Source organism: Podarcis cretensis (genome assembly GCF_951804945.1).
Source record: "Podarcis cretensis genome assembly, chromosome: 1".
NCBI classification, from domain to species: Eukaryota; Metazoa; Chordata; class Lepidosauria; order Squamata; family Lacertidae; genus Podarcis; species Podarcis cretensis.
In genome coordinates, this window is record NC_137170.1 from 85,144,306 (window position 1) to 85,267,415 (window position 123,110).

The 123,110-nt window shown below is 41.3% G+C and overlaps 16 protein-coding genes and 1 pseudogene across 20 annotated transcripts; 13 read left to right on the plus strand and 4 right to left on the minus strand.

The window, feature by feature from the left end:
- Positions 1-3,772: 3,772 nt before the first annotated feature.
- LOC307201086 (olfactory receptor 5AR1-like) lies at positions 3,773-4,723 on the plus strand (the record flags this gene model as incomplete). The annotated part of the gene is made up of 1 exon (XM_079950209.1): positions 3,773-4,723. One exon carries the CDS (start codon positions 3,773-3,775, stop codon positions 4,721-4,723), a length of 951 nt encoding a protein of 316 aa, XP_079806335.1.
- A 4,012-nt stretch (positions 4,724-8,735) lies between these two features.
- Positions 8,736-9,683, plus strand: LOC307214774 (olfactory receptor 5AR1-like; the record flags this gene model as incomplete). The annotated part of the gene is made up of 1 exon (XM_079973762.1): positions 8,736-9,683. The coding sequence occupies one exon, from the start codon at positions 8,736-8,738 to the stop codon at positions 9,681-9,683; it is 948 nt and encodes a 315-aa protein (XP_079829888.1).
- Positions 9,684-14,383: 4,700 nt separating this feature from the next.
- Positions 14,384-15,346, plus strand: LOC307214710 (olfactory receptor 5AP2-like; the record flags this gene model as incomplete). The annotated part of the gene is made up of 1 exon (XM_079973630.1): positions 14,384-15,346. The coding sequence occupies one exon, from the start codon at positions 14,384-14,386 to the stop codon at positions 15,344-15,346; it is 963 nt and encodes a 320-aa protein (XP_079829756.1).
- A 5,563-nt stretch (positions 15,347-20,909) lies between these two features.
- Positions 20,910-25,775, minus strand: LOC307201099 (olfactory receptor 5M11-like; the record flags this gene model as incomplete). The annotated part of the gene is made up of 3 exons (XM_079950210.1): positions 20,910-22,072; positions 24,505-24,626; positions 25,540-25,775. The coding sequence occupies 3 exons, from the start codon at positions 25,773-25,775 to the stop codon at positions 20,910-20,912; spliced, it is 1,521 nt and encodes a 506-aa protein (XP_079806336.1).
- A 2,036-nt stretch (positions 25,776-27,811) lies between these two features.
- On the plus strand, positions 27,812-28,750 carry LOC307214843 (olfactory receptor 5M5-like; the record flags this gene model as incomplete). The annotated part of the gene is made up of 1 exon (XM_079973893.1): positions 27,812-28,750. The coding sequence occupies one exon, from the start codon at positions 27,812-27,814 to the stop codon at positions 28,748-28,750; it is 939 nt and encodes a 312-aa protein (XP_079830019.1).
- A 5,275-nt stretch (positions 28,751-34,025) lies between these two features.
- Positions 34,026-34,964, plus strand: LOC307214884 (olfactory receptor 5M5-like; the record flags this gene model as incomplete). The annotated part of the gene is made up of 1 exon (XM_079973955.1): positions 34,026-34,964. One exon carries the CDS (start codon positions 34,026-34,028, stop codon positions 34,962-34,964), a length of 939 nt encoding a protein of 312 aa, XP_079830081.1.
- Positions 34,965-38,127: 3,163 nt separating this feature from the next.
- Positions 38,128-39,072, minus strand: LOC307201112 (olfactory receptor 8U3-like; the record flags this gene model as incomplete). Its single annotated transcript, XM_079950211.1, has 1 exon — positions 38,128-39,072. One exon carries the CDS (start codon positions 39,070-39,072, stop codon positions 38,128-38,130), a length of 945 nt encoding a protein of 314 aa, XP_079806337.1.
- A 5,354-nt stretch (positions 39,073-44,426) lies between these two features.
- LOC307201128 (uncharacterized protein) lies at positions 44,427-55,831 on the plus strand (the record flags this gene model as incomplete). Its single annotated transcript, XM_079950215.1, has 4 exons — positions 44,427-45,352; positions 45,891-45,942; positions 50,976-51,872; positions 54,842-55,831. 4 exons carry the CDS (start codon positions 44,427-44,429, stop codon positions 55,829-55,831), a joined length of 2,865 nt encoding a protein of 954 aa, XP_079806341.1.
- Positions 55,832-60,122: 4,291 nt separating this feature from the next.
- Positions 60,123-61,082, plus strand: LOC307214717 (olfactory receptor 5T17-like; the record flags this gene model as incomplete). The annotated part of the gene is made up of 1 exon (XM_079973646.1): positions 60,123-61,082. One exon carries the CDS (start codon positions 60,123-60,125, stop codon positions 61,080-61,082), a length of 960 nt encoding a protein of 319 aa, XP_079829772.1.
- Positions 61,083-67,763: 6,681 nt separating this feature from the next.
- LOC307201144 (olfactory receptor 5F1-like) lies at positions 67,764-89,411 on the plus strand (annotated as a pseudogene). Its single transcript has 3 exons — positions 67,764-68,728; positions 85,462-86,340; positions 89,361-89,411. The product of its transcript is annotated as an olfactory receptor 5F1-like (transcript).
- On the minus strand, positions 80,437-81,363 carry LOC307215059 (olfactory receptor 8U3-like; the record flags this gene model as incomplete). Its single annotated transcript, XM_079974220.1, has 1 exon — positions 80,437-81,363. The coding sequence occupies one exon, from the start codon at positions 81,361-81,363 to the stop codon at positions 80,437-80,439; it is 927 nt and encodes a 308-aa protein (XP_079830346.1).
- Positions 89,412-89,701: 290 nt separating the features above from the next.
- Positions 89,702-90,646, plus strand: LOC307214825 (olfactory receptor 5F1-like; the record flags this gene model as incomplete). Its single annotated transcript, XM_079973857.1, has 1 exon — positions 89,702-90,646. One exon carries the CDS (start codon positions 89,702-89,704, stop codon positions 90,644-90,646), a length of 945 nt encoding a protein of 314 aa, XP_079829983.1.
- Positions 90,647-93,947: 3,301 nt separating this feature from the next.
- On the plus strand, positions 93,948-94,892 carry LOC307214818 (olfactory receptor 5F1-like; the record flags this gene model as incomplete). Its single annotated transcript, XM_079973841.1, has 1 exon — positions 93,948-94,892. One exon carries the CDS (start codon positions 93,948-93,950, stop codon positions 94,890-94,892), a length of 945 nt encoding a protein of 314 aa, XP_079829967.1.
- Positions 94,893-95,659: 767 nt separating this feature from the next.
- Positions 95,660-114,338, minus strand: LOC307214697 (olfactory receptor 5AS1-like). 4 transcript variants are annotated; one of them, XM_079973596.1, is made up of 4 exons: positions 113,690-113,824; positions 110,880-110,941; positions 101,965-102,094; positions 95,660-96,006 (listed from the first exon to the last, which is right to left on the minus strand). In XM_079973596.1, exons 1-4 carry the CDS (start codon positions 113,769-113,771, stop codon positions 95,984-95,986), a joined length of 297 nt encoding a protein of 98 aa, XP_079829722.1. In that variant the 5' UTR covers positions 113,772-113,824; the 3' UTR covers positions 95,660-95,983. The 4 variants fall into 4 exon arrangements, with proteins under 4 accessions (XP_079829722.1, XP_079829723.1, XP_079829720.1 ...); XM_079973597.1 differs by lacking the exon at positions 95,660-96,006 and adding an exon at positions 101,753-101,826; XM_079973594.1 differs by lacking the exons at positions 95,660-96,006; positions 101,965-102,094; positions 113,690-113,824 and adding exons at positions 107,831-109,597; positions 114,225-114,338.
- Positions 98,111-99,055, plus strand: LOC307214801 (olfactory receptor 5F1-like; the record flags this gene model as incomplete). The annotated part of the gene is made up of 1 exon (XM_079973816.1): positions 98,111-99,055. The coding sequence occupies one exon, from the start codon at positions 98,111-98,113 to the stop codon at positions 99,053-99,055; it is 945 nt and encodes a 314-aa protein (XP_079829942.1).
- Positions 103,525-104,484, plus strand: LOC307222058 (olfactory receptor 5AS1-like; the record flags this gene model as incomplete). The annotated part of the gene is made up of 1 exon (XM_079987097.1): positions 103,525-104,484. The coding sequence occupies one exon, from the start codon at positions 103,525-103,527 to the stop codon at positions 104,482-104,484; it is 960 nt and encodes a 319-aa protein (XP_079843223.1).
- A 1,708-nt stretch (positions 114,339-116,046) lies between the features above and the next one.
- Positions 116,047-118,408, plus strand: LOC307214750 (olfactory receptor-like protein COR4). The gene is given in 3 exon segments (XM_079973723.1): positions 116,047-116,372; positions 117,385-117,929; positions 117,932-118,408. Coding segments are annotated over 2 exon segments (945 nt in total). The 5' UTR covers positions 116,047-116,372; positions 117,385-117,394; the 3' UTR covers positions 118,342-118,408.
- Positions 118,409-123,110: the final 4,702 nt, after the last annotated feature.

Genomic DNA, 123,110 nt, shown 5'->3' on the forward strand with positions numbered 1-123,110 from the left:
ACAATTTTGCTCCCAGCCTAAAATATTAAAACCTGAGTTATCCATAGCACAACACATGGCCTCTTGCAAAAAATATAAAGAATGGGACTGAGGAATTGAGAAGTTTGCACTTATTTTATCTTTAAATACCCAACCTTTCTCAGGGCTTAATCAAATAGTCAAATTTGATTCTGGGAAACCATACAGTATCCATTCTGGTCCTCTGCTATTATTGTGGTTGCATGGCCCCTTGGAATTTTTTCCTGTGCCTTGCAACTTCCTAGAGGGTTTTATTCATTTATTTCCCACCATCCATTCCCACCATTTTAACACATTTTCACAGGCAGCCTGCAATAACATGCCAATAACATGCCAGCCATAGAGCCGGTTGCATTTGCTGACTCCAAGCGAAACAGAAATATGCTATCACCCCAATGCTTGGTGACAAATTTCAGGTTAAAAACAGACCTCCGGAACTAATTAAGTTCTTAACCTGAGGTACCACTGTAATGGTTTCATTCCAAATTTTCTTTAAATTAGTTGAAGTCCTTCCCATCATCCTCTGTACAGAAGAAAGGCTGCACTGCAATACTCTGTATTTGCAATAAACCCCACCTTTCAGTTTTTTGAGATATAGTCTTTCTGCCAAAGAATTAAACATTGCAATAAATTTCATTTATTAAATTTGTATACCACCCTTCATCTGTAGATCTCAAGGCAGTTCATATAGCACAGGTATAAGATTTTTTTAAAAAAACAACTAAAAAGACTTAAAAGCAACAACAAATTTATAGTACATGTTAAGCCCAACCAAAAAGAAATATGAAAGACAAAGGAGTAAGTACCACAAATAATAATGCAACCACCCACCAAAGACTATGATTCCAACAAGGGCGAGAAACTCCCTGGTGACGTTCAGGTCCAGACCATTCAGATGGAAAGTTTGGAAAATCTTCTATCTTAGTATTTTCTCTATCAATAGTTGGCCTTCCAAAAGGGAAACAGTTCGTTTCAGTTTACTGGTCTTTCTGGAAAAATGCTTCAGTCTGGTCATCTGCATCAGAATAGCCTCAAGGGGAATATCAGTGATTCCTCCAACTCCATTTGTGCTTCTTGTTCTTGTAATTCTATGGTCTGGTTCAGGAGTGACCTTTTCCGGGTCAGTCCCTCAGCTGTGCTCCCCCGAGGCACCCGGTGTTCCCCTAACCTCCAGGGTAAGAACTGCAGTAGGTCAGGAAATCATTTTAACTTGCATGCAGTGAATCCAGGTGTTGTTTCCTTCCCATTTTACAGAGGGATGAATGGCCAGAAGTTCCTGATGAGGGCTATCCCACTGTGGATCTTTCTTTCTTATTACCTTCTTTACCAGGACCCAATCACAAGGTTGCAGATCATACAGGGCCACATCCAGAGGCCAGGACTGAGCATTTAAGAGCGTAAGAGTGAGAGTCAATGCATTCTGGAGTTCTTCAACATGTTCAGCCAATTTTTAATCTCCTCCCATTAGTGAAGCATATAGAATGCATAATGGCCCAGTTAAATGAAATAATCTTTCAAAGAGGACTTCATCGGGGCTCAGGCTTGTACCAACCATTGAGGTGATTCTAAGCTAAGTTTCTTCACCAAGTTTTCCCAATCCCGCCTTAATTTTCCCAGTAGTTTTCTCAACAAGCCCTGATAACTGTGGGCAATGCAGTGGATGCAGTTGCTGGGTTATTCCCAAGGATGTAAGCACTGTTTAAACAGCTTGATTATTGAAGTGGGATCCCCAATCTGGCTCTGTTATTTGAGGACATCCAGACTGGGGGATGATATCCTTCAGTAGAGCTTTGACTACTGAAGCAGCACCTGCCTTTCTGGTCAGGAAAACCTTGACCTATTTCAAAAAAAGTACAAATCATTAAATCCACCACTTCCTTCTCAGTTTCCTCTATCCATGCTTTACTCAAAAGATGCTGATAGCCCTGGTATGGAGGCATATCTGCAAAGTCACTCTGTAATCTCTGAAGGGGGCCAAAGATGATACTGGAATACAACTCCCATCATCCCTGACTATTCGCAATGATTGCTGGAGAAGATTGAGAGTCTAGCGACATCTGAAGGGCCTCAGGAACCTATCCCTGCTTCAGAGCAAGGAAGGAATCAGGATTGTGTCACACATTACAATTACCTGATGAGACTAACAAGATGGTGATTATTACTGCGTGGTCTCTCTAGGATGAGTGTCATGGGAAGTTGCCCCCCAAGGCTTTCTGTTGTTCAATAAGCACATATACAGTACTCTCATCACCTCTAGAATCAGTTCTTTAAAATGCATGTAAACTCATAGCCTCTAGAATCAGTGCACAATATGAAGAAAATTCTGTTTGACTACAGGTAAGGCTGAGGTGATGCAGTCAGATCCTATAATATACATGCTGAGTTTTTATGGGGAAGGAATAATTTTTCTTCTGCAAGAATAGTAGTTGCCATTACTGAAAGTATTTATCCACACTTAATGGGTTTTTTAAAAAATTAGGTAAATATCCATTTTAATGAACATTGAATCTTTTGTTTTCAGTTAGTTTGAGTAGCTGGAAACCAATGAGTATCTAGTTGAGGATGCAGGGCTTACTAAACTGTGATTTCTGAATTTAGGGGGTGGGGACACACTGAATGGAGTAAACTGCTTTAATTTTGGCTTAAAACTGCTTTTCCCCACCCTTAGTGTCACCTACCCCTGCTTACTCTACTCAGACCTCTGTCATTGTTCAAGATCGCTCCTTTCCCTCTCTCAATTTTTCTACATGCCTGCTTTATTCAAGCCTCTGTTGTTTTAAATTTGGCATTTTCCCCATCTTTGCTTTCCTCAAACCTCTGCTATCATTTTAAACCACAACTTTTCTCTGTATCGTCCAATCTCTGCTTTACTTAAACACCAGTTGTTTTAAAATGGGCAATTCTCTCTATGTCTTTCCATTCCTGCTTTACTCAAACATCTGTTCTTGTTTAAAACCACAATTTTCCTCTCAGTGTTTCTCCACCCCTGCTTCACTCAAAGTTCTGTCATTGTTTAAAATAGTCACTATTTTTTATTTCATTATCTCACACATATCTCATGTGTGAGATATAAAGGGTGTGGAGCCCTCATATATTCCATTGTAAGAAGGTACTTTACTTAAATCTCTGCTGTTTTTTAAATCCACCTCTTCCTTCTCTGTTTCCTCTATCCATGCTTTACTCAAATGTCTGCCTTCCTTTAAAACCACCACCTTACCCTTCTCAGTGCCTTTGCCTTCTTATTCCCAAGTCATGGCCATGGCTGGTGTGCAACCTCCATTCTCCTTTGCTCCCATACACCATGATAATTTCATGCAAACCCAGGCTTGTGATGAGGCAGTACAAATCCTCCAATGGGGGCTGCATGATGAAGGGAAGGCATGGCCAGTTGGTCCCTGAAGAGTTGAGAGTGGTAAAGAAAATCTGAAATGATGGCACACACTCATTAAAGCCCTTCCTGTCTTTTTTATTTTGATGAATGTACACAAATATAAAATTAACTCTGGAGTGGCCATGCATTTGCCTAATGTAAGTGGAGTTTGGTTCATAGTGCAACATGAAAAAATATTTTTGAAAAATATTTTTCCAAATTATATAAATGAAAATCACATTCTTTTTTTTAAAAAAAAAATTAAAATGTTTCCAATGCACACTCTTATATTATCTCAGGTTTTCACTATGATTTTCAAAGTTTACTCTTATCTACCCTAATTTTAGCCCTCATTACTGATTGATGGTTAATCATACTGGAAGAATGCAAGAGGGGAACAGAACCCAGGTGTCTGAGTTCATTCTCTCAGGATTCACAGATCATTCTGAAGTGGAGATACCCTTGTTTTTGCTCTTCCTATTAATTTACCTACTGACAGTGATGGGAAATCTGGGTATGATTGTGTTGATCCAGACAGACTCCCTTTTGCAGTCTCCAATGTACTTTTTTCTCAGCAACCTGTCCTTCATTGACATTTGCTACTCCTCCATCATCATTCCCAGGCTGCTGTATGATCTCCTTACAGAGAGGAAGGTGATTTCGTACAATGCATGTGCAACACAGATGTGGTGCTTCACCCTCTATGCTACAACAGAGTGCTACCTTCTGGCTGCTATGGCTTATGACCGTTTTGTTGCCATCTGCAAACCACTGGTTTATCCTATTGCCATGGCCAGAAACATCTGTCTTCAGCTTGTGGCTGGGTGCTACTTGGTGGGGCTTGTGAATGCTATTGTTCACACCTGTGGGACCTTTAGTTTGTCTTTCTGTGGTCCCAATGTAATTAGCTCCTTCTATTGTGACATCCCTCCTTTGTTGCGACTCTCCTGCTCAGACAACTATGTTTCCAAGGTTGTACTCTTTGTCCTTTCCACTTTTGTTGTGGTAGGGAATGCAGTTATTGTTCTTGTGTCCTATGCTTATGTCATCTCTGCCATCTTGAGGATGCGGTCATCCACAGGCAGACAGAAGACCTTCTCAACCTGTGCCTCACACTTGACTGCCGTTGTACTGTATTACGGGTCCTTGACCTTCATGTATGTGCAGCCTGGAGGCATTGAGGCAGTGGAGCAAGACAAGATTGTGTCCGTCTTCTACACCATTGTGATCCCCTTGGTGAACCCCATGATCTACAGTCTGAGGAATGAGGAGGTGAAAAGAGCCCTGAAGAAAAGACTAAGCAATAATATATTACTCCCACAGCAAAAGCAGTGAATATTCGTGTGGTTCTTGTTGTTAAAATGTTGTCCTATCTTGCACCTTTGTCTCACACAAGATTGGATCTGAGCCAAAATATATCAGAAGTCATTTTTCTGGAGAGAGAGAAAATATCACTGTTTCCCCATTTCAGGCTGGGTACATTCCCATCTCTGCTGTGACATGCCAGGAATTGAACTATGGCTTCCTACTCCTTTTTTATTTGTCTCCAGAAATATATGAGAAAACTCTTTAAAAATAGCCCATTGATGTGTCTTGACCCTAGCCCATCTTGCACATATATCTAAATTTGGGTCCCCTACGTGTTGGAAGGTATGTATGGAAAGAGCACATGTAGTGGTCTTGCAAACATGTATACGAATTTTAAGAAGAGTTAATGAAAGAAATTTCTGAAATAATAGTTGAACTGTTGCCTTTAAACCCGTAACTATGACTTTTATCCATTTTTTATTTGTTTAATACAGACTTAATATGTAATTCTGTGAACTGCCCTAAGGCCCCTGGGTATAGGGTGGTATATAAATTCAATAAATAAATAATAAATAAACAAACCACTTACATTTTTTTCCCCTAATAGGAGCTGCTCATTTGACAATATCGCAGGGTTGGAAGGTGTCCTCAGGTTTTTCTTTAAATATTTGGTTCTATAAAGTAATGCTTGTTCCCATTTTTGAGAAATTGACTTATACATTAAAGGTATATCCAGATCTAGGTAAACCTATGGATCTTGCTTCCATTTTGTGGCCATTTGTTACTTACCGTATATAATACGCCAATCATGGGGGTGGCAAATCTCAATGAAATATGACTCTACAGTGGTACCTCTGGTTACATACGCTTCAGGTTACAGACTCCGCTAACCCAGAAATAGTCAAAACAAAATAAAATTTTTTCCCTTCCAGTAGCACCTTAAAGACCAACTAAGTTAGTTCTTGGTATGAGCTTTCGTGTGCATGCACACTTCTTCAGATACCAGAAATAGAAATAGTGCTTCAGGTTAAGAACTTTGCTTCAGGATGAGAACAGAAATCGTGCTCCGGCGGCACAGCAGCAGCGGGAGGCCCCATTAGCTAAAGTGGTGCTTCAGGTTAAGAACAGTTTCAGGTTAAGTACGGACCTCTGGAACGAATTAAGTACTTAACCCAAGGTACCACTGTATTTAGTATTCATAACATTTGTTTTGTACCAGTTCTGTATCAGTTTGGTTTTTGTTGTAAGATCTAATTCAGTGTGTGGTCTGCATGATTAATCCCCTGACTTGGCAAGGAACAAATGGTAAGGTTCTGGTCATAGACCTTTGTAGAGCTCTATTGGTTTTCTGAAAGCTTTAAAGAAGTAGCAGCCCTTGTTTCCATTGGTAGAAACCTGCTGGGAAATAGCCAAATGATTAAGTTAGGGTATTTAAAAACACAAAGACCAGGAAAAATTCTTGTCTTGCCCTCAGATAAAACACCTGTTTAACTGGCCAAAAGCCTATTGAAGGAAATTTACTGCAGTTTCAATGTGTTCTTGGACCCGTTGAAGAAATTGATTGATTGTAAAGAGTTCTCTTTTGTTTTCTAGTTGGAATGTCAAAACATAGGCTATAAACCTGTGAAATATACTTGGCGAAGGAATCAAACTTTATTTAGGACATTGGTTTCTGGTAGTCATCATTTTGGAATCCATTAACTCCATTCTCCAGTCCAATATATACCAGCAGAGAACCCATTTGTCAACTGTCCATCCTTATGTTGCAAATATGTATCAGCAGGCTTTGGGTGGGAAAACCCAAAGGATTGTAGAAGTATCCAAAAGACAACAAACCTGGGTGGCTTGGGGAAGACACAAAAACAGACCAATGAAGAACATGGTCAGTGGCTGGAATATACTGTTCATTATCCTCTCTGCTCTTCTTCTTTGCATCTTGGCACCACTCCACTCCCCCAGCCCTTGCACCTCCCAATTCTTTAAATTAGTGGTGACCAACCTTTTATGCCAGACTGAGCCCAATGGTAAATTTGGGATTTTGAGTGAGTGAGGTGGGCTCCTGGTGGTAGGGATGGTTCTTGACACAAAATAACTGCCATGAGCGGGTGTAGCTTGAAAAAAATGGGGGAATACTACTGTTCCTATATACGTATGTGGATTTATCCATATTTAATGTTTTCTTTTTCTAGATGTTAACATCCATTTCACTGAACAGGTAGGTGAGGCTGGTGAAGTCAGCCTTCTAATACTACCTTTCCAAGTGTTTGCCTTACACCCCCTTTTCCTTTTTTGCTGTTGCTTTAGTCTGCAAGCCTGGGGTTAAAGACTGTCTTACCACTGATCTTTGTAAGCTGCTCACAGAGACTTTTGTCAGTTGAAGAATGGGGTTAAAAAGATCTAAATAAATAAACTTGGATGGTGATAGAGGGTTGTTCTCGGTGTCTAATTTGAATTTTCTCAAGATGTGGCAACAAGATATTTTAATTAGGTCCACAGAGCATTTATATTGTTATGATATCCAAAAGGACTTCCAAAACCAAGTATAAAATCCTTGTTTCTCCATTGGAAGTCACACTTCCCCTTGACTCCTTTTAATATTAAGCCTTGACCTGCTAAAACTGAAAGATTAAACCAGAAACATGGACCTTATCAGAGGAGAATCACTGAATGATCTACAAAACTTTCTTATTTCATGCACGTCACTGCTAAAGCCACAAGGTAAGGTGCTAATCATAGACCTTTGTAGAGCACTCTTGGTTTTCTGAGAGCTATAAATTAGTAGCAGCCCCTGATTCCATTGGGAAATAGCCAAAGGATTGAGTTAAGGCTTTTGTTTTAAGCACACCAAGAGGAGCACCAAGAGACAAATTCATATCTTACCATCAGACAAGCACCTGTTTAATTTGGCCAGATATCTATTGAAAGAGACTTATTGCAATTTCAATGCAGTTTGTGTGTCATTGTACCCGCTGCAGAAATTTGCTGAGTGTAAAGAGTGCTCTTTTGCCTTCTTGCTCAAATAACAAAACAGGCTATCAAACTAGGTAAACTATTTAGTGAATGGACCAGATATTACATATGAAATTGGTCGGTGACATTCATCTTTTGGGGACACTTTCCCTCCATTTCCCACCCCAATCTATACCAGCCCAGAACTCATTCTTCAAGTGTCAATCCTTATGGAGCCAAAACTGTATCACCAGCCATGAGAGAGGTGTCAGCAGACTTTGGGGGAACCGAAAGATTTGTAGACATAGCAAAAAACAAGCAAACCTGGTTAACTTGGGGGAAAATACAAAAACAGACCAATGAAAACTGAGCATGATCAGCGGACAGAGAACACTTTTTATTCAGGGAAGAGTGGGAAAGAGACAGTGGGAATGGAATGCAGTATCCTGCTCCATACAGTTTCAAAGGGACATAGTCATCCATTAAGAGAGCTATGGCTGAAAGTGGGGCGTACATTGATAAAATACTCTGGGCTGTGAACTTACTCTCTTCACTGGCTAACCCTGTCTATTCTAACCCATCTTAACTTTCCACTTGCTCACCAGGTGCCTACAGGGCTGCACTGTTTTCAGAGGGGGGAAGGAGAGCAGCAGGAGAACAAAGCCCTTTGTGATCCTCCCCCCTTCTCCTTTGCGCCATGCTTTGTTGGAGCTGCAATCATGTACATGTACATGTACATGTACATTTACATGCACATACACACACCACCCTACCTCTCTCCATTTCTCTGTCGCTCACAGAACACACACATGACTTTCTCTCTTATAAAAGCCTAGCCAGGCTTGCAGACAGTTGGAGAAACAATTAGGGCAACCATCTCAACTGCTTCTCCAACACTTTGGTCATAATGTAACAGGAACAAATGTTTTTGAAAAGTATATTTCCAATAATGGAAATCACAATTTTAAAAGATGGTTTGCAATGCACCCCCTTGTATTACCTCAGCTTTTCACTTTGCTTTCCAATCCTTCCCCTTATCTATCCTAATTTTAGCTGTCATTCCTGACTGAAAGTTAATCATATTGGAGAAATGCAAGAGGGGAACAGAACCCAGGTGTCTGAGTTCATTCTTTTAGGATTCACAGATCATTCTGAAGTGGAGATACCCTTGTTTTTGCTCTTTCTACTAATCTACCTCCTAACAGTAATGGGAAATCTGGGTATGATAGTGTTAATCCAGACAGATCCCATTTTGCAATCTCCAATGTACCTTTTTCTCAGCAACCTGTCCTTCATTGACATTTGCTACTCCTCCACTATCATTCCCAGGCTGCTGTGGGACCTCCTTACAGAGAGGAAGGTGATTTCGTACAATGCATGTGCGACCCAGATGTGGTTCTTCACCCTCTATGCTACAACAGAGTGCTACCTTCTGGCTGCTATGACTTATGACCGTTTTGTTGCCATCTGCAAACCACTGGTTTATCCTATTGCCATGGCCAGAAACATCTGTCTTCAGCTTGTGGCTGGGAGCTACCTGGTGGGACTTTTTATTGCCATTGTCCACACAAGTGGTGTCTTTAGACTCTCCTTCTGTGGTCCCAATGAAATCAGTTCCTTCTACTGTGACATCCCTCCTTTGTTGCGGCTTTCCTGCTCAGACAACTATGTTTCCAAGGTTGTACTCTTTGTCCTTTCCACTTTTGTTGTGGTAGGGAATGCAATTATTGTTCTTGTGTCCTATGCTTATGTCATCTCTGCCATCTTGAGGATGCGGTCATCCACAGGCAGACAGAAGACCTTCTCAACCTGTGCCTCACACCTGACTGCCGTTGTACTGTATTACGGGTCCTTGACCTTCATGTATGTGCAGCCTGGAGGCATTGAGGCAGTGGAGCAAGACAAGATTGTGTCCGTCTTCTACACCATTGTGATCCCCATGGTGAACCCCGTCATCTACAGTCTGAGGAACGAGGAGGTGAAAAGAGCCATGAAGAAAAGACTGAGTAAGAAAATCTTTCACCAGAGGCCACAGTAGCAAACATTCATATCGTGTGAATTCTTATGATTTTGCTCAGTCCTGCGCATTTGTCTGCCCTCTCACAACTGATACTGGAGCTGAACCTAAATTTCTGAGATGTGATTTTTCTAAGGCAATTTCTGATATTCTTTTTCTGTTTTGAGTGGTAGAAAAGCTTGGTGAAATAAAAAATAAATGACAAATCCAGGTAGGTTTGAGGCACTGGGTAGGTAGGTGTTGCGGTTGTGGTGGGGATGTTGGTCAGGCTGCCAGCACAATTACTGCTTTCCAAATACTGGGCATTAATGGAGTATTGCTTCTGCTGTTGAGGGTGAAGAGATAAGGGTTGATGCAGCCACCGTGGCAAAAGCATTGAATTGTCTCTGTGCTGAGGCATCAAAGCACCGACTTCCCCATGCCTGAGTCATCTTCTCCCTCTCTGGAACTGGCAGTGACACTTGGCATTGGGAAGGCATGTGAGCAGTGCCACCATGCCTGTGTTGCCTCATTGCGTGCTGCAATTGCTATTGCCATTTCCAGTGGCTGCAATTTTTAAATTCTTTTTTTAAAAAAAGAAGAAGAAGAAGAAGCTGTGCTGCTGCCACTGCTAATGGTGAGCCCCACTTCTGAGAAACTGTGATCCCTGCCCCTGACAGTCCCTGCAGAAATTTAGTAAAATGGCCCACCAATTTGTCTATCCAGAAATATGGCGTAGAAATTGGAGAGGCTATTTGTGCACAGCCCTATCCTATATATTGCATGTATTTTACTGTCTATACAACACTATCATTCTTCAACATCCGGCAGAATTTCAGAATGCAATTCTGATTTATTTATTTTTTTGAATAGCAAATCTTTCCATTTATTGCTCTTTTAGAATTTTGAGTTTGAGGACTGTTTTTGAGGAATTGATGTACAGCAGGGATGAAAAATACCCAGATATTATTAGACTACAACTCCCATTATCACTGGTCATTGGCCATTCCAACTGTGGCTGTGGCTTGCTCCCACCACCACAGTGAGAAGGATGGATTAGCTTTGACTGGAGGCATACCAATCTGGTCAGTGGTGCTGCTATTGCCAGCACCTCCCTCTGCCCCCTTTGACTGTGCACCATAGCTACACACAGGTGTGCTGACCTGGGCCCCCAGGTTATGAGTGCCCAATGACGCCAGTGATGTAACGTGACGTCATGATGTCACAACGTCATGACTTCATGTTGTGTTGGTGGCACAGCAGTGCTTCCGAGGCCTTGCGGGGTCTCAGAGGTTACATCCGAGGCCTCACGAGACCTCCGGTGAGATTTCCAGTTTCTACCGGAAGTCGTGTTCAGATGCTGGCAGGGTCTCGGACATTGCTTCTGAGACCTCACAGGGTCTCCAAGGTCACATCTGAGGCCTTGCAATACTTACATGGAACAAACACAAGAAACAAACAACTAAGACTGCGGCCAAAATGGAGGGTGGAGGGTGCACTAGCCAACTAAGATAAAACACGGGCAACAAACAATGTTTTCTTATTTATTTACCGATTTACTGACTTTAAGGAAGGGAATGATTAATTGGCAAAGGACAGAGAAATGAACAGATAACAGGCTGGATACCAGTAGGCACTGGATGGGAAAACAAGACAAAATAATTAATATAAATAACTACTAATGAATTAACCACTTATGTTAACGAAAGCTAAGTAGGGTACTACTGCAAAGATTCACACATTCACACACATCACAAGATGAAGTGGAACACAGAACTGTAAAAAAAAACCCCACAACTATCTAAAAAGCTTTAGATAAAAAACAAATTTTAGCTCCTTTGATAGAGAACAGAAGGTGGTTCTCAGTGTCATGCTCTGTTTACGAAATGTATTCAATTTACTGTTTTGAATTTTTTCAGTATTTGACAACTCCGATTTTAATTAGGTCCACTGAGCTTGTATATTGTTTTGGCATCTCAAAGGACTTCCAAAACTAACTATAAAATCCTTGTTTCTCTATTGGAAGTCAGAGTTCCCCTTGTTTCCTCTTTATATTTAGCGTTAACCATCTCAAACTGAAAGACTAAGCCAGGGACATAGATCATGTCAGAGGAGAACCACTGCAGGACCTGCAGATTTATTTCTTCTTTTTAACATCATGCACTTAACTGCAAAAGCCAGATTTCTGTGAGGCTGCTTTGCATGATTAACCCATTGGCTTGGCAGATAACAAGAGGTAAGGTGCTGATCCTAGACCTTTGTAGATCTCTCTTGATTTTTTCTGAGAGCTTTACATGAGTAGCAGCCCCTGATTCAGTTGATAGAAACCTGTTGGGAAATAGCCAAATGATTGTTAGGGTGTGTGTGTTTTTTTAAACTAATTCTGCTTGTCCCATAACTAGAAAGCACATGTCTGAGTGGTTTTCCACTTGACCAGTACTTTCTAGGCATGGATCCAAGTGATTTCCCCCTTGCCTCACTGCTTTCACAGGGAAAACGTGCTCTTTAGCTCTAAATCAGAACAAACAGTAATCAGCAGAAAACCTGATTGCTGTTTGCTCCAGCTGAGTACTAAAGTGGTTTTCCCCAGGGGAAATGCAGTGGGAGAAGAGGAAGTGTATATGGATAAACTCCAAGAGGCGAACCAGGGGACAAATTCCTGTCTTGCTGTCAGACAAGCACCTGTTTAAATGGCCAAAAGCTCATTGAAGAAAACTTACTGCAGTTCCAATGCAGCAGCCCCAAGGTTTGTAGAAATACATATAAATTTGAAAACCTAAGTGACTTGGGGGAAACCCAAAAACAGCTCACTGAAGCATGTGGTCCACGGTCAGAGAACACTGTGTGCTCTGAGTGGGACAGGGAAGAGAGATCCTGGGAATGGAATGGACTATCTTCTACAAACCCCCTACAGCATCGCACTGCTCTCAGAGGTGCAAAGGAGAATGGCAGACCCTCCAATTTCCCTATTTTCCAAATATGTCCTGGATTAGAGAAGTCGCCCCAGTTTCTGATTTGATCCCGCAGTGTCCCACTTTTCCTTAGGATGTCCCTATTTTCATTGTAGAAATGTTGGATGGTATGGAGTTATCCAACCCCTGAGCTGTCTGAAGGCAATCCTGTATAGGGAAGGTTTTTTTTTAATGTTTAATGTTTTATTATGTTTTTATATATGTTGGAAGAAGCCCAGAGAGGCTGAGGCAACCCAATAAGATATGCGGGATATAAATAGTAAAATTATCATTATGGAATGGGACACCCCTATTTTCATTGGACAAATGTTGGAGCGTGGGGAGGAGTCTCTTCTCTCCTTTGCACCTTTGATGTCAGAACTGCAAAGAAGAGGAGGAGGATTACAACATGCTGTGTTATTTGGATCTTGCTAACTGAACCTACTGCAGTAAAAGGAGAGAGCTAATTATACAGTGATAGTACACACAGGCATTTTCCATGGGAGAGGCAGAGAATTTGCTTTTCTTCCCTAGCCCATGTGCGTGTGACTTCCTGATACATATCATGTTGCAGCCAGCAAAAAAGCCTTGAGGAAGGAACCTGATCTACCGAAAGACCTAGCAGAGGGACAAAACGCATAGGATCATGCACTGGGCTCAGGCTAGCAGATGCATTGCATTCTGATTGCTGTTAACAAGATTGAATGTGGGAGGGGAATCTCACTGAAGGAGGACAGGGAGAGAACAAAGTAGCAAGCCAGCTTTGGCTAAACAAATGGCAGGAAGGGATGGAGAGGGAATTCAATGTCTCACAAGCAAGGCTGACAATGCCCATCCATGACTCACCTTCTGTTGCTCACACATGCGGCTCAGCTAGATAGGTAAAGAAAAAGTGTTTTACATGTGTTGTATATGTGATAAAGCACTGTGACTCCAGATGGCGCTGTGGAGTCTTTCCCTACCAGATTTCCCTGTATGAGTTTACAATGCGTTTAACTGAATTGCTTCTTTGATGTGTCTAGATCCAACCATGCAATCACCATGTACATACAGACACACATGCCTATGCATACCTCCTTACCTCTCTCAGTTGACCCAAGGGTATTTCTCTGTCTCTCATAGAACTGAACACACCTCTCTCCCCCTTACAAAAGCCTTCCCAGGGTAGCAGACAGGCAGAGAAGCAATCAGGGAAACCATCGCAATCGCTTCTCTAAAACTAGAAGAAGAATCTCTTTAGGGCACTGCAAGCCCACCGCCGCCTTCAACAGTACACAGCAGGGCAGCAAAGTGATCCTTGTTTCTCCACTGGAAATTAGACTTCTCCTTGTTTCCTTTTAATTTTTAGTCCCAACCATCTAAAACTGAAAGATTAAGAAGGATCATATCAGATGAGAATCACCACAGGATCTGCAGGAGTTTTTTTACACCATGGACATACTGTACCTAAAAAAGCCATAAGCCTTTTGGGCTGCTCTGCATGATTAATCCCTTGGTTTGGCAAGTAAAAAAAGGTAAGGTGCATATCATAGACCTTTGTTGAGCTCTGTTGGTTTTCAGATAGCTTTTCATGAGCAGCAGGCACTGTTTCCATTGGTAGAAACCTATTGGGAAGTAGCCAGATGACAGATGACTGAGTCCCAAGAACACTAGAGGATCACGTGTTCCCCAGGCCTGTTCTATAGACTTGATATCATGACTGGAAAGGAAAGAAAGGGAGGAATTAAAATGTGTTTGGTATTCACTTTTATAAACAAGTTCAGGTCCACAATTTCCCCCCAATATTCTAGGATGAGAAAAATTACACATGGGGAGGAAATGGTCATGGAGAATTACACCACAACGACTGAGTTCATCCTTCGTGGACTGACAGATCAGCCAGAACTGAAGATTCCCCTCTTTGTGATCTTTCTAGGGATCTATGCTATCAGCATCATGGGTAATCTAGGAATGATTGTTTTAATAGGAATTGACTCTCGACTTCACACGCCCATGTATTTTTTCCTTTGCTACCTATCCTTTGTTGACTTCTGTTACTCCACTGTCATCACTCCCAAGATGCTGGTGAACTTTGTAGCTGATGCTAACATCATTTCATTCCATGGATGTGCAGCACAGTTCTACTTCTTTGGCTCATTTGCAGGCATCGAGGGTTTCCTTTTGGCGGTAATGGCATATGACAGGTACAATGCCATTTGCAACCCACTCCTCTACAAGGTGATTATGTCATGGAAAGTCTGCAGCTACTTAGTAACTGCCTCGTTTCTAGCTGGATTTATAAATGCAGCAATTCACACTTATTTCACGTTCCACCTGCACTTCTGTGATTCTAACATCATCAACCACTTCTTCTGTGACACGCCCCCTCTTCTTGCACTCTCTTGCACTGACATACACATCAACCTGATCATCATTTTTGTCTTTGCCAGTTTTAATGAATTAAGCTGCCTCATCACAATTCTTATTTCCTACATCTATATCCTCTCTGCCATCTTACGGATCAGCTCCTCAGAAGGGAGGCGCAGAGCTTTCTCTACCTGCGCTTCCCACTTACTGGCAGTCACCATATTCTTTGGAACGATCCTGTTCATGTATTTGAGACCCAGCTCCAGCCACTCTATGGACCAGGACAAAATAGTCTCTGTCTTCTACACTGTGGTGATTCCCATGCTGAACCCACTGATCTACAGCCTGAGGAACAGGGAGGTAAAGGATGCTCTGAGAAAAGCTGTGTGTAGGAAAGCCGTGTTTTAACATGCTGCCTACTGGAAGACTATCAATGTGTGCTTTGGGCATGTTGATGGTAGACTGGCTCTAGCACAATTTTATAAATGTATTGTTAAATGTAAATGTTATCAGCTGATTTTTACCCAGTACTGTTTAGCTCATGTTTTCATTATGTTGGGAAGACCAGACTGTTTGGGGTAGAGCTGCAGCTCAGTGGAAGAGCATCTGTGTTGCCTGCAGAAGGTCCTCTGGTTCAATCACGAGCATCTCTAGGTAGGCTGGGAGAGACCCCAGTCTGAAACCCAGGAGAGTCCCTGACAGTCAATGTAAACCATATTGATCTAGATTGATCAATGATCTGATTCAGTATAAGGCAGCTCCTTATATCCCCAACTTCATCATAATGGAACCTAATGACTTGTAATTCAGCCAGGTATCCGGATCGCACAGAAATAACTTACGGAGACCTTGAGTCAACTAAGTTCTACTCAGAGTAGACTCATTGAAATTTATAAACCTAAGTTAGTAATGTGTATTAACTCAGGACTACTCTGAGTAGGGCTAGCACTGAATGCCATCCATAGGCTTGGATCCTAATTTCCTTTCTGTCAACAGGAGCTTTCTCTGAGTGAAGTTCCATCAGAGAAGGTGATTTTTGCCATTTCCCCATGCAGTCACTTCCACCCCTAGAAACCTGCTCAGGAGGGTTCTGGATCCTTCCAGAACAGTGTGAGGGGCTTCAATGGGAGGGGGTAATTGGCAAAAAAAAAAAAAAAAACCCAACCCCAACCCTGCACCTCTTTCTTTTGATCCTTCAGCCAGTCAAAAACCCTACATGAATGAAAGGAGCCCTTCTGTCTGCATTTAATTCATTTGCTGAATTAAAATATGCTGTATAATTTAGTACAGGAGTAGCCAATGTAGTATCCTTTGGGTGTTGTTGAACTATATTTCCAATTTGCCACAGCCAGCATGATCAATAATCAGGAATAATAGGAGCTGCAGTCCAACAACTTTTGGAGGGCACTATGTTGATTACCCCTGAAGTATATTGGCAAAAGTCTTGTCATCCCCAAAGAAATACCAAATTGAAATACAAACTATTTCAAGGTGTCATAAAGATGATCTATTTTCTCAATTCTAGAAATATAATTAAAATATTTTTGGATAAAGCACCATTGTATTATTATTTTTTCCCATATTATCGATTTCCAGTTCTAACATGACCTTCAGTGGAAACTAAATACTAGCAGAATTTATTTTTTTAATTATAATTATTTCATAAAATTTATATGCCGCTTAATTGTAGAAAAAGCCTCAAAGTGGTTTACAAAAAGATAAATTTAGCAGAGCAAGATGAATTAAAGATGCAACACAGACTGTATTACATGTGATGCCACGTTAGGGATGCTCACTGGAAGTTTTCTGGTGTAAAATGGTACTCCACACTGTAGGGCCTTGTGAGGTTTTGGTGAGTTAGTCTTGAGAATGTGGGGACAAGAGGGGAAAATGTAATTCATTTGCATAAAACACCTGGTTTTGAGGCATCTGATCAAGGCCTGTATTTTAAAATGAGCTTAAAGATTTGCAAATGTTTCATGCCAGGCAGAAAACCAGCTGGCTAAGGACTTTGGCAGTTGTTTATCCTCCTGGACAAGGGCCCCCCTGATTTATAGTAGTAGCAGGAGACAGGTTTCTCAAGGTTGTAAAAGGGAAATACAGGCTGGGAGCAAAGGTTACACTGACCCTACATATTACAGAATACAATCAAGCTGCAAAAACACTAATTAAGAGTTGGTAAATAGTAAGATCTCTGTTTAGATAGAACTTAATACCATGAGCCATCTGTTTTAGCCATTTGTTTTGGAATGTAGGGGCAACAGGGGCAAAAGGTGATCTGGTAATTAAGGTGCCTTGTTGAGGCAAATGTAAGATATATGGCTACTTGTCTGTCATTTATGGATAGAAGGAAATATAGCTCTTTGTCTCCCATAAAAGGTAATAGGAAATGGGTGTATCTTTTATGATTGGTTCTAGCAAACAGCCAATAGGAATTTCAACCAGGCTGATTGGACAGAGGCAGCCAAAGGAGGAGCAAGGGGGATGGGCTGAGGAAATATAAGTGCTGGCCATCAGGGCTGGAGGGCAGGCAGAGCTTTGGTAACCATATACCACTGTGTCTATCATTTATTTGTCTGACAAATAAATTATTATTTTAATTTCTCTATTGCTGCTTTGAATATTTCATTCCAGCTAAGCGTTAACCACAAGCAGGGTGCTACAGTTTATTCAATAAAATACCTTACACTGAATGTATGACAAATATACATACTGCACAGAAAAAAGTTACAGATAGGTAGCCGTGTTGGTCTGCCATAGTCAAAACAAAATAAAAAAATTCCTTCCAGTAGCACCTTAAAGACCAACTAAGTTAGTTCTTGGTATGAGCTTTCGTGTGCATGCACACTGAATGTATCTGAATGTATCTGAAGAAGTGTGCATGCACACGAAAGCTCATACCAAGAACTAACTTAGTTGGTCTTTAAGGTGCTACTGGAAGGAATTTTTTTATTTTGTTTTGCACAGAAAAAAGTATCCTTTTGTACAATGCTACACCATTTTATCATTCTGCTGGTAGGCCTGGAATACATAATGTATTATGAAAACACACAGGGAATCCTGCCCATTTCGGTTGCTGTTGCAGACATCAGACAGAAGATGGCGCTCTGAGAAAAGGAAGGAAAATAAGATGTTGTTTTGCATTGTGAATGTAAGCCTGTTCAGGGTGATTCAGAGTTCCTTCTGAGCAATAAATGTCCTTTAAGAAAACCATGATGCTCAACAATTGAATACTTGGCAACTCAAATCCAATTCAGAAATATCCCTCATGTGAGGAGTGGGGCCATGCTGACTAGCCCAGCTGGAGATTGCATGAACCAACTACCTCCTCCCCATCTGAGCATTTGCAGGAGAAAGCATTCACACATACCACTGTATGGAATCATACATATATAAAGGTTCTCCCCTTGCAGACGTTTGCACTGTACAGGCCAATGTTACAGTGTAGGCACATGGCAGGTGCAAGGTCTGTCAAGGCAGGCTCACACTCTTATGCACCGGCCCAATGTATGAGGGATACTTTTGAACAGAACTTCAGTATGGAGGAAACTGAGCTAACAGGATCTTCTTACCCTCTTTGAGATATAGACTTACAAAGCCACTGGGGCGTGGGTGGCGCTGTGGTCTAAACCACCAAGCCTCTTGGATTTGTCGATCGGAAGGTCGGTGGTTCAAATCCCATTGCTCTGTCCCAGCTCCTGCCAACCTAGCAGTTTGAAAGCATGCCAGTGGAAGAAGATAAATAGGTACCACTGCAGTGGGAAGGTAAACAGCTTCCTAGCAACAGTTTAATCATACTGGCCACATGACCCGGAAAGCTGTCTGTGGACCAATGCCGACTCTCTCGGTCTGAAAGCGCGATGAGCGCTGCAACTCCATAGTCACCTTTGACTGGACTTAACCGTCCAGGGGTCCTTTACCTTTACTTTACAAAGCCACTGTAACATATGTAACAAAGGGTGAACAAAAGGTGAATCACTGTATGATTAAAAACTTTACTGGACAGTATCAATGTCATTCCTGGGTATTGGCTCAGTTTTATTTCTACTGTAATCACTTTTAGTTTAACAACCAATCAATTGCTGTTGTGAAACTCCTGCACATCTTTGTCCTTTTATTCTAGTAAATTAAAACAGATATTGGGGTCTTAGGGGAGGGGTAGTACCTCTGGTGGGGGGGCACGTCGTGCTTCTTCTGGGGTAGTTTATCCACCTTTGATCCCCACCCTGCACTCGGCTCTCACCTGTAGCTTCCAGAAACTGTCAGCATGCAACAGCATGCAACACACCCCAGGAAATAGCTTCAATTGGCCAGCTAAACCAGGTGAGGGTAGCCAGTGGGTCTTCAACCCTCAGTGTGTTAGGGACTAGTCTGTCCCCTGTAGGTGAAGAGTGAAGCCCTGTAGGCTTCAGTGGATTGAGGGGACGAGACCAATAGTGGGTCCAACGGTCAAGAAGGGGGTTTCTGCACATGGTGTAGAGGCATATGGGGCTCATCAGTCTGGGAAGGCTGCCCATCTAGGGGAAGGAAAACTCTGATCCTAAACCTCTGCTGCCTTGTGGAATATTTTCCGGCTAAAGTGGAGTTCCTAAGGTGGTTGGAAAGTGCCTTGTATGCCTCCTTTCAGCAACTCCTGCAGCAAAGCTGGTGCCAAAAGTATTGCTTTGCCTTCCTTTGGAGCACATCAATTAGGCCACCTGCTGGTGGTGGTGGGGTCTTCTTCCTGCTTTGGAATGGCTTATAAAGGTGCATCGGCCGTCCTTGCCAAACACCCTGCCCCTTGACAGCCCAGGTCACTCTGCATAGTCCAAGGCAAACTGGAGTGATCCAGGACTGTCTAACTCTCACCCCAACTTCGTTGAAGCCAGTCTCTCTCTCCCCCCCCCCATCATCCCATTTTGGCCTGGGAGTTGGCTGAATTCAGTGCACAGCCCTTGTGCCCAAGCTTTGCTGTTCTAAGATAAAAAGAATCAGGCCTAACGCTGCACAAATAGAGCTGTCATTGTCAATATTTTTGTGGGGGGCGAAACCAATGGGTTTCTCTGGGTCTATTATAAAGGCAGTGTTTTACTTCTTTATCCTTGGAAGACTTACAAGTTTCAGCCCCAAATTAGTGACTTATCTAAGGGCATTGAGGTTTCACTAACCTCTGTTTTCTCCCTTGTCAGCCTCCCCAGTGTTTCTTAGGGTTAGAAACAACCACTAACAATATGGTAGCTGCTTTAAAGCCTTACTGCATCACCACTCTTGACGGAGGCAATTGTGTTTATTTTTTAGTTTGATGGAAGCTCTGAGAGCCACTCAGAAATTGATGAAAGTGAGGAGGAGTGGAAGAAATGGCAATGCTGGGCCTACCATGTTATTAGAATTTGCTATGGTCTCAAACCTACATAGATGTGTGAAAAGTCTATGAGCAGTGAAGGCTCTGGATAGCACCTTCCTTTGCCCATGGCTTCCCATCCCCAAGTCTGCCAGACATGCATACATTGGATGTCATGTTTGAATAGCTACACACAGCTCCAAAATCATAATGACCATTCTATACAACACATGTCCTTAAAATCAGAGATAATAATGGGATGGGCAGCTCTAATTTGAACAACTAGGCTGCTATTTTTCAGTAGCAGTTCCATTTCATTTGTAATGTCCACTTCTGTCTTTAGACTATATAAATGTACAATGTAAGAGCAAGCCAGCTTCCCACTTTATAAGTATCAGCAAGTGTAGGTGCCATAAACTGCAATATTAATTTAATCTGAAACTAGCTCTGATCAAAAATGATCAAGAGCTGAACCCATTCTGCTGCAGTAGTTGACCAACATGGTTACTTGTTGCGTAATGCCTTTGGTATTACAAACAGAACAGAAACACACAACACTCACAACAGTTCTTTATATAAGCATATACTTCACACTATTTATGGAAATAAATAATAGTGGATATTAACCTTTAAATAAGGAATTAATGGACATTATCGTTTACGGTGTATATTAGTAAAATACTTCCCTACGAGTCTCTTCATGGCACCCTTGACCTCCTTGTTCCTTAGGCTATAGATCAGTGGATTCAGCATGGGAATCACCACTGCATAAAACAAAGATACTATTTTGCCCCGTTCTGGGGACAGGCTAGAAGGACGCCTGATATACATGACGAAAACTGTCCCATAAAAGAGGGTAACCGCCATCAGGTGGAAGCCACATGTGGAGAAAGCTTTGTACCTACCCTCAACAGAGGGTATCCTCAGGATCGTAGAGAGAATGAAAATGTAGGAGATTAGAATAACAGCTAGGGAGCTGATGAGGTTGAAACTGGCAGAAAGTAACATTAGGGTCTGTTTGACATGGGTGTCAGAGCAGGACAGTTTCATGAGAGGTGGGTCAGCACAGTAAAAGTGGTTGATGACATGGGAGCCACAGAAGGTCAGGCGGAAGGTGAATATGGTCTGTATCATGGCATCTAGGAAAGCATATGCAGAGGGAACTGCCACCAGCCACATGCAAACCTTTGGTGTCATCTTTATGGTATATGTCAGTGGATTGCAGATAGCTGTATACCGATCATATGCCATGACGGCCAGGATGAAACATTCTGTGAGACCCAGAGCAATGAAGAGATAACACTGTATCACACATCCAGTAAAAGAAATGTATTTGTGGCCTGTAACTAAATTTGCCAACATCCGAGGTGTGACATTGGAGGAATAGCAAAAGTCTATAAAGGACAAGCTGCTGAGGAAGAAGTACATGGGTGTGTGGAGTTGGGAGTCCATCTTGATTACTGTGATTGTCCCCAGATTTCCCACAACAGTAATAATATAGACCAGCAGGAACAGAACAGAGAGTGGGAGCTGCAGTTTAGGATACTCTGCAAATCCCAAGAGAATAAATTCAGATCCTGATGTATTATTTCCTTTCACCATTCTGCTATGCATTTTGCGTTCTGAGATACAAGAATTGAAATGCAGGCAGTCTAAGTGCTTTTCCTGAAAGACAAAACAACCCAGTTTATGTTTCTTCCTTCCTTCGGGCAGACACTGGCACAATATACTTCCCTTGTAGGAGATAAGAACATCATCATCATCATCAATAAGTCTGTTGTTCAACTGAAGGCCATGACAATTGAGTAGAATATCTATGGAAGAATAAACATGGAAACATGCTGCTGAAGGCTAGCCTAGAACATACTGTGGAATTGGATTCTGCAGGATCTTTCCCAGTCTTTTCCCAGTCTACCCTTCAAGCCCATCTAGGCACAAGCAAGCCCCAGATAATTCCCATTGAAAGTATAGAGGAAAGTAGGAATTCCGTGTGTAAGTTTATGCCATAATCACTGGGTCAGGTGCCATGTGCCTGACGTTTCACAGGATGGTTCACTCTTTGATGTGCTGCCAGATGACAGTCCTTAGTTTGAAGACATCTTCTGTTTGAAGGGCTGTGTGGTCCAAGTCCAGTTTTAAGATAAAGAGCCATAAGAAGAGATAGCAGAAGCCTTGAACTTGCTCATCAGCAGTTAGCCCCTGGACTGTAGAATGAGCAGAAACAAAGGTCATCCAGTCACATACTTCCCCATTAGGGTGAGATATATTGCATTTCTCCTTAAATTATCATAATTCTTTCAACATTTGCACCTATACATACAAATTAGGATGTGCTAATTACATGCCAACCCATGTCCTCTTTTTTGATGACAAATGAGTAGCTACCCTAATCACAGGATTATTTTGCCAGCACGGTCTTGCCATTCTGTAGATTGGAACAACCCCACCCCCATAGATACAGTGCTGTATGGGATTACAAATAATCACTGTTTCTGGGACAAATAATGAATACTTTTTACAGACATGTTCAGCCTACCAGTTCAGGAAATGTTGGAGACATTTCCACCCAGAGTCCAGAGCAAGGGCGGATTTTGGTAATCTTTGGTAGTATGGCACCCTGAGTGAATCCAGAATTTGGGGCCCCGAAATGAATCTTCTCAATGATGGATCTTCTCAATTTTGTGCCCCCTGTGCAGGGAAACTGCCCTAAATCTGGCACTGTCCAGAGCACTGACACTGGAGCTAGGCAGAAGAATAGTTTTATACTGTCATCCTTAGCTGTACGACATGTGACCACTAACATTTTCCTGAACTTCCTGACTAGCATGGATCCCCAAAGACATGACACAATCATTACTTTAGTGCAGCCTTGGAAGTCAATTAAGAATACTCTGAGAATTTCTTTCCCCCAGAGTTGCTGAGAACAGAAAAGCATATTTATGTTTGTGATTCCCGTGGGGTTTTGAGCGGGTGAAATCCACACTCTTTCTACAACTGTCATAGCCTGGTTGAAAAGAGGCATTTAATTATTTGTTTTCTTTATTTACTTACATTTATCTATAGGGTGCTCTTTGTTGAATGTTTTCAATCCCAGAGGGGGAAACAAAGTAATAAAAATAAGCAGAGAAAACCAAAAAATACAAGGATCATATTGTAAGTTAAACCAGCAAAAATACAATGCAAATTAATATTTCCAATTTAACAAAACACAAGCCTCCAGGTTGGCAGGGCTACCAGATAGTGATGTGGAGATGGATTTGCTGCCCTGCCATCACTCTTCTCCTTACTTGCTGACACAGACAGCATTCAGGTTCTTCCAGGGTCTTGGGAGGAGGGTCTGTGGCGTCTCTCCTTAAACAGGGAACAAACACAGTTTCTTCACGGTATGGAGATAGAAGCATAATTGTTAGCTCATAAACCAGCTCCTCCCCAAACTGAATGAATGAATGAATGAATCAATGAATCAATCAATCAATCAATCAATCAATTAATTTATTATGGTCACAGACCAGAAATTCCTCCCTAAACTGCCCCAAACTGTGTGGTACACACCCGTCCTGCCTTTGTACAGTGTGAACTTTGCTAGATGCTTGTTGAAGGGACTGAGTAGAAGTTCTTGGTAGAGCACTTAATTGCCCTGGAATTTGGCCTCTTTTTCACCTACTTTACTTTCCTGGGAGTTCCTTGTTTGGAGTGGAGTTCCTTGTTTGGTTTAATGTGGCCTGTAGTCTAGGCAGCAAAGTGGAATTAAGATCTGTTGAGTAAATTCCTGAGGTATTATGCAAGACATTATTGTTAAATGCACTCCTTGGTCAGCCTTCATTGCAATTGCTTTGTGGGTTATTGTGGGTGTCATGTAGCATATGTACTAGGGAGAACGTCAAACCAGTGGGCTGTGATGCATTGTTTGGCTCAAAACCCCAAGGCCCTGGTAGCAAGGAGGAAGTGTTACTTCAATATTTGCTGTGGGTGTCATAGGTTGTACCTTGCCTAGGAGCAAGAAGGGATATGATCTCTCCATCAGTGAGGAACTTTCCTGCTTGGATTATTTGATTTGTCTGATCAGTTCAATTTTCTATTTGGTTATTGCAGATCCTCATTGTTATTTTCATATTTTAATACATATAACATCCTCCCACTTTAGTATTGTGCCTTGAGTCTTCTTTGGGGGTATGATGGCAATAGGAGCATTTTTGGAACAGAAGATGGGGAATGGGAAACACAGGACAGAGAAGCAGAAACTCACCTTTGAGCTCTAGAAACTCATTTGTATTGTAAATGTCTCTGGTGATCTGAAATGAAACGCTGCCCTGAAGGATGAAAGCTGTCTGCCTCCAGCTATGTTCTATTTGCATATTTCCACACATCCTTTTTTTAGAAAAAAAAAATTATTTTTTTACAAAAAACCGTAAGTTTTCAGTGGTCTTATCTCCCAAACTCAGGTAAGTGCTTCCACTTGGAATCTCTAACCATGTGAGGAAGGAGGGAGCATATAACAATAAAAACCACCTCTACTTTATTTATTTATTATTAGCAAGCTTAGGAAGAATGTAGGCTCATGTTCACCTTAACTTTCTATCTCCTAGTTGTGCAGTACTGCAGTTACGGTTAACATTATGGTCCATAGCCACTCAGATATCATTTGTACCATTTGGTTATTTGATGTAGGTTCCTAGGGATATGGCACAAGACTCCACTTCTGGCTCCTCATCCCCAATTCAGAACAAATCTACACATTATGTGCTACAGGGTTTGCCAGCCCTTTTGAACCAATGGGTACATTTCAAATGTTGAGAGTTCTGGAGGCACCGGTCAATAAACAACTGTTATGGCATAAGACAAAATGGCTGCCATGGGGAGTGTAGCCAGAAAAAGCAAAAGAGATATGGCTACCCCCAACAAAGTTATGCTTATTATGGAAAATCAGCTACTGCATGTTGTGTTGGCTTTAATTCTGGAAATCACACAATATTGGTTTTACACACACACACACACACACACACACTGATCCCGTTGCTGTCTAATGGCAACAGGGGACATTCTTCAGTAGGAAAAAATATATATACAATGTAGCCATACCCACTCACTGTACATTTTGTCCTATAACTTTCATTTTTGGAGGGCTACAGGGTTGCTTTTTCAAGAAAAAAAGTATGAAAGCTCAGAGACAGCAGTGAAACCCTTCAAAAGCATAATGGCTCCTGCACATTCCAGGATGGCAATCGCTGATCTTCTGATTCATATTAGTTCAAAAGTTCATACCACTATTATATAATTAAACAGGAAAGGGGGCACATTTTCATTGTCAACAACAGCTCCCAGGAATCCGATGGAGAGCAGTAATTTTACTCTCAGGGCTCTAGAGGACAACAAGTGGAGCAGAAGAGCCATTTCAGAGACAATCTCCCTGGGCTCATAGATGAATATAAAGCCTTCTGCTTCATTCAGCCGCCGGTGCTCTTGGGAGTCTGTGGGATTGCCTATTTCCTCATTGAGGTAGGTTTTACCAGCATCCATTGCCTATATTTGGGTGTGGGACATCTTATATCAGTTGAGGCATTCAACCTAACATCCATTGGGCTCTATTTCTATAGCATAATGTGTTGAGAAAGACTGCCATTGTGCAGTGGTCCTATCTGTTTCTGAATTAGCTGCAGCTAGATGTGTCCAACAACAGCAAGATTTAGTTTGGACCCCAATTCAGAACTGTGGGAAAACAACAGACCTCAGTTTGAAGTAGTTGGCGAATCAGTCAGAAAAAATATACCTTTTAATTATTATTTTAGGGTAGGAATGGATGAGATTTGCAGGCAAAGTCATCTGCTAAAGAGGGCACAGAACCTGTCGAATTTTAGAATAGCTGCTGTGTTTTTCCCTGCAGCTTTACAGTTTGGAGGTTGGTAAAAAATAATCAACCATGCCTGGGATTTTATGAGTAGTTGGTCTGAAAATTACAAACATGTCTAATTTTCCTTTTTTGGGAACCGTCCTGAGACCTCTGTGTATAGGGCAGTATATAAATTCAATAAACGAATGAACGAATGAATGGATGAATGAATCTCCCATTGAAACTGCCTTTGAAATCCTCAAAGGCAGTCACTGTCCTGAATCTCTTGCCAATCACTTTCATTGGATGACCCTGAGTGCTAGCATTATTATTTAGACAACAACATTAGGAATTTGTCTCTGTTCACCATCTCCACAGTATGCATATTTTTATTAACTTTAACCACACCACTCTTCTCTGTTTTCTATGAGGTCCGAACACCTTACTTTTTAAAGGAAAGGTTTGCCAATCCCATGATCATTTTACTGGCATTTTCTACACCTTTTCCAGATCGACAATACCCCTTTTGATACTGTGTGGCCAGAGCAGTAGATAGTATTCCAAATGCAGCTACCATTCTAAATTCTTTCTACCATGATCACAAGACGCTATGTCATCATCATAATCAGCAGATCCCTTTCCTGTATATGTCAGTTGTTGATATTTTGCCCCATTGTGTGAATCACTTTACATTTGCTTTCATTCAATCTTGTTTTCATTTCTCCCCTTTCATCTAATTTGGAGCTATTGACAAGCTGTTTGATTTTAGGTTGAAAGTAGTTTTTCTGACTCTGGAATATTGAGCGGAGTGCTATGGTTGTGTATGCTTTCAGGTTCTTTTTGAAATTTACTTTAGCTATACCCCCCCCAAAAAAAAATATGGTGAGTCAATGTAACCACCTCTTTCTTCTGTACAGTGGAATCTCGGGTTACATACCTCTCTGGATACGTAACTTTCAGGTTACGAATGTGGCAAACCTGGAAGTATTCTTCTGGGTTTGCTGCACGCATGTGCAGAAGCAGCACCTCTGGTTATGGATTTTTTGGGGTGCTCACGGACCCCCGGAACAAATTAAATTCATATCTAGAGGGCCCACTGTATATAGAAAAGAGATCCATACCTCTATCTTCTCCATACATATAAGGTCTGATAATATCCGGATCACCAGTGCACCAGAAAGCACTTCAAGGTCCCCACTTTAATCACCTGCTATACCCATGAGACTATGGATACCTCTGATGATCAGATGTTGAAGCTAAACAAGTCAGAATAGCATTCACACACTTTTTTGTCACATTCTAAATGCATCTGTTTGGCAGGTGTGGGAAAGAAAATACTGAACTAGATGGTGCTTTTTGTGTTCTTATTCTCTGTGTAGTCTCCTCCCTCATATAATACTAACCTTTTTCAAATTTATAAGTTTGTGCATGTATGCATTTTAACTATGTTTCTATTATTCATTCCCTTTTCATTCAGGTAGCACAAAGTCTATTATGAAACAAAATATGTTGTCTTCAAGCTAGTTCTGTTGTGTGTTAAAACAATGGAGATAAAAAGGACCCCAAGATCCTCCCTTGAATCACACACAAAAACAGTAGAGGTTTGAGACCACATAATAAAACTAGGGAAGAATATTTCTTCACCAGCACATCAAATAATAAGTCTGATTTCACATTCTTTGCATGTATGTTCCTTTCATTTTCAGAAGACGTTATAAATGTGTAGATGGCTGAAAGAAACAACACAATTGTATTTGACTTCATTCTTTTGGGTGTCACAAATCGTAGAGAGCTGCAGCTTCCTCTCTTCATGCTGTTTTCAGTCGTTTACATTATCACCCTTCTGGGGAATCTGGGGATGATCACATTAATCAGGATGGATTCCCAACTCCACACACCCATGTACTTCTTCCTCAGCAGCCTGTCCTTTGTAGACCTCTGCTATTCCTCCAATGTCACACCTCGGATGCTGGCCAATTTTGTAGCAGACTATAAAGTCATTTCCTTTGCTGGATGTCTGATACAGTGTTATCTCTTCATTGCACTGGTGCTTACGGAGTCCTTCATCCTGGCTGTCATGGCATATGATAGGTATGTTGCCATCTGCAATCCACTGACATATACCACAAAGATGTCCCGGAAGGTTTGCATGTGGCTGGTGGCAGTTCCCTCTGCATATGCTTTCCTAGATGCCATGATACAGACCATATTCACTTTCCGCTTGACCTTCTGTGGCTCCCATGTCATCAACCACTTTTACTGTGCTGACCCACCTCTCATGAAACTGTCCTGCTCTGACACCCATGTCAAATTGACCCTGATGTTACTTTCTGCCAGTTTCAACCTCATCAGCTCCCTAGCTGTTATTCTGACTTCCTACACCTTCATCCTCTTCACTATTCTGAAAATTCGCAATACCGGAGCGAGGTACAAAGCTTTCTCCACATGTGGCTCCCACCTGACAGCTGTCACCCTTTTCTATGGGACACTCTTTGTCATGTACATCAGGCGTCCTTCTAGCGTGTCCCTAGAACAGGGGAAAATAGTCTCTGTGTTCTATGCCGTGGTTATCCCTATGCTGAATCCATTGATCTACAGCCTAAGGAACAAGGAAGTGAAGGGTGCCCTGAAGAGATTATTGCAGAGGAAAGTGTTATTGCATTAAATGTCTATTCATTCACTAGTTATGAAATGAAATGATCCATGAGGAAGATGTGTCCACCATATGGTGAAGAAGAGGGAATATGAATTTTTACAGCTTATGAATGTATGGTATTTAATATGTGGTAGATGAGTTCTTGCACCTTGCTGTCTGGTTTCTTCCTTCCCTCCCCACTTTTCTGATTTAATTTTTGTTGTTGGTTTCCATCTCCATAAAATATTGACAGTACGGCCCAAATGCAACATAGTATCTCTCACTCTTCATCAGCACCTAATTTTCAGATCCACCAGTTCTTCAAAATTGAAACAGGGTGTTTGGGTGGACGTATTGCTTACACACTGCAATGGCACCTAATGGGTAGGGGAAATGTTCTTTGCAGCCTCTTCTGAAACTTCTGACTTACATTTTCATCCTCAAATTGTGAATTTTCTGGGAGAAAAAGGAGAAACTTGGAGTCAGCACCAGGTATGGAATCGTTCTTACATCTGCAAAGAAACACCGAAGCCCAAAGCCTGGTGTCTTTTTCTCCATGAGCCCCCAACTTCATGAGACCATCAACTACAATGAAGAAATGAGTATCTTTATCCTATCGGTGTTACCTCTCATTTTGGTTGTATATATATACTATTCTTTATTTGGCTCTCCAAGAAATTAATCTTGTGGTGTTAGTGTGAGGTGGTATTAATGTTACTGTTGGTTGATTGGATTTTACAATGAACAGAATGCTCCTTATACTCATGTGGATGTAGTCTTTCCCTCCGCCCCATCCACAAACCATTTGAAAGCCAGAAAACCATTTGTTTGCACCACAAGTTCCTTAGTCTTTCTGAGGATGCTTGTTTAGGCATGATAGGGTCTGGAGTGGGAGGGAATAGTTGAGGTGGGGAGTTTGGGGGATGTGGAATTTGTTATAGAATGCACACATTAGATTTTAGTGATTGCCCTGGGCCTGTGTATCATTATGGGATTCCTCTTTTGTCATGGCTGATGTCTATAGTGTTTCACTGAAGGTACAAGGCTTAGATGATGTAATCAAGCAATGGAGGAACTCTGAGCACATTAGGAGGCAGAAGCCCTTTATTGTTTCTTTCTGCAGGAGACACATGATACAGCTACAAGCAGTAGCCTCTTATCCTACTCATACCTTAGCAAACATTATATGGCTCCAGGTAATAAGCAGTCCAGAGGTGTTGCTAAAACCATGTCCTAATCTCATGTTTCCCAGTTAGCTAAGTACTGTGGACCCCGTATTTTTCAAAAGCCAAGCCACAGACCCCTACTTTTGAAAATCGTGATATCTTTATGGTAGTTTTTGTTATGTGAATGGTGCCACGGACCCCCTGGGTGGGTTACATGGACCCCCTGGGTCTGCGGACTACCAATTGGGAACCACTGTCCAAATCTTGTAATTTTCAGGACCTACGGGGAAGGGTTCTGTGTGTGGCTGGAATGCTAGGTACCCTCACTCTTATTTGCATTGGTTTAAACACCGGTCCTGTTTTATGAACACAATGGAAATCATTTGTTAGGCAATTGTTTGCATAGCAAGTCAATGATTTTCACTGATTCCTACTGGAAAAATTCTAATGCACTCTTGAGTATGCAATCCGTAGTGCATATAGTAAGGAATGAATACTAATTCATTTTGTTCAGAAAAGTGAATTTTCGCATAGCAAGTATTTCTAAAATGGGACCTGAGTGTTACCTTCAAAACTCCCACCCACACCACTCACACATGAAAACAAAGACCACCACAGCCAACCACAAATGAACAACCACACCCTAGGCCAACCCCAACCTCTCTCACCACCAAAGTGTTGGGTTGAAATAAACGACAGACGAATGGCAAGTGTCATATGGGAGGCATCTCTCGAGTATGTCTCGGGTAGTCCCTTTTATTGAATATTACAGCATTGCCACATATGTGCTTGTTGCTGATTGGTTAACACAAATACAATGCAAACAATGCAAAGGTTGCATATAGGCATTAATCATCAATAGATTAAAGGTTGGGAAAGGGAACACAGAATTGGACAGGCGTGAAAACTTCCTTATTAAACTATTACTAGTGATTGATATAGCATTCATCCGTAGATGTGGTCAACCAAGCACTAAGAACAGGTCAGGATGCAATGTCTCATGAACTCAATGTGAACTGAACATTCTAGGGTGATGAAGGAATGTCTCAGCTTAAAATGGTTTAGCCAGAGTCATGTGTAGAAGCAAAACTTCCCATCACAAAGGAACACAAGTGAACAACAAAGAACCTGCACAAGCAACACTGACACCAAACCCTACATATAGTAAGTAAAATAGTAACACCGTCGCCCGACCCCACCCCCACCCATCTCCCCCCCTCCACCTCTTTCCCCCTTTTCTTACCAATGTCTCAACAAATGAAACTGATTTGTAAAAATGTTACATGGGGAAAAAATATGAGAGAGACATTGCAAACACTTTTGTAAAACAAGAAAACTTTAATAAAAAAATAAAACTATTTTTGCAGGCAATTTGAATGCTATCTGTAGTAAGCATTTGGATAGACTTCCCAATGTGTCTCTTGGCAGCTATTCTGGAAATAAATGTATATTCCCACTCTTAAACAGATACAATCTAAAAAATGGATGGTGTCAGATAAATCAGGGAGCAAGCTATCACACATATTTATCTCTGAAATTTCATTCTTATTCAGGAATGAATTTTCTTTTTAATCTCTTCTCTCCCTAATTTTGATTTTATTGAACATAGAACCCATGACTCTATCTGATCACTCCCCTACTAAGGCCTCTTTACAAATACAGGGCCCCATTATCCCTGACTCGATATGGTGGTTGCATACATTCCTGCTGTACCACAAGATATTGCAGAGGCAATCCAAATGGTTATAACAAATTACTTTGTTGGCAATGCCTCTCCCAATGTCGAACCTCATATTCTCTGGGGTGCAATGAAGGCTGCAGTACTTGGCATATGCATTGAAGAAATGACTGGACCAACATCAACAAAAGGAATTCCTCTAACAAAAATGCCAATCAAGTCAGATATACAAGACCATGAATTAAAACATAAAAGGATAGGTCCCAACTGAATTTATGTCAACCTAATCATTAAAAGGATTCTGCATCCTGTGTCCATTGAACATATTCTTTCCTGGGCTACATTTGTGTCCCTTCTTCCCCTGATTTTTGTTTTTGTTTTTTGTACTTCTGCAAATCATGGAGTTACCCCAAGGCTACCAATAATTCTCTCTTGGGCATGGATGATTCCTTTTAGCCACATAAGGGTTGATACTCTCAGAATGAGTTCACAGTTAATATAAATGATTACACTAGCCCTTATTTTAAATACTGGATTTCTCTTCTGCAATTATTCCTGGTATTATTACCAAACTTTCACATTTCATTCCTTTTCCATGAGTGATGAACTGAAATAATGACATCGTCAATGGTAAAAGAGAACAGGAAGTCTAATATCTTCAGCCAAAAAATTAACTACTAAATTATACTAGATCAATAGATGCAATAGTCTAATTAAACAGGAAAAAGCATGGACACATGTTCATTGTCAACAGCAGCCACTAAGTATCCTATGGAGTGCAGTAATTTTACTCTCGAGGTCCTAGAAAACAACAAGAGAAACAGAGGAGATTCTGTCCCTTGACTCACAGATGACTATAAAATTTTCTGTTTCATGCAGCTGTCAGTGCTATCAGGAATCTGTGGGACTGTCTCTTCTCTCATTGAGGTAGGTTTTACCAGCATCCATTAACTATATTCAGGTGTGATACGTCTAATATCTATCCAGGCATTTAGCCAAATGTCCCTTTGGCGCTGCAAATTTTATTTCTATAGCATGGTATGTTGACTAAGACTGCAGTTGTGCCTTGGTCACATTCATTTCCAAATCACTTGCAACTAGATGTGTATCCACCAATGATAAGATTCATTCCTCTCCCATTCAACACTTTGAGAAAACAGATTGCCTCAGTGTGAAGTGCTTTGCAGGCTTGCCAATTCTTTCAGAAGCATTTATGCCTTTTTATTTTGGGCTAGAAATGGGTGCAATCTGCTGGCAAAGTCGCTCCTTATGAGGGCCTGGAAACTGGCAAATTTCAAAATGGCTGCCATGGTTTTCCTGCAGCTTTATCTGCTGACAAGGTTGCACTCCTGTCAGCACTTGTGCTCCAGCAACTGCAACTTCTGGATTAGGCACAAGAGAAGCCCCACACAGAGTTCAGTAACCCAATACATGAACTACTGTGGCAAGGCTTTCCTGGTCCAGGGATGGTCATAGCTGTTGAAACAGTTGGAGTTGGTAAAAGGAACTGAGCACCCCCAAATGACAAACCTGCTCCTTCAGGGGGAGTACGAACCCATCCAGGGTAGGCAACTGAACAATTTGTCAGACAGAAGAAGAAGCAGAAGCAGAAGAAGAAGAAAAAGAAGACGAAGAAGAAGAAGAAGAAGAAGAAGAGTTTGGATTTGATATCCCGCTTTATCACTACCCAAAGGAGTCTCAAAGCGGCTAACATTCTCCTTTCTCTTCATCCCCAACAAACACTCTGTGAGGTGAGTGAGGCTGAGAGACTTCAGAGAAGTGTGACTAGCCCAAGGTCACCCAGCAGCTGCATGTGGAGGAGCGGGGACGCGAACCTGGTTCACCAGAGCAGAACCCCATAACATAGCTGCCAGGGGACTGAAAAGCACCCTCCCAATGCTACTCTCTGGACTCAGTCCTGAAAGTAGGATTGGAACCAGTGTACAGTAATAGAGTGTCCCCAGTTCCCATTCCCCAGAGTTGGTCCAGGAGGATGCCATGGTCGATAGTATCAAAAGTCAACAAGAGATCAAGAAGTAGGAGCAAGGTCGCAGTCTCCCTGTCCCCCTCTCTGCACAGGTCATCCATCAGGGTGACCAACAAAGTACTTCTTATGTTCTTATTCTCTCCTTTCCAAAGTGTATCAGCTTGTTTATGTGCATGTGTGAAAATACATTCTGTCTTTCTGTCTTGCATTCCCTGAGATTTTGATAGCACCAGTTCTATTAGAAAACAAAATGTGTTGTCTTCAAGCTAGTTTTATTGTGTGTTAAAAGGTGGGGGCATTAAAAAATAGGACCTCAAGTTCCTTCCCCAATTTACACGCAGTCATAGAAGAGGTTTGAGACAACAGAATAAAACCAGAGAAGAGTATTGTTTCATCAGTACATCCAATAATGAGTCTGCATTCACTTTGTGTGTGTATTCTTTTCTCTTCTCAGAAGACATCATACATGTGTAGATGGCTGATAGTAATCAGACAATGATGTATGACTTCATTCTTTTGGGGTTCACCAATCGTAGAGAACTGAAGTTTCCATTCTTCATGCTGTTTTTATTTGTTTATATTATGACCCTGCTGTTGAATCTGGGAATGATCACATTAATCAGGATGGATTCGCAACTCCACACTCCCATGTACTTCTTTCTCAGCAGCTTATCCTTTGTGGACATTTGTTATTCCTCCAATGTCACACCTCGGATGTTGGCAAATTTAGTAGCAGACTACCAAGTCATTTCCCTCACTGGATGTGTGATACAGTGTGACCTGTTCATTGCACTGAGTCTCACTGAATCCTTCATCCTGGCTGTCATGGCATATGATAGGTATGTTGCCATCTGCAATCCACTGACATATAACACAAAGATGTCCCGGAAGGTTTGCATGTGGCTGGTGGCTGTTCCCTCTGCATATGCTTTCCTAGATGCCACAATACAGACCATATTCACCTTCCGCCTAACCTTCTGTGGCTCCCATGTCATCAACCACTTTTACTGTGCTGACCCACCTCTCATGAAACTGTCCTGCTCTGACACCCACGTCAAACTGACCCTGATGTTACTTTCTGCCAGTTTTAACCTCATCAGCTCCCTCGTTGTTATTCTAATCTCCTACGTTTTCATTCTCTTCACTATCCTGAAAATTAAAAATGCTGGGGCGAGATACAAAGCTTTCTCCACATGTGGCTTCCACCTGACAGCTGTCACTCTCTATTATGGGACACTCTTTGTCATGTACATCAGGCGTCCTTCTAGCGTGTCCCTAGAACAGGGGAAAATGGTTTCTGTGTTCTATGTGGTGGTGATTCCCATGCTGAATCCGTTGATCTACAGCCTAAGGAACAAGGAGGTCAAAGGTGCCCTGAAGAGATTAATGCAGAGGAAAGTATTATTGCATTAGATGTCTATTCATTCACTTGCTATGAACAAAAAAATAAAGAAATAAGGAGGTTGTCTCCGCAGTATGTCCAAGTAGAAGGGAAATTAAATTTCAAAGCTTATGAATGTATGAAGTTTATTATATGCTAATGTATTATTATTGCTGTTTGGTTTCTTCGGTCCTTTACAAAATTTCTGATTCCCATTTAGTTATTGGTTTTTATCTCCAGAAGATACTGACAATATGACCAAAGTTTAGCTTAGTGCCTCAAAATCCTAAGGAATCACCAGCATTTAATTCTCAAATTCACCAGTTCTTTGATTTATCCTTCTTGGGAATTTTCAGTTTTCTTCTCAGGTTTTCTTCTCTATCAGTTGTGGAGCCATCAGGATGCAGCACTGTACTCAACATTTATTACAACTTTGAGATAAATGTATTGTTATTGTTTTGGGGGTCAGTTTTGGTGATATTAGTTGGTCCTTCTCAGACCTGCCATTCTTTGTGAGGTTAGAATCTACAAGAGGAAACCTGGTGAACCAGTCAAACTAGTTACTTTTTTAAGGTAATGGCCTTGGCTAGCCTTATTAGCATTGCAAAAATTTTGCTAAGAAAAGATATGTTGCCATAGTGACAAATGAAGATGTGTCCAGGAGCAGATAGGCTTTCCCCCAGTCCTCTCACCTGGCTGGATGCCATCCAATCCAAGGAAAGAGAACAATAGGCCAGGGGAGTTAATGTTTGTTGGTGAAGCTGGAGACACTGAGGTTATTTTAGATGTCAAATTCCTGATGGAGAGAAATGCCTCATTACAATTAAGATGATCTGTACATGAAAACAGAATCTTCACACAGATTGCCTTTTAGAAGTGGATCCTGCGTATGCAAAGAACACTATGTGGCAAATAAAATCCCACATCCTACATTCAAAGATAAAAGCATCACTTGAAGATGGAAATCTCCAGAAAAATCTCCAGGAAATGGGAAATGCATTTTCATAGTGTACACTTCCTTAGATTATCTCCTGCTGGCAGTGGAGTCACCAGAAAGAAATTACAGAAACCTTTAAGGTGGACTTTTGCAAAGATAAAACAAGTCAGGCACAAAGCTTTCCCAACACAATACTAAGGACAACCTCTCCAAGCTTTCTGCAGATTTCCATCTTGATATACAGTGGTACCTCAGGTTAAGAACTTAATTCGTTCTGGAGGTCTGATCTTAACCTGAAACTGTTCTTAACCTGAAGCACCACTTTAGCTAATGGGGCCTCCTGCTGCCACTGCACCGCTGCTGCACGATTTCTGTTCTCATCCTGAAGCAAAGTTCTTTACCCAAGGTACTATTTCTGGGTTAGCGGAGTCTGTAACCTGAAACATATGTAACCTGAAGTGTATGCAACCCGAGGTACCACAGTAGTTCATGATAGGATGGTATAGAGATAATTCTATAAACAAATAAATGGATTTTTAAATGGAAATGCTACATATGTTATGACTGGTCACATGATTTATTTTTGCAACCAGTAAACCTATTGTTGTTTCAGATTTTACTGGGGTCAGCTGCTCATCGTGAACTTCCTATTAAGGAAGAGCTTCCAGAATGAAAGAAGGATATCAAGGAATGCCTAAGAAAAGGGAGGGAAATTGTGGAACTGAATTACGTTTCTGAATGAATACTATTATCGGAGACGTGTGACTTTTGCCTCTATGTTACTGAGACCTTCAGCTCCAAATGATAGTTTACCAGCCTAAGACTGGGCTCAAGTTGGCAATAACTGAATGATTTATATGGCTTGAGTCCTTGGTCTAAGTCAGCTAATCGAGCAGGAGCAGATTCAACCAAAAATGTGGTGATTTAGAATTGATTAATCTTTTAAAAATTTAATGTACTTTAAAAAAAGTACATTAAAAATAATGTACTTTTCAAATATAAATACACTGCCGAAAGAGACCCACCAACTAAATAACTGTAGGATTTGACAGAGTACCAGCTATGCCATAGCCATGAGAGATACACTGATGGTACACTGACGAATTCACCAGTGGAGCCTATATAGCTCCACTGTAGATATTTATATATTTTGTGGGTTTTATATTCTGATTTTGTTATGTGAACTGCCCTGAGACCTTTGGGTATAGGGTGGTATATAAATTCAATAAAATAAATAAATAAATCTGTACACTGCCCTTTATCCAAAGATCACAGAGTGGTACAAAACATAAAAATACAAAGTGGGAACACAAAATACATAATAATAATAATAATAATAATAATAATAATACACCAAACCAATAATCCCACTTCTAAAAGCACATTTAAAAGGTCACAGAATGTTAATCAGCCAAAGGTCTGGTTGTAGAGGAATGTTTTCGTTTGTCGCCTAAAGATATGTAATGAAGACGCCAGGCGGGCCTCCCTGGGGAGAGCATACCACAAAAGGGGAGCCACTGCAGAAAAGGCCCGTTCTTGTGTTGCCATCCTCTAGACCTCTCTGGAAATGACCATCCAAGTAGTACCAGAACCACTGCAAAGTGGTGCTACCCACCCCTAACTCGGACAGCTGCTCCAGAAGTATACCATGGTCAAAGGTATTGAAATCCACTGAGAGGTCAGGGAGAACTGACAGTGACACAATTCCCCTGTCTCTCTAGTGACAGAAGGGCAACCAAAGCAGTTTCTGTGTCAGAACTGGGCCTAAACCCTTCTTGAAATGGATTTCATTTCAAAAGAAATGATAATAATGGCTCCACTTTTGTGGCATGCTCTCCCCAGGGAGGCCCGTCTGGTGTCTTCATTACATATCTTTAGGCGCCAAGCGAAAACATTCCTCTACAACCAGACCTTTGGCTGATTAACATTCTGTGACCTTTTAAAGCGTACACTTTAAGATAAAATATATTTAGAGGCACACATTTGACTGAACATTTTCTTGCAGATTTTTGAGAAGAAATATATTAGCAGATTAATGGGGAAAGGGAATTAAATGACATTTTGAGTGAGCACATATGGAAGCGACATGGCCCAGAAAGAGATTGATTTATCTATCCATCCCTACATTGAGGCTCTTCCATCTTATCTCCTGTGTTGCTTTCTAGCATCACCTCCTTTTGGCCACTCCAAGCATACACACAACATATTCCATTCTTGGCTTGAATAAAATACATTAGGAAGAATGTCCTAATTATCCATCAGCGGACAACAACAATTCTTTCTGTTGTTCTCTTCAGAGCATCTTTCACCTCCTTGTTTCTCAGGCTATAGATCAGAGGATTGAGCATAGGAATCACCAGTGTGTAGAAAACGGAAGCTATTTTATCCGTTGCTAGAGAGTGGTTTGTACTAGGTTGCAAATACATAAAGATCAGAGTGCCATAGAAGATGGTGACAGCAGTCAAGTGAGAAGCACATGTGGAGAAGGCTTTGAGTCGTCCCTGAGCAGAGCTGATTCTCAGAATGGCTGAGAGGATAAACGTATAAGAGATGAGAACAATGAGAAGGGAGCATAGCATATCAAAACCAGCAAAAGCGTAGATCAGTATCTGCTTCGTGCTGGTGTCAGAGCAGGAAAGGGCTAACAACGGGAGGTCGTCGCAGTAGAAATGGTTGATCACATTAGCAGAGCAGAAGGACAAACGAAATGTAACTATGGTGTGGAACAAGGCAACACAGAAGCTGTATGCATAAGGGCCAGCTGCCAGCTGGATACAGACTCTCTGGGACATGATGATCCGATAAAGCAGTGGATTGCAGATGGCCACATAACGGTCATATGCCATCACCGCCAGGAGAAAGCACTCTGTGATCATGAAAGTAAGGAAGCAGCCCAGCTGTGCTGCGCATGCATAGTACGAGATGGTTTTCTTAGCTGCTAAGAAGTTTGCCAGCATCTTAGGGGCAATGACAGAGGAATAGCAGAGGTCAACAAAAGCCAAGTGGCTGAGGAAGAAGTACATGGGGTTATGGAGGTGGCTATCAGTCCGGATTAGAAGAATAATCCCAAGATTCCCCATCACAGTGATAACGTAGATCAGGAGGAAGATGACAAAGAGGGGGACTTGTAGGTCCGAGCGGTCGGTGAGTCCAAACAGAATGAACTCCTTCACTGTGGTCACGGTGTGATTGGCATCTGCCATTTATTCCGCATCAGATCATCTGGTTAAACAGGGCATGATTAAATCAGGGGAGAAATTCACTTATCTCTGACAGGCAGAAAACATACAGTAGTGTTATCTCAGCATATGTGGATGATAATTTTTTCTGGTGGGTACTTTTTAAAAATACTGTTTTGTTTCTGTAGGTGTTCCGTTTTAAGTTCTGATGTGGTAAACATTGTCATGCAATCACAATGTCACCACCAGCTGAAATCATTGTTTGAGAAATGTTATGTGTTTCTGATCTGCATAACCAGCACCACCTCAACCCTAAGAGTTTGCCTGGGTTCAGAAAGCATTTCTTGACCTTCTTACCAGATAAACCCTATGACTGAACACGGGTAGCTTAAACTTTGTCTCCATATATATATATATATTTGTCATTTGGGGTCAGGAAAGCAATAGAAATGCTGCTCATTTTGATACATTTCTGTATTTCCTCCTCAGAATAAGGTGTGTAATATATCCATTGTACACAGCAGGGAAATATTCAAATGTGAATACACCATACAGCAAAAGTGATCAAGGTGGAGGGGTGGTGGCACTTGCCTAACTTTCTGTGACTGGTGTGGGTTACTGGGAGAGGTGAGGTGGTGGGGAGGTTTGTGTGGTGCAAACACAGCTATGAAGCCGATCTGGTACTCCTGTTGGAGGATTTATATCTTGGCAACCTCTCCTTCCCAGTAAGCTGCACTGATGTCAGTGATGAGATGTCATGTAAGTGCCACCCCTCCTCCCCATCAATCATCATGGTCATACAGGTACACTGAAGAGACTAAATTGGTTGCAGCAACCTTTTGAGTGCACAGGTGACAAAATGGACGTGCTGCTACATAAAGTGTGAAATGGCCATAGCAGCACCTTATTCTTGCCAGCAGGGCAGCTTTTTCAAACTGCCTTTCTAACAAAGCTGATACCCCATGAACGCCACCTCCCAATCAGGTTTTTGCTTGAATCACAACACACCTGACACTTTTATGAATAATCTCTAGGCAAGTAGATCCTTGGCCATATTGTTAACGGATGCTTGGGGAATTTCGTTTTTTGTGACTTGCTCTGAATTTCTTAGACTGGATAATTTTTGCACTTCTCTGAATTTTGCAACACTGCTCTCTGCAATTTAAGGATATCAAAGTACATTTAGAAACACACACACACACAGAGAGAGAGAGAGAGAGAGAGAGAGAGAGAGAGAGAGAGAGAATACATATAGAAATATACACCAACACATATATAAATGCATTTTTGTGTGGAATTTTACGATAAGAAATGCCTGATTAATGGAATCAGCCTATGGAACAGATTTATGGATGACACAAATGAGAAACAGATTGGTTCTTCCATCTTCATACATATCATACTTCTATTCTTTTTTCCTAGACAAATCCCATTTTTCACCATAAGGGTTGCTATTCCACCCTGTGCTGCTCAATGTCTGAAGAATGTATCTCTCTGTATCTATACATAAAAAAAATGTATCTATCTACATATATGAAGATGTTAAATACTAAGATCTCATATAAAGAAATGCACATTCACTCCCAAAGTGCCAGAAGAAATATAGTTATGAACTGAGCGATATTTTGCACTTGTCACTCTTCCTGCAGAGAGGTAAAATTCACCATTCTTGGAAGAAAGGTGAGCAAAGTTGTGGCTGAAGAATGTGACAGTGTCCATTTTTTGCCACCACTAACCATGCTGAGGCACTTCTGCCCTGATTGTTTCCCCATCTCATGGAAAAAAATATACTCTCCTCCAGTGTTCCTCGTTCACAACAGGATACACATTTTTAAAAACATGGAAATCATCCCCTTGTAGAACAATGCTGATTTGGTTCTTGTTTAAAGTAGTCAGCTGCCCAGCCTACCAGAGTGTCCATTTCCTTGTTCTTTTATGCACTCTGAATGGATCCCCCTGACTGCTTCCAAGCTCTTTATGTGTGTATCTCTCCCTCTAGCATTCTGCCTCATATTCCACCTGTAGGACTTTTGGTCCTTAGGGATATCTCCAAACGAGCTGCTGATATAAACATGTGCCATGTAATCATGCTTCTTTGCATGATGGAATCCTCTTCTTACCAACTGGTAAGTGCAGGATTCAACCCTGCATCGTATTGCTCCTTCCCAAGGAGGTTCTCTTAAGGGCAGGTGCTTGTGAACGAGCAACACTGAGCTCAATGGAATGTTTTGCTTATCAGATGGTAAGTGCAGGATTCAGCCCTGCATATTGCACTCACAAACATGCAGGACCTTTTATTCAGTCAGGAGAGGGGGAAAGGAGATGCAGCTTATCCCACCTGCCCAACCATATGTTTACTTAGGTTTTTAAAAACCCTAAGTACAGGGCCGTCTTTAGCATATGCGCCACCGGAGTGCAAAGATCCGCCCAGCGCCCCCAAATTTAGTTTAGCTGCCCCCAAATTAACTTTTATTGATCTTTTTTTGGAAGGGGGAGCCAAAGTTATTGACCTTGGTGGGGGAGGGTGAACTCAAAGTTATTGAACTTTTTTGGGGAGGGGGAAACGCTCACCTATAACAACCTTTCCCCTGCCGCTGATCAAGAGAGACCAGTATACAGTAGGTATACATTTGGCACCCCCCAGAATTAGATGCCTGGGTGCCCCACACCCCTTGCACCCCCTTAAAGACAGCCCTCCCTAAGTAGCCCTGCCCCTGAATCAGAGGAACCAGCTTGCAAGGCCAGGGTTGCATGTGTGACATATGTGTGATGTCAAGAGCCAAACATGGTGACCATGCAGCTTCAGTGGCTGGTGGCTTCTCCTCCACTTCCTCTTGGTACCACCACTGATGGGAGGCTGCTTCAACCTTTCTTCCCCTCTGCAACAGCAGCAGGAGGAGAATGAGTCGACCGCTGGAGCTGTGCAACACTCGACTCCGTGCTGCGCTTTTTGGAGATTGGAGATTGGAGTCCCCACTCCCAAAATATGGGGGGGGGGGGCAAAAGGGCTCAGCCCCCAGGAGCTGGCACCGCTGCCTTCAATTGATCAGGGATCAGATTTTGGGTGGATGACCCTTTGGCAGGTCTGCCAAATCCAGGGAATCTAGATTAGGGCCCTGGTGCAGATTCAGAGTTTGTGTGAGTCTGTGCACAGCCCTAATAAATGGCTGCAATAAATAAATTATAAAATGTGACTTGTCATTCTATTTTGAAACAAGACAAGGCTAGGTAGGAATGTTTGGTCCTAAGTGCTATCTGTGGCTTTTTTGTACATACAATGAATGGGTTGAACATTTTTTTTAAATATTATAACAGTATTATATTATAACATTTAAATTAAAAAGAGGTGCTGCTTTATAATGAATCAGAGCAACAATCCAACAGCCCCCTTTTAAGATTCCAAGAAAACTGGAGATTCTGTGGCTTAAACAATGAGACAGAACCAGGAAAGCAAAGTGCACCAAAGGGAAGTAGAAAACAGCAGCCATTTTGGACTAGGCTTCCTATAGAGCAGTGTTTCCCAAACTTGGGTCTCCAGCTGTTGTTGGGCTACATCTCCCATCATCCCTAGCTAGCAGGACCAGTGGTCAGGGATGATGGGAATTGTAGTCCAAAAACAGCTGGAGACCCAAGTTTGGGAAACACTGCTGTAGAGCTTGGTGTCCAAATAGCTCATTCATCAATCACAGCTCTGACTGCACACATGGATTAAAAACATTGAAAGGCAGGAGCAGCCTGGTGACTCATTTCATAGAAATTGCTTAGAAAGTTGCATGTACATTCTAGAAGGTCTTGGTATTTACAGTGGTACCTCGGTTTTTGAACATAATCCGTTCTGGAAGACCGCTTGAGTACTGAAACGTTCAAAAACCGAGGACTCGACAGCCGACAGCTAGGGCTCCGGATCTTGCAGTCAGCGGAGGCTGCGTGGCATGTTCAGTTTCTGAGGCGTGTTCGAAAACAAGCATTTACTTCTGGGTTTATGGCATTCACAAACTAAAATGTTTGTCAACAGAGACATTCAAAAACCTGTAAATACTGTAAAATTAATGAATGTTAGAATGATGTTGGACAGAAATTAAGTGGTTTCCAGCTGTAATGCTTAAGAGATATGAAAAAAAAGGTCTAGAAATAAGTAAAAACTAATGGTGAGGATTTGCTGAACTAACAATTTGAATTGGAATACAAGAAAGGGAGGTATGAGGAGGTCTGGAAAATAAGTTAAAAGAAAATAAGTAATGGAAATTCTATGTGTTTTTAATTGTTTTTATTTTTGTATTTTTGGTTATTTTTTCTTTTTATTTTACATTGTATTATTTTTTGAAAACTTTAATAAATATTCTATAAAAATAAAAAAAACAAAAACCGAGGTACCACTGTACTTTTTATTTTTTAAAAAATGAAAGCTTAGACTCTAGGCCCCTTGCAAGTCTGGACCCTGATGAGAAAAAGTGATTGAGAGCCTATAGGGAATCCTCACAAGAGAATGAATAAATACTCTGTGAGCTCCTCATCCAAACTCAACCCTCTGAATGCTGCTGAGGCTCCATTCCATAGGTGAGCTACTAAAGTATGAAAATGGTGTTCAGGAGACAACTCCTAGGAATCTCTGGTTGTTGTTGTTGTCATCTGCAATTCATTGAGTACTTTAAAATAGATACTAGTGGTAGACAGAATGGTGCTGAGAGTTTAGGATTTTGCTCATTTGCTACAATTAAAGATGCTGCAATCCATAGCTGATTGTGCTTTTGGGTGGTCAAATACATATCTTCAATACAGATTGGAATTCCTATTAACTTCCGTGTGGGTGGAAGGGATCCAATTTGTGTGTTCTGAAGAATATGTGAGTGGATCAGATTTTTTCCACTGAAAACAAAGACAGAAGTAATTTGGTAGGGAAGATAGCATTATACAGGCACCAGAGTTTCCACATTTGGAAAAGATTACAGGAGGGCACTAAGTTAAAATCTACCTTCAAAAGGTGTTTTCATGCAAAATGTGTAGGATTTTAAAAATTAGTAGCACTTTATCTCCAAGTAAAATAAAAGATGAAATATTTACAGACCTCAGAAGTAAATAACATTGAATCTAATGTGGCTTACCCCTGAATAAATGGGTATCTCCTGAAAATAGAACATTCTGTAATTTGAAGGGAATTCTGAAATGATATCTCCTCCGGAATTTAAAAAGGGTGTAGTTCCACCAATCTCCCTCTTGCACATCATTTGCTCCTAATGACCATATGCAACTGGCAGGATTAAGGAGATGGAAATTGTCTGACCCCTCCTCCCATCTTCTTCGCTATCTCTCAAAATAGATAGTAGATACTCAGCCTTTTTCTTTCTTTCTGTCCCAACAGCTAATCTATAATAAAAAACATGTCTGTGTGGAATCATTCAAGCACCACTGAGTTTATTCTCCTAGGAATCACAAGCCGAATGGAGCTGAAACTGCCTCTCTTCTTTCTGTTCCTTCTGATCTACATTGTTACCCTGATGGGGAACATTGGGATGATCTTGCTCATCAGGAGAGACCCTCGCCTCCACACCCCCATGTACTTCTTTCTCAGTAACTTGGCTTTTGTGGATGTCAACTATTCCTCAGCCATCACACCCAACATGTTAGTCACTCTCTTGGCAGAGAACAAAAGCATTGGGGTCATTGGATGTGCAACTCAGATGTTTATGTTTGTTATATGTGGAAGTTCTGAATGCCTCTTATTGGCAGTGATGGCGTACGTCCGGTATGTGGCAATCTGCAACCCACTGCGTTACCCCATCATAATGTCAGGGAAAAGGTGCATGTGTCTAGTAGCTGGTTCCTATTTCCTTGGCAATTCTTATGCAGTTCTACATACAGTGTTTACCTTCACTCTGTCCTTTTGTGGGCCAAATGTGATCAACCATTATTACTGCGACATTCCCCCACTGCTACAGCTTTCTTGTTCAGATACGCACACCAACGAGACAGTGATATTTGCACAGGTTAGCATAAATTGTGTCGGCACAACAGCAATCATCTTGCTCTCCTATGCCTGTATCTTGGCCACCATTTTGAAGATCCATTCTGCCGAGAGCAGGCGCAAGGCCTTTTCCACCTGCACATCCCATCTGGCAGTTGTCAGCTTATTCTATGGGGCAATTTTCTTCATGTATCTGAGGCCCAGCTCCACGTACGCACTAGAGCAAGACAAAGTGGCCTCGCTATTCTACACGGTGGTGATGCCCATGCTGAATCCCCTCATCTACAGCCTGAGAAACAAGGAAGTTAAGGATGCATTTTGGAGACTGCTTGGGAAGACACTGCCATTCTAAAGGAAAATTATGGAATAGCAAACCAATATAATAATGAACAGGATATTCAACTTTCATTCTGTTTACTAATATTCATTATGCCTTTCAGTTTATTATTGTTGTTGTATTTATATTTTAAGGGCTTGTTCTAATGGTGGTGCAAGTAGAAGGAACCTTCCCTAACCAATGTTTATCATTTATTTATTTATTAGATTTATATAGCACCCTTCATTAAAAGATCTCAGGGCAGTTCACAAAATGTTCACCTCCCTTTTGCAGCCTTCTCTACCAAGGATAGATGCATCAGTCATATCTGCATGTTGGTTCAGAAGTCCATCCCATCCCATTTCCAGATTAATTTGCAATTTTTACTTTAAAAAATACAAAAGAATTTTTGCATATAATACATACACATACTTTTATTACAAAATATAAATTTTATTCGATCCCAAAAAGAGCATTTTAAATACCTATTTCATCTCACGTTGTGCGTTTTAAAGCATATTTTATCCTAAAACACACGTCTTTCCTGTTTTTGTTTTTATGAAGAACTGTATTGCGAAATTCAGAGAAGCAGAAAGAAAATTACACTCTGATCTATGTATTATTCCGGGAGACGTGGATTAGGTTTGTTCACTCACAAATTCAGACAAAATTCATCTCCCAGGCATCTTAATTTTTTTACATTTTTTAAAATGCCAAAGCAGTCAGTAGGATAGCCATCCTCTACTTTGCAGAGAACAGTTCTCCATTTGAAGAGTTATCCCAGGGCAGCCCTCTAATCTGAAGGGCTACCAATTACATGCTTAGTATATAAAGAACAATAGAAGAAGAAAAAGCAGCAGAGGCCTTGAGGTTGCCTATCAATGGTTAGCTTTTGCACTGCAGTCTAAGTAGACACAGATGCCACCTGGTCACAGTCTTTGCTACTATGGGGAGAGGTATTGTATTTCAATTGTAGTAATTATTTACAGATTTGCATCTATACACATCAGCACCTGCAAATGTTATGTGAACCTTCATCCTCTTTATTTTTGTCAGTTTAACACAGGGCAAGTCACCACCCTGGCTTTAAGTCATGGAATCTGGAGTTGTACAGCCTAAGAATAGGTTTACCTCCTCAAGGAGAGACAGGCTAGCAGCAAATACAGCTGAATGTGCATTTGTTTATATAAAGAGATATAGTAGAAATGCATCTGCATATAAGTCTTTATATACTAATGCTAGACGCCTCTGAACCTAGATGGGAAAACTGAATGCAGGAGAGGAAAGTTAGGGCTGCCATACATCCTGACTTTCCATGACATGCCTTGGAATAAAAAAGGCGCAACAACTTTTGTTCCCCTAAAAAAACACACCCAAAAAACTCTGTTCTGAATTTCACTTAGAGTTATGGCAACTCTAGGAAAGTGCCTGCTTGTATGCTGCCACAGGCATGGAGCTGGCCACTGTGAGAACAGGATGCTGGACTAGATGGGTCATTTGGCTGATCCAGCAGATTCCTCTTACGTTCTTATGCCAGGCATAGGCAAACTCGGCCCTCCAGATGTTTTGGGACTACAACTCCCATCATCCCTAGCTAACAGGACTAGTGGTCAGGGATGATGGGAGTTGTATTCCCAAAACATCTGGAGGGCCGAGTTTGCATATGCCTGTCTTATGCTACATTTACTCTTATCTGAAAGAGCTGCGGTGGATACCACTATAAACACTATAAACAATATTGCTTGTTCAAGTAGCTACACACCCAACTAGAAACATGCAATTTGATGTGGTTTTCACACATGAAACATGGATCTCCAGATTTAGAAAGGAGACTGCAATGTACTTGAACATTCTGGCCCATGTAATTTTAACATATGCATTACAAACCCAACTGAAGCAAAAGCTCCATTAAGCCTTGTGTGTGGGAACTATATTTATCATGATTTTCCACTGGTGAATTCCCTGTGATCCACCTATTATGGATACAGGCTCCAGATGGATATGTAAGTTAGTGATGATCTATTAATACACTAGTGGTTATTATAGGTAGAATGTTTACAAAGATATAATTCCTCTTAGAGACTCATTAAGTTTATGGAAACAATGATTACTCAAGGCAAATCTTTATTTAGCATTAGAAACAATGCTTCCAAATGGTAACAATGATTATGGTCTTAACAAATGATGAGATTGGAGGTCCACAATGGCCTGCACTTGCCCAGGCAGGTGCATTATGTGACCCGTGAGAACAACAAAATAACCAGACTGTACAATGGTGATGGGATAAAATCAGGCCAAATCTTTATTGAAAGCAGCAGGCAGTGCAAGGGTTGCCATGGCATTGGGTCCCAAGATCAGTTCATCATTCCACAAGCCCTGTGTTGATGGAATGGATCTGCTGGGTTTGGATCGCTCCAAACCTGTACAATGGGAGTCAGCCAGTGTTGAAACTGCCGTGGTGCAGGCAGGGTCTCACTGGGAGACCAGGGTGCAGATTCCAACCAGGCAGACACCGAACCCGCACTTGGGATTGCCATGGTCAATCCTCCCCTCAGGCCCCTTATGGCCACCCCCCTATACTATGTTGATCCTGACTAATGCCATTTCCACCCTCATACAAACAACATTCTTCTGGCTAACAAAGGAAAGCCATAATTTCACTGAGGGAAAGGTGAGAAAAGCCCCAACCAAATGCCAATCAAAAGGAAAGAAATTCCTTTCTGGTCCTTTCAACCAATGACCCAGAATTGCTATGTGAAGGCTCTAACCCAAGGGCAGGCAGGCAGGAAGCTCTCAAAGCAAAATGGCTGTGAGCTTCAGGGGAAGCAGCCTTATATAGGCTTTCCCCTCCCCTCTTCAGCAAGGACCCATGAGGAAGCTTTTTCACACAAGCCCATCACACAGAGAAGATACTGGGCAAAACCTGGCCACAGCCCCACCGGCCAAAGGGTCCCATGCTTATTGGGCATGGAATGGGGCTTATGTCTGCTTGACAAAGGAAAGGGTGTTTTGGAAACCTGGGAGATGAAGGTTGTGGCCCTACAATTAGACAGAGTGAGACAACCACCTCAGAGGGAAGATGATGAGAGAAGGCAGAGCTCATTCTTCCTGAGACTCACCTGGGATGTTCCCAACTCCCTAAGTCAGTGCCCTAGTGATGGTGCTTGCTCAATGCTGGTCTGAGTTGACTGGCTTTTCCAGACAGTTAATCTCTCTGATTGTGTCAAAGATAGGACCTTCAGGAAAAGGCAGCCAACGTAGTCTACATAGTTCAGCAGGAAAGCACTGCTCTTAATATGTGATGCGTGCTGATGCCATTACTGCTGCATTTGTTTGAGTGGACAGTGAGCATGCACCAGGTATAGAAGTAAGAGAGTGGCAGCAAAGTGTTGAAAGGCAGAGGTGTGTGTCCTGCATTTCCTAAGCTAACCAGCAGACAATGCTGACCCAGTGCTGGTTTTGAAGTAAGATTCAGTTGCTAGTCTGATTGGCTTCTGTACATGGGGGTGTCTAGGCAGCAAAATATATTGGGCTGGCCCTGCAAGCGTTATGTAGATTTCTCTAAAGCCCATAGAAGAACAAGGAAGGAAGAAGATGAGGAAGTGCTATAGGAATGAATAACTCATTCTAGAACAAATGACTATTCACAACAGCCCAGACTAATTGGGCAACTTATCTTCAGCATCACACTAAAAAGTATAAGTGAAACTTAGGGGAGTTAAGTCCCAGAGGTAACAGCAAATAATAAATACTATGAGAGGCTCCTCAAGATAGCAGACAATCATGTTCAACAAGCAGGTGCTTCATCCCACAGGGTAAGCTGGCAATTAATCACTTCTGAATATGGTATTTAGGGGCCAATGCTTAGCAATCACAAGCATTTTTATCACTAGTGTTAATCACCAATATAGAGACAAACAACATAGTAGCTGCTGTTGGGAAAATAGATGTAATATATGCCTGGAGGGCTGGATATTCTATATTGGATAGATAAGGGAGGGTTGATGGGAGACATCAGGAATTGACAATGCACTGCAGGGAGCAGCAGCAGAAAGTAAACTGATGGTAGAGGAGACAACTAAAGATGATTTATGGAAAAGGAGCATCTTGAGGGGCAACCTAGGAGGAGGATCCATCTCTAAATGCACCCATTTCAGTTATGGAAATAGAGCTGGCTATTAATCAAGCAAAAACAGGTAAATCATTGGGTTCTGATGGGCTCACCACCTCTTGCTAGAGAACATTTTGAGATCTAACAATACCACTGAAAGATACAATGAACGGAGTAGGAGAAAGACACCGCACTTGAAAATTGCACCCTAGCCTAAGTCATTAATTACCTTCCTACTGAACAGCCCACACCACGCCCCATAATCGTCTTATGGAAAACTTTTAATAGCTTGACCATGATTCCATAGGAAATTGACATTTTACCATTGAAGTCCCCCCCCCCTCCTGAGGTTAACTATAATTTTATTACTATCTACTCTTAGTAGAATTTTCAGATTTTCAGGTTACATCTTTGCCTCCTTTGCCAGGAATGAAGAAATGAGCTATGAATTGGGGAGAATAAAACATGTAGTTAAAAGAAACACCCTAACACCCCTCAGTGTGGGTTCCTGAGAGCTGGGAGAATAAGCCTACCAAAATTCCATCCCTGCTCTGAGCACTAGAACAGTCTCCCCCTGCCTGTTCACCTTAAAGGTAATCAACCACAGATGTAATGAGACAGACAGAATCCTAGAGTAGCTTCATTTCTGTAGCACTTATGCAAGACAGTTGTGAGAAGTCGATTGGATAAGCATCTCTTCACCATAAGGATGCCTCAGTTTAACTCCCTCCTGACCCATCTTACACCTGCATCTGTGTCAAACTGGTGTTTCACCAAGTTGGCCCAATTACCATATCCCTCCCTCAACATATCCCTCTACTACTACAGCATGAAATAGATGTGGGGGGCCAGTGCTCTCAGTTTGCCAATTCTGAGGGTACCCACCCCAATACAAATTCTACTTAACCCCTTAAATAGGGACTGGCTACTCCCATGCTCTAAATACATAAATATATTTATCTTCCTGCTGGAGTGGTACCTATTTATCTACTTGCACTTTGTGCTTTTGAACTGCTAGATTGGCAGGAGCAGGGACCGAGCAATGGCAGCTCACCTCGTCATGGGGATTCGAACCGCCGACCTTCTGATCGGCAAGCCCTAGGCTCTGTGGTTTAGACCACAGCACCACCCACGTCCCATATATACAGTATATAATTATAAATATAAAAAGTGGCGCATTAGGAGAGCTGCCACTCTGGAAATGCACTGAGGAGAGTTAGGCTTTTAAGCCTGTCCACATTCCTCCTTTGACTGGCAGATGCGTCCCACCAGCTATGGGTCACCAAAACGGATGTGGGTGAGAGAATCACCCTTCACCTGAAACAAGGGCAAAAGAGCACCATGGTTTGTATTTTGAAACCCTTTGCTTTAGAACTCTGGAAGCACATGAAGTCTTTGTCCAAAGTCACCTGTTGAAATGGTATTTTGTTTTGTTTGCCACACAAAGGGAACTGAACTGAGAAAATAAAAGATTACATTGCTAACCATTGTTTCTCGTCACACACAGGTAACTTGTATATGAGGAAATGTCTCTGGAGAATCACACCACAATCACTGAATTCATTTTTCTAGGAGTCACAAACCGAACAGACCTGCAATTGCCCCTCTTTATCCTGTTCCTTATTGTCTATATTGCCACCATAGTAGAAAATCTGGGCATGATCTTTCTGATAAGTAGTGACTCACAGCTTCACACTCCCATGTATTTCTTCCTCAGCCACTTGGCTTTTGTGGATCTCTGTTATTCTTCCACCATCACCCCCAAAATGTTGGTGGATCTCTTGTCAGAGAGAAAGAGCATTGGGGTTTCAGGCTGTGCAACCCAGATGTTTCTGTTTGTTGTATTTGGGATTACTGAGTGCCTCCTACTAGCTGGAATGGCCTATGACCGTTATGCGGCAATCTGCAACCCCTTGCTCTATTCAGTTATTATGTCTGAGGAAAGGTGTGCCTGGCTCGTTGCTTGTTCATATGGAGTTGGACTGTTCCATTCAGTTACCCACACCACATTCACTTTTACTTTGTCCTTCTGCAGATCAAATAAAATAAATCATTTCTTCTGTGATATTCCTCCACTTCTCCAGCTTTCTTGCTCTGATACCCACATATATGAGATGGTGATCTTTGCTTTGGTTAGTGTAAATTGTGTGACCACCACAATGACCATTGGCATTTCCTATACTTGCATACTGGTTACGGTTTTGAAGATACGCTCTGCAGAGGGCAGACACAAAACCTTTTCCACCTGCACCTCCCACTTGATGGTTGTTACACTGTTCTATGGGACAATTTTCTTCATGTATCTCCGACCCAGCTCTGCATACAGTCTGGATCAAGACAAGGTCGCCTCCGTGTTCTACACAGTGATGATCCCTATGTTGAACCCCTTGATCTATGCCCTGAGGAACAAGGAAGTTAAATGTGCCCTTCAACGAGCAATTGAGAGGATGTTTTCACTGTGAAATGAAATAGCAGAACAGCTGGAACAAAGTACATTGCAATACAACTTGATCACTGTTATAACTGATCTGTTCTCCATGGTTGTTTGTTGCGAGTCCTAGCAGGGAATGAATTTGGAGTGACAATAACCATGGCTTCATGTTTTTTGTACACGTGAAGGACAATTGAAAAGCCTATTGCCTTCATATTAAAAAAATTCTCATTCCTCAGGGGTTACTGGAATGAAAACTTTATGATGAAATTGAGAGAAGGCTATTGCAGTGCTAGGAAATTTAGAAACATACGGTGACATTCATAGTGATAAGAGCTCTATATAGATCAAAGGTGCAACCCAATCAGTTTCTGTGCTAAGAATGCCTTTCTCAGGATGAAGCAAATAAGAATAAGAATAAGAATAAGAATAAGAATAATATTTGTACCCTGCCCACTCTGGGTGGCTTCCTACAAAGATTAAAAATACATTAAAATGTCACACATTAAAAAATTCGCTGAACAAGGAACAATAACTGCTATTCTAGCACAATGTTAGAAAGTTCAGTATTGTGTAGGTGTCATGGGACAGAATGTTGCACAATGTGAGGATATTACTAATTGGCACCTGCCACAATTTATTTATATATTTTTATCCCTTCCTCCCTGCAATGTAGCTAATATGGCTTTCACAGCTTTATCTCAGTTTTTCCAACAGAGAGCGGGTGAGAAACCCAAATTCAAGCCTGAATATGAATTTGAACGTATGGCACCTGGTGACATATATGGTCCTATGTACAATAAGGGACGTGGGTAGTACTGTGGTCTAAACCACTGAGCCTCTGGGGTTTGCAGATCAAAAGGTTGGCCCTTTGAATCCCCACGATGGGCTGAGCTCCCATTGCTCTGTCCCAGCTTCTGCCAACCTAGCAGTTCAAAAGCACACCAGTCCAGCATTTTGTTCTCACAGTGCCCAACTAGATGTCCAAGCAAAGCCCAAAAGCAGAGCACAGGCACTCTACCCACAAGTGAATCCCAGCAACCAGAATTCAAATCCATATAAACAATGACAATTGAGATAGAATACAGACAATATGAGCTGCAGTCATTGATAGATCTGCCCTCCATTAATTTTGCCTTTTAAAGCCATCCAAGTTAGTAGCCATCACTACTTATTGTGGGAACAAATTCCAGATTATAACTATGGGCTGTGTGAAGAAGTATGATCTTTTATCTGTCATGAATTTTCCAATATTCAGCTTCATGGGATGGCCACCTGCTCTAATGTTATTCGAGTGGGAGAAAAACTTTTCTTTGTTGACTTTCTCTATTCCATGCATCATCCCATGGCTTCTGACAAAATTAACTGGAATCTTACTAAAAACATATTTCTTTAAATTGTAAAGATTTTAGTAAGAACATCCTGAAACTGCATTAGCCATAATACTTGTTATATTGACACCTCAATTTCAAAGCTCCTTGCTTTGTCTGAATCTATACAAACCTCTGCCCCACCAGAACACCCTCCTAGTGCTTTGCCCCAGTGGGAGGTATCTGCTAATGGGGGAGAAGGGGGCCATTTTGACAATTCCCCCACCCACTGCTGCCCCACATGTCCCTTGAAAATCTAAGCTGGAGGGTGGGGGAACAATCTACCCAGCCCCTGAGATCACTTTCTGAGGCCCTCCTAAGTGTGCCTCCTCCACCAGAGGTCTGGAGGGTGGTAACACGAGAAGAGGCCTTCTCTGCAGTGGCTCCCTGTTTGAGAAATGCTCTCCCCAGGGAGATTCAGCTGGCACCTTCATTATACATCTTTAAGTGCCTGGCAAAAACATTCCTCTTCAACCAGAATTTTGGCTGATTAATTTCTATGGACCTTTAAGCGTGTCTTGTAGTAGGGTGGGTGTTGGTGGTTATTGTTTGGTTATTGTTATTGTTATTATTATATACTTTGTGGTTTTATTTTGTGTTGTTATGCTGTGAACTGCCCTGAGATGATGGTGATGGTGATGGTGATGGTGATATTTCACTCTTTCTCTCTCTGGAATTCTACTCGACAGCACCATTTCACCTCATTTTCCATTAAGAGGTAAATAATAATAATTAGCTCCCTGTTGGTCATTTTAGTTTCTATGAGACTTCAGGAGGGATTAAAGTCTGAAAACGTCATGTGTGAGGAAGCTCAATATCCTGTCAGCTGTTTATCTTACAGCAGCCAAACAAAAGTGCTCCATAATAAATTGCAAGGTAGTCTCTTGCAAATTCAGATCAGAATAGACATTCTATTTATGCTAAGAATTCTGAAAGAACAGGACTGCTTAGAGAATAACATCTGGAGGAAAAGTAATGTTAGGAACCAAGTGTCACTGAAAAGATTGGTGAAGAAAGAAAATGGAACAGAGCTTCTTATGGTACCCATATAGTACCAACAATCAGGGGGTTGGCAATCAGATTAAGGGAACATTTGTAGCTTATTTTAGAGCTGAGGAGAGAAAACATTATTGCAAATTATCAGATCGCTGTGATTCAACATATCTAGTTCACTTTAATATTATTTTATATCTTACATGAACTTGCTGATCTATCTGCCTCAAGCGCTCTTCCTCTCTCTCTCTCTCTCTCTCTCTCTCTCTCTCTCTCTCTCTCTCTGACTGCAACAGAGTACCACAGCTGTTTATGCAGAAGCTGCGCAGAGCTTATTTCCAAAGGTATGTAAAAGTATGCAAAAGTTCACTTTATGCTATGCTTTCTTGTGTTGGTATAGATAGAAGTATGAAATGAAGGAAATGATTTGCATGAATTCTTTGACCGTTCATAGCACAGGAGTAAATATCTCCTGAGTAGATGCAGTGATAATCCAATTTCTGTTAAAGTAATGCAAGCTCATAGTCATCCCTGCCACTGCTGGCAACAAATTCCATACATTGGTTGTAAAATATTGTTTTACCTGTGCTATGCTTTGGTGTTTTTTCAGATCCGGATATTTCACCTGGGTGCAATGTCTGAAGAAAACTCCACAACAGTGTTCAGTGAGTTTGTCTTTGTAGGATTAACAAACAACCCTATACTACGAACTAGTCTCTTTTTGGTGTTCCTGGTTATTTATATGATCACCTTGGTTGAAAATCTAGGAATGATTGCCTTAATAAGGGCCAGTCCCCGGCTTCACACTCCAATGTACTTCTTTCTCAGCAACCTCTCTTTCCTGGATGTATGTTTCTCTTCTGTGTTTGCTCCAGAGGCATTAGTGAACTTCCTAGCAGAGAAAAGGTCCATTTCCTTTATTGGGTGTGCAATGCAAATGTACTTTTTTATAGGTCTGGGGAGTACGGAGTGCTTTCTCTTGGCTGCAATGGCATATGATCGCTATGTGGCTATCTGCAAACCCTTGCTGTACCCAGTCCTCATGTCTCCTAGAGTCTGCATTCTTCTGGTGTTGGGGTCTTATGCCCTAGGCCTATTGCACTCTCTCCTTCACACAGTCCTCACCTTCAGGCTGTCATTTTGCAGGTCTAACATGATCAATAACTTTTTCTGTGACATCACAGCACTTTTGGCCATTTCCTGTTCAGATATCCACCTCAATGAACTCCTGATTTTCTATGAAGCTGGTCTTGTAGAAATAACCACCATCCTGAGTGTTGTAGTTTCTTATACATATATTCTCAGCAACATTGTGGTGAGGATCAGTTCGGTCGCAGGCAGGCTGAAAGTCTTCTCCACCTGCACCTCGCACCTCATGGTGGTTACCATTTTCCATGGGGCAATTCTCATTCTGCACTTCCGACCAACCTCTAGCAGTGAATCTTTGGTTCAAGGCGTCTTTGACAAAACACTGACTGTGTTCTATACAGTTGTCATCCCTTTGCTCAACCCTTTGATTTATAGCCTCAGAAACAAGGAGGTAAAGGATGCTTTGCTAGGCTTTCAGCGGAAGGTGTGTGACAAAATGTTTTGTTCATGAACCTTATAAAATCAAATGGGCATGGCATTATTAATGTATGTAACGTATTACAGTTCTTTCCAGAACTTAAAGTCTTGAAAGAAAGAAGGATGCACCAAATTCCCTCTGGCCCCTATGTGCTGTTTTGGTGAGGAATGTAATGTTTCCCTTAAACTATGTTTCCCTTAAACATATTAATCCAAGCTGAATGAAGGGAACATTCTATGCTATTAATGATATATGGTGTATCCCCTAACATGGAGTTTGACCACTGTTTTAACAATTCTCTTTTGTATGATTAACATAGTGCTTAATAGTGCATTGTATCCCCACCACCTTAAGTCAGAGATGGGGAGTTGCTGTAGCCCTCTTGGTGTCATTGGGTTCCAATTCCCATCAGACTCATGAGCAGGCAAGATGGGAGTTATAGTCCAGCAATGTCTGAAGAATCACAGGTTCATCACTCCTGCATTAAGCCATAGGGAGTATGAGAAGTGCTCCTGTTCAGTCAACTTGGAACAGGAACCTCCTTGGAACAGGAGGGCTTGCATTTGACAGAGTTATCCATCCATCCATCTTGCCCACCTGCTGCCTGTCAACATCATTCCATTGGCACAGAGCACCCTTTTCTATCCACCCAAAGTATGGCCAGATAGAAGTATCACCAATGGGATTGCGGCAAGTGGTGGCCAGTGGAAAGTCTTGAAAGGAATCCCTTCCCAGTGCTACTACCATCGTATGAAAACATTGCGCCTGATTCAGTTCCAAGCGGGTGCAACAGTCTTCTTGCTCCCAACTCCTGTCCTACCTGTGATGTACAGCAAGGCTGTGGATGTGACAACAAACTCTCACACAGAGAGAAGCAGGGGGAGAAGGAGCTGCTGTCTGCCAGCCACCTCAAAAAGTATCTGAGATGCCATTGCACTGCCTGCAGAAAGTTTAAGAAGGCTTTCCCTGAAGTGTGCCTCAGTCATTCTCTACAGTGTCTATAACTGTAGATATGATTTTATTGCTTTTAGTTCATTGAGTTTGTTTCTTTTATATTTTATCCTATTTTCTCATACTGTACAATGCTTGCATGACTTTAGGCTATGAAGTGTTTTTTAGAATTGAAAAATTAAAAAAGGGCAGTCAATCTATCTCCTCCTCTATCTCCTCTACACTCAACGTATCTCCTCTATTGTGAGACTCAATTAGGCCCTCTTCAAGTGTTTGGCTTGACATTATGTCAGAAGCTAGCCAGCAATAAAGCACACAGAGTAAGTGACGTTAACTCTTTATTAGAAGAAACAAGGTCTGCTCAGGAGTGTCAGCATAGCAACACTTTTCAGAGGCCTAGCCCCTTTGAGGCAGTTGTGGAGACTGCAAGTCCCCACTTTCCCACAGCTGCCTAAATCTCCTGCTCCCCCAGGTCCTTCCTTGAACAAAAGAGATAAAATTCAAAATGGATATCAATATTTATTATTAGAAAATTCAGTCCCACATGTTTCCCCATTCTTCAGCACTTGTACCTACCAGTACTTTGTATTTCTGCTAGGGTTGCCATATTTCAAAAAGTGACAATCCAGACTAAAAAGCTTTTGAGCTATTTTTGGCAAAAATACTTTTTAAAAATGCACTATTTTTGAGGAAAATCAGCAAAAACACTGCCGACATGGTTGCCATACATCCGGATTTTTCCAGACATTTAGCTGATTTCCCAGACATTGATTCCGACTGCAGTATTCTGGATATGTCCGGTAAATTCTGGACATATGGCAACCCTGATTCCTGCCATCTCACTGTTTTGTATTGTTCTCTGGGGTGTGTGTGTGTCTGTGTGTGTGTGTGTGCAACATGGGACCTTCTGTAGGCAGATGCACTACCACGGAGTTATAACCCTTTCCCACAAAAACAAATTGTGACAAAGTGTCAGTGCAAATTTGATGGAAGATCACATGCTTCCCCTGCAAAATATCCTAGGTTCAATGTGCAGCATCTCTGGGTAGTGCTGGGAAGGATCTTTCCCTGAAACCCTGGAGAGCCACTTCCAGTTAGTGCATAGTCCTGCACATTGCTGCTGCCCTCCGATGCCAATATTCATTCAGATAAACCAGTGATCTGGCTTTGGCTTCCTATGTTATTGGGATTCCTTCATGAAACAATGTTATCCATTTCCAGTCTATGATGCCCCCAACATTCTTCCAGTTGTAATGATAATAATAAATTTTACTTATATCCCACCCTCCCCAGCCGAAGCCGGGCTCAGGGTGGCTAACAACAATAAAACAGTACAACAAGTTGTAGCCATAGCTGTCAACGTTTCCCTTTTTTTAAGGGAAATTCCCTTATTCCGGATAGGATTCCTCGCAAGAAAAGGGAAATTTTGACAGCTATGGTTGTAGCTTCATATAAGTTTGTTTTTTAGGGCTAACAATACTCTCCCCCTTCTCTTTGCCTCTTCACAAGGGCGGCCCACCCATGAAGAAAGGTGAGGCAACTGCCTCAGGTGGCAAGATCCACAGGGGTAGCAGATCCCAGTGTAGATCTTTATTTCCCCTTTGTTAATCTTTATTCACTCCTTCTTCCCTAGCAGGGAGGGGGCACTTTTTGTGGTTCACTTGATGTGCCAAAATGTATTGGGTAGGCTCTGCCTCTTCATATGGAATTATTATTATTTTTTATCAGAAACAAACAATGTGGTTGAGTCTTGGGGAGAGTATAGCACATTTTCCCAATAGATGAATTCCTAAAACGATGAATTCTGTGCAGTTCTCCAAGGACATGGAGCACTGAGGGTGGTAGGGATAAAATAAAAGCTCTACAGTTATATATACATGCCATTCTGTGCAGCTGACAATGTGGACTCTGTCTAAGAATGCTTCTGGGTACAATAACTGTGCTCATTATCACATTTCTCTATTTGGGTTTTACTGCAAGCGACCAACATAGTTATCTCTCTGGAATTAAGTTCCATTGATGCAATTTCATTCTCCATTTATTTCTTCAGATCTTCTACCACCCCAGTTTCCTTTAAGAGTAAGTAGAGACATATAAGAAAGCAGGAGTCAGTGTGTTGTTTTCCAGCAACCACACACCTTGTTTTTCTGCATAACGTTTTCCCAACTTTGCTCTTATTTTGGCACATATATGTGCTTCTTCTGCTAATGATGATTTTGAAGCATGTTTGATTGATCCTTGTGGCAGGCTTTATGCCTATTTGTTTGTTATTTTGTTTGCTGTTTGCATTATTTAAATGAGCTCTGTTATGCAGGCTTATATACATTTAAAGAATTATGGTTTTTTTATGCTCTCCAGAGAAAGGAGAGAGTGCTTCATGATTCCACTGCAAGCCAGCTGATCAGTATTCTGCACTGATTATTTTTCTTCAGTATTGTAGTGCAAGTACCTGCCAAGCATTGTTCTCAAGAGAAGATTATGCTCAGCAATCCAAGAGTCAGAGTTGTTACTTAGCTGTAACAGATACCAGATCCTGCAGTGTCATTTTAGTTTAGAAGGGGAAGGAAAATGTGCAGAATTTTTTCTAAGGCACCCTCTTAACAGTCAGAATAGCTTCTGGAAAAATTGCAAGTATGCGTAATGATTATCGTAAATGTACTCTGAGTGTCTCGATTATACACTTAAAACAGAAGTGAGAGGAAGTTTTCAGTCAAACTCTTGAATTTACTTGCATAACTTTGACTACATATTCTTTCTCAACATCCCCAGTAATAGAGACTCTTAACAGCAGCATTCTTGTAGCAGCAGAACCAAAGGCACACTTTCATACCCCTCAACTGTCCCAATTTAAGTGGGACATCCTATTTTGGGGTGCTGTGTTCGTGCACAAGTCCCCTGGCTCCTTTGAGATTGCAGCCCCGAAAGATGCATGTCCTGGTTTTCCTCTGGGCTGGGCTGGAGGGTATTCACTTTCGATGCCAAAAAGTACCGTAATTTTTGAAAGAGGTTCTACATTGCTTCCTGGTATAGCCAGTTTCCTACATTAACAAAGGATGTGCTAGCTGTGTGGGGTACATTCTTAGTTTGTGTGGGTGTCTTCATCACATCCTTTCCCACCTATAACTAGGCCCCCATGTTGTATAAGCAGATCCCTTTGTAGAGCTGAAGAAGAAGGTAAGACACTCCCTTTATCCCCAAGCGCCTGGTACCTTTGATAGAAATCCTTCCTATATTTGTTTAAATAAAATAAGGGAGTCACTGGTGGCAAATGAACTGCATAGATTTCTCATGTGCATGATGAATAAATGGTCATTTCTTCTCAGTTGTCATGTTTCTTTATTTTACAGCTCTGGAATAAAACAATCTGAATGCAATGAAAGAGAAAAACTTTACTGTAATAATCAATGAGTTTGTATTTGTAGGGTTAACAAACAATCTCATACTACAGATTGTCCTCTTTCTAGTCTTCCTTGCTATTTATATTGCTACTTTGGTGGGAAATCTAGGACTGTTTGTGTTAATAAGAGCCTGTCCCAAGCTCCACACTCCAATGTACTTCTTTCTCAGCAACCTCTCTCTCCTCGATGCATGCTTCTCCTCTGTGGTTGCCCCTAAGACTTTTGTGAATCTCTTAGCAGATAAAAAGACCATTTCCCTCACTGGATGTGCATTGCAAATGTACTTTGTGATAGGTCTGGGGAGCACAGAGTGCTTTCTCCTGGCTGCAATGGCATATGATCGCTATGTGGCTATCTGTAAACCACTGCTGTATCCAGTCCTCATGTCTCCTAAAATCTGTACACTTCTGGTGGTGGGGTCCTATGCTCTTGGGCTTCTGCACTCTCTTCTCCATACAGTCTTCACCTTCAGGCTGTCGTTCTGTCAATCGAACGAAATCAATCATGTATATTGTGACATCACTGCACTTTTATCACTTTCCTGTTCGGATACTTACATCAATGAACGCCTGATTTTTTTTGAGGCTGGGCTTGTAGAAGGAATCACCATCCTGAGTGTCATCGTCTCTTATATGTACATTCTCATCAACATTGTGAGGATCAGCTCAAGGGCAGGTAGACTCAAGGCGTTCTCCACTTGCACCTCACACCTCACTGCAGTTACCATCTTCCACGGGGCAATTCTTATCTTGCATTTCCGACCAAACTCTGGCAGTGGATCGTTTCTTCAAGATGTCACGGACAAAACCCTTGCTGTGTTCTACACAATTGTCATCCCCTTACTGAATCCCTTGATATACAGCCTGAGAAACAAGGAGGTTAAGGATGCCTTAGGAGGCATTCAGAGGAAGGTATGTAACAAAATGAGTAGCTAGCAACAATTTCTAAACATTTCCACAAGAGCTATATATTGCTAGTCCATTATTAGCATCTATGTATGGTGTTGCATGTTCAATATTAAAATTAAAATATTAAAATTAAAATATTAAAATTACAAAAATGTAGCCTCTCTTGTCATTTACCTATATGATCTTAAGGATCAATTTAAGTTCAGCCAATAATATAAGCTGGAAGTGCTCATTGTAGCTTAGGGTTGCCATATTTCAAAAAGCAAAAACCAGGACATCCCAAAAGTTGTTGAGATTTTTTTTAGGAAACCCCCAAAATTGTTGATTTAAAAAATAAATAAATAAAAGAGAGTAAGTCAACTCTAGGAAAGTAATGCCCTATTCTTAAATTGCTTATCTATGATTACCTCATACAATAAATATGTAGAAGATACCACAAATCATGTGTGGTTGCAATGAGAGAGGGCTGTGGAGATGAACATGAGATCTTAAGATTGTGAGGAAACACAAAAGCCAGAGTGGTCTCATGGGGAGGTCTTGGGCCGATCACTACTACTTAGTATATAGAATATTCTACTTAGAATATAGTAGAATATAGAATATTCTATAGTAGAAATAGAATATTCTATACTTAGAAAGACTCTCCTCCTGGAAGAGAGGGGAGTGGTTGTGGGCGGGAGCTGAGCTCCGCCTCCAGCAGGGGGCATTGCCCCCTGCCTCCCACTCACCTGGCTGGCGCCCACCCCATCGGCAGGCACCCAACCAGGTGCCTCCGAGGGGGCGTGTACAGCAGCCTAAATGCTGCGGCGCCAGCCCCTCTTCGGCCTCACTCTTCGTCATCCCGTCGCGAGTCACCCCCCCTCCACTCCCTTTGAGCTCAGGGTCTTAGTTTTCTTTGGCCTTGCTATGGACCTTAGGTTGGTCACCCTGGTTGTCCGGGGGGCCTGGTAGGAATTTTTCCATTTGGCATTAGGCTTTTTGGTTTTTTCGCCTACCTCGTAGCAATCGTCACAACTTTGTGGTATTGGTGGGTAGGTTAGGCATTGGAATAATGTGTTGTGGTGTGTCGAAGGGCTAGGTGTGGCCATCGCCTATGCCTTCAATTTTGGGGTATTCCGTTAAAGGAATCTGGCGGTCGTGTATTCTGTCCGATGCCTGCTTGGCGGGAGGCCATGGCACGACCCTCTGTGACATCAGGGGAGAGCCTATAGTTGGATTAGCATCAACAGGCTCCACCTACTGGTGAATAAACCCCCCTTGTTTTAGACTCACCCCTCTCTGATGGGGTGGAGTCAGCTGACGTAATCCAATACCTAAGCCAATACCTTTTCACTTGTTGTAATCAATAAAGTTGTGGCCTTTTCTTGCCCATTAACCTTATATCACGTGTCCTTGTGTATTCATTCCACTTTGCGGGGATCGGGTCCTCGAACCACAATATAGAGTATATACTACTATATACCTCATAGAATCGCTGTGAGGATAAAAAGGTAATAAGGAGACCATGTTTACTCTACACACCAAGAGAACCTTAATTATTGGGCAATACATAAACACTGCAAATAAATTAATAAGTTACCTTCTGCTTGGAGAAAGGGTCAGGGTTTTTTTAAAAGCAACAACAGCTAAACATATAATAAAGCAGTGTGCAAAAGTTCCATGATAGATGTTCAGAGATTCCTCATAATAAGCACAAGGTGTGAAAAATAGGAAATATACTTTATTTCCTTGACATCTAATGGGAGGGCATTCCACAGGGTAGACACAACTACTAAGAAGGCCCTTTGAGCTCTCCACAGCCGTCAACAGCACACCCACATGAAGGGAAGAATCTACTTGGACTTCTGGTCCAGCATTCACTCTGCTCTCTCAGCTTCTTCATTTCTCTTCACCTGCCTTGTTTCCCTCTAGAGCATCCTTTCTCAACCTGTGGGTCCCCAGATTCTGTTGAACTACAACTCCCATCACCCCTAGCTAGCAAGGCCAGAGCTCAGGGATGATGGGAGTTGTAGTCCAACAACATCTGGGGACCCACAGGTTGAGAACCGCTGCTCTAGAGTCTAGAGTCTGCCATCCCAGTCTGCACTTGACAATGAGTCCTTCATACACAAACCAACTACATGCCCTTGGGGTATACTTGACTTTGACTTTGTCAAATGTGAATATTCCCATAAAGCTGATTGCTCGGAGGAAATGTGTTGCTCTGTAATACCATTTCATAAAAGGTTCGGGTCCATCTCAGCAATAATTCATAGTTTCATCATGAATAAAGGGATAAACTAGAAGTGGAGAACCTGTGTCCCTTCATTTTGTTTTAAATGATATTTATTACTTTTAAAACTTAAAAAAAAGAAGAAAAAGAAAAAAGAAACAAAAGAAACAATACAATATAGACAATACAACCTTAACACCTAAACACAATAAACAAAACAAAACAAAACAAAACAAAAGCAATTTAAAAACACACATCATACCTTTACCATAATCTATCTTTCATTCCCTTGTTTCATTGACCTCCTCTCACCTCCCTTTTTGTATTCCACTTCTATAAGTTATCTCAGCAAATCCTTTATCTTAAAATATTTTTAATCTTATTCCCCATTAAAACTAATATACCTATTTACACTTAACCTCTTAAAACATTTCCACCAAGGCCAAAAAATTTCATTCCAAGATTTTTCTATCCCTCATTAAATTTTACAAAATTTCCCTATATAGACTTTAAATTTTCCAATCTTCTTCACCGTCTCCTCTTCCTGGTCTCGGCCTCTGCCAGTCCCTTCCATCAACCCCATACAGTCCATCAACCTGGAGATCTTATGTCCGAGGCTCTTAACTCTTCTCCACATCCCTTCTGCCAATCTTCTTCATATTCTTTAATTCTAGAGAGCAGATCTCGGGGAAGCTCCGACCCAACAGTACTTTTATTCCATCTCGACAGGTCAGCCAGATTTCCATAGTTAAAACTAGGATCCATAAAATATTTCAAATCTTGTTTCAAGGTTCCTCCAAATCCAAAGGCCCCCAAAGCTCCGATCTCCTCCTGACCCAAGTCCATATCCCAAATGTCAATTGATCCCTGCATAAGGGGATCTCTCCAACTTTCCTTTTCCAGTCCAGGCCAGGCTCCGATCTTCAAAATCTGACTTTTTCTAGTTTCAATCATAAAGGGCCTCAACGTAACCCTCAATTTGCCTCTGTGAGGTTAAGGCTCCCCCCTGTATTGCTTTAGGTTCGACAACAGCAACTTTCTCCTTCTCCTTTTCAACAATTTGCCCTGTTAAAATAGATTCCTGTGCCAGATCCTGAGTTATTTCTGTGTTGGTACTCACTTTTAGTCCCAAAATGTCAATTTTAGTAGTCATAGCATCTATCTTTTTATGAAGCTGTTCCAGCAGATGGCTTATCTTACAAAATGCAGACACTATTGTCTCTCCTGCCGACATTCTTGAATGTCCAAGGTCAATCTCTAGTTCTCACAATTCTTATCGTACAGCTGGATTCCTCAGCTCAACTCTTGTAACAGTTTCAAAGACTCCCTCTAGGGGGGAACAGTCTCCACTTGTATCAATCCTTTCCAACACAATTCCAAAAGTAAAAATAGTTTCAATTTTCAGTTACTTTTTCTTCCTTTTAAAACGCAGAAGCGGACAATGGAAACAATATATTTCTCTTATTAACTGACTGTTTTTTGCTGTCAATGAACTCTTCCAAAACGTCAATCTGCTGGCAGCCTGTTCCCAGGGGTTCAGAGCAGTGATAATTTAGTTTTTATCACTCTCTCCTGCAAGATGCACAATCCACAATTTTCCCCCTCTTCCCTGCTTCCAAGGGGGGTTTAATAGTTTCAATCGATGGAAATTTAATCCTTTACATGAGGCTTTCCAAGACCTTAGCTTGCAACCTCTTTGCTTCAGTCTATTTGCAAAAAGGGAAGGCGGACTTCCTGTTTTGAACCTTCCCCGTTCGGTGCCAAATTAAGGTATTTAAAAATCCAATTTTCTGTTCTACTCACGGGTTGTTGTTTAAAGTCCAATTGTCCACAGGAAAAAGTCAGCGCTCTCCGACAATAGCAATGCGGCTTCACTCCGTGAAAGAAGCAGTCGATTCAAAGCACCGCGCCACTCACCCCACATCGCTCTGGATCCCCAAAACAGGGTTTCCCCGTGAGTAGGGGAGGCGCGAATGCTGCCAGCCGAATCCCAAGTTCACAGGCTTCTTCCGCCTGTGATTTCAGTGGGTCTCTGCCTTCGGTTCAGACCCTACTTTTCACGGAGCAAGTTCCTCCCAATCGGAGGAGCTCCGCCATTGCCGGAGGTGCCAACCCGGAAGTCCGAGAACCTGTGTCCCTTCAGATGCTGCTGGGCTCCCAACTCCCATCGGTTCCAGCCAATATGGCTAATGATCAGGGATGATGTTAATCCAGGAGCATCTGGAGGGCTGTAGGTTAGCCATTCCTGAGTTAAACTAATCAGCTTCTGGGTATGTGTCAAATACCTACCCTGGAAGGTGACTTTGAGCAAGAAGACAGTTTGGTTAATGCAAACAATGCTAGCCTAAAAATCTCAACATATTTTCAATTTATGTTTTGATCCTGAGGAAGAACTTGAAGAAAAGAGAGTCCTCTTTGGAATGTAGCTGGCAAAATGAGTTTTTCGAGACCATGAATACTGTTAGTACTAGAAGTACTGCTTGTTGATTTCCTTGTGAGTTTTATTTTCAATACAAATAAGTTATGTGAGGTCTCATTGTTGTTATGGGTAAACGTCTCTAAGGTGGAGGTCCAAAATCATTCTCCAAATCATGGGGAAATGGCAGTTGATCTTCTCATACTGGACAGCTGCCAGGAAGCAAAAGTGGAGAGAGTGAGAACAGGAAGCTGGACTAGAGGGGCCTTTGGTCTGATGCAGTGGGGCTCTTATGTTCATTTCTTTTCTCTGGTTTTTGTTTTGATATTAAAAAATGCCTTGCCCATTTTTCAAGCAGTATCTTAGATGCTCTCATCTAGCTATATCCCATGGGGCAGATTGCTTCCCACCAACTGTAGTCCTTTAGGATCCGATCATATTTTGCATATTTATTTTAATATATTCAAGATAACTTGCACCTGTTTTTTTTGTGGTATTTTTGTAACTCATCCTGGGACAATTGGGTGAAGAAGAAGGTCTATGTAATAAATAAGTAAATATTAGAATTCATATTAGATGGCACTAACAGAGAATCCAGCAACTGTTTCATTAGCCAGTGCCCCATGGGAAATTGTACTAACAAATCTCTGTATGCTAGAACCGCCACAGGAGTTTTGTTGTTAAAGTACAGTGTAGAGAAAATTACTTTTTTGTCTTGTAAAATCCTGGCACTTCACCAACAAAGAAAGGACAGTATAATAAAGCTACTTTTTGTAACAGTTTGTGGAAGTTTATATTCCCTTCCAATGAGGTCTGTCAGTGTGAAGCACCCAAAATTGTATCATCCATAATATCTTTCCATTGTGTATTATTTAGGGATTCCTCCATATCAAACCAAAAACATCTTGGCAAAGTCACAAGGTAAACAAAGAATTATTAACAGAGCAGCTTGACTTATTACTGCAGAGGTCCATTAGGTAGAAGGATCCCAATGGGTTTACCCAAACCCAGATCTTCAAGATAAAATAACTACATCTTCATTTGGGAATCTGATGACTAAAAGAAGGCATGCACTCCAGACCTAGAATAATAACCTAGAATAATAATTAAGAAACCAACTTCAATATGCCCCCTTCCCTGGCTGCTATAATTGTTGCCTGAAACTGTGGTGAGTACAGATCTCTCCTTTTCTCCACTGTGGTATACAAGCTGATGTTGTCCTCAGATTCTCAGAGAATTCATAATGAATTTAAAGCATTTATGGCTAAAAATGAGATAACTATTCTACCTAAATTTATCAGTGAGAGACATCCATGCTGACGTAAAGAAAATGATTTGCTTCTTTCCCATATGATTTGTCATCTTATATTTCTTAACCTGGTGCCCATGTCCATATATAGAGAACATTCCATTTGTGGAATTTTGCTTCCATATGTGGAACTACTTTATTGGCTTGGCGTGTAACATCAGTATGTTACATTAACGAAAACATTAGAAGAGCTCTGACCAAAGACCTGTCTTATTCAGCATCCTGACCTAAGCAACCAGATCCTTATGGGAAGCTCATAAACAGGATATGAACAAAAGAGCGCTACCATCAATTGTTATTCCCAGCACTTGAGGAAATGATATTGAGTTTAAATGAAGTCAACTGGGTGTAGCTTAAGTCCAAATAACTCATCATTGCTGGAGTTCTTAAAAGTGGCCTACAATTTCCTTTCCCCTTTCTCCCATTTTATTCTTTCTTCTTGTTTTTATATATTGTTTATAGGAAATTTTATCCTGCTGTTCTAGTACCTCTGCACTGCTCAGTATTCTTAATTTTCTCACAATATAAAAATATATTTAGAGGGGGGTCTTTTTTAAAAAAGGAGAAAAACAATAACTGAAACAATACCTGTTTATTTTCAGTTAAAGGATCAAACTGGAGATTGCTCAGACAAGTTCCTCCTTTTTTTTAAAAAAAAATGATGATATATCCTAAGAGATTTTGAATGTTAAATAATCTTGTATTTTTCATAGCAGCTTTTCAAAATCTGATTTGCTACCTATAACACTGAAATTTATTATTTTCCTCTTTTCAAATAACAGTTTGTTTGCAAGTGCACATGGATGGGGACAACTGCACTATAGTGAATGAGTTCGTTCTTGTGGGACTCACGGATCGATTTGAACTGCAATTCATCCTCTTCATAGTCTTCTTGCTGATCTACATTATCACAGTATTGGGGAATGCTGGGATCATTGTAATCGTGAGGACTTGCTCTCAGCTTCAGACGCCTATGTATTTCTTCCTTAGCAATTTATCATTCCTGGACCTGTGCTATTCCTCTGTCGTAACACCCAAGATGCTAGTGAGCTTCATATCACATAGAAAAACCATCTCCTACTCTAGCTGTTTCACTCAGTTGTATTTTTATATTGCTTTGGCAACAGCAGAATGTTACCTCTTGGCAGCCATGGCATATGATCGCTATGTGGCCGTCTGTAACCCACTGATGTACACAGTTATCATGTCTGAAAGACTATGTGTCTTGCTGGTGTTTGCTTCTTTTGTGGTAGGCTTCCTAAATGCAACAGTACAGATAGGTTTTTCCTTAACAGTGTCCTTTGGTGATTCTAGGGTCATTAACCATTTCTTTTGTGATGGGCCACCATTGATGAAGTTGGCCTGCTCTGATACCACTCTCAACCAAATCCTTGTTTTTACTATTGTTGGATTCAATGAAGTTACCACCACGTCCATAGTTCTCATCTCTTATACCTGCATCTTCTCTGCCATCCTCAGAATACGCTCCAATGACAGCAAGCGTAAAGCTTTCTCCACCTGTACTTCTCATCTAACTGCCGTCAGTTTGTTCTATGGGACCCTCCTCTTTATGTACTTGAGACCCAGTTCCAGCTACTCTTTGGAGCAGGATAAAATAATTGCAGTGGTTTACACAGTGTTGATCCCATTCGTGAATCCCCTGATCTATAGCCTCAGGAACAAAGATGTGAAGGATGCCTTGATTAAAGGAATGGAAAGACTCAGGATTTCAAGATAAATGTAGCAGTCACATACTGGAAAGAATATGGCAAAGGGTTAGCTCTTTGATTTACCTGAAGGCTGGGGAGGCTGGGGAGAATTTTAAAACAAAAGAAAAAATAGGAATAAAAGCTAATGCTCATTATATATATATATATATATCCAGAGTTATACAGGATGATATTCAATGTTAGTTATACCCATTGTGCCAGGCTGGCACAATGAGCCCGCTGAACTTTAGTAATGCACTAAATGACTGTTGGATATCATCCACACCTTATTATTTCAAATAGAGATTTTCACAAGCCTTCATAAAGTAACCAAAAGGAAGAAAAATATATATATATTTGTACGTACAGTATGTACAGTATGTAGAATAAATAAAAATGAGAACATAGTGATAGTAGTAGGTGTGGTACTACGGGTAGATTTTTAGAAGGTTCTTAATGCTTAGAAGGGATAGATATAGAGATTGTATTGATTGCTATTACCATGCAAAACCAGACAAATAAACAAGTAGAAGGCACAAGGATAGATGTGTTGGAATTTAGATTTTCAAATCATGTTGGCTTGCACATTGGCTTGAAATTGATTGTTCCAGTGATTTATCGATATGGACCATCTCTCAGTGAGCTTGTCTTCTGTCTTTTGCTTAGTCTTATGTTTCGCTTGGCTTAGAAGTATGTAAAGTTTATTAACATATGCAACTCCCATTTCAAAAGTAGCTTTGTCAATATAAGAAAGGGTTTCTTGAAAATGAGAAAGGTGATTCATGATTTGCATATTACTTATTTATGAATAATTAAAAATACAAAATCTGCTTGTTATTATCCAAAAATCATTATGCAACTTTACAATCTCCACCCCACCCCCCACCCCCCCGCAATCCAACTTGGTGCTGGTGCTTAGGTGGTTCAGAGATGATTTGGCGTTGGGGTGAACTGTGAGGTGGCCAAGCTTGCTAAACAAACCAGGTTATTTGGGATGATGAAAACAAAAAAAGGATAGCAAAGATCTTCAAAGATATATAACTGGCAAGTGTAATTCAATGTAAGAGATTCATATGGGGTAAAAACTTCCTAATTTCATATATATGCTAACAGGGACTCAACTGGTGGTGATTGATGAGGAAGACCGTTAAATATGTATATTTCTGCGTTTATTGCTCTGTTACTTAGAGTGAAGAAAAAATGTTGGATTCTTTAAGTGAGAGAGAGGTTTCTATAAGCACAATCCTATACACTCAAGCAGTTCTTTCATAAAGTTAAGGCATTACAAACATTTTAAATATTCCCATTATAGTGAATGGGGAAACTTGAAGCTTCGTTGTTCCAAAACAAGATTCTGATTTGGGTCTGAGCAAAGCAAGTAGCCTCCGAAGTGGTCCAGGCCAAAACACACCACTTTCTGAATCATCTGGTCAAGGTCCAAACCAAATCTTGTGTTCAGTGCACACCTCTAATATCTATGGTCAGTACTAACAGCTGTGACATGTGCTACAAAAGACATTTGTGGTTTGAGGACCCGACCCCCGCAATGTGAAATGAATACACAAGGACACGTGATATAAGGTTAATGGGCAAGGAAAGGCCACAACTTTATTGATTACAGCAGTGAAAAGGTATTGGCTTAGGCATTGGATCTCTAAAACAAGTGGGTTTATTCACCAGTAGGTGGAGCCTGTTGATGCTAATCCAACTATAGGCTCTCCCCTGATGTCACCGAGGGTCGTGCCATGGCCTCCCACCAAGCAGGCATCGGACAGAATACACGACCGCCAGATTCCTTTAACGGAATACCCAAAGATTGAAGGCATAGGCGATGGCCACACCTAGCACTTCGACACACCACAACACATTGTTCCAATGCCTAACCTACCCACCAATACCACGAAAGTTGTGACGATTGCTACAAGGTAGGCGAAAAAACCAAAAAGCCTAATGCCAAATGGAAAAACTCCTACCAGGGCCCCTGGGCAACCAGGGCGACCAACCTAAGGTCCATAGCAAGGCCAATAACCTAAGCCCTAACTCAAAGGGAGTGGAGGGTGGGTGGCTCGCGACGAGACGACGGCGAAGAATGAGGCCGGGGAGAGGCTGGCGCTGCAGCAAAAGGCTGCTGAACACACCCCCTCGGAGGCACCTGGTTGGATGCCTACCGAGGGGTGTGGGCGCCGGCCAGGTGAGGTGGAGGCAGGGGGCTAACGCCCCCTGCTAGGGGCGGTGCTCGGGCTCCCGCCCACAACCACTCCCCTCTCTTCCAGGGAGGAGAGTCTTTCTATTTTCTCCTAAAGGGGAATAAGCCTTTCTGGTATTACTCTGTTTATTTATAAGTATTTTTAGGAAGGCTGCAATAGCCTTTTCATTGTTAAGGTGGAATTTAATTATATCATATATGGTATAAAAATGCTGTTTTTAAGTGGCTCTTTTTTTTTTCTTTTTTTTTGAAGGGGCTACTTGTTAAAAGGGTTTTAAGTTTATTGTTATTAGTTTTCAAATTGCTATAGAACCACAAGAACAGATAAACAATAACATACAAAAACTAAACAAATTAAATAATAACACCCAATCTAAGATCAAGGTATCCATATTTCCCTAGAAGGTGCAGAGAGAGATAACTGTAAATCTGAAACTATATGGGATTACACACATGAGACAGGAACTTTACAGAGCTGATGGATTCCACCTTGTCAGACTTAGGGAATGACATTATGCTCTCTGATGATGATGATGATGATGATGATGATAATAATAATTTCTTATTTATACCCTGCCCATCTGGCTGGGTTTCCCCAGCCACTCTAGGCAGCTCCCAACAGAATATTAAAAACACAATAAAACATCAAACATTAAAAACTTCCCTAAACAGGGTTGCCTTCAGATGTCATCTAAAAGTCAGATAGTTGTTTATTTCCTTGACATCTGATGGGAGGGTGTTCCACAGGGTGGGCATCACTACTGAGAAGGCGCTCTGCCTGGTTCTCTGTAACCTCATTTCTTGCAGTGAAGGAACCACCAGAATGCCCTTGGAGCTGGACCTCAGTGTCCAGGCTGAACGGTGGGGGTGGAGACGTTCCTTCTGACCTTCATAGGGGGTTAAGAGTATTGGGGGAAGAAGCACTAAATTATCCTTTTCCTGTTGCAGGTGTGAACGGGAAAGGAATAGATTGAAATGTATGATGGGTTCCTTGAGGCATGTTTGAAGTAAACTGTGATTCCAGAGTATTTCACGCTTTGTGACGTCATGGTGAAGGGTATGGCTCACTGTTGAGCTTAACCTGTGTCTCTCATTTTGGGTTTTGCAGTCTTGATGGGCCATGAATCAGGAAGGAGTTCTTCCTCACCTTTAAGGGTGTGCTGTGACAGGTACATGTCCATCTGTAAACCCATTACACAGCTATCATGAGCAAAAGTGTATGCTGTTGGATGAGGAGGGAATTATGGCTGAGTGCAGTTCACATTCAATGGTACAGACTCTCCTCATTATACATCTCTCCTCCTGTGGGCGAAATGAAATTGACCATTATTTCTGTGGTGTCCACCCTTTATTGAAATTTGCATGCCCTACTGTGGCAAGGGGAGTTGGAAATTAAAGCCAGCTTGACTCCCTTCAGTGTAGGCTTACCCAGTTAACAGACTTAGGAGCCTGATAAAATTTGAAGATGCTTCTGTACATGGTTATTATTTATAAGTTGAGTATGTTCTTATGTTTAATAAAGTGGTCCTCATTCTATGCCATACTTGGTATTCTGCCTCATTATTTCCAGTTTCCTAAAATAAAAGCACACTTTCTTCTTTTGGGAGTAGGGAATGGTTTTGAACAGAAAATAATTCCCTAGCTCCAACATTGTTTTCTCTACCATCAAGGGAAAGCAACTCAAGCCATTAACAACCAACTGATTTTGTGCTCAGGGAACTAAAGCTCTTGACATCAGGCAACCTAGTATAAATGTACCAACACTTTCAGACCCTTGTATCTTTCTGAAATGAGAAAAAGGCATTATTTAGAGACATAAATTTAGGGTAAGTATTAACTAGCAGGATGAGAAAGTTGAATTTCGCTCTGTTGGAAAGGTTGACAAAAGGGTTGTGACTGAGTAGAAGACTAGGAAACAAAGATGTTTCCCAATGCCATTACAGCATTTACTAAAGTTGCAGTTGCAATAATAAAACTTTAATTGGTCTAGCTGTCACCTAAAGCTTTCAGCCGTAATCTGGTGCCCAGTGACCCCATTAAATTCAGTGAGATTTACTTTTGAGTATACATGTACAGGATTGCTTTCTCAGTGAGGCACAGAGCTGACGAGCTCACTCAATTAATTTAACCTGTTTGTTTTAACCTGTTTGTGGTGCATTACTGTGAAAAAATCAGTATGAAAGAATCAGTATGAATGATGACTTCTCCTAACAATTGGCCACAGATTTCATTTGAAGAAGAAAAAAACCACAGTTAGGTTACATTTGTTTCAATATAATCAAAAAACATGATGTCAAGATGGTTATTATTATTATTAAAAAGTCAGTCAAATGCTTTAAATTCAGAATGCTGATAACACAAATTGTTTAATCAGTTGACAGCTGTAATAATTGGAGAGCTTCTGGTTGTGCTGTGGCCTGCCACACTACATCTGGTGGTAACCTAGGCTAAGCCAGGCCTTTTTCAGTTGCAGAATCTAGTCTCTGGGATCTCACCCCATGCCCCATATGAATTAAAGGTAGGTACCAGCTATGCTGAGTTTTTGGTGCCTCATGAAAATGCATTTATTAACCCAGATTTTGTTGGTAACTGGCATCAAACTTTGAGAAATTATCTGGAAATTGCTGTCTCTAGTGCTTTCACTCCCCAGTATTTTTAATTTTCTTACAATAGTTAAGATTCTTGGGAGAGAAATTCTGAAAGAGAAGAGGAGAGGAGGAAGAAGAAGGAAGAGGAGGAGAAGCATGACATGAGTCAACTGTAACATGACCTTCATGCTCTCATTTGAACAACAATAATGGAGATTACTGGGGAAAGGTCCACCTTTCCCCCCAAAACTGATGATATTTCTGCTTTAAAATTATAATGAAATCATATTTTTTTCATGAACAGTAACTACATACCTTTTAAAATTCAAATCCCTGGGGAAACCCAGCCAGGTGGACAGGGTATAAATAATAACATTATTTTTAAAAAAAACATTGTGAATGATGTACACTGGGCACTGAAATATTATTTCCACCCTCTCAAATAACAGAATATGTACACATAGATATACATATAGACAGACAGATATATCAAGTGCTTGCAAGTGCACATGGATGGGAACAATTGCACTATGGTGGATGAGTTCATTCTTGCGGGATTCACAGATCAATCCAAGCTGCAGATCACCCTCTTCATTGTCTTCTTGCTGATCTACATTATCACTGTGATGGGAAATATTGGGATCATTGTAATCGTGAGGACTTGCTCTCAGCTTCAGACGCCAATGTATTTCTTCCTTAGCAACTTATCCTTCCTGGACCTGTGCTATTCCTCTGTCGTAACACCCAAGATGCTAGTGAGTCTTTTATCTCATAGAAAAACCATCTCCTACTCTAGCTGTTTCACCCAATTGTTTTTTTATATTATTGGTGCAACAACGGAATGTTACCTCTTGGCTGCCATGGCATACGATCGCTATGTGGCCATCTGTAACCCACTGCTCTATACAGTCATTATGTCTCGAAGGCTATGTATTTTGTTGGTCATTGCTTCTTATGTAGCTGGGTTTATAAATGCATTAGTAAATACAGGATTTACCTTAACAGTGTCCTTTGGTGACTCTAATGTAATCAACCATTTCTTCTGTGATTGGCCACCATTGATTCAGCTGGCTTGCTCTGATACCAGTCTCAACCAAATCCTTGTTTTTGCTATTGCTGGATTTAATGAGGTTACCACCACATTGGTAGTTCTCATCTCTTATGCCTGCATCTTCTCTACCATCCTCAGAATATGCTCCAATGACAGAAAGCGTAAAGCTTTCTCCACCTGTACTTCTCATCTGACCACTGTCAGTTTGTTCTATGGAACCCTCCTCTTTATGTACTTGAGACCCAGATCCAGCTATTCTATGGAACAGGATAAAATAATTGCTGCGGTCTACACGGTGTTGGTCCCTTTGGTGAATCCCCTGATCTATAGTCTCAGGAACAAGGATGTGAAAGAAGCTTTCATGAAAGGAATGGGGAGGCTGAGGATTACTTTAGCAATCATCTGCTAGGTAGAACCCAAAGAATAGGGAGGGGAGAATATTTTTAAAATGAAAGAAAATTTGTGAGTAAAAAATAATCACACTCTGAACAAGTCCAATGAATTTAAGAGATTTAAATAATGTACATCCAGTAACTTCAATAGCTCTGTTTTCTGAGTATGACAGCTGGAGATCATCCATATTTCATTATTTCAAAAAAGAGAATCATACAAGCTTTCAGAATGTGATGAAATAAACAAAAAATAAACATTTGTAAATACAATATATACAATAAAGAGAAATATAAGAACATGGCAATAGTAGCAGTACATATTTAGAAGGTTCTAAGTTATTAGAGTGGACATCGAGATTGTATTGTTACCAGGTTAACCCAGACAAAGACACAGATATGAGGAACAAACATACACTCATGAGAATATAGTTATTCAAAACAAAGAAAAAAAGAAATGGTTGCACATTGGCTTCAAATCTGTCATTCCAATAATTTATTAATAAAAACCAACTCTGTGAACTTGTCATCTTTTGTCTTTCACTTAGCTCGATGTTTCATTTAGCTCTGGAGAATATGTGTGTTTTGTTGACATACAAAACTCCCTTTTCAAATGTAGTTTTTTCTGTGATGCTCATTTTAAAGAATAAATTTTGAATAAATAAATAAATGTGAGTCATTAAATACAACAAATTATGGTTGCTGTTGTTCAAAAATATTTTTTCACAATGGAGGGATGCGAGGGGGAACACACAAACACACACAGAGAACCCTTTTGAGTAAAAAAAAAAAAAGTGACTAAGGAGGGGACCTGACCAAAGTCCATAAAAGTGGAACTCGTGATCAGCTAATAAAGGGCACCTGACTGAAGTCCATAAAAGTGGAACTCATGATCAGCTAATAAAGCTACATCTCGGGAGACAAAAAAAAATGTACTTCCTCACACACTTCATGGAATTCACTAACACAAATGTACTGGTGGCCACCAACAATGACAGTTTTCAAAGGGGATTAGATACATAAAAGAGGATCAGGTAAATTCATGGAGGCTACTAGTTATTGTGGCTATAAGTCACCTTCAGTATTAAAAGCCACATATTTCTGAAACCATGTTCCTGTGTTCCAGCTCAAAGGTATAGCCTATGTGCATTCAGCAGGCTTCCCCTCTACAGACATGCCCCCAACATGTGGACAGCAGGGGGTGGGACAAGCAGAGGATTTGACTGTAGGAGTGAAGCTAGCATGCTAATAATAATAATAATAATAATAATAATAATAATAATAATAATTTATATCCTGCCCATCTGGCTGGGTTTCCCCAGCCACTCTGGGCAGCTTCCAACAGAATACAATGGTACCTCGGGATGCGAACGGGATCCGTTCCAGAGCCCCATTCGCATCCTGAACAGAATGTAAGATGTGACAGTGCATCTGCGCGTGCGCGGGTCATGTTTTGCCGCTTCCGCGCATGTGCGTGACGTCATTTTGACCGTCTGCGCATGAGCGAGAGGTGAAACCCAGAAGTAACGTGCTCCATTACTTCCAGGTCGCTGCGGAGTGTAACCCGAAAGCGCTCAACCTGAAGCGTATTTATCCCGAGGTATGACTGTATTAAAATACAATAGTCTATTAAACATTAAAACCTTCCCTAAACAGGGCTGCCTTCAGATGTCTTCTAAAAGTCTGGTAGTTGTTTTTCTCTTTGACATCTGGTGGGAGGGCGTTCCACAGGGCAGGTGCCACTGCCTAGAAGGCCCTCTGCCTGGTTCCCTATAACTTGGCTTCTTGCAGCTAGGAAACCGCCAGAAGGCCATCAGCGCTGGACCTCAGTGTCCGGGCAGAACAATGGGGTGGAGATGCTCCTTCATGTATATTGGACCAAGGCGATTTAGGGCTTTAAAGGTCAGCACAACACTTTGAATTTTACTGAGAAACGTACTGGGAGCCAATGTAAGGTCTCTGCTTTCTCCCCACATAATGGAGAAAATAATCCTGGAGGGAAAAACACACAGCAATGTGCATAAAGCCGTATACAGTACTTTAATTTCTTTTAATTTTTATTATTTGTATACTAGGGTTGACATATTCCCAAAAGTGAAAATCTGGACAGAGTTGTTGAGCAGAAATCCGTCCAGACGCCATTTTTTCAGAGCGATTCCTGAACGAATGGCAGCCATATTGTCAGTGCAGGATTTACATATAAGCTAAAGAAGCTTCTCTTGGGGTCCCCCAAAAAATTAAAGGGAAAAAAATGGATGTACATTTCCAAAATATAAGATAAAAAACAAATAAAATAAAACCTACATACAGCAACAGTGTTTTGTGTTATGTAGGCTCCGCTGATGTAAGTAATAGGCCCCGCCTGCTAGCCTTCTCCCTAGAATATCACTTGTTTGCTCACTTCTATATATAGGCTGCCTACATTCTGCATGGACTGGTTGCATGGCAACATGTGCAAATGGCTTTAGATACCTATTAGGTCCATAAATTACCATATAGCATATATTCAACACAAAAAAACCAGTGACAATTTGTTGTTGACAAAGGACAGCTGGACATATAAAGGGCCCCATTACCGTCAGTAGCTTAGGGCCTCATCAAACCTAAATCCAGCCTTGCATATTGTATACCACCTTTCACCAAAGGGCAGTTCACTGTTAGGATTTTTATCTTGCCAGCTGCTCAGAGAGCAGCTCAATGGTTGTTTACATCATGTGAGTGTCTGAGAGCATGAGACAGGAAGTCCCCACAGTCTCAGTACTGGAAAAAGTTACTTTCGCTTCTGTGTGAAGTGTGTTCTTCTGTACTGCTGCTCAGAGAGAGCAGACATGCTGGTGGGTTCTCTGTGTATAGACAACGTAAATAAAGTAGTTTAGAGCTACTGATTGTCTCTTTCTTCTGCAATGAGATGCCAGAAGATGAGTGTGCTCCTCTCAGGAGGGAGGGGTCGCTTATTACCGGTCTCTGTGGACTGAGGAAGATTTACAGCCAGATGGTGACCACCAGAGAGATACAAAATACAAAATGAGAGCACAAAATACATAATAAAACAAGAACAAACCAATAACAACCCCCTCAAAAAAAAAAAACCACCAACAACACAAACCCCCCCCCCACACACACACACATTTAAAAGGCCAAACGCTGGGTTACAGAGGAACATTTTTACCTGGCACCTAAAGATATTAGTGAAGGTGTCAGGCAAGCCTTAATATGTGTTTGAGAGGATGAAGTGTTTTCTAAGGGTGGGTAACAAATGCATAAACTTTTAGCATGAACACGCACTGCAACAGCAAGCTCATGGTAGGAAAGTGAGCAGGGGTGTGTGTGGAGCCAACCCCCTGGTGTCGGCCTTGCTATTGCTTTCCTACATGGAGCTAAGGCAGGGCTGGTAAGCCAAGAGGTTGAGGTGACGTGGTGACTCACTCTCTTTTCTTTCCTTTTGTTGCTTTATTCTTGTAACGTTCTTGATTGCCCGCTTTAAAATAGCTAATACCCAGTATGCCTTATTAAAAACTGCTTGTTGCAACTATAGGGAAATTACACAATCCATATGTAGAGAGAGAGAATATGATAACAATATTTATAGTTTGTGTAATGACAGCTAACAGCGCTCAGCGAGCTGGACTTCTGCCCTGTCAGAGACATGCTTGTGATTTTGAATAAAAGCATTTATTTGACCAGCATTTTAATATGGCAAAAACTAATGTGCCCTGGTGTGTTTGGGTGGTAGTGGGTACTATTCCATGGATAATCATGGCTAGATCTACATCAAAAGGGCCACATGGGTCAGGAAAATAAATGCTGCATAATCTGTCCCTGGGAGAATCGGCCTAACAAGCTCATCTGAGAGGGAAATAAGATGTGTGTGTCTAACTAAATTCCTTGCTATAGCTGCTTATTTTCCTCTATAGATGTGTGTGTATTTATTTATCTGCAGCAATTAAAACCACATGTATGCAAGCAATGTCAAAGGAATACTGAATCTTTAGGGGTATGATTCTGCCTTTCTATTATTTAGAACCTCATTCAAGGAAAATAGAACAATAAAAAACATCAATTGATATCCATGAAACATTCTCATGCTTGAGTTGTATTCTGTGTTTGTCTAACTCAGGGTAAACCCATTAATAATTTCTTCAGCTGCTGGAGGCAAATTTTCTTTGGCCAAACTGGATGAGATCTACAGCCACACTTTCATTCTACCTACACCATTCTTGTATGATCATTGATCACAATGTAGAAGTCACTTGAAAATGGGCTTCAAATATTGTATGTAGCAAGTCTCATAATCTGTAGAGCAGCTTGCACTGAGAAATGTTACCTACTGAATAGAGTTTCCATGATACAACAGAAATGGGAACAACTTTCATGATATTTTTTTCTGCCCTCCAAAATTTCCCCCAATATTAATTGTGATTTTGAGATGAACTTCTGGAGAGACGCCCACCCCCACCCACCCCTACCGTGGAAGAAGCTGCCCAGAAAAAGCATCTGCTTTTGTACAGTTCTGAGCAGTCTTCAGCCCAGACACATTCAGGCAATACAATAGACCTGCGACTTATGCATCATTTACAGTGGTGGTTTTGCACGTGTGGCAGGAAAATAAATGGAGAACAGGAGGGAAACAGTCAGAACAGGACATTTGAGATCTCACACACTCTTTCCAGGGTCCGGTAAGCAAGGTGGAGGGCTTACAAAGTCTTTTCACACTGGAAAGACTTTTAAGACTTTAACCTGCTTACTGGGCTCTGAGGAGGACACTCAAGGCCTCTGGAAGGCTGTGGAAAGCTCCTGCGAGATCTTGGATGGCCCTGCAAGCCTTCCACAGCCCCAGAAGTTGGTATAATCATGCAGGGGTGGTTCCTGGGGTCTTCCTGACATCACAGTACTTTGTGTGCAAACTCCCAGAATGTAACCTTTGCCAAAGTTGCATAAAGTATTGTGCATGCCTTCACGGCCTTCTGCAGTTTTGGTGCTACTCTGCTTCCTAATCAAATAAGCCTTCTTCAACCTCATAATATAAAGGTGGTCATCAAAATCTACCATATTTTTAAATGTGGAACAATGGTTCCTAAATAAATACTGTTCCCATTCTAAGTTTGATTCACATTTCTGCTTTTATTTTGCAATGTTCTAAAATGAATACATACATAGATATATCCAGCTGTCCTTGGAAAATATGGTATAGATCTCAATATTTGTTGCATGCATGCATCTTTTAGACCCTCTTCCAGAAATGGATTACCCCATTTCTTGCAAAGAACACTTTTTATGAACATATGACCATAAGGAATAACTTTGTCCACGTTGCAACTGCAGCTGGTCACCAGAACAGCAAACAAGAAGGAGTCCTAGAATTTAGCACTTTCCTAGTCTTGGGTCACTAGATGCTGTTCAACTACAACTCCCAGCATCCATGACCCTTGGCCATGCTAGCCACTGTTGTTAACAACATTGGGGACCTAAGGTGGGAGGCTCCTCTACCCTAGATCCACATGCTACCTGATGAGCATCAGCCTTTTGAAGGCACCTTTCACTTCCTTGTTCCTCAGGCTGTAAATCAGGGGATTCAGCATGGGGATCACTATTGTGTAGAATACAGAAGCAATTCTGTCTCTTTCCAAAGAATGGCTAGCATTTGGCTGGCAATATATGAGGAGAATGGTAGCATGGAATATAGTGATGGCTGTGAAGTGAGAGGCACAAGTGGAGAAGGCTTTGTATTTTCCTTCATTGGTGCGAATCCTGGATACAGATATAATAATGAAAATGTAGGACATGAGAATGATCACTATGGTGCTAGTCTCCTCAAAAGTAGCAAAAATGAAAAGTAACATCTTATTGATGCTGTTGTCAGAGCAGGATAAAGCTAACACTGGGGAAATGTCACAATAGAAGTGATGGATGACATTTGGCCCACAGAAAATTAGCCTAAAAGCATAACAAGTGTGAACTAGGGCACAAACCATGCCACACATGTAAGAAAGAGCTACCAGTTGGGTGCAGAGCTTTCTAGACATGGCCACTGTGTACAGCAAGGGATTACAAATGGCCACGTAGCGATCATATGCCATCACAGCCAAGAGGTAAGATTCAGCCACCACTAAATTAATAAAGAGGTACATCTGTACTGCACAAGCAGAGAAAGAAATTCCTTTGGCCTCAGAGATGATGTCAACGAGCAATTTGGGTGTGATGGATGAAGAATAACAAATGTCAATAAAGGACAGGTGACTGAGGAAGAAGTACATGGGAGTGTGGAGTCGTACTTCAAGCCGGATTATGAGGATGATGCCAAAATTCCCCACCAAGGTGACAACATAGATTGTGAGAAACACCACAAAGAGGAGGATCTGCAGCTCTGGGTGGTCTGTGAAGCCCAGGAGGATGAACTCTGATACCAAAGTGTAATTTCCTCTCTCCATTCCTTTGAGATCATGCTTTATCACTAAGGATTGGGGAAGATGGTAGTGGATACAAGATTGTTGACTCAAAAATCAGCTCTGAACAAGATTATCTGTTGACATATTATTTTGTCAATGAAAAGTGCTGCAGTAAAGGCTTCATGTTGACACCTCTGTGCATGGTCTGGGTAGAGCCTTGTGAACTGGATAGAGAGATCTGGATGACTTAAATGATCCTGTAATTGGTTTGAAAGAGAACCAGATTAATCTAAAGGTTCATCACTATGAAATATTCTATATTCATAAGTGGATATGTTTTTGTTGTTTTATCATTTTTTATTTGCTGTCCTGTGTTCCTGTGTGAGGAAAGATAGCATATAAATTTAATTAACAAAGAAATAAAATGCAAGAAGCATATTAAATTCAAAGTCCACTCACTACATTTTTTATTTATTTTTACTTCAAAGGATGCTTTTGTTTCTCATGTTTTTAGCATGTGATTAAAAATATCATTCTAGAAGAAAACTCAGTTGGAAAAAATACTGTGTGCAAAAATCTTTATGAAACAGGTCAATTTAATATCAGTATTAAAAACTATTAGAATGTTGACTATGGGAAAGGTGTATTTTTCACATATCTTACTAGACAACCAAGGGATGGACCTATTGAAGTCTTTACAACATTTATTTACTGATCAAATTAGAAATGGGTACATGAAATTGCTTCCAGGTTACATAGCTAGTGTTATAGTGACCGCAGAATGTGAAAGGAGAAGGAAAATCTCCCGCCAGTTGTCTAAATCTGGGGTAAAGTTTATGAAAAGCTATGTGGCTATTGGGAGAGTTAATGCTGAAGGGAAGGTCTTTGCCTCTGAAGGATCCTGGAAGGAAAGAGAGGGTTCCAGTTCTGCTGAGAACTGTTTTTAGTTGCAGTGGCCAACATTTTCTGGGACCAATCCTAACTTTGTTCCTGCCCTTCTTACCTGTCTGATCCTTATCATGGAAAGCCGTGAAGGAAGAGAGAAGATGCTCTTCCTTGAATTCAAAAGCAAATGCTATTTGAGTGTGCGGGAGCTGTTTTTCATTCACTTTTATGGCCTTTGGGGTTTAATCTCTGGAGCAATCTGAGAATTCCCCATCTTGGAGAAAAGAAACATTATGACAAAACTTTAGTTGCAATGCTTTTTTTCTAGAAAAAAATGGGTGCTGGTACTCACCATGAAGTTGTTATAGCAAGTGCCACACTTTTTAACAACAACAAAAAGAGATGCCAGTACTGCATCCCTTTGAGTACCCCCTGAAAAACCCCCGCTGTATCAGTTGTATTATTATTATCTGTGCTTTTTTTTCTTAAAAAAAATATGTTTAAGGCTACTCTCATTTTCCTACTCACATTGAAATGTTTAGGGGTATGCGTACCCCTGAGTCCCCCCAGAAAAAAGCACTGATTATTAAAATGCAGTTATCTTTAAAGGAACAAATAACACTGATACCATTCCTTGCTCCACCAGCCCCAGGCTCCACTCTTGCCCCCTGACTTACAGGACCAGAGCGTTGGGTGGTCTATTTTCTAATGAAACCTAGATATTCTTTGAACATGGGTTCTCAGTACAGTGATACCTTGGAAGTCGAACAGAATCTGTTCCAGAAGTCCGTTCGACTTCCAAAATGTTTGGAAACCAAAGCACGGCTTCCGATTGGCTGCAGGCAAAACAGGAGCTGCGGAAGCCCCATCGGACATTTGGGTTCCAAAGAACGTTCGCAAACCAGAACACTCACTTCCAGGTTTGCGGCATTCAGGAGCCAAAACATTCAACTCCCAAAGCATTCAGGATCCAAGGTACGACTGTAAAGTGAAGTACAGTCATACCTCGTTTTGCGGCCAGGATCTGTCCTGGAGTCCCAGCCGCTAGCCGAAAAGGACACAGGGCAAAGCAATGCATCTGCGCACACGCACGGAGCAGTTTGCGCTTCTGTGCATGTGCGAAGCACAATTTAGCGCTTCTGCGCATGCTTGAGTGGCAAACCCGGAAGTAACCCGTTCTGGTACTTCCGGTTTTGCCGCAGACGTTTGCTGGAATGGACGCTAGACGAGGCGGACATTTGCGGAGGTATTACTGTACAGCATAGGCAAGCTGCAGCACATGTAAATAAATGTCAGAACTGAATTAAACTTTGGCTACCTTCTGTTGGGCTTGTATAGCTCTATTTAGGCATTCCGCTGCACACAGCTGTAATTGTGTGGAAAGTCAGAGTGGTGCTATACCTGGTTATCTACCCCCAGCCCTATGAAGAGTCAGGCAGGGAGGGCAAAATCTCCACTCCTCTATTAAACCATGCTGCAGCTGCATTTAAATGGAGGGCAAAGTGCTTCACAGAGCACTTTAGCAAACCAATTAGGATGGCTTAAGGACTCCAATCTGCGCGAAGCTGGTTTGAGAAACAATGCATCAAATAGTAGCATTGTATAAGAAAGTACTAGATACATGTGTATTTTGGGTAATGTCATGTGAACATGTCCAGCACTGGAAATGCGGTTGAGTACACAGTGAATGGGAGTCTGAACACAGCCTAAGTTGCAGTCTTAAGGAGCTCCTTATGCCAATGGATGAAAAGCTTATAAAACTAATTAATTAGTTGTTTAATTAATTAATTAGTTAATTAGTTGTTTATGTGGCAGTTCATCATCAAGGATACCTTATTCTTCCATGTAGGACATACAGTAGATAGGAATAATATGTGGCACCATAGCAGTCTTGTATACCACATGCTACACCAATGACCTAATACCAGGACCTGTGTGCAAAGATGCAGGGCTGTCATATGAACTAATGAGTTAAGTTCTAGATAGTTTCAAAGAGATTTTCCCCAAAGACAAAAATCCTATTGTGCTTTCATCTTCCAACCTACAGCAGCAAAACAAAGTCCAAGTGCAGAAATAACTTGAAAAAGAAACAAACAAATTCAGAATCATTGTGCCCTTGGGGTGAGGCCATGGTATAGGCACTCTTAGGGAGAGAAACAAGTATTTCCAGTGACTCATGGTTTCATACATTAAACAATGCCGAGAGCTTGCTGAGGAGCCATTTTCATGCCTCTTAAAGGTACAGTTAAAATTTTAAAATCTGATCTTGTTTCCTTTCTTAGAAATATCTTATTCCAAAAGTTTTATATGTATATGATGATATATCGGTTGATGGTGATATTTGTGCATTTGGATATGAATGGTGAGAAGCCTCAAGTGTAGCAATTAAAAACATGGAGCATAAAATAGCAGTGAAGATATTTAAAGAGATGGGAATAGAAAGGAAATCAGAAACATTCTAAATTGATGAAGAGGTTTTTTTCTGCCAAAAGTTTAATGTATATGTTGTTGTTGTTGTTTAGTCGTTTAGTTATGTCCAACTCTTCGTGACCCCATGGACCAGAGCACACCAGGCACTCCTGTCTTCCACTGCCTCCCGCAGTTTGGTCAAACTCATGCTGGTAGCTTCGAGAACACTATCCAACCATTTCGTCCTCTGTCGTCCCCTTCTCCTTGTGCCCTCCATCTTTCCCAACATCAGGATCTTTTCCAGGGAGTCTTCTCTTCTCATGAGGTGACCAAAATATTGGAGCCTCAGCTTCAGGATCTGTCCTTCCAGTGAGCACTCAGGGCTGATTTCCTTAAGAATGGATAGGTTTGATCATCTTGCAGTCCATGGGACTCTCAAGAGTCTCCTCCAGTACCATAATTCAATAGCATCAATTCTTCGGCGATCAGCCTTCTATATATTAACCAGTAAATATACATTTTAATACTCAAGCTAGGGGATGTCAAAGACATAGCTAAAGGTTTTGCCAGAAGATGTAGAGAAAAGGTAGGATTTGAAATATTGAAGAGAATGGCAGGATTTGGAAATGGCTTGGATATAGGAGAAGGAAGGAGATGAGTTGGAGATGATTCCTAGCTTGGACACAAAGGAGTTGACCTTGTAGACTATTACAGCATTAGCAGCCAACTAAAATAAAATATTTTTTCTTTCAGCTCCAATGCCATCAAGTGACAGAGACAAACAAAGACTGGCATGTGAAAGCAGCATTTAAGGAATGCCTGAGGGAAATGGCTCCTCGGGAACAGACTTCATCCTTTTAGGATTTACAGATCAGCATGAGCTCCAGGTTTTGTGCTTTGTGCTCTTCTTTGCCATTTATATTTTCACTGTGGCTGGGAATCTTGGCATGATTGTGTTAATCAGGATGGACCACCGGCTCCACACGCCCCAGGAACTTTTTCCTTAGCCATCTTTCCTTCTTAGATGTGTGCTATTCTACTACAATTGTCCCCAAGACCTTGATGAATTCTTTAGCAGACAGCAAATCCATTTCTTTCTCCGGATGCACCATTCAGCTCTTCTTCTTTGCAGCTTGTGCTACCACTGAGTGCTACCTGCTGGCTGCCATGGCCTATGACCGTTACGTTGCCGTTTGTAACCCTCTGCTGTACGCGGTTGTGATGTCTCATAAGCTTTGCATAGGGCTAGTGGCTGGGGCGTACGCTGCTGGCGTGATTAGCTCAGCCACACACACCATTTCCATCTTTCGCCTGCCATTCTGCCGTTCTCATAGGATCAACCATTTTTTCTGTGACGGGCCTCCACTCCTAACTCTGGCCTGCTCAGACACACATTTCAATGAGATGCTGCTTTTTGCGGTTGTTGGCTTCAACATCATAGTCACCACTGTTATCATTCTAGCATCGTATTTGTCTGTCCTCACCACTATCTTGAGGATCCGGACAACGGAAGGGAGGCACAAAGCCTTCTCCACCTGTGCCTCCCATTTGGCCTCTGTTGCTTTGTACTATGGGAGTTCCCTCTTCATGTATTCGCGGCCCAGCTCAAGCTATTCCCTAGATCAGGACAAGGTGGTTTCTGTTCTATACTCAGTTACAATCCCCATGTTGAACCCTCTCATCTACAGCATGAGGAACAAGGAGGTGAAAGATGCCCTCAGAAAAGTGAGAGTCAGATTCCTTTCTTGGTGACTAAAACTGCACAGTAAGATGGGGAGGGGTCATACATTTTTCTGATGCAAGAACCAGGCAGCGTGGCTAACCAAATGTCTGGTGGTCTCAGGGAAGAGGTGGGGAAGCTGTGAGCCTCCAAATGTTGCTGGACTCCAGCTCCCATTGTCTTTGACCATGAACCACGTTGGCTAGGGCTGATGGGAACTGGAGTCCAACAACATCTATAGGGCCACAGGTGGTCCACAAGTGGGGAATTCCCACAGGATCTGCTATCACATAATATGTTGGAAATGCTGCCCTCTTTAAGAAATATGTTCCTGCCCTGTTCTTGACTTGGTATAGGAATCTCTGTGTGATTTTTGTTGGCTTGTATTGTACAGAATCATCTATTCCACTTGCATGATGTGCAATACATTGGTCTTTTATACTTTTTGATAAAGTTAGATGTCACCTCTGTGCAAAGAGGAAGTAGAAGGGAGGGGGGAATCCACATTTGAGTGCCATAATAACCACATCCCCAACTCTGCTCTGTTTCTTTTGAGAGTCTGCTGCTGATGTCACAAACTGAAAGGACAAATATGAGCTGTGTAAGGCCTTTGGTATGATGGGGAAAGGAGTCTGCTTCTTTTTCTGATGGTGTGTTTCACATAAGTGAGTTTGACCTTTACTGCCTTTTCTACAATTAAGGTTCCCAGAGTAATTGCACTAGAATGCTTTTAGTCCTGTACAATTTATCTTGACAGATTAAAATGGATTAAATCACACCAGTCAGGTTTCATAGTGCTATGTGAAGCAGGCAATTAATGAGCTGTTGCTCTCTCCCATCTTTAGGCTATTGTGTAGTTAATGACAACCTCTGCCTTTCGGGATGAGACCAAAGTTGTAAGAAGCCCAGCTTCAGTATTAAGTCTCATACTCCGGTTAACCTTAAGGACAAACGCCAGTATAACAAAAGAAACTTGCATATATAGAGCAGGTTATATAAATGAAGGACATGTTAATGAACTTTTTATGTGTTGTTTTGCTGTAATCTATACAAAATCCCAGTAAGGTAAATTGGTATTATTAACCCACATTGTGGACTGAGGGAGAGCAGCTTGCATAAGTCTACCTGGTCAGCTGAAAATCAGACCTTCCATGACTTTGCTTATAGCTTGACCCATGGGGAATGGGGGAGGTGAGAAGGAAGCCCGCTGGGCAGCTCCAGTTCCTCACCCCAGACCTAGTGAGATGATGGTAGAAATGTATTCCTGAAGGGGAGTTCCTGATTTATAACCCAGTCACTCAGCCACTATGCTATGTCAGCATTCAGTAAGCTAATTTATCAACATGAAGCTTTGGGTAGTACTTTTAGGTAAATAGGTCCACTAGCTGAGGATGAATTCTTTCTTCTGCCTCTCAGTTAGATTTAACCATAGATTTTATTCAAGTGCTCTAGCCTTGTTATGTAAAGTACCTAAGCACGTTCTTCATTTAAATGTATCAGTAATCTAACAGAAGTATCCATGCTTCCAGTCACATTATGTATGATTTTAGAGATCAAATGAATTGTTTTTATTTTTGGAGAAGACTCTGGACTGTTCCCCTCAAGACAAAAAAATGTTTCGTTAGTTAAAGTTCTTCCTGGAATAAAGGTCCTACAAAATGGTGCTGGGGAGCTGTGGCTTTAAACTGTGTCCTTTGAGAGGGAGGCACTGAAGGGTTCCATACTGTCTCTCGTCTAATGTGGGGAAGCTGCTGAGCTCAGTTATCTGTATGAAGCTTACTAACCCTGAAAGTGATACCATTTTTGGTCCTGGCACTTATCCTGATATAATGTTGAGTGATTTATCCCTGCCTTGGAAATATGGTCTGTGTTGCTTGTAAACCTGATCAATAAAGTTGTGGCTATTGAAATATGGAAATGACAACTTCTGCATCTCTGGGTCTTTCTTACTCCTCTGAGATCAAGTCCCTCAAATTAGTAAACAGTATATCTTTCCAATTAGTATAACAGTGTTTGTTCCCATATTAACACATGCAAAAGGGATTTAAAGGCAAAAGGAATTTAAGGCACAGGGGAAGAAATATATATCTCTTTTGCCAACCTCAGCTGACTGGCCAACTGGCTTCAGTGAGATCAGCAGCACGCTCTATAGTTGCTGTGATAATTACTTACTTGAGGACTTATTTACATTACGATAAAATCACCAAACCACAGAAACGATAAGGTACTGAAGTCTGGCAGTGAGGCACTTCCACTGTCAAGTAACTTTTTTCACATTAATTAAGGTAGGTAGGTAGTACATGATCACAACAGATCAGATGAGTTGTCTCCTTACTGCCCTCGCATAGTGCGTATGACTGGGGATAGAAATGGTGGCTGAGTGTATTTGTGGGGGTCTGTGTGTGAATGTATATGTATATGAAAGGGTGTGTACATGAGAGAATGGTGTTTGTGTGCGTGTGTAGGCGAAGATGAATACTACTTGTGAATGGGGTATCTGATAGGTCAGAAACATAAAAGAAGCAGACTCTGACCTCTCCCATGGCACCTTCCCCTCAAACTTGCTGGATCTTAACTCAGTGAGACTAGCAGAATTTCATGCCTGCTTAGGACATCCTGGAACAGTGTGAGAATAGTAGTATAAAGCACTAAAATATATAGCTGTGTGATTCTTAAAACATTGACTTAAATCCGTACCACAATCTGATGCCTGTTTACCCTGAAGTAACGCCTACTGAATGATTTGGGGATTACTTCAAAGTAATAAGGCATAGGATTGCAGCTTCAAAGCATTTTTAAAAGATGACAGTTGCATATTAAATGATCTAATCTGCAAATGATTTTTAAAAAGATGCATATTCACAAAGCTAGATATTAGTGCAAATGAAGAAAAAAAATAGATTTCCCCTAAAATTTATATGGAATTTATTCCGCTAATGAACTATGGGAGTAACATTTGTTAAATTATATAACTATTCTTTGTAATATCACTAGGTATTATGATAATTTTTTTTTATATTTGCAGATTGAGGATAAAGAAGAAAATCATGCCCTACAAGCTATGGCGCACAAGTAGCCTGTAGGAATTGGTAATCACAGAAATACTCATTATTAAGTACAGTGATACATTCTGACATTTTGGGTTATGACTTCTGAAGCTATATCAGCACACTCCAACTGCCTCCATCCACGCACACCCTTAATATCTGGCAAGGGGGTGGAGAAGTCAAATGAACTCTTCACAGAGCAAGATGTCAAAATAGGTAGTGCACGACTCTGCAGACTTCACTTTCTTCCCCATCTGAAGGTACACAAAGATCCATGTTCATTCACCATAACTATAGCAGGAATAAATCAGCTACAAAAATGTCTACGGAAAATAACAGTGTTGTGTCTGAATTTATTTTTGTGGGATTTGCAAATGTACCAGAACTGAAGATTCCCATCTTCACATTGTTGCTGCTGATCTATATTATCACTGTGGTGGGCAACCTAGGGATGATTTTGCTGATCAGAATGGACTCTCAGCTGCACACTCCCATGTACTTTTTCCTCAGTAATCTGGCTTTCTTAGACTTTTGCTATTCTTCCAACATCACCCCCAAAGCCTTAAGAACTTTACTATCAAAGAAGAGAAACATTTCTTTCCTGGGTTGCTTCATCCAACTGTATTTCTTTGTTGCTCTGGTAGGTACAGAGATCATGCTTTTTGGGCTAATGGCTTATGACCGCTATGTGGCCATCTGCAACCCTTTGTTGTACACATCAATCATGTCACACACCCGATGCATCAAGATGGCTGGCGGAGCATTCACAGCCGGCTTCTTGAACTCAATCATTCATACCACTTTGGTAGGTACTTTGTCTTTTTGCCAGTCTAATGAAATCAACCATTTCTTTTGTGAAATCCCCCCACTACTCAAGCTCTCATGTTCTGATACATCCATAGCTGAAACACTAGTTTTCATGTGTGCTGGAATCAATATGTTAGGCTCTCTCTTGATAATCCTGAGTTCTTACCTGTACATCCTTTTCACGGTGCTCCAGATGAAGTCAGCCAAGGGCCGCAAGAAAGCCTTTTCCACCTGCATCTCCCATCTGATTGCTGTGATCATATTCTATGGAACGACTATATATGTCTATTTACAACCAAGTTCCAACTATTCAGAGGATCAGAATAAAGTTGTGTCAATGTTCTATTCCTTTGTCATCCCAATGCTCAACCCCTTAATTTACAGTCTGAGGAACAAGGAGGTGAAGGAGGCAATGAAGAGAGTGATGGATAAGAATGCATTTTCACATTTACTATAAAATAATATATCAACAGACTATCAAATCAGTTCAATAGTGCATTAGATTTTATTCAAGTCCTCTAGCCTTGTTATGTAAAGTACTTAAGCATGTTCTTCATTTAAACATATCAGTAATGCAACAGAAATGTCTATGTTCTTTGCCATAATTTTGAACATTTTAGAGAACATATGGATCCACATTGTATTTGGAGGAGATCGCCAGGTATCCACCCTGATACAATGAGCATTGAGCTATTAGAAAACACACCCCAAAATTAGGCCCTCACAATTTGCAAAAAAAAGAGCAATGCAGCAAAGGCGGTAGAGCTGAATGCATTTGTTCCCAAATTAGCCTAAAATCGGTGGAAAACCTGGGGTCCTCCAGATTTCTTTGGACTCTGATTTCCTTCATCCACACCCAGCATAGAATCCTTCTGGACCGCAACGGTAAGAAGTTTTTTTTTTTGGGGGGGACAACATTTTTCTGTGTGGTTATGCTGCTTCCTGAAGTACAAGGTGGTCTGGGTACTGTTCTGCTAAAATGTGACCTTTGATACTGAATGGTTCCATCTTCTCTCCCATGCTTTTGACATCTACCTGAAGAAGTTAGCTATAGTTTGGGGGTGGGATGTCATCACAATGCTGATGACACCAAGCTCTTACTTATTGCTTCCACAATTCAATCCTGGGAAGGCATTGCAAATTTTTAAACTTTTTCTACTTTTGGAAGAAAATCAATTGAAATGTAATCAAGGTAGGACAGAAGCAATCTTGGTTGGCCATTTTAATGATCTTGGAGGAAGTACACAGACTTTTCTCGACTCTGTGTACAGAAGTGTACTTATATTCAGAAAGATAGAATATACATTTCTGAAAGAATCTAAAGAACTAGGGTGGTTTGTTTCATACTTCACGTGGTATTAGAAGGTTTTATCTGCAGGGCTAAAGGGAGGGTGAAAGAGTTTATGCTATCGGGAGAAGCAGCTGAGCTGAGTTTATCCCTGCCCTGGAAATGTGGTCTGTGTTGCTTGCAAGCCAAATCAATAAAGTTGTATCTGTTAATGATCTACCTTTTAGAAATCTTTAAGATAATATTTTAGTTTTATATTATGCTGCTTTGACTGTATACTCTATATTTGACTTTCTTCAGTTAGCTTTATTTATGTTTTATAGATTTAATTTGCTGTAAACCGCTTTGAGATTTTTCTTAAAAATATAGAGTGGTATAGAAAATAAATGAATAAATAAGTTAATGGCAACTTCTGAGGCTCTGGATCTTTCTTAATCCTTGGAGATCAGGTTCCCTGATAAACAGTGTATGCTCCAATTAGTATAAAAATGTTTGTTCCCATAGGAATGCTTGCAAGAGGAATTTAAGGCACAGTGGCAGAAAGATATAGTTCTTTTGTTAACCTCAGCGGATGGGGTAGACCTGACCCTGAATGAAATCAGTCACACACTCTTTGCTTACTAGGACGATAACTTTATTGAGGACTTAAAGGTACATGGTAGGTGAATCACTGAGTCACAGAAAGAAAACACTTCTGAAGGTTGGTGGTGGGGCACTTCCAATGTCAGGTGACTTTCTTTGTAGTCATACAGGTAGGTAGTTTCTGATCCCATCAAGTTACATGTGTTCTATCATTATTGCGCTTTTACAGTGCTTCTGACTGGGGATATGAATGATGAATGCGTGTGAATGTGTGTGTCTATACTTTCTCTGTGTGCGGGGAACACACACATATATATGAAAGAGTGTGTGCATGAGAGAATGGGTTGTGTATTTTTAGGGATGGGTGAATACTGCTTGATGTGAATGGGGCATTTGGGTAGTTAGAATGTGAGATGTGGGGGAGGGGAGTGAACAGTGTATATATGTGAAATGGGAGGACTTCAGTGAAGGTATCAGATGGAATCATCCTCCAAAGAAATTTTAATACTGTTCCAGGCAGACACAATCTCCATGTGGTGGGAGATTTTAGGGGATCCAGCAATTTTTCAGGGTTCATTTTCCTTGGAATGAAGCTCAGTGAAGACTGTGGTGCATGTAGGATATCTAGTTTCATTTAGACACAAACAGTATATAACCTGAGCATAAGATGGAGGGGCTCACAGCATTAACACCCCACCAGATCTTGTTTCTCTATCAGTCCCAACTTTGGATATAGCACAGTTCCAGCATGTCTCTGTTTCTCCATCTTCCAGCCTGCTTCCAGCTCAGTTCACACTCACCCACCAGACTATTGTTTTCCTCTCTAGCAGCTAGGTGAGCACAAGTGAATGAAAGGCCCCCCTATTAGTCTGGAAGGCACCGTCACCTAGTGGTAGCCTAGCTCATTCGTTTTGGATGCCGAAGAAGACACTTAAGGGGTCAGCTAAAGCCATTCTAATACAAGGAAACTTCTCTGACTAGATCAGCTATCTCCTCGGTTAGATTCTAACCCTCACTGGATACGCAGAGCTCCCTGATGCTTAGCGGCTGTTTCCCACTTTACTTTTCATGGCTGCCTTACTCTGTCTAATGGCAGCGCTGTCTTTAAACCAGACACAAAAATAAGAGTTCTCCCTCGAGTAGAAGATGTGCAAGTGGCAGCCCCCTGGTATGCCTGCATAGTCATTCCTAGAACAAGGTGACAACTATAGGCTAAAGCACTAAAATATATAGCTCTGTATGTCTTATTTAGTTATTAAGTTATTAAGAACAAAAGCCCATACAAGTCTACCCTGAAGTATTTCCAGCTGAATGCAATGTGGCTTAGTCCCAGGTAAGTAAGCCTAGGATAACAGCTTCAAATAATTATATATATATATAATTATATATATATATATATATATATATATATATATATGAGAATTGCATCTTAAATTCTCAAACCTGAAAATGAAAAGAAAGCAGATGCAAATACATACAGCAAAATATTACTGTAAATCTTAAAGATAATGGATGATTTTCCAGAAAATTGAAGAAAAAAAACCTTGTTTAAGGAATGGAACGTTGCAAAATGATATTTGTTAAATTATAGAAGTATTGTTTGTAATATCCCTAGATGTTAAGATAAGGCTTATTTTATTTTATATCTGCAGATTGAGAAGAAAAAGCAAAATCATGCTCTACAACCTAAGGCACACAAGCAGTCGGTACATATCGACCACCCAAGAAATGCCCTTTACTTAGTACAGCCTGACTTTTTTGGTTATAACTACTGAAGGTCTATCATTTGCTCTTCCCAGCTGAATCCATCCTCTCCTCCAACTGAAATGATATGAAGATCCATGTTCATTCGAAACAAAAAATAGCAGGAATAAATCAGCTACAAAAAATGTCTACAGAAAATACAAGTGTTGTGTCTGAATTTATTTTTGTGGGACTTGTAGATGTACCAGAACTGAAGATTCCCATCTTCACATTGTTGCTGCTGATCTATGTTATCACTGTGGTGGGCAACCTAGGGATGATTTTGCTGATCAGAATGGACTCTCAGCTGCACACTCCCATGTACTTTTTCCTCAGTAATCTGGCTTTCTTAGATTTTTGCTATTCTTCCAACATCACCCCCAAAGCCTTAAGCAATTTCCTATCAGAGAGGAGAACCATTTCTTTCCTGGGTTGCATAATCCAACTGTATTTCTTTGTTGCTCTGGCAAGTACAGAGTTCATGCTTTTTGGGCTAATGGCTTATGACCGCTATGTGGCCATCTGCAACCCTTTGTTGTACACATCAATCATGTCACACACCCGATGCGTCAAGATGGCTGGCGGAGCATTCACAGCCGGCTTCTTGAACTCAATCATTCATACCACTTTGGTAGGTACTTTGTCTTTTTGCCAGTCTGATGAAATCAACCATTTCTTTTGTGAGATCCCCCCACTACTCAAGCTCTCATGTTCTGATACATCCATAGCTGAAACACTAGTTTTCATGTGTGCTGGAATCAATATGTTAGGCTCTCTCTTGATAATCCTGAGTTCTTACCTGTACATCCTTTTCACGGTGCTCCAGATGAAGTCAGCCAAGGGCCGCAAGAAAGCCTTTTCCACCTGCATCTCCCACCTGATTGCTGTGATCATATTCTATGGAACTACTATATATATTTACTTACAACCTAGTTCCAACTATTCAGAGGATCAGAATAAAGTTGTGTCAATGTTCTATTCCTTTGTCATCCCAATGCTCAACCCCTTAATTTACAGTCTGAGGAACAAGGAGGTGAAGGAGGCAATGAAGAGAGTGATGGATAAGAATGCATTTTCACATTTACTATAAAATACTATATCAACAGACTGTCGAATTAATTAGATTGCATGTTAGATTTTATTCAAGTCCTCTAACCTTGTTATGTAAAGTACTTAAGCATGTTCTTCATTTAAACATATCTGTAATGCAACAGAACTGTCTATGTTCTTTGCCATATTTTTAAACATTTTAAAGAACATATGGATCCCCATTGTATTTGGAGTTGATAGTCAAGTATTCACCCTGATACAATGAGCATTGAGTTATTAGAAAACACCCCAAAAAGAGGCCCTCAAAATTTGCAAGAAAGAAGCAATGCAAAAATGATGGTAGAGCTGAATGCATGTGTTCCCAAATTGATTAAAATGGGTGGGAAACCTGGGGTCCTCCAGATTTCTTGGACTCTGATTTCCTTCATCCACACCCAGTGTAGAATCCTTCTCAACCATAAGGGTAAGAAGGTTTTGGGGAAGAAGAAAAAAACATTGTTCTGTGTGGTTATGCTACTTCTTGAAATACAAGATGGTGCTGGGTACTGTTTCCCTAAAATGTGACCATTGACAGGTAGGCACTGTATGGTTGTATCTTGTCTCCCATGCTTTTGACATCTACCTGAAGAAGTCACCTGTAGTTTGGGGGTGGGATGTCATCACAGTGCTGATGCCACCCAGCTCTTACTTATTGCTTCCACGATTCAATCCTGGCAAGGCACTGCAAATTCTAAACTTTTCATAGTTTTGGAAGAAAATCAATTGAAATGTAATCAAGAAAGGACAGGAGCTATCTTGGTTGGCCATTTTAATGATCTTGGAGGAAGTACACAGACTTTTCTCAGCTGGCTGTACAGAAGGATAGAATATACATTTCTGAAAGAATCTAAAGAACTAGGGTGGTTGGTTTCATACCTCACGTGGTAGTACAAGCATTTATCTGCAGGGCTAAAGGGATATGGAAAGAGTTTATACTATGTGGAGAGGTAGCTGAGCTGAGTTCATCCTTGCCTTGGAAATGTGGTCTGTGTTGCTTGCAAGCTCAATTAAAAAAGTTGTGTCTGTTAATGGTCTACCTTTTAGCTGGTCCAATAATATGGAAATGAAAACTTCTGAGTCTCTGGATTTTTCTTATTCCTTGGAGATTAAATTCCCTGATAAAAAAATGTATGCTCTAATTAGTATAAAAATGTTTGTTCCCATATGTATACTTGCAAAAGGAATTTAAGGCACAGTGGCAGAAAGATATAGTTCTTTTGTTAACCTCAGCAGATGGGGTAGACATGACCCTGAATGAAATCAGTCACACACTCTTTGCTTACTAGGATGATTCCTTTATTGAGGACTTAAAGGTACATGGTAGGTGAATCACTGAGTCACAGAAAGAAAACACTTCTGAAGGTTGGTGGTGGGGCACTTCCAATGTCAGGTGACTTTCTTTGTAGTCATACAGGTAGGTAGTTTCTGATCCCATCAAGTTACATGTGTTCTATCATTATTGCCCTTTTACAGTGCTTCTGACTAGAACGAATGGTGGCTTTGTGTGTGTGTGTGTGTGTGTGTGTGTGTGTGTGTGTGTACTTTCTCTGTGTGCAGCACACACACGCATATATATGAAAGGTTATGTGCATGAGAGAATGGGTTGTGTATTTTTAGGGATAGGTAAGTACTGCTTGATGTGTGAATGGGACATTTGGGTAGTTAGAATGTGAGATGTGGGGGGAGGGAAAGGAGAGTGAATAGTGTATATATGTGAAATGGGCAGACTTCAGTGCAGGTATCAGATGGAATCATTCTCCAAAGAAATGTTAATACTGTTCCAGTCAGCCCCAATTTCCAAGTGGTGGGAGATTTTAGAGGTTCCAGCACTTTTTCAGGTTTCGTTTTCCTTGGAATGAAGCTCAGCAAAGACTGTGGTGCATTTAAGATATCTCGTTTCATTTAGACACATACAGTATATAATCTGAGCATAAGATGGAGGGGCTCACAGCATTAACACCCCACCAGATCTTGTTTCTCTATCAGTCCCAACTTTGGATATAGCACAGTTCCAGCATGTCTCTGTTTCTCCAGCTTCCAGCCTGCTTCCAGCTCAGTTCACACCCACCAGATTATTGTTTTCCTCTCTAGCAGCTAGGTGAGCACAAGTGGATGAAAGGCCCGCCTATTAGTCTGGAAGGCACCATCACCTAGTGCTAGCCTAGCTCATTCATTTTGGATGCCGAAGAGGATATTTAAGGAGTCAGCTAAAGCCATTCTATTACAAGGAAACTTCTCTGACTAGTTCAGCAATCTCCTCTGTTGGATTTCAACCCTTACTGGGTACAGGAGCCCAATAATTGGAAGGGTCTAAGGGCATTATCCAGACAGGACCCCCAAAATCCACGTTGATGATAACTGCAGTCCCTCAGCAATCGACACATACTTGTGTCATGCACAGACTCATTATCTTATCCAGACCTGCCCCCTATCTCTCTATTTAACATTAGGGACGCAGGTAAAGGCCAATCACAAAACCATCATCCCCCCATAGTAACTGTTGTTCATCCATGAATGATGGAGGTATTATCTATTAGTGTAGTAGCACAGCACATACGTAATAAATGTGTAACTAATTACATATAATTTACTGAGGCTTTAAAAAAAAACGACCCTGAGGAAATACAATTGCATTCAGTTCAACAAGAAACTCCATTTCTAATCAGTGAATAAACAGATGTCAAAGAGATAAAGAATTACCTGACATTCAGAAGACATCTTAAGGCAGCCCTGTTCAGGGAAGTTTTTAATATGTAATGCTGTATTGTTTTTAACACTGATTGGGAGCCGCCCAGAGTGGCTGGGGAAACTCAGCCAGATGGGCGGGGTATAAATAATAAATTATTATTATTATTATTATTATAACAAGAAAGTTGGGAATTTCTGCATCTGTGCTCATGTACAGTGGAGATCTCTGACATAGGGTTGCCATTTTTCAAACAGTGAAAATCCAGACAGAAAAGGCTTACTTTATTTTTTATTTGCAGATTGAGAAGAAAAAGAAAAATTATGCTCTACAACCTAAGGCACACAAGCTGTCTGTACACATTGACAACCCAAGAAATGCATTACTTAGTACAACCAGACTTTTTTGGTTATGACTACTGGAGGTATATCATTCGCTCTTCCCAGCTGAATCCATTCTCTCCCCCAGCTGAAATCATATAAAGATCCATCTTCATTCGAAATAAAAATAGCAGGAATAAATCAGCTACAAAAATGTCTACAGAAAATACAAGTGTTGTGTCTGAATTTATCTTTGTGGGACTTGCAGATGTACCAGAACTGAAGATTCCCATCTTCACATTGTTGCTGCTGATCTATGTTATCACTGTGGTGGGCAACCTAGGGATGATTTTGCTGATCAGAATGGACTCTCAGCTGCACACCCCCATGTACTTTTTCCTCAGTAATCTGGCTTTCTTAGATTTTTGCTATTCTTCCAACATCACCCCCAAAGCCTTAAGAACTTTACTATCAGAGAGGAGAACCATTTCTTTCCTGGGATGCTTCATCCAACTGTATATCTTTGTTGCTCTGGTAAGTACAGAATGCATGCTTTTTGGGCTGATGGCTTATGACCGCTATGTGGCCATCTGCAACCCTTTGTTGTACACATCAATCATGTCACACACCCGATGTGTCAAGATGGCTGGGGGAGCATTCACAGCCGGCTTCTTGAACTCAATCATTCATACCACTTTGGTAGGTACTTTGTCTTTTTGCCAGTCTAATGAAATCAACCATTTCTTTTGTGAGATCCCCCCACTACTCAAGCTCTCATGTTCTGATACATCCATAGCTGAAATACTAGTTTTCATTTGTGCTGGAATCAATATATTGGGTTCTCTCTTGATAATCCTGAGTTCTTACTTGTACATCCTTTTCACGGTGCTCCGGATAAAGTCAGCCAAGGGCCGCAAGAAAGCCTTTTCCACCTGCATCTCCCATCTGATTGCTGTGATCATATTCTATGGAACTGGCCTATTTACATATTTACAGCCCAGTTCCAACTATTCAGGGGATCAGAATAAAACGGCCTCTCTATTTTATGCCTTTGTCATCCCAATGCTCAACCCCTTAATCTACAGTCTGAGGAACAAGGAGGTAAAGGAGGCAATGAAGAGAGTAACAGGTAAAAGCGCATCTTCTCACTTACTATAGCTTGCTACTTTAAAAGGTTTTCAAGTCATATGGATGAGCTTTTAATTTTTTGTATATAATTTTTATTAAATTTTCTGGTTTACAATTAAAATACTCATTTTTACATGCTTAAAATATCAATGACTTTCCTTCTTCCCTTTCCATGGTTCATTACATATCATAAATCCCTGCATATTTTACAAAAACTATACCATTCAGTATTCGATTATTGCATCCATCACAACTATTTATACTGTTGAATTTATCTTAATGCTGCCAACATTTTCAGCTGTACACAATTATTTCCCATATATTCAATAAATGTTTTCCAATATTCTCTAAACACGTGTTCTTCTTGTTCTCTTGTTCTGTATGTTAAGTATCCAAGCTGCTTATATTCTGTCAGTTTAAGTTGCCATTCTTTGGTTGAGACCTCGCTCGTTTTCCATTTTGGGGCTAACAAAACACAGGCCGCAGTAGTAGTATACATAAATAACCTTTTTTGATACTTGGGAATTTCAGTCTGAGTTACCCCCAACAGAAAAGACTCTGTTTATTATGGATCATTTACCCTTTTACAAATCCACCTCATATGAAAGAATGTTCCCTCCACATCTTTGCATCTCTAGCACTTATCTGATTCAGCCTTATACATTTTCGCAAGCCTACTCAGAGTTAGATACTATCTTTAAATCATTTTCAAGTAGTTCTCCTTCAAATAATAACATGCTGTAAACTTCAAATCACTTTTTCAGTTTCCCCCAGAGGTTAAAATCTATGTTTTGTCCTATATCTATCGCCCAGTGTGCTTTAACACACCCGTCTTTTGTTTCCCAGTCTAATAACAAATTACATATTTTGTACAAAAGTTTCTCTTTGTTTTGTAGAAATTCTTTTTCGAATTGTGAGCTTTGGTGTGAAAAACATTTTTTATTATCTAATTTAAACATTTCATGTAACTGATGGTATTGTAATCCCCTGTAAAATACAGCAATTCTCTGTAAGTTACCCACTGATATGGATTACCTTTTATATATTTTCAAGTATTCTAGTCTGGTGACATGGGGTACTTAAGTACTTAACTTCCATTTAAGTGAATCTGTAATCTTCTAGAAATATTTGCTATGTCTTCAAGGCTAGATCCACATACACACACACTGGGTATACAACAGTGCTTCAGCAGCACTCCAAAGCATAATTGCCAGGGTGCTGAAAAGCACTTCCCCAATGCTACTGGACATGACCATGTACAGTAGGTAGAACAAGAACAAGGACACAGTGCCTTTAATTCCAATCCCACAGAGCCAGCCCAAGATGGAGGAATCCAAGGTCACAGATTGACAGAGATGCAGGAGAAAGCTTGAACTTCCCATGTCCCACTCTTGGTAATGGTCATCCATCAGAGCAGCCAAGACTGGCTCCATCTCATGGCCAGGTGTGGACCCAGATTAGAATGATCTAGATAATGCATGACATTCAAAATGCCTGCAGTTCCTCTCTTGACCACTTGCCAAAGGAAGGGGGCTGGTTGCCTTCCGTCCCTTCCTTGCTGTCTTCCAGGACCACAAAGGGCTTGAAGAAGCAGGCACAGCGGCAACTTCTGTGTAGGAGAAGTCGCAGGTTGCTTGTGTGCGCGCCATCAGATGATGGTACATAAGTTTGGGCAGAGGCATGGCCGTGCTATTGCTCCAATGGTCCAGCTTGGAGCACAAGTCTGAGGAGAGGATGCAAGCTACTTAGGCACCAGAAGCGGGTGTGTTTAGTGCACCTACCTACTGTGTGTGCTTTGTCAATAAAGAATTAAACTACCATCCGTTTGTCATCTTTGGGCTGGATGAATCATGTCTCATGGGAGACATGATTCTGTGTACTAACCAGTGTTGGGTTGACTTCAAAATATGAATTGCATCATTTGTACTCTAGTCTTCATCTGGCTTGTTTCATAGCCTGTAGCTCACCAGAATACCCCGGAGTCACTTGGGTTCCACAATGCTGGAGTGGACATTTAGCAGTGACTCTATCAACCAGCTGTCTCATCTTCCCATTCCACAGCGAGACCATGATCAACAGCTTTCTCCACTGGAAAGCCTGGCAGAGCATTCAGGAATCCAACAGGTTCCATCAGTCTCTGGGGGTGAGCTACCCAATGTGTTCCATCACCCTTGCAGTGAGGAACATCTACCACCACTCCAATCTAGGTCAGAAGCAAACTTCACTTGGTGAATGCTGGACAGTAGGGCCAAGATACCTGTGTCACATTCACATATCCGAAGTCCACATTTTATTTATTTATTTATTTATTTATTTATTTATTTATTTATTTCGCACCTTTCATCCTAAGCTTCCAGGGTGGGTTATCACATTAAAGCACAACATCATTAAAAAAATGACAATCATAAAAATAAGGTGGGTCCTGAAAACATACACCACAAGTTTCAAAGGCCAGAGTAACAAAGTACGTCTTCAGCACTCTCCAGAAATTGTATAATGAAGGTGCCAGACACACCTCTGTGAGGAGGGAGTTCCACAAATTAATAATAATATAATAATAAATTTTTCTTTATATCCTGCCCTCCCCAGCTGAAGCCGGGCTTAGGGCGGCTAACAGAAATACAAACTAAACAAATAAAAAACCCCAATAAAATTAAAAGGCTGCCACAGAGAATGCCGCCGCCACCTGAGATTCTGAGAGCAGAGGAACTACCAAGATCTCTGCTGATCTCAGCACCTGAGAGGGTCTTTAGGGAAGGTCTTTCAGGTATTTGGCGCCTGAGCCATTTAGGGCTGTTTTCCTGTAGTGGAAACAGGGGAAAGCATTTCAAAAGCTTTCTGAGCCACTGGTTAATATGAGCACTGGTGTTTCCATCCTAAAAACTTAGGACACCAACCTTCATGGATTCATGTTTTACCCCTGCAGTATTGTGATATACCTGTAACTCTTTGGTTTGGATATGCAACAGTCCCTTTCCTCCTGGACCCTTCCCCAGCTTCCATCAAGTTCTCCAGGGACTTGGTCTCAACAGCATGATGATTAACGCAAACCTTCAAAAGCAACAGTTCCTGCAATGAGACAATGCATAATCCATTACGTGCTTCACAGGTAAGTTGCCACAAATGAGAACCATTTAAGGAGAATTTGACCTGAATATGGTAATTTTTGCTATCTTAGCAGCTGCAACACAGTGGTGAATTGCTGTCTTCCTTGATGCAGACACTTCAAAGATTCCTGCTTGTAACTATTCTTCATAAACGCTTCACAAAGGCACCTTACTGTATTTTCTTCTACATGGTTTTCTGAGCTCAAATTGCGTTAATTCATCAAATTATTGCTTTCCTTTAAAAATGTCAGGAGAGCACAACCTCCAAAAGTAAGAAAACTTGTTTTCTTATAATTTGCATAGGGTGAAAAGAAACTACACAATATTATAAGTGACCTATTCTTTCCAATAATGTTATGAGGGCACTTAGGTGTTCTGTTTGTACTGCTTTTGCATTTTACTGCTTTTGCATATACTACGTTGGGTATTTTTTTTAAAAAATAAGCAAGTGGTTATACAGAATGAAGTTCTATAAACAGATGTCTATTGGCAGCAAGTTGTTCTGAGCAGTCAATAAACACACAGAAAGACAACTTATTTCTAAGCATGTTGACTATTATGCAGTGGCATTTTTGGCTTAATTTCAGATTAATTTCATGAGGTTGAAGCCCTGTAAAATATTTTAATGCCAAGGCTCAACTCTGAGAAATGCATGGCAATAAGGAAGATACAGTAGCTCTGAGCACGTGCAAAGTGTCCTTTATCATCAAAGAGAGAAGGCAAATTCAGGTCAGCAAGTGAGGTTTCTAATCACACTTGAGCCATAGCATTTACAAATTAACCATTTAAGGTACTTTTACACACTCTAGCAATAGTTTACACCACAATCAGAGTTCTGTAGATCTCCTTCGTGAAATGCCCAATTAAGCTGTGGCCCAAGTTACTAAACTAATAGTGGCTCCACCAGTGCACTTGCACAGCATTAACCCCCTCATTGCCTCAGACTCCCAGTAAGTAGTAGCAGCTCTGCTGACAGGAGGCCAGGAGCATGGGCACTGCCCCTCCTCACCAGCCACTACTGGTGAGGCAGCCTCAGGAGCCGTCATGTGATAGCCTGGCTGAGAACCAGGTAGCCCTTCAAATAGAGGACATCTTTCAAAAAGAAGACTGTTCTCTGCAAAGAGCCCTCCCACACCGCTCCTTCAAGCAACTGCAACCACACCCAATATGTTCTCACAAGGATAATATTTATTTATATATTTGTTGTTGTTTGTTTATTTAATTTTGCCATATATCGCACACCTCCCTATAAAATATACAAGGCAGCTTTTGAGAATATTTACTCTCCTTATTCTAGTTTCAAGAGAGAGGCAGAGGAAACTACTGTCTAAAACCATTTCATTGTCCCCACAGCTCATTCTTCTTGATTCACCTACCATAGATCCAGATGCAATGAAACAAAAACGGGAGGAAATGGCCAAGGGGAATTTCACGGCAGTGACAGAGTTCATTCTCCTTGGTTTCACGGATCGTCAGGAGATCAAGACCATTCTCTTTGTGCTCTTCCTGGCCATCTATCTGGCCACCTTGGTGGGGAACTTTGGCATCATCACATTAATCTGGATCAGTCCCTCTCTGCACAGTCCAATGTACTTTTTCCTAAACAATCTGTCCTTCCTGGACCTCAGTTATTCCTCCACCATTACTCCCAAGATGCTGGCCAACTTCATAGCAGAGAGGAAGAGCATTTCATTCACAGGATGCATTGTGCAAATGTATCTGTTTGCTGCCTTTGCCGATGCAGAATGCCTCCTGCTGGCTGCCATGGCGTATGACCGCTACATGGCCATTTGTAACCCACTCCTCTATCCACTTTTCATGTCACGCAAAGTGTGCATATGTCTGGTAGTTGGCTCCTATCTCACAGGCAGCATGACCTCACTGGTGCACACTTGTCTTACCTTCCGTCTCTCCTTCTGCAGTTCCAACGTCATCAACCATTTCTTCTGTGACATCCCTCCTCTGTTGGCCCTCTCCTGCTCCAACACCCACTTCAATGAAATCCTACTCTTTGCCCTGTGTGGATTCATCCAAATGAGCACATTTGTGCTCATCATCATCTCTTATGCCTGCATCCTTTGCTCCATCTTGAGGATCCCCTCAACCGATGGCCGCCACAAAGCCTTTTCCACATGCACCTCCCATTTGACAGCTGTTGCCCTTTTCTATGGCACCCTCTTATTCATGTATCTACGTCCTAGTTCCAGCTATGCCATGGACACAGACAAAATAATCTCAGTGTTTTACACAGTGGTGTTTCCCATGGTGAACCCCTTGATCTACTGCCTGAGGAACAAAGAGGTGAAGGACGCCTTGAAGAGAACATTGGAGAGAAATGTGTGCTGCTGTTAGTGATGAAAAGGGGACACAAGCTCTTCTTAGTCCATTTGTTATCTACTTTGTGTATAGATAGACTTGTAAAGGAGTGGTCTAGAAGAATATATAAACCTGGTCAGAGACACCTGAGTATGAAGAAGCCACACTTCTACATGGTTTGGTTCTAATGTACTATGTTGTTTTGATGTGGCTCACTGGTAGAGCATCTGCTTTGCATGCAGAAGATCCCAGGTGGGGCTAGGAGAGATCCCCATCTGAAATACTGGAGAGCAGCTGCCAGTCAGAGTAAAAAAATATTGTGCTAGATTGACCAATTGTCTGACTTAGGATATATAGCATCTTTCCATGATTCCTATTCTGAATGGAAGAATGTCATTTTCTCAGTGATATCTTTGTTCATCTGACACTGCAGGGGGAGGGGTTCTGAACAGGGAGAAGGAAGCACCCCCAACCCTGAAACCACATTACATAAATGTGGAAACATTTAAAAACCTATTCATTGATAATTGGTGTTTCTCTGTACCGTATTCCTGCATATTTAATAGGGAAAGAATTACTTGACTCTTTCCCCCACATCCTCCATTATTCATCTCATCCTCCTTCTTTCTTTTCTTTTTGGCATGAAATTTGATTTGTGCTTGTTAAAGGGCTGATGTAATGTGAGAAAGAAGTAGAATCTGAGGATCCCCTAGTACAGAATAGTACTGACTCAAGAGAAAAGGAGTGTTTCTTCATTGCTTCTTGGTGCCATCTTTCACTCTCTCTTCCCAGTGAGTAAGTCGAAGCATGAGATAGAAATTGGCAGAAAACCAGGTAGCAGAAATGAGCCAATTCAACCAGTGAGCCTGAACATCAACAGCAAAAAAAAACAGCATTGCTTCACTGAGAGAACAATCCTATACATGTTTCCTCATGGGTCAGCCATGCAGTTTCCAACTGAGCTTACACCCATGTGATGATGGGCAAATTTGCTGATTTCAGTTTCTCATTTTTCCAATCTGGAGTTCATTTCTCCACACTTACAAATTGATGTAGAAGGTTTTTTTTTAATGTGAATTAGTTTTTAAAGTCCTCATGAAAATTCATCAGCATTTTAGTGTGAATTTATTCGAATACACACATAGTTGCAAAGCAATTTCCCTTAATATAATGCACATTTGTATGCTTTTCACCAGTATATGCAGTTTCATGCATACCTCACCACACACACACACACACACACATACACACACACACACACACACAGAGAGAGAGAGAGAGAGAGAGAGAGAGAGAGATATTACTTGCCTGGGGAACTGCATTGCAAAATTTTCAGAATTGTAAATTCTGAAGGATGTCTGTGTTTTGCTCCTTATGTTGTTTCAGAAAGTGCAGTTTAGTTAGATTCCCTCTTTAAAGGAGAACTGAATAAAATTTCTCCCCCTTCCCTACTCTTTGTGCGCAGGAATACAACATGAAAGGGCCAGTTCATGCTTTTGGTTGCAGAACAGATTTGCTGGTATTTACTATGGCAAAATCATACAATGTCAAGTAGAGATGTCCATTTCCATAAACACATGCTAAAATGAAATAATAACTATGGCTTCTAGGCAGGAGTGCCAGCTTGGCCTCGTGACCATGGGTCGCCGGGGCTGTGGGTGCCATGCAGTGTACATGCCCCTGGCACTGAAATTTGTGGGTGCCCGGCCCCTTCATGGGGAATCTTGTGGGTGCTCAGGCACCCAGGGCTCCAGGGAGTTGGCACCTATGCTTCCAGGTACATGTTCACTGCATGTCTGGAGATGCACACTGTATCCTTTGGGGGGGGGAGTTACACACACACAGCAGGTGGAGATTAGTGAAGACCAGGCTCAGGCACTGAAACACAAATTAAATGAATTGGGCTTCTTGTCCTTTTCTGTGAGCACTCACAACCACCCTTCAAATAATTCATTATCTAAGACTGGGTTAGGGACGTGGGTGGCACTGTGGGTTAAACCACAGAGCCTAGGACTTGCCGATCAGAAGGTCAGCGGTTTGAATCCCCGCAACGGGGTGAGCTCCCGTTGCTTGGTCCCAGCTCCTGCCAACCTAGCAATTCGAAAGCATGTCAAAGTGCAAGTAGATAAATAGGTACTGCTCCGGCGGGAAGGTAAACGGTGTTTCCGTGCACTGCTCTGGTTCACCAGAAGCAGCTTAGTCATGCTCGCCACATAATCCAGAAGCTGTACGCCGGCTCCCTCGGCCAATAAAGCGAGATGAGCGCCGCAACTCTAGAGTCGGTCATGACTGGACCTAATGGTCAGGGGTCTCTTTACCTTTACCTTAAGGCTGGGTTATAATGGGGGTGTATGTGGTTTCCTCCCCTGGCAAAAATCCCACTCACCGTTTGTGATCAGGGCCCCTTTTCTCCTGAGGCCATTACAGAGAGAAGTCCCAGCAATTTAGGCAGGCCCCACTCACTGAGGAGGCAGTCCTTAGCTCGGTGCTCCCTGTTCCAATGGCAACACTATAACTGGTGGCTACTGCTACTGAAAATGGCTGCAGCTTTACTGTGGCACTTTTCATCAAAGTGCCCATCTCCCACCAGTAACAGCGGCAATGCCACTCTGATCTGGCTATGTGACGATGTCACCAAAAGCAAAGCAAACTAATTCAGACCTTTACTTGCTTGCCCTCAAATAACCAAATCTGATTGGCTGGGCAGCAACATCACCATTACTAGGATTGCAAAGGGCAATTTTAAAGGGGAACAAAAATAATGCCCAAGTAACACCTGTTGGGGGTGGCAAATATGACTAGGGTGGTTGTGTGTCCTACTTTTACAGAGGACAGTCCACTGTTTAAAGCTGTCAAGTCCAGCTTAAAGAACACAAGGCGGGAGAGGGTGAGGAAGCCTTGAAACTCCTCATCAACAACACCTGAACCACAACAGATTGAGAAGGCACACAGGTCACATTCCTTCTCACTATGGCGAGACATATTTCTATTTAAATTATAGTAATTTATTTATTTCTATCTGTGTGCATTACCCGATGCTAATTTTATGCAAATATGTGCCCTCTTTTGCCCACCTCTTTGATGATGCATAAGGGCCTACCCTAAATATATTCATATGGGGATCTCTCAACCCCCTGAAACACCCCCTTTTACACTGAATTGTCCACTGGGAAACATTAGGCCCATTCCTAACTGTGTGCGACATATAATCATGATGCACTCATGGCAATTCAGAAAATGATTAGAAATGTGTCTCCAGGTCTAGAAGGTGATCACTGGCAGTACAAACTACAGGTCCATCTATTCCAGTATTGTGTTTTCAGTAAGATGCTTCTGAGCATGAAGAGAGCAATTTCTTAATAAAGCTCCAGTGAAAATACTATTTTATACTGTCCCAATAAATTGTTTATAGGAACTCTTATCCAGAGCATTTACATTGTTTTTATAACTGAGAGAAACTTTATGACCGTGATCCACAAATCATATGACTCACAGTGTATCTATTTGAAAATGTCTTCATCACCTCTTCCAAAAGATGTAATGTTCTCCAACTTTTCCATTAGAAAGCTGCTATGTCCCACACAGCCATTAAACATCTAAATATCGCTGGTTAAGCAAATGGTTTTAAATGAAGTAATGATCACCTGCGGAACTGAATTGAAGCAATATAATTAGGGTCACTATATTTCAAATGGTGAAAATCCAGCCAGAAAAGTTGCTGAGCTTCTTCTTCTTCCTTTGCCAAAGTTGCTTAGCTTTTTTGAGTTTTAGCCAAATTTGTTGGGCAAACCTTTTTGAAGTTTTTTTGAGCTATTTTTAAGGGAAATAGCCAAAAACAATATTGTTGACATGGGTTGCCATACGTCTGGATTTTCCTAAATATTTTTGCGATTCCTACCCAGACACTGCTTCCGAATGTAGTATTCCAGATATGTCCGGGAAATTCTGGATGTGTGGCAACCTTAAATATAATACAACCACAAGTAATGTAAGGGGTGTAGCATTCTGTTGTTGTGGAGCCATAGATTCAAATCTGTATGGCAAGTGGTGATGTTTATGCCGCCAATAATAAATGGAAATCTTGCTATCGACCTCTGAGTACCATCACTTTCCTTTGCAATATTTTGCCGAGGGTATCCTTCACCTCTTCATTTCTCAAGCTGTAGATCAATGGGTTCAACATGGGGAAAATCACAGTGTAAAACACTGAGATTATTTTGTCTGTGTCCAGAGCATAGCTGGAGCTTGGGCGCAAGTATGTGAAAAGAAGAGTACCATAGTACAAAGTGACAGCCGTCAAGTGGGACGTGCAGGTGGAAAAGGCTTTGTGGCGGCCTTCTGCTGAGTGGATCCTTAGGATGGTGCAAAGGATGCAGGCATAAGAGATAAGGATGAACACGAAAGTGCTTGTTTGGATGAATCCACAAAGGGCAAAGAGCAGGATTTCATTGAAGTGGGTGTTGGAGCAGGAGAGGGCCAACAGAGGAGGGATGTCACAGAAGAAATGATTGATGACATTGGAATTGCAGAAGGAGAGGCGGAATGTAAAGTAAGTGTGCATAAATGAGCTCATGCCGCCTGTGAGATAGGAGCCAGCTACTAGCCAGACACAAACCTTGCGTGACATGAGAACCGGATAAAGCAGCGGGTTACAAATGGCCATGTAGCGGTCGTACGCCATGGCAGCCAGCAGGAGGCATTCCGCATCTGCAAAGGAAGCAAACAGATACATTTGCGCAATGCATCCTGCAAGCGAAATAGTTTTCCTTCCTGTTAAGAAACTGGCCAGCATCTTGGGAGTAATGGCAGAGGAGTAACTGAGGTCTAGGAAGGCCAGATTGTTGAGAAAAAAGTACATCGGACTGTGCAGAGAGGGACTGATCCAGATTAACGTCATGATGCCGATGTTCCCCACCAGGGTGGCCACATAGATGGCCAGGAAGAGCACAAAGAGGACTACCTGTGTCTCTTGATGATCTGTGAAACCAAGGAGAATGAATTCAGTCACTGTTGTCTGATTCCCCTTGACCATTGCTTCTGTTTTCATATTCATATATGCGTAAGCAGCACTTGCCGATCCGAGTAGGGAGACAGCAGAGAAGTTGCTCTAAGAGCAGGTTTCCCCTCAGATTTCGTCTGTTACCTGTATCTGAAAGAGAAGGTGAATGTGCTTAACTACCCATCCATTTTGAAACGCTGCTTTGCATAATCACCATTTATCCAGCTGAAAACCTTCACAAGTGTTGTCATAAGGGTAATATAAATGAGTGGCTCTATTTGGCATAATATGAATATATCCAACTTGTGCATATAGTGTTTGGATATGTGAATAAATTGAGAATCAGTAACTTTACAAATCCTGAAAAACCTGCCTGCCGAAGGCAAAAGGGAGATCAGTCTCCATGTGCCTAATGCAACTGCAATGTCTGCCATTAATGTCCTATGATACACACACACACACACACACACACAACCTTTCTGCATTACTTGCACTCAAGATGGTGAACAGGAATATAACTATAAAACACAACAATGCAATGCTCCATAATGCAATATATTAGTTTTAAAACTTGAATTAAAACAGAATAAAACTTTCAGAATAAAGAACACCAGTCAGTAGAATAGAGTTGAGGAAGCTGTGGTCCTCCAGATGCTGCTGTACTACAACTCCCATCATGCCTGACAACTGACTGACTGGGGTTGATGAGTGTTAGGAGGCCAGCAACCTATGGGGCCGGCCAGTTATCCACCTCTGCTTTAAACTATAAACCAGCAGGAAGATATTTACACAGTCACAGCTTGAAAACAATAAAACAGTAGCTTATACAAATATTTAATCAGTGAAAAACTAATGGGGACAGAGGTGTGTGTGTACAGTGGTACCTCGGGTTAAGAACTTAATTCGTTCTGGAGGTCCGTTCTTAACCTGAAACTGTTCTTAACCCGAGGCACCACTTTAGCTAATGGGGCCTCCTGCTGCTGCTGTGCCGCCGCTGCACAATCTCTGTTCTCATCCTGAAGCAAAGTTCTTAACCCGAGGTACTATTTCTGGGTTAGCGGAGTCTGTAACCTGAAGCGTCTGTAACCCGTATATACCGGTATGTGTGCATTTAAAATATTTTTAATACTATGGTACTTCCCTGCTCCCTTCTTTGCTCTTTCTTTCTCTCAGTATATAAGCACAATTATGCACATATAATACTTCATTTTTTAAAAAAACTCAGAACAAAGAGAGCTTTACAGCACAATCTTAACCGTGTATATTTAAAAGGAAGTCCTACTTATTTCAGTGGGGCTCACTCCAAAGTAAACAGAATTAGGATTGCAGGCTGATCTGTCTTCTGGTTTCTTAAATAATCCCTCCCTGCCCCCAAAAGCTGCTAACAAATTATTATGATAAAACAAATCATGTTGATATGTACAGTACTTACTTCCACAAGATGATAACTATCACTAGAAAACTGTAAGGAGGGGTGATAAATTTGGGGGGTATCTGCAAGAAAGAGAAAGTTTTAGCATTTTGTACATGTAACAGTCCAAGAATGTATACACAAGATCACCTTTTTTAAAAAAATCCAGGTTAACCAATCGAGAGAGCCGTTTCTGTTTGATTCCCTGTTCACCTGCTCCACCGTAGCTACAGAGACTGCTTCATAAGGGACGACCCCCGCATCCAGCCACTGTGTAAAAACTTGAAGGTAAATCAGCTTTATTGTGAGGAGTTTCTGTGAGGAGTTCGTTGTGAAGAGTTTCAATAACTTAGCTGAGGGGTACATAGGGAAAATATGTCGTTTTGCTTTGGGGTTGTATTTTGGTACTGTGCTGATTTTAGGTAAGCTGCCTTGTGTACTTCAGTGGAAAGGGGGTATAAAATCTTATTTATTTATTTATTTGAAAACATTTCTGAGCTGCCTATTATTTCAAAATACAATAAAACAATGAATACATAAAAACAAAGCTACAGCATAGAACCAGTAAAAGAATATTATAAAAACGGGAATTCAGTCATAACGGGCTCTAACCATATTGGTGGGTGGGTAGGTGTATACATTTAAAAGCCTGAGCAAAATGTTTTAACACTTCAGCATCTGAAGAAACTTGGGGATAATGCTTCAAGTATATTATCAGAGAAAATAATATGACTAAGGTGCTCCCTCTGGCCTTTTCCATGCTAGTTTCTGCCCTGTGACAGGCTTTTGCTTCCATTGCCATCTGCACTGTGAGGAGCATGAATTCAGTACCAGGAGGCACATATCCTTCAGTGTCTACTAAAAATGCAGATTAGCATTTTTACTTCACATAGCAGCTTACAGAGGGAAAGTGCAGGGTTTAGGGATAATTAACCCATGCAAACATGAGTCTGACCAAACTGTGGGAGACAGTGGAAGACAGAAGTGCCTGGCATGCTCTGGTCCATGGGGTCACGAAGAGTCGGACACGACTAAACGACTAAACGACAACAACAAACCCATGCAATGCTCTCATAAGAATTCACACCAAACCTGTCAGATCAGGTTGGAACTATGGCCTGGATTTTCACCATTTGAAATATGGTGACCCTAATTATATTGCTAATTATATTGCTAATTCTATGAGAACTTGCATCATAGAACTGTCGAGTTGGAAGGGACCGTGAGGGTCATCTAGACCAACCCCTTGCAATGCAGGAATCTTTTGCCCAATGTGGGGCTCAAGCCCGCAGCCCTGAGATTAAGAGACTCGTGCTCCATCTTTAGCACTGGAAAACACACTGCCTCTGAAAAGTGGGAGGAGTAATCTATTCCATAAAGTGTCTGTGCTCATTGTAAGATTATGAAACACTGTGCAAATTAAAAGTGCTGTATGGTAAATGATGAGGCACTCACTACTTCAACATTAGGGGATATAATACTATCACAATATATAAATGTATAGCAATGACAGAGCAGAGGGGGGAGAGGCACGATAATCATGATTAAAGGGTGCCTAAATGCTTTTTAAAACCTTGTCTGCCTTTTATTTAATTTTAAATATAGGTAAGCATAATTTTAATATAGGATTATCAATGAATTTAATATAATTTTAGCTCTTTAACCAATTACTCAGTTTCATTAAAATAATGTAATGTTATCCATACCTCATGATTCTTTATTCTTATTCTTACTCTTATTTATTAAGTGATGTATTTATATACCACCATCTCATAAAATATCAGGACAGTATGGTGCAATATAAAAACATAAAAACCATTAAAGGTAATACAGAGCAATTATTATAATGATTGTCTACTAAATAAAATTCTAAACAACTTCATAGGCCTGTTGGCATAGAAAGGTCTTTAAGAGACATCTGAAAAGTCAAAAGGAAGGATGCCTGCACAATCTCTGTTGGGGAGTGTTTTACAGCAGGCATGTCCAACAGGTAGATTGTGCAATGTAACTTGAATTTAATGTAAGAATAAAAAGTTTTCCTTAACTTTTATTGATTCCCTTTTATAGAAGCTCGTAGCAACTAAATTAGCCCCCCTAATAACCTCTTGGCTCCTCTGCCGCATTTGGCTCTTGCTAATTCAAGTTACCAATCTTCACTCAATCAACTAACAAACTTTAGTTGATATATCTACCAATCAAGCCTTCAGTCTTATTGAAAGTATATTTTGCATTACAAGAAAAAATTATGGACTACGCAGAACTGGCAAAACTGACATATAAGCTACGGGACAAGGATAACTGTGACTTTAAGGATGAATGGGAACCCTTTACAAAGTATCTGAAGACGCAACAAAGCAAACTGGACTCCTTGGCAGATTTTGAATAAACATTCACAAACTTTTTATTGATAATAATCAGCTAAATAGTTTGAGGATCTATACAACTTTGTAACATACAGAAAACAGCATTCTTAGAGAAACCAAAGACTGGAATTGAGGGAAGTCGGGGGGTGGGGGTGGGTGGGTTTTTTGGGGGGGAGGGGGAGGGAGGAAAAATGGGGGGGGGAACAAGGATGATATGTTTTTGGATAATATGTCTTGCTATAATTTTGAATAAAAAGAAAGTAAAAAAAAAGAAAGAAAGTATATTTTGCATTAGTAGAAGAGCTTCAAAAGATACTTTAAGAAAGCAACAGTACTGTTTTGAAATATTCCAAAGGAGAATATCACTTTCTCAAACTTTGGCACAAGTGCTTCACTCAAAGCTTCTAATTTCTCTGAACAACTCATCACCAGCCCCTTTTCCCATTTACATTGGAGAAATGGTCATACCTGTTAGATAAGAAGGATGACAGCCATTCTCTGTTCCTGAGGATATGTAAGACAGAGTTGATGGTTTCCTTCCATCCAACATAATGCGGCTTTGAAAGAGAGATAAACTCGTATCTCTGTCTTTCAAGACAAGACCTGTTGGGAAAATTAAAATGCCCTTTGCATCTCCTGGGGGGTAGATTAATGACATGCAGAAAAGTGGCCTTGAAAAGTTAAGCAAAGTTCATAGTATTTTGACTAACATTTGGTAGGAAAATTTAGCAAACTTCAAAAAACAAAAACACAATACTTTCTTTAAAAGTACATAAATTTGTTGCCTGACATGAAGATGAGTAAAGAACCCATTTTGATGGAACAACCTGAGCACCTCATTTTGTTAAAAGGGAAATAATACCTGTCATTTTGGTTGTCAAGTTGGTTGGCGAGAGGGAGAGAGATACCATATACGGTCCCTTTGAATAGGTCATTCAGTATTGCATGCTGGGGTCCAGATCTTATATTCATCACAATGGTCTCTTGAAACTTATTGCCTTACCTGTGTATTCAGAATTCCTGCTCACATAAAACAGGGATGGGAAATCTTTTTTCAATCTGAAGGCCACATTCCCTCACTGACAAGCTTCTGGAAGCCATATGCCTGTGGTGGGTGGAAACAGAGGCAAAAGTATGCAGAGCAGTGGATGTGATTCTTTACTCTGTGTAGTAAACTTCTACACACCTTGCCATACAACTCTCCATTTTCCTTTCAGGCAAGCAATTGGCATTATGAGAGTTTGAGGAGTCATTCCAGCCAGCCAAAAGCCCCAACAGCCCTACCAATGACATCCCATTTACTTTGCACTTTATTCAATTATTTGTGACTATTTTCTTACATTTCTATTTGGCATAAATGCGGTTTGTGGAGGTCACCTGTCCAGGTACTGACCAGATCCAGACCTGCTCAGCTTTACCAAATGGCTCCATGTGCTTTCCCAATCATACCCTGGGACCATTGTTAATTGACTCTGCACTTGACTTATTACTATTATTCATTAATTTTTTTATACCACGCTTCATCCAAAGATCACAGGGTGATTTACATGATCAAAGTATAAAGACTTGTGGGCTCGGGGTTCTCCACCCCTTCCAGGGTTGTATCCAGCATTAGTTGTATTCAGAGTAGAACTATTGAATCAAGCCACCCCAATCTCTGTCAAGCAGTAGTGAGAGATTCCAGGGTTCCTGACACTTCACCAGTGTTTGTGTTTCTTTGGAGGAAATGAGGCACAACAGAGGCTAGGGTCTTTTTGAAGTATGGTTTTTACACACATATTTACACCAGAGTTTTATGGAGAGCTCACAGCATTTGCATCTCTGGAGGGGCTTATCCTTCCCAACAGCGCAGCACTGGATTCAGAGGCATCCTGAGCACCAAAGCTGTGTCTTGACTTTTCTCTTTTCCTAGCTTGCTAAATACTTATTCGTGGTTGCCTCTTCACTTTGTTTATCAAATGTCTGAAAAGCATAAAGAAAATCATTACAATATCTCAGGTCTGTTTTGGGCCTGTCAAACTCACTAGGAAAATGTGGTGACGCATCAGAGGATCAATAAACCTGGTTTTGTTGGCTGCCTTTGAGTTCTAAAATGGGAGATGCAACAACAACATAGGAGAAGCTCTGTGTTCATGGTCCATGTGTCTTAAGTTGTGCAATCTGGTCCATGTCCCAGAGAATGAATCCGCCCCCAACCCCAGTCATATAACAGCAATTGTTCTGGTCATTTGAGGGCTGCCTTGAGTCTCATGGATCTGTTTACCCATCTCATATGGCAGCTCATAACGTTCCTGACTTTGGGTGATGCTGGCAGGTTCCCTGAAATAGACTGATATACCAGAAATAGTCTGATTTGTGCACTCCAGAATAAGGTCTAGACAAACTAAAAAAATTCCTTCCAGTAGCACCTTAAAGACCAACTAAGTTAGTTCTAGGTATGAGCTTTCGTGTGCATGCACACTTCTTCAGATACCTAGAAAGCTCATACCTAGAACTAACTTAGTTGGTCTTTAAGGTGCTACTGGAAGGAATTTTTTTATTTTGTCTTGACTATGGCAGACCAACACGGCTACCTATCTGTAACCAGAATAAGGTCTGTTATATTTAATCCAAGATTCATATTTTCCAAATAAAGATGAATAAATTTGTTTTGTGGTGTCATTAGTAGTTTTGTGATGCCATCAGTAGTTTTGTGATGTCATTAGTAGTTTTATTGAATATAAAAGCCAAACAATTAATAAACCTATAGCCATGAATTAACTTTCCATTTCTCTTGTGGTTAGGAGGGTGGTTCCAGCCAGATGTGGGGAAAGAATGTGTGGTTCTTTTATTCTACTGTTCCAATTTTGAAAACTTAAGAGAATGTTCCTAACATTCACTGGAGTGATCTGGGAAAAGGGCAACATTGTTCAGACTAGAAGTAACTTTGACATATCTACTTATGTAAATGTGAGGAGACATAGAAGTGAGGTTCAGTCAGGGAGAGTGATCCAGGTCCATGATGCACTTGTCTAAGAGAAAGAATAATGCTCAAAGGGAAGAGTTAGGTAGAAGATCTTGAGGAATGGAAATGGGATGAAGAGCTGTGGGGAAAGAAAAGAGGAGAGTCTGGGAGCATCAAAAGAGGAGTAGTGCAGCTGATGCCAGTGTGGTAAGGGTCCATAGTCAACAGTGGAGAGAACTTCACCTTCCAGAGCAGTGTCAAATTCAGAGGCAGGGAGTGTTGAACTAGAAGATAAGGGAATGGGTAGCCCAACATTTAAGGTGGCTCTAACACTCCAGTCCTAGAGGACTATGGAAACTGGGGGTAGGGGACCCAGCTATACAGCTGCAAATAAAATGTTTTAAGTGTGTTGTAATGTGCAATATACAAATATGACACTAGATGGTGAGAGTGAGCTATGACAAATTCAATGTATTTTTCAAAACGTTTTTTTAAAAAGCATTTTCACTGCGTTTTTGTTTTTTTTTTAAATGTGTGCAGATTCCACCAGGCTCACTATTGTAACTTAAAACAGTAAATTGTTATGAGCTAGAATGGTGTCAGAGTTGTATCATTTGAGGGTACTGGGAATTGGCATGACATGGAACTTTCCCCAGCAGCCCACAGAGGACATGGTATCATTCTGCTTTTTCCAGTTTGACATTTTATGTACTTCTAATGTGGTGAAATCTGTACATGGTAACCTAAACTCAGTTCTGAGCAAGCATATAGAGACCACTGCTCTTGCCAAATTCCATTTTATTTCAGTTGTGATTCCATCTAATTGAAGCAGGACTGTGAAGTAGCCAAGAGGTCTAAGGGCGTTAATGGCTCACTTTAGCTGCAATAATTAATTTTGTGGAATTTACAGTCTGTCCAGGTGATTGATGGGTGCAATGGCAAAACCAGATTACAAACCCTCCACCAGATTTCACTTTTTAAAAAGTCTCCAGTTAATAAAGGTCCATCAAAGAGGACCTCCTGCTTGGCAGGGAGTTGGACTCGATGGCCCTTGTGGTCTCTTCCAACTCTATGATTCTATGATTCTATGATTCCCAGCCACACAATTGTAGCTCACACAGTTCAACTACTGAGCTTAGAGAAAAGGAGACAAAAAGAGGTTAAAATGCCATGGTGTCCCATATCTAATAAAGAAATCTTGCTTTGTTTTTCCTAACAGGAAAGTGTGAATGAATCCAATGGCTAAAGAAAATTACACCATGGCAACCAGCTTCAATCTCTTTGGACTAACAGAAAATCTGGAGCTGTGTCCTCCACTCTTCGTGGTCTTTTTAATAATCTATATTGCCACACTGGTGGGGAATCTTGGGATGATTATATTGATTGGCATAGATCCTCAACTGCACACCCCAATGTATTTTTTTCTCAGCAGCCTGTCCTTCCTAGATGCCTGTTATTCCACCACCATCACACCTAATATGCTGGTGAATTTTTTAGTAGAAAACAAAAGCATCACTTATGCTGCCTGCATTTCACAATATTGTTTCTTTGCAATCTTTGCCACTACTGAGTTTTTTCTTCTGGCAGCCATGGCGTATGACCGGTATGTGGCTATCTGCAACCCTCTGCTCTATGCTTCTGTGATGACCAAGAAACTTTGTGCAGGTCTGATAGCAGGATCCTACCTCTTGGGTATTGTGAACTCTCTGATTCACACAGGTGGCTTGTTGAGACTGTCCTTCTGTGGTTCCAATATCATCAATCACTTTTTTGTGATCTCACGCCCCTTCTGAAACTGGCCTGTAATGATATCTACATCAATGAGATGCTGGTATTCATTTTTGGTAGCCTGTTTGAAATGAGCACCTTGCTGGTCATTATAATCTCTTATGTATTCATTATTATAGCTGTAGTCAGGATTCGCTCTGCTGAGGGGAGGCTTAAAGCTTTCTCCACATGTGCCTCCCATCTCACAGCAGTGGCCATATACCATGGGACCATTCTTTTCATGTACTTCAAACCCAGCTCCAGCTACTTTCTTGACACAGACAAAGTAGCCTCTGTGTTTTACACAGTGATAATACCTGTGTTGAATCCTTTGATCTACAGTCTGAGGAACAAGGATGTAAAATGTGCTCTAAGAAAAGTGATTCAGAGAAAAGTGGTATTTCAATAAATATCTCTTTTAAGAGTTACCAAGTATAGGTGGACTGGGCCACCTATATGCCAATAAAATCTTAAGGCATGGCCTTATATCAACTGAACATACTGGAACATTTCCAAATGTATTTTGGTGATCTATACCAGTAGAATATCCTAGCAAACTGCATCTTTTTCCAGAATATCCTAGCAACTGCATCTTTTTCCAGCCCACCACATATACCTTAAACCTTCCTGTCTATGGACATCAAGGGACATGGAGCTTCAGGTCCAGCATTACCCTACAAAGAACGAATTAAATGCTAATTGTCAGGAGATGAGGGAATTGAGAAGGTGTGTATTTCAGAATTCCCTGGATATGTTAAATGCATACACTGTGCTTTCCTTCTCTGTTCAGTCTGTCATAGGCCTCTCAGTTTCATCAGGATCTAGCATGGTTTGGCAGTCCCAAATGGAAGAGGAGCAGAGAGAAGAAGTGGTGGAGGCTGAACCTTGAAGGCTGCCACCCGGGGATGGAAGATGGAGGTTCTCCACTTGCAACTCTAGATATCGGGGGGGGGGGGAGAGAAGCAAATCTGCTGGCTCTCTCCACTGCCCCTCCTGTGAAGCACAGAGTTTCACTGGGGTAGTGGGAGCACTTCGGCCAGCCTATAGGAGGGACTGAGCAGAAAGAGGCGGCAGTGAATCCAGAGTCTGAGGGCAAGACACAGTGAGCCCACGCATCAGCCCAAACGGAGCTTACGTTTGTGCTCACAGAAATCTTGTAAAGCAAGAAAGTCATGTGTGTGAGCTCGCCCTGTCTTTAAAATCATGGTGGGAGGAGTGTGGTAACTGTTGGGACATCTTCATTGCTTCCATTCAAATGTGTACCTCTTGTCTAACCGTTGTACCTTGGAATCATGATTTCTGGGCCCTGTGATTGCTGCTGAGCCTCTTCTGTTACTAGCCTGAATAAAGATATCTTCCTTACTCTCAGTTAAGAAGCACTGTTACTGTGTTTTGGTATGGGAGCATGACACAGTCCTTCCACGCCAGTCAAATGCAGATCATTTGCTATCAACAATGGGATTCTGCCCTTAGTGGTTGGGGAACTTGACATGGTCAGGTTACTTCAGAGCAGAAACTAGACCAAAACAAGTGACCATGAAAGTAGCAGCTGCATTGCTAAGAACAAAAAAGGTAAAAGGTAAAGGACCCCTGGATGGTTAATTCCAGTCAAAGTTGACTATGGGGTTGCGGCGCTCATCTCACTTTCCGGCCAAGGGAGCTGGTGTATGTCCACAAACGCTTTCCAGGTTATGTGGTCAGCATGACTAAACCACTTCTGGCACAATGGAACACCGTGACAGAAACCAGAGCGCACAGAAACACCATTTACCTTCCTGCCACAGAAGTACTGATTTATCTACTTGCACTGGCATCCTTTCAAACTGCTAGGTTGGCAGGAGCTGGGACAGAGCAATAGGAGCTCACTCTGCTGCGGGGATTCAAACTGCCGACCTTCCAATCGGCAAACCCAAAAGGCTCAGTGGTTTAGACCACAGCGCCACCCGCATCCTTGCTAAGAACAAAAGCAGCATACTTGACTGCCTCAGCTAACACCCTATGGTTGGAATAGGAGCACAAAAGTTAAGCTCCCCATTACAGACATGCAGGAATGTGTCAAAGGTTGTAAAGATTAGAAGACAGCAAAAACTAGTGCAGCTTGATTAACAAAATGAAACACTGCACACAATTGAAAATGCCATTTAAAGTGAATCCTTTAGATGTTCAACAGGTCTTGGTCAAGCAATGTAGTGGTATTGGGGGGTCTACATGCTGACACACATCAGTGTCTTTAGCAACACCTGTGGGAGGTTGCATATGTTCACAGAAAACCCGTCCAAGAATGTATCTATCATACAGGATTTGAATGACTAAATGTACTGCAATTCCCCTGTGTGTGTTGAGAGAATTTCCCTCGTAGTGATACATGGGAGATCCTTACATGGACATGGTAGATATGACAGGCAAGGAGAGTTTCTTGAATCTGTGAAGGAAGAGAAGCAAAAGTCCTAAACTCCATGTTATCTTTTACAGCCCTATAGGCCAATTAGATACAAAACAGTACAAAATGCCCAGTCAAATTGTATTGTGGAGACTGTCTCTGATTCAAGACACTGGAGTACATACACCACCACCATTTGTGTAATTCAGACAGGTGGAAAGGATCCAGCTCTGCCATTGTTGGATTCTGGCTCAAGTGCAATGGAATACATTCCCCATATTAAAGGCAGTTTTAGGGTAGCAAGGTAAAGGTAAGGTAAAGGACCCCTGGATGGTTAAGTCCAGTCAAAGGTGACTATGGGGTTGCAATGCTCATCTCGCTTTCAGGCTGAAGAAGCCAGCGTTTGTCCACAGACAGTTTTCCGGGTCATGTGGCCAGCATGACTAAACCGCTGCTGGTGCATGGAGGACCGTAACGAGTGCCAGAGCGCATGGAAATGCAGTTTACCTTCCCACTGCAGCAGTACCTATTTATCTACTTGCACTGGCATGCTTTCAAACTGCTAGCATGACTAGTTTGGGCACACTGGGCACCACAACAATGCTGTAGAAAGAAGCACAAGAGGCAGGGGGTGCTGAATTTTGACTTTGCACAGGACACCACTGGAACTGGAGAGCCCAAAGTCCACCACTGCCCATATGGCATATATAAAACTGAGAAAATTATTTATATGTCATGCTGAAGACTGGGCTAACTGAAATATTGATTATGGTGTTCCTTGTACTTGAAGCATGAACAAAATAGAGGGGGGAAAGAATAGCAATTCCGTTTTTAATTAACTTTAAAAAAAACAGAGCTTTTTTAAGAGCTCCCACAAGTGTAATTTTTAATTATTTTCTCTGAGACTAGAGTTGCTTCAGGGATTTCATTAATAATAATAAAAAATCCCTCTCCCATCTTAAACCACTGAATCTGTCCTGTAAAAATTGTACAGTGATGCTGCCATGCATTCATTCCAGCCTCCTGGTAAAGGTAGACTGCCTTCCTCTATTATTTGCAGATGGTGTCGGCTGTAGCTGGGACTCCCAGATTTCCTTTGGATGTTTTAAGGTAGCAGCAAGCAAATTGCATTCAGTGTTTCGTTTTCCTTTGCAAACTGATTGATAATGAAGATGTATGTGATTCATGCCTGAACCTGTCAAATCCAACAAAGGTGCTGGTAAGAACATTTAATTGGAGTTTATATTTCCTTGGACACATATTTTAAATCTATTCAATTAGTATGTTGACTGTTAAATTCCATTTTAACCGTTTTAATGTTTATGTAAAAATATTCTGAATTTTTGGTTTCACTATGCTGGCTGTTTAGCCGTAATAATAAACATTCATTCAGTTTGTTCATTTAAAAAAATACTTTCCTTGAATGGGAATGTAATGTTAGAATTACAAGGGCCTGAAAACATAAGTAAAGGTAAAGGTAAAGGGACCCCTGACCATTAGGTCCAGTCGTGACCGACTCTGGGGTTGTGGCGCTCATCTCGCTTTATTGGCCGAGGGAGCCGGCGTACAGCTTCTGGGTCATGTGGCCAGCATGACTAAACCGCTTCTGGCGAACCAGAGCAGCACACGGAAACGCCGTTTACCTTCCCACCGGAGCAGTACCTATTTATCTACTTGCACTTTGACGTGCTTTCGAACTGCTAGGTTGGCAAGAGCAGGGACCGAGCAAAGGGAGCTCACTCCATCGCGGGGATTCGAACCGCCAACCTTCTGATCAGCAAGCCCTAGGCTCTGTGGTTTAACCCACAGCACCACCCGTGTCCCGAAAACATAAGTACCCATCAGCAAATGTGAGTTCCCTAATTTGATGAAATAATGCAAATGGTGGTGGTGGGGATTTATAGGGGTAAATCAGAAGATAGAGTTTCTTAACTATTTCTGTGCCCTACCCCCAATTCTTCCTTTCAGGTGCCCTTCCAATATGTCATTCCCTTGGATTAATTTCCAGTCATGTAGTCCAGCTGAAGGGAAACCAGGATAAAATGGCTGTCCCATATCCAGTTCCTGCTTATTTCCTCCTGTGAATTAGTATTAGGAAGAAGACAATAGTTGAGTACCTTCTGTTTGCCTCATAACGTGCTGCTCTTACAAACAAAAATTTGGCAGGCCTCTAAAAGGAGAAGTCTTATTTTCATTATTTCTCCTAATACACACGTTTCTGGGCAATTTCCTTCTAATGTATATAAAAACATTTTTACAAAGCCATTTCCCTTGCTATTATGCTTTTTTGCATGTTACTTTAACAAATATATGGATTTTTATACACAACACCCTAGTATAGGATTTATTTGTTACACAGTACTTGACTGGATAACTTCATTGCAAGATTCAGAGAAGTGCAAATGCCAAAGTATGTGTGTGTTCTGGCTTACTGATTCTTTTCGAAAGTGTGAATTAGGTAAGCTCACATTTAAATAATAATAATAATAATTAATAATAATAATAATTTATTATTTGTACCCCGCCCATCTGGCTGGGTTTCCCCAGCCACTCTGGGCGGCTTCCAACAGAGATGAAAAATACACTAAAATATCACATATTAAAAACTTCCCTGAACAGGGCTGCCTTAAGATGTCTTCTGAATGTCAGGTAGTTGTCCATCGCCTTGACATCCGATGGGAGGGCATTCCACAGGGCGGGCGCCACCACCGAGAAGGCCCTCTGCCTGGTTCCCTGTAGCTTTGCTTCTCGCAATGAGGGAACCGCCAGAAGGCCCTCGGAGCTGGACCTCAGTGTCC

Excerpts from the sequence above, each read along its gene's own strand:
- LOC307214697 (XM_079973594.1), bottom strand. The coding sequence starts at position 109,501 with ATGAATATGAAAACAGAAGCAATGGTCAAGGGGAATCAGACAACAGTG.